Source organism: Schistocerca piceifrons, chromosome 1 (genome assembly GCF_021461385.2).
Source record: "Schistocerca piceifrons isolate TAMUIC-IGC-003096 chromosome 1, iqSchPice1.1, whole genome shotgun sequence".
Lineage (NCBI taxonomy): Eukaryota > Metazoa > Arthropoda > Insecta > Orthoptera > Acrididae > Schistocerca > Schistocerca piceifrons.
In genome coordinates, this window is record NC_060138.1 from 1,162,321,826 (window position 1) to 1,162,466,004 (window position 144,179).

Genomic DNA, 144,179 nt, shown 5'->3' on the forward strand with positions numbered 1-144,179 from the left:
CATTACTACAGTACCCAACTTCAAGATGTTAACTGGATTAAATGGACACAAAGTGCCTGTCCAGAAAACAACACGACGGGTGGAAGAATTTTGGTTGGAACTTCAGGGAATGAAATGTTCTCGAAATGTGACGGACACTCTTACCTGGACTGTCCAAGGATCGACGCCAGCTATGTGCCGTCCGAGGTTCTGCAACCAAGCTTCCACGGAATGTAAAAAACGAAAAGCACGTGGACCAATTACTCGACGGGTCACGTCTGATCTGTAATAAGCAATGCTTTTAGTCACAACCAACTGCACCACTACGACTATAATGGAAATGGGAAATGGACACGCTTATGTATTAATCACGTTGTTATACAACGATGTTACTGTGATCAAAAAACTTTACCACGACGATACTAACCTGTAAAAAATTATTGTGCAGCGGATGAATATGAACTGTAATAACGACACGATGTGTATAGGTCAACGCACCTGAAAAATACGGACATTTTTCTTTGAAGTATTTCAAAACAATACTATGTAACTAAGAACATTCAACAATCTAAGTTGTATTGTGTTATAACAAATATTGTAAATTTAAGTTACCTGTCATAGAATGTAGTCTTCATATGTAATCTTGGTTGAATATTTTCTTTGTGCAACGACTGAAAAACGCGCGCACACGAACAATATGATCTGCAATACTGTGCCGCGTGATCTAACTGTACGATATAACGGCAGTGCCGCAGTTACTCAGACGCTTCTGCGCATGCGCGCACTCTATCTGCCAACATAAGAACTTTTACGGGGCACCCGCGTCATTCAAATTTTGTATATAATGTGTGTAATGTGTAATGTAAGTCATGTAAATAGTTGTAGATAATTTAGATTTTCTTGTGCCTTTAGGTGAATTGCTCGCCTGCAGGTGTGTCCTTTCGCCTCGCAATTCAGGGGGCAATATAAAGGCACATTTGCATGCCGAGTGTGAGTTTCCGCGGAAACGCGAAATACTAATTAAATAAATGATCAGTGACAAATAAATAAAGCCTATGGCACACAACTGCAGCGCTGTGTCGCTGATAAAACAAAAGTACAATTACGTTACTCTTATGTTTGATTAAAAAAGGAGAGAGCTCTGGTAGAAGTGGTGCAAGAAGCACGTATTTTATTTTATTGTCTGGCACACCGCCATATTTCATGTTATAGAAGAATACTGCGAGTTGCAACCACACTAGGCACTCGATTCTGTAAAGAATTTATATTTATAAAAGTAAGTAGGATTATGAACTGTAGGCTTATTCATTGAATATATCTGATTTAACTAACTGTGTAACTTTTTTATGTTTAGTAGACAATCACCTCTGTACGACGTATTGGCATGGCTGGCAAATTATTGTAATATTGAGATTTAGATTATGAGTCCGCACCTACCGCAGCAGTCTTTGGAAACGATTTAATTACAAAGTCCGATTATTCAGTTTTATTTCACGGTCACCTACGAGTAACATTGCCTTTACGAAAAAGCCATTGTCAAGCGTCTGATACCGAATAATTAAACGTCCACGTTCCAGATAAGCAAATACAATTGCAATCACAATCACCATCATACAGATAGAATAATTAATATTTAAATAACAATATATTTTTTATTTATTTTATTTATTTTATAGGAGGTTTAATGTAACCAAAGGACCGAAATGCGATACAATAAAGGATCTGTTTGAAAAATTTCAACGGACTGGGAACGTGACGGATGAACGTGCTGGAAAGGTAGGGCGACTGCGTACGGCAACCACAGAGGGCAACGCGCAGCTAGTGCAGCAGGTGATCCAACAGCGGCCTCGGGTTTCCGTTCGCCGTGTTGCAGCTGCGGTCCAAATGACGCCAACGCCCACATATCGTCTCATGCGCCAGAGTTTACACCTCTATCCATACAAAATTCAAACGCGGCAACCCCTCAGCGCCGCTACCATTGCTGCACGAGAGACATTCGCTAACGATATAGTGCACAGGATTGATGACGGCGATATGCATGTGGGCAGCATTTGGTTTACTGACGAAGCTTATTTTTACCTGGACGGCTTCGTCAATAAACAGAACTGGCGCATATGGGGAACCGAAAAGCACCGTGTTGCAGTCCCATCGTCCCTGCATCCTCAAAAAGTACTGGTCTGGGCCGCAATTTCTTCCAAAGGAATCATTGGCCCATTTTTCAGATCCGAAACGATTACTGCATCACGCTATTGGACATTCTTCGTGAATTTGTGGCGGTACAAACTGCCTTAGACGACACTACGAACACCTCGTGGTTTATGCACGATGGTGCCCGGCCACATCGCACGGCCGACGTCTTTAATTTCCTGAATGAATATTTCGATGATCGTGTGATTGCTTTGGGCTATCCGAAACATAAAGGAGGCGGCGTGGATTGGCCTCCCTATTCGCCAGACATGAACCCTTGTGACTTCTTTCTGTGGGGACACTTGAAAGATCAGGTGTACCGCCAGAATCCAGAAACAATTGAACAGCTGAAGCAGTACATCTCATCTACATGTGAAGCCATTCCGCCAGGCACGTTGTCAAAGGTTTCGGGTAATTTCATTCAGAGACTACGCCATATTATTGCTACGCGTGGTGGATATGTGGAAAATATCGTACTATAGAGTTTCCCAGACCGCAGCGCCATCTGTTGTTGAAAATTGTAACTACTGTAATTTCGAAAGTTTGTCTGCCTGAAAATGTACTGTTGTCCCAAGCATATTGCAACAAACGGTGTATTTCTATCGCTGCTCGTTTAGTTTTTATTGCCGTTTCAAATATAACGGTCATTTTTGAAACACCCTGTATATTAAACACAAGGTGTACAGCAATAACACAAAACCATTGCTGGGCTGAAAACAGCTATTCAGGAGGTCATCGACAGCATCGATGTTCCGACATTTCTGCGGGTCATGCAGAATTCTGCTATTCGACTGCGCCAGATCATCGCCGATGATGGCCGGCATATTTAACATGTCATAACCTAAAGCGGAAAATCTGTAGTGACGTTAACGTGTTGAATTAAGTATGTGCATGCCGTAGTTATCTTTTTTCATATAGTTCAATTATTGTCACCCTGTACAAACAGGCTGAGAATACAAGAAAATTGACATTAAACATGTGATTAAAATGAACAAATTTAATTCGCACATTTAATGTTTGTTTTCTTATTTTATAAATCTATTGGTTTACTTTTTCTTTGTATTTTGTCATTTTTATATCTGATGATTCCTGCGAAACCGAAACCGATTATAAGTCTTATTAAAGTATCATGTGAACAAGACAACCACTCCTTAGGAAGTCTAAATGGCCTCGCTTCACTATATTCCATCAACACATACTCCTTCGTTTAATCCAGTTTAACGTTTTGAAATTTTCGCCTGGACTACTCGCAATAGTTCTAGATATGGAGCGGGTTTTCACTTTCAGTGAAATCTCTTCAATACATGTGTAACTAGCGCGCACGCACACAATATTGGGGGGGGGGGGACCGGGGGGGGGGGGGGTACGCATGTATATCTGTACACCAACTTGCCCTTTGCATTTCATGTAAATTAATAAGATTATGTCGTGAAGATGAAAGTTCTCTTAACAAGTGACTGCGTACTCATGAAGACATAAGAAGCTACTGTACGTTTTTCCTTGATGAACCTCACAATTAGACTGACATCGATAATGTTGTCGGGACACAAGTAACAAAGACAACCATGACTGGTGAAAATTGAAAAATGGTTCAAATGGCTCTGAGCACTATGGGACTTTAAATCTGAGGTCATCAATCCCCTAGAACTTAGAACTACTTAAACCTAACTAACCTAAGGACATCACAAACATCCACGCCCGAAGCAGGATTCGAACCTGCGACCGCAGCGGTCGCGCGGTTCGAGACTGTAGCACCTAGAACCGCTCGGATACTCCGGCCGGCTCGAAAATTGAAAATCTCATTCGTAATATCTAAGGCGGAAGGTAAAATTCAACCAAGATACACGCAACAAACGCTTTGGAACCAATTTACAGTAGGGTCTTCAAACTTTCAAGGCTGTTCGTGCTACTACCCGGCCGATCTGCTCAACTTTTATTGAGAAATTGTGAGTTTAACACGCTTAGCCATTTCGGAGGTTCATTTTGTTAACAAGGATTTCGTTACAGGTTGTCAACACTGGGACCTCCCGCTGTGTTCATTAAAGCAGGGGTCAGTTTACTTTGCTCTGGGTGCTCTTCATTAGAATATAGAGTGGTTGCTTCCTTCTGTGTCTAGTGACGAGACCGGCGCTGTAATTTATCTCACGTATAATTGCATATCAGAAAATTTGAGCTAGAAACAAGACTAACCACCTTCTCAGTTTAATGGATTCACGGTGAAAGGTGTTACTTTCAATGTAGTAGTCACAGAATTCAACACCGGAAAAGTATTAGGCACCGTTTTCGACGCATTAGTTTGTAATAAAAAAAACTGAAACGCAACCGTTTGTGCCATAAAACTAATACTTTGTACTGATTAATGTTATGAACTTCAATTGTACAAAAAAAAAAAAAAATGCAAACTCTCTTTTAATTTGTAACTCGCTACGGATGAAATGTCACAGCAAAATACTTAAAGATCAAAAACGTATTTTCTACTTGAACCGGAAATAAGATAAAACGAAAGAGCGCATTGGAAAATACCTGAAGGAGAATATGTCAGAGATGATTCGTATAACATGACAACAAAGGAAGAACTGGAAAAGAAATTCATAGGACCATCAGTTGCAAGGTCAGACATCTATAGTGCTTTAAACAACTAGAGCAACAACAAAGGTATTGTAACAGATAATACCCCTGGTAATTTAATAAAGAGTGCTGGAAGTAATGCGAAAGAACAGCTGTAAAAATTAACGTGTGTATGCTATGAGAATGGGACAGTACCAACGAACTCCTATTAAAATATTTGCTATTCCTAAGAAAGGAAATGCCGGTAACTATTCAAACTATAGTTCCTTGGAACTCCTAAGCAATGTTTCAAAAGTTCTACACAATATTGTTAGGATTGACTAAGAGCTAAAGTTAGCCAGCATTTACAAGAAGATAATTTTGGATTTAGGTAAGAAAAAGGAACCGGGGAATCTATGATGGTTCTTCAAGCGATCTTACGAAGAACAATTGAGATGACTGAGACGATGTATGGCGCTCTCATTGACCTCGATAAGACTTCATCTACACATATACATCTACGTGATTACTCTGCTATTTACAATAAAGTGCCTGGCAGAGGGTTCAATGAACCACCATCAAGCTGTCTCTCTACCATTCCTCCAACGGCACGCGGGAAAAACGAGCACTTAAATTTTTCTGTGCGAGCCCTGATTTCTCTTGTTTTGTCGTGATCATTTCTCCCTATGCAGGTGGGTGCCAACAGAATGTTTTCGCAGTCGGAGGAGAAATCAGGTGATTGAAATTTCACGAGAAGATCCCGTCGGAACGAAAAACGCCTTTGTTTTAATGATTGCCACTCCAATCATTGAGACTTACGGCAGAGTGGACTGGAAAAAAGGTACTGTTTGGAAAACTCAGTAAAACTGGAATAGCTGGGAGGGATAAGAGACTGATCTTCAATCTATACAAAATAATACGGAAATATATCTCGGTGGCAGTAAGGAAGAGGCTAGATTAAGAGTAGGTATCCGACAATGCTGTCGTCTCTCTCCTTACTTATTTAATTTTTTTTTTTTTTTTTTTTTTTTTTTTTTTTTTTTTGCAGAAAGTGCAATGCAAGCAACGGAAAGTTGCACCGAAGGAATTAAAATTAATGGCAAATAAAGTATTCTATTTGCTGATGATACAGTAATGTTAGCAGATTCTGAAAGGGACATGAACTCGACGTCAAAAATTTTACTGGGATCTTGGATAACCACAAACGTATATAAACAAAAAAAGAAAGACTAAAATAATATTGATAAGTGAATGTAACGGGCAAGTAATGACAAAAATTTGAGAAGATATAAATGCTTATCCAAGTAAAAGACTTTTGCTACTTGCCAAGTAGAAAATGGATAGTAATAGAAGTATACTGGTTTGTCGTTTGTAGGCACATTCGACTTACAAGTTAGATGGAAATTCTCGGCTCGCGGCCGTGGTGCCGCGAGCGTACGGTGAGAGGGCAGTATTTTGTGAGCCGGAGAGCAGCACGTTTCCGCAAGTACTTGTAATGTTGTCCTGGGTTAGGAGGGGCGGCAATAGCAAGTGTTTTATGTTTGTGCTTGGCCCCGTACAAGGCACCGGGATTTCGTAGTGGAGCGGCGTTGTTATCAGAGTCGGCATTACCGGCCAGTATTGAGTGAAGTGGAATTAACTTCCAATCCGTGGTGTATTACATCGGCACACCTAAAGTTCCAGGAGGACAGCTGTTCACTTATGGAGCCACGGCATTAGAAGGAACATTAAATTTATCGGTAGGTTTCCGTTGATACTTAAAGCGCTTAACTTAGCTAAATTGTGCTCAAGTGCTGTCTTCCCCAGTTCGTGACTTCAGTAAGTGCATTTGAACTTGCTTGGCGAATTCTGCCTTTCAGTGCAGTGGTTAGCACACTGGACTCGCATTCTAGAGGACGACGGTTCAAACCCGTTTCCGGCCATCCTGATTTAGGTTTTCTCTAAATCGTTTCAGGCAATTGCCGGGATGGTTCCTTTCAAAGGGCACGGCCGATTTCCTTCCCCATCCTTTCCTAACCTGAGCTTGTGCTCCGTCTCTAATGACCTCGTTGTCGACAGGACGTTAAACACTAATCTCACGCTACCGCTCAGTTAAACAAGTAATTGATACAGAATTCGCAGGGGGTGCCCTGTTTTGACACTGGTGGTCACTAATATAATTAGACATTGGGGCTTCTATTTACGAACACCTCGTCACCGTGTGTAGTTAGCATTCATGTAAAAGTCATCATGTCTAAGAAGCCATTAACCTACATAAGTTTATTCTCTGATGATTGTATGTTAAGAACTGTTTTGTAATTGTTTTGAATACTGTGATTATTTTTACTGTGTTGCCGAGATACTTGAGAAGATAAGCGGAATTCCGTTCTTCACTCTCTTCATGGGGGATAATTTGAAATTATTTAGTTCTCTACGTTAGTAAAGTTTTAAACTGCCCAGTCTGAGTTTCTGCATACCTGTTGTCCATAATGACAGTTCTGAGGAACTTAGTGGTTTTTGTTAAAATGCTATTGGTGCTTTCTTGTGGCTAACGTCGTGGAGTGCTCAGAAGGAATGTAATAGGCATAGGTCCAAATTGCTGCGGTTGTGACTATAATATTTGTTTGATGAAGGCTAATACTTGTTCTCTTTCAGATGAGTAGAGTTGTTGTCTGATCTGTTGTTTTCGCCTTATGGAGTCAGCATCATTTTTTGCACTACCATGGTTGTAGAAATTCTATATTGCTTCCCATGGACTGCTGAACGAGGTTTCTTAAACGTATTTGATTAAGTAACTGTATTTTCTTTAATTGTCAAATTGTGGGAGATTCTAAAATAATTTTACCACTTTCAAAAATCAGCTTATCAGTTAATTCTTAAAATAGTTTATTAATGAGTTCTTTTTTCAACGGTAAAATTTTTGGGGTGACTTTTGGCCAGATAAACTTTTTTTTAAGTCAGTACCGCCATTGGACTGTTGTTTATTTACTGTGTTACATTTACACTTACACAATGATGATTTCGGCTTCAAAGTGCCATTATCAAGTGTTTTAAGTGTTATAAATAGCGTAAATTGGCATACTGTCATATTAAAATTAAATGAAAATAATTATTAGATAAACTTCATTTTGAAAAATTATTTCATTTTATCGAATGTATTTTTTCAATTAGTAAATGTTTCAGAATTTTCATTCTGTAAGTTGGTCACCTAGACCTCGCTGGACGTAGCATAGAGGTGTAATGGATACTGAAAGAACTGGAATGAGTAAACAAGCATTTAGAAACACCAGTAAGCTATTAATTCGCGCTGTCTAATGCACTGCTTCCCGAGCGGGAAGGATTGCCGGTCCCAGGCACGAATGCGACCGGCAGATTAGTGTCGAGGTCCGGTGTGCCGGGCAGCCCGTGGATGGTTTTTAAGGAGGTTTTCCATCTGCCTCAGTGTATGCGGTCTGTTTCCCCTTATTCCGCCTCAGTTACGCTATATCGGCGATTGCTGCGCAAACACTGTCTCCACGTACGCGTACACCGTAATTACTCTACGACGATAACATTGGGGTTACACTCGTCCGGTGTGAGACGTTCCCGGGGGGGTCCACTAGTGGCTGACCCTGGGTTCGGTGTGGAGCGGTGATGGAGTTGGACTGCTGTGGCCTGTAGTGGGGTTGTGAACAACTGAGGGCTATGGCAGGACGAAGCCTCTCCGTCGTTTCTAGGTCCCCGGTTCAATACACACGCAATACAATGCACAAGTTATTAATAGACAATCAATTTAATTGAGAAACAAAAAAGTATATTCATCAAGATATTTATGGTTCTAGGCGCGCAGTCCGGAACCGTGCGACTGCTACGGTCGCAGGTTCGAATCCTGCCTCGGGCATGGATGTGTGTGATGTCCTTAGGTTAGTTAGGTTTAAGTAGTTCTAAGTTCTAGGGGACTTATGACCACAGCAGTTGAGTCCCATAGTTCTCAGAGCCATTTGAACCATCACGATATTTATCTGGAGCATTTTAAACCATGATTGTGAAGGACTTTGAGTGTACAAGAGAAGAAAAGGTTAGAAACAGGAGCTAAGAGGCTACGGGAAGAGTCACAAACATCACTGACCGAAAGAAAATCTGAAGTACAAATTTTTAAAAAAATTAAAGGACGAAGGACATTAATCTAGATGATATGGAGAAGATAAATTAAATTGGGCATCTCATTCGGTAATTTAGGAAGAAAAATCCTCGGAAAAAAGAAAAGGCAGGCCCAGAGCATGGTCGATTAAACTGCAGAATGGTACAGTTGTCAAGAGGGGGGAGGGGGAGTGGTAGGATGGCTACATCAACAAGGCATTGGCTTTAGTGTCTGATGATGAAATTCTATTCATCTTTTTAGCGTTGGGTACGATCTCAAATACTACAATGCCTTGTAAAGTGCTGTGGCGTGCAAGCCAGGCAGCGCACCAGTTTGATATAACGTGAGTATTACGAGAAAGAAGAACCAAAAACAATAGGCTACTTGTATTTCTTTTATCACGTGTCAAGGCAATTTTGTAAAACCGCTCTCCTCCTTAAGACGAAAATGGACGTGAGGCCGATAGGTCCAAACTCGGTGAAGCAGATTGAGGTTATGTAGCAGTCCTTCTGCGAAATCGACCTTGCCAGCAAACTTTACAAAGACAAATTTTACTGTCGTTCCTAAAGAAGGAGCCTTTCTGCCACAGCAGTATGGGAGGAAATGATCTGACGCCAAACACGGAACGGCGCCAGTTGTTTCCGTGGTCGAAGTAGGGGCACTTCTAGATGGGAGTTGTTAAAGAAGCGACCGTCTCCAAAAAAGATGACCCTCCGACGCTGGAGTCCGCGCATCGATGACATTACTGTCGCCGCAGCTAACTGCATTGCAGGTAAACAATCCGTGCATTGCCAAAAGGTTGCGCAATTATTATTCTGTTGATTTCTCTCATGAATGAAGTACAGGTACTGGCAGTCGCAGCAGAAAGGACGTCATATCGGTAAGTACTAAAAGTGTGTGATTTTTCTATTAGCTATAGCAAACTGGTCGTGAATTGCAGCTTAATGATTCAAAATATACGTTTTAATTAAAGACTACTTGAGAAGCGCAACTGTTTATTTTTATAATTTTCATTCTCAATACTGACTAACTAAGATCACTTAACAATTCAATTGCTCTTTTTTCTCTGCGGTTTCTTATTTTTCCAATACTCCACTTCTCTCCATGTCATATCCTGTGTTCTATCCATGTTGGTCCCTATCTCTAATTTCTTGGAAATCTTCTAAATTCAGTATTTGTAAGACTCGTGTACTCCCACAAATTAACCGACAACTGAAATACACCCGCTATTCTAAGGAAAAGCCTGCCGGGTCTTGGTACAGGCAAAGTAAAAGCGGCAGCTGATGCCAGCCGAAGAACTGAACAGACACTTCACATTATGTCCAACTACAGATGAACCACAAACGAAACAGAGATCCACTAGCTATTTCATTCGCCACGCAAGTCACCGAAAGACTTGCACCAGGCGAACGGTCTACCCAACGGCAGGCCCTAGCCACACGACATTTCATTTTTAGCTATTTCATGGGGTAAACGACTGTAGCCTCGAAAGATTCCATCAGAACAATACTGTCATAACAGGCATCCTGCGTATCAGACCAGCGTTTGCTGGACACGATGGTGTTTGAATCCCAGTGATGTTTATTATTTACCCACTACTGCCTACTGTAACTTCTACCACTTCCTCACCAAAAGTGCTTTCCCAGAGGCCTGGAAACAATGACTAGTTAAGCCACAGTATCCTCTGATTACCGACCTATTTGCATTCTTCCTGCACTATCCAAAGACATAGGATATATAATCCACGACCAGCTAACAAACTACCTCACTACAAACAACATGATAAGCGAATGCCAATCATGTTGACGTAAACAAAAATTCTGCCCAAATAAAGGTAAAAGATGACCTCAAGCTTGCCATGGATACCAAGAGCCGACTGACGGCGACTATCATGTGTTTCTTAGACACTGTCGACTGTGAAAAACTTAGGAGCCTAAATTTCTCTCCAAGTGCAGTGTAATGGTTTCGTTTGTACCTGTCGTCTCAATAGCAGTAAGTGATGCCTGGCACCATAAAGTCATATTGGAGACAGGCAGTATCAGACCCCGATCTCATTTTCTGTAACGTTGAGACGTGTTGAGTGTGCTGTTCACTGATGTTTTGTACAGATGTCTGAAGATGGGTGTAATCCCGAAACGTCTAACATGTTCTAATAAAAGAGTCAGTTGAACATTTCATGATTCTATTGTGATTGTACAGCATTGGTTGCCCATTATTAACATAAAATGGTTCAAATGGCTCTGAGCACTATGGGACTTAACATCTGAGGTCATCAGTCCCCTAGAACTTAGAACTACTTAAACCTAACTAACCTAAAGACATCACACACATCCATGCCCGAGGCAGGATTCGAACATACGACCGTAATCGGTCCCGCGGTTCCAGACTGAAGCGCCTAGAACCGCTTGGCCACATCGGCCGGCATTATGAACATAAAAATGATTGCAGGCCTCGGACGGGATTTTATGTCCTGTATGTCATATGTCAATTACATGTTGTCATTTTTGTCCTGCTGCAAATACCGCTGTAAGCTGATGACCCCCAGTAGCATCTAGGCAAAATCAATAAACCTGAAGACAACTATTGATAATCTCAATACAGACCTGTGTGCACTACCAAAATGGGGGCACGACATAGCGTTAGAGGTCAGCCCATCCAAAATCCAAGCGGTACTGGTCGGTTTTTTTCTAGGCTCATTAGCCAAAAATAGCGGGAATTCCTACTATCTTTAATCATAAAACGGACATAAATCAACTTCACTCCCTCTCAGTAAAGAACATGTATGCAAGTAATAACAGATGAAAACCTAAACTGAACTGAACACATAATTGCAGTGTGCAAGAAGGCATTATCATCTCTCCATGCACTACAAAAATACGAAAAGCTCTTCCCTCTTCACCTGAAAAACGGACTTGCACCAACAACGGAATTTTCAGTTATTGATTACGGCGACGTTATCCTGCGAGGTCTTTCTCAGGAAAGCTCGCGTCTCCTGGAACTGGATATGAATGCTCGTGTTCGTTATATCTGTGACGTTCGATACTTCGATCATATCTCACCGTCCAATACACAACTGTCCTGGCTGCGTACAGACAAGCGGTGTCCATATCTGCTGTGTTACCAATGCACATTGTCCGTAATATTTTTCCTCAACCTTGCCTCTGTTCTCGAAACAATGTTAGAGAAAGACCTTCTTCCATCAAAACAAAATCCTTTCTGTCCCGTTGCATCGTCGAGCCACAGTCTGACAGTCCTTCACAGCAGCAAGAACCCATGTCTGGAATACCCTCAAGCATTATGCGCTGAATCGCCAAAGAAACTGCTATAGGCATGCAAATACAGAGATATGTAAACAGGCAGAATATGGCGCTGAGGTCGGCAACGCCTGTGTAAGGCAGCAAGGTTCTGGCGCAGTTGTTAGGTTGGTTATTGCTGCTACAGTGGCAGGTCATCAAGAGTTAAGTGATTTTGATCGCGGTGTTATAGTCGGTTCACGAGCGATGGGACACAGCATATCCGAAGTTGCGATGAAGTGGCGATTTTCCCATACGACAAATTCACGAGTGTACCGTCTATATCAGCAATACGGTAAAACATCAAATTTCCCATATCGCTGCGGCCGGAAAAAAATCGTGCAAGAACGGGACGAACGACAACTGAAGACAATCTTTCAACGTGGCAGAAGTGCAACTCTTCTGCATATTTCAATGCTGGGCCATCAACAAGTGTCAGTGTGCGAACCATTCAACGATTTCGGAGCCGAAGGCCCACTCGTGTACCCTTGATAACTGCGCGACACAAGGCTTTACGCCTCGCCTGGGACCTTCAACACCGAAATTAAACTGTTGGTGACTGGAAACATGTTGCCTGGTCCGACGAATCTCGTTACAAATTGTATCGAGCGGATGGACGTGTACGGGTGTTTAGACAACCTTGTTAATCCATGGACCCTGGATGTCAGCAGGGGATTGCTCAAGCTGATGGAAGCTCCGTAATGGTGTGAGGCGTGTATAGTTGGAGTGATATGGGGCTCCTGATACGTCTAGATACGACTCTGACAAGTGACACGTACTTAAGCGTCCTGTCTGATCACCTGCATCCATTCATGTCCATTGTGCATTCCGACGGACTTGGACAAATCCATCAGGACAATGCGACACCCCATACTTCCAGAATTGCTATAGAATTAATCTTCTGAGCTTAAATACTTCCGCTTGCCACTAAACTCCTCCGACATGAACATTATTGGGCAAATCTGGGATGCCTTGCTGTTTAGAAGAGATCTCCACCCCCTCGTACTCTTACGGATTTAAGGGCAGCCCTGCAGGATGGATTCATGATGTCAGTTTCCTCCAACACTACTTCAGACATTAGTCGAGTCCATCCCAGGTCGTGTTGCGGCACTTCTACGTGCTCGCAGTGGCCCTACATGACATTAGGCAGGTGTACCAGTTTCTTTGGTCTTCAGTGTATTAGAAAATGGAATAACATCTCCAGCTTCAGAAGACAGTGACATATCTACTAAAGCAACCAGATCTTTCTCACTTCCCAGTATTCTTAGCTGGTGCAATCTCCTTAAAATTTCTTGCCACAGAACTCAACGTATCACGGAACATCTATTTTTACGCCTATAAATTCTTTTTATGTCTCCCATTATCATCATTGTTATTATTATTATCATTATCATTATTAATGGCAGAAGGAGCAGCAGCAGGATTAGGTCTACTGCCAGCATTAACTTTATTAGCTACTAATATTATTTAGTCACATAATCACTATATACACTGAAATTATGTTAAAACAATTGTCATATTGTAATTGTTGTTTCTTAGGTAATTATAATGTAATAAAGGTACTGTATGTGAGAAACCATTGTCCGTTGTAAGAGAGGGTCTGACGTTTCTAATAAGAACAAATTAAATAAATATTTTATTCTTAAAAAGGTTCGTTTGTGTTACTTCCAATTCATTGGTGTTATTTCTTTCTAGTTATTTCTGTATCTGGTGCTATTGTCGATTTCTTTTTCCAGATATACATGAAAATTTGTTGTGTTAGCCTGTTCTTATGCATTCGGTAGAGGTGTTCAAAGAAAGATTAATCCTCACTTTGTCATTACTTCTGGTATTTGCTCTATATTGTCGCAGTCCTTCTCTTTACTTCTCATGTTCTAAACATTAACTGTTTCTGCTGCACCGATTATTTTTCCAGTAATCCGTCTTTCATGTGTCTCTGTTCCGTCCAGTTTTTAATTCATCGTTAAGTACTTACAAGCGTACAAACATTCTTGTCTTAGCAAAGTGGTATAGCGTTTTAGTTTCATATATATATATATATATATATATATATATATATATATATACTCTTTTGATTTTCTTAACTTGCAAGTCTATTGAAAATTTTTCTAGTCCATTCTGGTGTGTAATTCCTGCAAGATATTTAAATTTAGTAATCCAGTCAATTCTACAAATTTGTGCTTTTGTCTATGTTTTTTTAAATACTTTTGTGAATTATCCTTTTTCAGCTGACACTTTTAGATCAGGTCTAGTCACTTTTTTGCAAAAGATTTGTTTGAGTAACTGCCCGTGTCAGATTTTCAGCCATTGTGGGTACGTTTTTTATTTTTAAAACAACGTTTTGATCGCCAGTTATTTCTCGTGAATAATTCCAGAGCAACTGTAAAATTAGACAGGCTTTTTTCTGTTGTATGAGTGGCTTCGTAAGCACCATTTGCTACTAGTATAAAGTAACTTACTATACTTATTACTCTTAATGTTTTCGTCTACGTCTATGCTCCATGTGACAACTTACTGCGTGTGCTGTAAGGGCACTACTATCGGCATTAGTATGACGTAGCCACACACACCCGTTCCGCATCGCTAGTTCTCACGAACATTCGGAAATGAGTGCCCTTTTCCGTTTGGAGGCGTTGTCTCCCTGTTTTGTTCAACAGTGCGTAAGTGCAGCCGCTCATGCTCTTTTATGCGAGACGACGGCGGTCCTTGTTGAGATATCGCTTGGAACAGACGTATCCAGTCGAGTAATTATTTGCTTATTAGTGGAGGGTGTGGGCATTTAGACACGAGCGAATGTGCAGACAAACTTCCGAAAAGGGTGCGGCGTATACTTCCCACCGATATACCCCTGCCTTACAGTGATTTTCGTGGTAAACTCGCCAACCAAGCAAAACCCGAATGAACAAAGTTAGTGGACACGGGCCGTAACATGAAGGGCACATGCTAATGGGCGATGCAGCAACAGATTCTACTCAACTTGCGGTTTCACAACTCGCCGCTCGTGAAAAGGTAAACTGTTACTGCACGGGAAAAAATCGCAACACCAAAAAATAAATAACGTAGAGTAATTAAATTTCGGGAATCATCTACATCATTATCACCATTAGGTGAATGGTGTGTGGTGGAGAGTACTTTTTGTACCGCTAACTGGGCTCTCCAACCCTGTTACAGTCGCGAATAGCACGTGGGAAGAATGATTGTCGGTAAGTTTCTGTATTGGCTCTAATTTCTCGAATTTCATCCTCATTGCCATTAGGCGAGACGTATGTGGGAGGAAGTAACGTGATGTTTGACTCCTCCTGGAAAGTAAGTATTTCCGTGATGTGCAACGTCTCTCTTGTAACGTCTGCCAATAGAGTTCGTTGAGCATCTCCGTAACGCTCTCGTTTCGATTAAATGATCCCGTGACGAAACGTGCCGCTCTTCTTTGGATTTCTCTCTCTCTCTTCTTTCAGTGCTATCTGGTGGGGATCCCTGATAGATGAAAAATACTAAAGAATCGGTCGAACAAGCGCCTTATAAGCCACTTCCTTCGTGGATGAGTTACATTTTTTTAATGTTCTTCCTCTTCATCTGCTTTCCCCACTGTTTGTTTTATGTGGTCATTCCACTTAAGGTCGCTCTGGATAATTACTCCTAGATATTTTACTCGAGATACTGTTTCCAGCGGTTTGTCATCAGTAGTATAGCTACACAGAAGTGTATTTCTTTTCCTGTGTATGAGCAATATTTTGCATTTATTTATGTTCAGGTCCACTGTCAGAGCCTGCATCATCTTTAGTTCTCTGGATGTCATTCTGCAAATCGTTACTATCCTCTGGCGTTTCTACTTTGTTATACCGCATCACCTGCGAGCCGTTTTAGAGAGCATCCTACCCTTTCTGCTAGATCATTTACATATATTGTAACGCGACAAGGTAACTCATTTAAGTGATAAACACTGCAAGATCACAGATTAGTGTTAGCGCTAGATACGTCAGGAGAATGTGAGATGCTGAAACATTAATAGCCCGTGTATCCATCACAATGCTGAATGCAAGCACGCAAATGCGCATGCATTGTGTTGTAGAGGTGGTGGATGACTGTGTCTGCTATGGAGTTCCATGACTACTGCACTTGTTCGTTCAATACGTGAACAATTAATCACACCAAAAACCTCTACGGGGAGGAGATCGTGATTCTTGTTAAGAAATTTGATAAATTTCGCGAGAAGAAAGGGAAGTTGCTGAGTTCACTTGTATTTTTATTGAGATCCCGTGATGAAGGTATTGTTCCCAAATTTCCTAAATTTTCTCACTTTATTGATACTAAAATGGCAAAAAGGATCAAGAAACTTGCTAGTTTGGCGTTAGTACGGTAGAGAATTCGTTTCACACGTCAACAGTTGGATCTGACCTCCAAAGAATTGTATTTCTTGCATTTAGAACTTTCGTCTCGTCTGTCTCCCGCATCCTGGAAGTGGGTTGATGAAGCTTCGTGGGCCTATTAGGATTCCACGCAGAAGAATACTATTAAAAAACAATCTTCGAAGTTTCTCCGACTTCGCCAACAACCATCCACGTCCGATGACATTACTCGTCGTCCACCGATAAGAAATTGGACAATGCTACGTTGTCGGTTTTGGAAAAAGGTATGAACTTAGTTACTACACCAAGGAACCTGCCTACCATTGATTTTATTAGCGCTGTTGAGCAGTCCATTGCTCGCGTTCCTGAAGATTTGGCAGAGGAAATTTGACAGGAAGTTTTTTACCATCGTCGTCGAGCACCGCCACCACAGAGTAATATTTCTTCCAGTGAAAGGAAGGCCATTCGGACGTTGAGAGAAGATAAGGATGTTGTAGTTATTCTTACTGATAAAGGTAGTGCTACTGTTGTTTTGTCCCGTGAAGTTTATTTGGCTAAAATGGCCTGTTTGTTGGATGATTCTGCTTACCGTAAACTTCCGAGCGATCCTACAGACCGGATAAAGCGGAAGACCATTTCACTTATTAATAAGAGCTCTATGCCAAAGGACACCATCAAGAAACTTCATTCAGGAGTGGCATTACCAACCAGGTTGTACGGCTTACCGAAGGTGCATAAACCTGGGACTCTTCTTAATCCTATCGTTAGTAATTTGGGCTCTCCTACTTACAATTTAGCTAAATATCTTGCTTCCGTCCTCAGCCCTTACGTTGGGAAATGTGAACATCATTTATCCAAATCGACTGTTGAAGTATTTATGACTTGGAACATCTGATCTTTTAGTTAGTTTTGATGTGGTTTCTCTTTCCACCCAGGTACCTTGGGAGGAGTCTGTTGTTGGTCGGTCAACTTTTGGATCATAAAACTACTGAGCTGTGCCGCCATGTGTTGACATGGACATATTTTTTATTTAATGACGTATTTTTGAACAAACTGACGTGGCTATGGGGAGTCCTCCTTCCCCTATTGTCGCAAATCTTTTTATGGAAGATTTTGAATATATCGCACTCAGGACTCATTCTCTTCAAACTACATGTTTTTATGTTTTTGGAGATACGTGGATGATATTTTCATTATTTGACCCCATGAAATGGAAGCTCTTAATCGGTTTTTAGATCATTTTAACTGTCTTCATCCACGCATCAAATTTTCGATCGAAATTGAAAAAATTGACAAATTATCTTTTTTGGATGTTCTAGTACACGAAAAAGGAAATGGTACCGTGAGACATGGCGCATACCATAAACTCACACATACGGACCGCTATCTTCATTCTACGAGTTGTCATCCACCACATCAGCGCATGCATGGGAGTTCTACGTACTTTGGTCAACAGAGCTTATACCATGTCTGATTCCGAAAATTTGACACAGGAACTTGATCGTCTTAAGGCTGCCTTCAAGCTCAACTGATATACTGCTCGTCAAATTAATCTTGCTTTTCAGTTTGGAGCGTCAAGTGAACCAGCTACCCTTTGCTGGAAGTATTTCTTCAAAAATATCTGGAAATATCAGGAAATATGATATTAAAAGTGTCCTTTTGCCTTCAGCCAAGTCTACAACCCTGTTTGGATCTTTTAAAGATGATTTGGGATTGAGAAAGCCTGGAGTTTATAAAATTCCCTGTCATTATGGAAAGGCCTATATTGGCCAGACTATTCGCACTGTTCATGACCGATGTGTGGAACATCTGCGTCAGATACGTTTGCTCCAGCCTGGATAATCTGCCTTCGCAGAACATTGTCTCAGTGAAAGGCATAACACATCGTTTAAAGACACGCAAATCATTGCTCCTGCTTCTCGTTACTGGGATTGTGCGCTCAAGGAATCCATCGAAATACGATTATATGATATCATTATGAATAGATAATGGTTGTCCTTTAAGCACGATATGGAACCTTATTTTTTTCTGATATAAAGCAACAACCGTCTCGTTTTCGACCAGCTAAATCTCAATTTGCGATTTATCACTTTCGCCAGTTTCTACGCTGGCGGCGCTGTAATTCTTCGCTTCGCAGAAGGCATTTCTTCCGCTTCTCGCGCAGGCACAGTGGTATGTACCCGGAGTATAAAGGAGACGCCGTTTCTGATGAACATTCAGATTCGGCTTAATTTTACACTCAGCAATCGTACGTGATGATGGCAGTCAGATGAGTGTACAGTCATATCAGGCAGCATACCCGTGTAGAGCATAAACATGTAAGACGGTGGGAAAAATCTACGGAATCACACCTCTTAATGCTGTGTTGGATGACTCTGGAGTTGTCAGATGATGTTTCGTATGTACTCGATTGGGGACAGATCTGTTGATCGACATACTGTTCAGCATGTTGGGTTGCAACAGCGATACGTTGGCAAGCTTTATCCTGTTCACAAATAACGCTTGGAAGGCTTCATGAATGGCAGTCCAGAAGGTCGAATCACCAGACTGATGTGTAAATTTGTAGTCAGCGTGCGTGGGACAACCACGAGTGTGCTCCTGTTATCATACGAAATTGCACCCTAGACCGTAGCTCCAGCTGTAGGTCCAGTGTTCCTAGCACGTAGATAGATTGGCTGCAGGCCATCAACTGGCCTCCCTCTAAACAACACGCGGCCACCACTAGCACTGGGGTCGAACCAGCTTTCATCAGAAAACACAACAGGCATCCAACCTGCCCTTCCAATGAGCTTTTGCTTGACACCAATGTGGTCGCGAAAGGCGGTGGTTTGGGGTCATTGGAATTCGTACTATAAGGCGTCTAGCTTGGAGCTGCTCTTAAAGAATAGTAGTTCGTTGTGTCACTGTGGTACCAAATGCTGCTCAGATTTCTGCTGCAGACGCAGTACGATACGCCAGAGTCATAAGCCGAACACGCTGGTCTTCCGTCTCGCTAGTGCCAGGTGGCCGTTCGGTGCCCGATCTTCTTACGACTATACATTCTCGTGACCACCGCTGCCAACAGCCATGCACAGTGGCTGCATTCCTGACAAATCTTTCTGCTATATCGCAGAAGGAACATCCAATTCTTAGTAGCTCTGTTACAAAGCCTCTTCCGAACTTAGTGAGGTGCTGATAATGGCGTCTTTGTCACCTAAAAGGCAATCTTGACTAACACCAATTCACTACTTCCAATCCCAAAGGTAACTAACGCCCATGACAGCGCGCATTTAAAGCAAACCTGATACGCTTCCTCGTAGTAACGCTACTAGCGCCACTCTTACGCGTCTCGCGCGAAACTGGAATAGATATCATCTTTCAGATGATCTACCAACTTTCGTTTATGTCGCACAACTCCTCTTTGGTGTTGCGATTTTTTTTCATCATTGTATTAACAGACTAAGAGCAGGTCAAATAAACACTAACAAAACGAGACATTTGTTAAATTCAATTCCCTCTCCAGGCTTTCATTCCTGTCTCATAGACAATATTGTACACAGATCAAAAGAATGTGGTAAATACGATCATACGTTTATACAGCACAACATATTAAAAATCAAGGATTTTTTTCTCTTAGAGTAGCTCTTAGTTTCATGAATAGGTCCGTTGCCAAATGAACGTGGTGCCATTTCACCCTCATTCATAAAGTTAACTTCAAAATTTCAAGATATTTACTTATATTTCTTTGTGTATGTGTATAATTGGATTTCATGTTAAAATTTCTTGGATTTTGTTATAACAGTGTGGAGTCATACTATGTACTTTGTTGCCTACTTATCTATTCCAAATATGTTTTATATTTTGTAATGGAGTTAGCCTAATGTTTTGTTTGTATCATTATGTGAACTAATTGTATCAGGTGAAACGGGCACTGCCTGAAACCAAACAAAAATAAATAAATAAGAACCAGAGGACAAATCAGCTACGCCATTGTTCAGACTACTTTTGGGAATGCAGCCTGGTGACGTGTACGGTTGTTGAATGCGTCATCCGGTTGCATTCCCGTAAGTCGTCTGAAGATTTCATACGCCGGGAGAAGCTCAAGACTCACATTATCATCCTTCTTGGTAAGTAGCATTCATTGACGAAATATGTTAATATTACAGCAATTATTAAGACTACCGTGGAGCCGTATAGCACGATAGTTTCATAGTGAAAAGCAATACAGCAGTGCCAACCATCAGCGTGCAAATGGAACTAAATTTAACTGTTAATATGAGCATGGTTTGATAGAGACATTGTTAGTAAGTGTGTTAGTTGTGAAGTCAACAAACGAAGTAAATGGTGTAAACTATTATTCTTACAAAGCAACCTTTCCCGTAAACTGAAGCACTGATTAATATTCGTAAAGAAAATAGAGGCTTTTCGTTTTAGGCAGCACGGTCAGGTTTCGTACGAAGCGTTCTCGCCCTGTTAATCAGTCCTCACTCATGTCCGATCGACACAACTAACACTGTTTCAATTAAGAACCAGCAAATTTTAGCGTGAGGGTGGTTCTGTTCCAGGGGATGTTTCAGGACCATCACCATTTCCCTGTGTTCCTGTTCAGTTTGCGAATGATGAATGGAAGAACCAGCATCAGAGATTCCGTATGAGATCTCAGCCCTCTTACTATTGTATTGCATAGCACTGTATGTTACCCGGGGGCCTAGAAACGACGGAGAGGCTCCGTCCCAGCCGCAGCCGCAGTGGTCCACAACCCCACGACGACTACCGCACTCCACTTCACCCCTCCGCCGCCCCACACCGAACCACTCAATCAGGGTTATTGTGCGGTTCTGCCCCCGGTGGTTCCCCCCCCCCCCCCCCCCCCCCGACATAGTGTAGCTGAGGCGGAATAAGGGGTACCAGCCTTCATTTGCCGAGCCAGATGGAAAACCGCCTAAAAACCATCCACAGACTGGCCGGCTCACCGGACCTCGACCCAAGTCCCCGGGCGGATTCGTGCCGGGAACCAGGCGCTCCTTCCCAGTCCGGAAAGTTTGACCGCACTGCTAACCGGGCGGGCTTTTCCTAATATACTTCTCGAGCTAGTTGTGTAGTAATATGTTACTTGACTCTTTTGGTAACGTATTCCCTCTCGACCGTTTCCATCACCTTGGCCGTTCACAAATACCATCTCGGCTTGTTCCCGATGTGAACATCGGACCACTCTGCTGCTTGCAGTTTGACGAGTCAAACACACAGCCTGCTACACACAAGAAATACACGGCACGTGGTCAGAGAGACTGTCATTCGCCAGAGCCATCTACAGCGGCAACGACACGTTTCTAGACACGTATTCATAGGACTTTTTCCTTTGGCAAGAGAATGAAACTGTCGAAAAAATTTTTAGTGTTATTTTACAAAGAATAAATTTTATTTGTAAACTAGGAAAAAAAGCAATCAATCTCTGTCACTGATGTGGTATCTGTAATGCCCTCGTGACTACTAGACGAGCTCATAGTGACACGCACCGCTATGCTTTGGATATTACCTGTTAATCCTGCAAGGTAACGGTCCCAGACAAACAAAAAGTTATTCTTTCCAGAAATTAATTGGCAATTGTAAATGGAACTATGGAGCAACACTGCGTCTTTCCGTTTATGTTATATTTGTTTATGTTGAATGTCAACCGTTAACTCATCTTCCTAGCGTGGATCTACCAATTTGATGACGTTTCGACTTTCTTACATACATCATCATCCGCAAAAAGCTTCTCAGCGGCTCCCTAAGCTTCCAGATCTTTTTCACACACCGTAAACAGTAACGGCTCTGTGAAGCCCCCTTGTGGCGGGCCCGATATTACGTTGACAACGCAACGTACAAAGTTCATCTAACTAGAAAATCCTGAAACCAGTAACAGAGAGGTGAAATTGTCCGTAAGGTGATATTTTGTTCATTAAAGGACAGTGTGAAACTGTATCAAACGCCTTCTAGACTTTGTCACCATTTGCTACTGCCTTCTCAGCGTCAATTTCGAGTTGATTTTCACTACAAGTATTGAATCAGCTGGCGCCAAAGTAATAGAATGGCATACAATTTTTATGACATTATATACAATCACCAGAAGTGCTACCGAAAGGATCGAAATCAGTATGCTGAAGTTCTGCCTCTCGTTGTTACAGACAAAAAGTGCAAAACTGGATTCGCACTGTTTAGAATATAACCAACATATGTAAGCAGATGCGCTGTTGTGTACCGCATTTGTATGGTGTAACAGCCGGCCGCGGTGGTCTAGCGGTTCTAGGCGCGCAGTCCGGAACCGCGCGACTGCTACGGTCGCAGGTTCGAATCCTGCCTCGGGCATGGATGTGTGTGATGTCATTAGGTTAGTTAGGTTTAAGTAGTTCTAAGTTCTAGGGGACTGATGACCACAGATGTTAAGTCCCATAGTGCTCAGAGCCATTTGAACCATGGTGTAACAAGCATCTGTGAGCAATATGTATATGGACATAGCCGGTTCCACAGGGTGCTTTATGTTTTTAAATAGTTTAGCAATGACAGACCTTTACAATGTGCTGGTTTTTATGTATTGATGTATTTTACATGAAGTTCAGCGTAAAATGAATATGTTTTACAGCAAAAAGTTTAAGACCTGAAGATGACAGCAAAGTCTGTTGAAACCGGTTGTCTTTAACAAAGAAATATTTTGTGCCATATTGACTGCTGAATGGTTTTTAACAATTAAAACAGAGTGCCCTTCCGTACTCTCATAAAGAGAAAATTCAATTAAAAAGTGATAACTTTTTAAAATCATTTCAGCAGTTGTTTTAACCTTTAACACAAGAACGAGATACCGTCTTAGCCCCCCATGAACCATAGACCTTGCCGTTGGTGGGGAGGCTTGCGTGCCTCAACGATACAGATAGCCGTACCGCAGGTGCAACCATAACGGAGGGGTATCTGTTGAGAGGCCAGACAAACGTGTGGTTCCTGAAGAGGGGCAGCAGCCTTTTCAGTAGTTGCAAGGGCAACAGTCTGGATGATTGACTGATCTGCCCTTGTAACACTAACCAAAATGGCCTTGCTGTTCTGGTACTGCGAACGGCTGAAAGCAAGGGGAAACTACAGCCGTAATTTTTCCCGAGGCATGCAGCTTTACTGTATGATTAAATGATGATGGCGTCCTCTTGGGTAAAATATTCCGGAGGTAAAATAGTCCCCCATTCGGATCTCCGGGCGAGGACTACTCAAGAGGATGTTGTTATCAGGAGAAAGAAAACTGGCATTCTACGGATCGGAGCGTGGAATGTCAGATCCCTTAATCGGGCAGGTAGGTTAGAAAATTTAAAAAGGGAAATGGATAGGTTAACCCTTTGTTGCCTGACGGTACTTAAAAGTACCAGTAAGTTTTGACTCTAATTATTTTCTCGTGGTCCAGTTTCGTGATCTGAGAGTCTGTCGGTACGTAACAGTAACTCTGCTCTACTGTTTCACAGATGTTATTGTGCGATACATAGACCTCTCTGGCGGTCAGAGCTTGAAATTGTTTTTCGCGCGCTGCTGTGAAAACAGAAGATCGTATGTGCTTGTTTCCATGGTGTTGCCTGAATTTGTGCGCAATTTATTGAAACTTCCGTTGAGTTTTCCATTGTACGTACTTACCTTCTTTGTTTTTTTATAATAGTTTGAAGCATTACGTTACAAGTGAATGAGATAAAGTGGAAAATTTAAAGCGGACTTATTAGTACCGTCAGGTTGTGCGAACACTTTATTGTAGCAACAGTGCGTTACCTCTCACTAGTTGTTCTGTCCACTTTTTCTCACACAGGAATCGGTAAATACATTTGCCCGTGGAACAATTAGAACAAACAGGAAAGGTTTGCCAGGGAATTTACCTAAAGAAAAGTGTCTAAATCAAATCACAGAGAATCATCTTTAGACCTAACAGTATTTCAATGGAAGGAAAATAAAGTAGTGCATTTTGCGTCAAACTTCCATGGCATTGAACAGAGGGTAGTGACAAGAAAACAGAAAGATGGAACTAGTATGACTATACCATGTCCAGATATTGTGATTACAATAAAAACATGGGTGGTGTGGATCATGCAGACAGATTACATTCTACTTATGGTCTTGACAAGCGATCAAAGAAAGTGGTACCGTCTCTTCTGGGGAGCAATAGAAATTGCTTCTGTCAATGCTTACGTCATTTTCAGTTATCTACATGGGGCACTGCCACTGCTGGAATTCAGGTGTGCTGTGGCACTAGGGCTAATGAATGAACAGCAAGTGCCAAATCTCAAAAAGAGAAACTCTGGTAAAGATGAAATAACTCTCCCAAAGAGAAGGAAGGATAACTTTTCTGTTCCGAAGGATGTACGTCTTGGCAACCGAGGAAACCATTTTGTAGTGTTCAGTTGTAAAAGAGGACGATGCGAAATGTGTGCGAAAATAAAATTCAGTCGAGACCACATTCACAATGTAGTACATGTAAAGTGTATTTGTGCTGCAATGAGAAAAAGAACTGTTTCCTAAAATTTCATGAGGTATCAGTAAATATGTGATATGTATATACTGTCAAAAATGTATAGCTAAGTTACTATGTATTGTGAAGTTGCTCTAGAATAAATTTATGCGAAATTAAAAAAAAAATAATTCAGAAATATCATATTTCGGTTAATTAATTTTCTAATGTAAAAATATTTAATATTTATGTGGAATAAGGTACAAGTTATAAAAATTGGAGCATTTTTCTGCGCATGTTGTGATTCTGTACATGGAGTCTGACGGTACTTCTAAGTACCAGGAGAGAAAAAAGTTGTGAAAAATAAAATAAAATTTTACAAAAAATCCTACCGTCCTTTGAGGCCACAATAGCATAAATTCTGCAAAGAAAATGTTAAAAAGTAAATTTTTTCTTATGTCAGGAAACAAAGGGTTAAAGTTAGATATAGTGGGAATTAGTGAAGTTCGGTGGCAGGAGGGACAAGACTTTTGGTCAGGTGAATACAGGGTTATAAATACAAAATCAAATAGAGGCAATGCAGGAGTAGGTTTAATAATGAATAAAAAAAATAGGAGTGCGGGTAAGCTACTACAAACAGCATAGTGAACACATTATTGTGACCAAGATAGACACGAAGCCCACGCCTACTACAGTAGTAAAAGTTTATATGCCAACTAGCTCTGCAGAGGACGAAGAAATTTATGAAAGGTATGATGAGATAAAAGAAATTATTCAGGTAGTGAAGGGAGACGAAAATTTAATAGTCATGGGTGACTTGAATTCAAGAGTAGGAAAAGGGAGAGAAGGAAACATAGTAGGTGAATATGGATTGGGGCTAAGAAATGAAAGAGGAAGCCGCCTGGTAGAATTTTGCGCAGAGCATAACTTAATCATAGCTATCACTTGGTTTAAGAATAATGAAAGAAGGTTGTATACATGGAGATAATAAAAGGTATCAGATAGATTATCTAATGGTAAGACAGAGATTTAGGAACCAGGTTTTAAATTGTAAGACATTTCCAGGGGCAGATGTGGATTCAGAGCACAATCTATTGGTTATGAACTGCAGATTGAAACTGAAGAAACTGCAAAAAGGTGGGAAATTAAGGAAATGGGACCTGGATAAACTGAAAGAACCAGAGGTTGTAGAGAGTTTCTGGGAGAGCATAAGGGAACAATTGACAGGAACGGGGGAAATAAATACAGTAGAAGAAGAATGGGTAGCTCTGAGGGATGAAGTAGTGAAGGCAGCAGAGGATGAAATAGGTAAAAAGACGGGGGCTAGTAGAAATCCCTGGGTAACAGAAGACAGATTGAATTTAATTGATAAGGGAGAAAATATAAAAATGCGGTAAATGAAGCAGGCAAAAAGGAATACAAATGTCTTTAAAATTAGATCGACAGGAAGTGCAAAATGGCTAGGCAGGGATGGCTAGAGGACAAATGTAAGGATGTAGAGGTGCATATCACTAGGGGTAAGATAGATACTGCCTACAGGAAAATTAAAGAGACCTTTGGAGAAAGGAGAACCACTTGCATGAATATCAAGAGCTTTGGTGGAAACCCAGTTCTAAGCAAAGAAGGGAAAGCAGACAGGTTGAAGTAGTATATAGAGGGTCTATACAAGGACGATGTACTTGAGGACAATATTATGGAAATGGAAGAGGATGTACATGAAGATGCAATGGGAGATATGATACTGTGTGAAGAGTTTGACAGAGCACTGAAAGACCTGAGTCGAAACAAGGCCCCCGGAGTAGACCACATTCCATTAGAAATACTGATAGCCTTGGGAGAGTCAGTTCTGACAAAACTGTACCATCTGGTGAGCAAGATGTATGAGACAGGCGAAATACCCTCAGACATCAAGAAGAATATAATAATTCCAATCCCGAAGAATGCAGGTGCTGACAGATGTGAAAATTACCGAACTATCAGTTTAATAAGTCACAGCTGCAAAATACTAATGCGAATTCTTTACAGACGAATGGAAAAACTGATAGAAGCTAACCTCGGGGAAGATCAATTTGGATTCCGTAGAAATGTTGGAACACGTGAGGCAATACTGACCTTACGACTTATCTTAGAAGATAGGTTAAGGAAAGGCAAATCTACGTTTCTTGCATTTGTAGACTTAGAGAAAGCTTTTGACAATGTTGATTGGAATACTCTCTTTCAAATTCTGAAGGTGGCAGGGGTAAAATACAGGGAGCGAACGGCTATTTACATTTTGTACAGAAAGCAGATGGCAGTTATAAGAGTCGAGGGGTATGAAAGGGAAGCAGTGGTTGGGAAGGGAGTGAGACAGGATTGTAACCTATCCCCGATGTTATTCAATCTGTATATTGAGCAAGAAATGAAGGAAACAAAAGATAAGTTAGGAGTAGGTATCAAATCCTTTGAGAAGAAATAAAAACTTTGAGGTTCGCCGATGACATTGTAATTCTGTCAGAGACATCAAAGGACTTGGAAGAGCAGTTGAACGGAATGGACAGTGTCTTGAAAGGAGGGTATAAAATGAACATCAACAAATGCAAAACGAGGATAATGGGATGTAGTCGAATTAAGTCGGGTGATGCTGAGGGAATTAGATTAGGAAATGGGACACTTAAAGTAGTAAAGGAGTTTTGCTATTTGGGGAGCAAAATAACTGATAATGGTCGAAGTAGAGAGGATATAAAATGCAGACTGGCAATGGCAAGGAAAGCGTTTCTGAAGAAGAAAAATTTGTTAACATCGAGTATAGATTTAAATGTCAGGAAGTCATTTCTGAAAGTATTTGTATGGAGTGTAGCCATGTATGGAAGTGAAACGTGGACGATAAATAGTTTAGACAAGAAGAGAATAGAAGTTTTCGAAATGTGGTGCTACAGAAGAATGCTGCAGATTAGATGGGTAGATCACATAACTAATGAGGAGGTATTGAATACAATTGGGGAGGAGAGGAGCTTGTGGCACAACTTGACTAGAAGAAGGGCTCGGTTGGTAGAACATGTTCTGAGACATCGAGGGATCACCAATTTAGTATTGGAGGGCAGCATGGAGGATAAAAATCGTAGACGGAGACCAAGCGATGAATACACTAAGCAGATTCAGAAGGATATACGCTGCAGTGAGCACTGGGAGATGAAGAAGCTTGGACAGGATAGAGTAGCATGGAGAGCTGCATCAAACCAGCCTCAGGCGTGAAGACCACAACAACAACAACCGTCTTACAACAATTTTGTCTATGTGGTGATCTTCATATCTGTTATTCTGCAATTTACACTGAATCACCATCTTCTTGAACACTGCATGTACTCCAGAGTACTCGTTCATGAGGTCGAAAGTATGTGTTACAATATGTAATTAGGACACATTACATATTTAACTTACAGCATTACAGAAGATAGTTGTGCCGATCGATAATGCGATGTAGTGCTGCGAGTTAGACGAGTAATACAGCAACTAAAAGAATTTTTCATAGTCGGAATAGGTTGCAAACTGTGGGAGTCTGGCGCTATTTAGATCTCCATTTATCATCTACTTTCATCCCAACATACCCCATAATTACAACAGACTTTATTTTTGTGACGTTTTTCCTGACACTTGCATAACTGATAATGTTACGAAATTTTAAGTTTTAATGTAGTTCCTGTCACATGTCAGTTCGCTCCACTGCTCTTACATCGTTTTTAATTTCTGTCTATAGTTATTTCATCCACTATCATCAAATTAAGTGTATTCAACTGGCTGTCATATGTCTGCCTATGCTTTGGGCTGGTCGAGCAACTATAGTGAAGGTGCTATTTCCATGCAGAATTCTTGTGCATGTACTAGATTCGAATATATTCCCTTGAGAGAGACAACAGATATTCACAAAGCAACACGTATTCAGAAAGCATTGCTCGTGCGGAACCCTGATCGCTCTGGTATCCTGTGAACCTTGGAAAAAGGCCATCAGGAAGATTCCATTTTCCTAAATTTCCGGAAGGTATTACACACAGTGCTACGCTGCAGACTGTGAACGAAGATTTGAGCACACGGATCGGGGTCTCGGATATGTCAGTGCTTGAAGTCCGTTGTCCTGAACGGTGAGTGTTACTCGGAGACAGATGGATGTGAAATGAAAGTAACGCTTGAAACGGGGAGCGGTAAGGTATTGGGTAATGCTTGTAATATCAGAGAGACTGTAGCCCATAAGAAATAAATGCCATCATTTAAAAATGGAATAAGAAAGCATGTTAGCAGCAGATCTAAGCGAAATGCACAAAAATATTAAATTCTCAGTTGAACATGAAACCAATAAAAGCATTAACTTTCTTGACCTGTAATTTACAATAGTAACCATAAACATCAATTCAGTATTTTCAGAAAACCTACCACCACAGCTGTCAGTATTGACAACTCATCTTACCATAATGATAGATATAAATCCATAATAATAGTAAAACTCCACAACAAAATGAAAACAGAAACCACAGACCCACTTCACGGCAATCCACACAACATGCAGTCCAAGCCAAATCAGTGTGCCACAGAAGCCAAAACTAAATATGCTACTCTCCCATACATAGGCTCAGTATCATAGCAAACTTCTTTAAAAAGAAAAATATCGCGATACCGTCCACAAATAACAAAATTACAACGAAAAGTAATCCATGATGTAAATATCTCAAAGAGTCCCTAAGGTGAATCAGGAATACACAAACTCAAATGCAATGCATGCCCAAAATTCTACAGTGGATAGACAGGCAGAAGTTTTGAAGTTGATACAAAGAACACATTGATGTTTTAAGGCTTGGCAACTTGAACAAATCTGCACTTGCAGCCCATATTGTCGAACAAAACCATTCAGTGAGAAACATTCAGAACAACTTAAAAATTTTGCCTCTAGTAGGAAAAGGAGCCACTATGAATATATTAGAAGTCGAAATATAGACACACAAAACAACACCCCAGACTATATTCTTAATGAACAAACCGAGTTAGCTAATACCCTTTCCTGAAAAGTTCCCAAAAATTATTTTCCACCCTCCATAGCAAATAATATTCCTACGCCTATCTGCAGATAAAGTAGCAAATTTATATGTCACTACAATTCTCATGATGCTAAATGTAAATGAATAATGTACGGTCTTACCTATACCGTACTAAAAAAAATGGAACATCTTTATAACTAACGTAACAGTATTCGCTCTAAAACTCACAAAATCAATGTGTCTCTCTACTAGTGTAAAAGGCGTTTCAGTTGCATAAGTGAATATATGACCTTTTTCCAAACATGGGACATCTTATAATGTTACGGTATATCATAGCGTCTTTGACACTCATATATTTGTAAGCACTTTGTATATATCGAAACATGTGGTGCGTGTTAGAAATATATTCTGTGACAAATCTACAGTGTTCAGTGAGAAAAATTTACGTGTGCAACGATAAGAATGCAGCGGGAATGTATTCGCATCCATTGGACAAAATCTCTGAAAACAAACGCTCCAAACCGACATTTCACGTAAGTCACATCCAGTGCCAATCTGTAACGCAACCACCTGTGTGACGTGCTTATAAATGAGTATTATTTATATTTTAGGACAATTAATCTGTATTATTTATATTTTAGGACAATTAATCTGTAAAAAACGCACCACATGTTGTAAAAAAAGTATGAAAACCGTCTGAAGGTGTATCGTAATGATTCGAAACCGGTAACGGTACCTTTTGAATAAAAGAACTGAAAATAAATTTGTGGCTGGTTGCTGTCTCAACACCATCAACATTTGTCTTCAAATAACAGCCATGGTCTCCAACCATGTCATCATACGACAAAATTGCATGTTAAATTTCTGTTACAGTTTAAACGCGAACATTTTATGTTTGGTATTCCCCTAACTGTTATTGACATTAAAGGAAATAACAAGTTTAGTGTTCCAAGTCACTGTTTATTTATCTCCACGACGCTCTTCGAAGCTTTATCCCTCTATGGGACTTCACATCTGCGGTCATCAGTCCCCATCACACACATCCACGCCCGAGGCAGGATTAGAACCTGCGACCGTAGCGGTCGCGCGGTTCCAGACTAAAGGGCCTAGAACCGCTCGGCTACACCGGCAGGCAAGTGCGTGTGTGTGTGTGTGTGTGTGTGTGTGTGTGTGTGTGTGTGTGTGTGTGTGTGTGTGTGTGTGTGTGTTTGTTTGTTTTGTTTGTTGTGTCACAATTTTTGGAGGAACTTGTGGCATTATCTAGTGGAGAAACATGTAACATATATAATCTCAAGAAGCCCCTGCCTTGTAAAGGTTGCTCTAATCCAATCAGTCCTTCCACCCTCTCTCTCCCTCTCACTTTCACTTTCTCTTTCTCTTCCTGTCTCCCCGTCTCCAGCCTTTCATAATTAGCTGTTAATTCCAAGCAAAATTGTTATTTGTGTATAATTATTGCCCTTAAAGTTTGTAACATGTCACCTGATTGTATTAACGAGTATGAAGTTTAAGCTATATTAACTCGTCAAAATCGGATTTACATGCCACCTGACCTATGTATTCCGACGCCTATATTCGACATCTCAAAACAAACATCTCAAAAGTCTTTTAAAAATTTATTCTGTAATAATGTTATTACGATGTATATTATTTGTACTCTGTGACAATGTTTCTCTTCTGCTATATGATCCTAGCACCTAATAGTTTCCAGACGCCATATTTGTTTACAAAATATGACAGATACATGTGATGTATTACGACAGTCAAAGGAACCTGTGACCACTGGAGGTACTGTTTTACTTATTTTATTTTTACCGTTAGATACACGTTTAGTTTTTCGTCAAAAGAAACCCAAAACCATGTTCTGAAATAGGTGCGAGTTGGACGCGCGCACTGCGACTTCCGTGCAGTATGTATTTTTGCCTGTTACCGATATTAATGGTCGGAAGGTGTCGGTCCCAGAGATTCCAGTACTTTCGAGTGTGCTTTAATTTCAAGTTTGAAGTCGGATAACAAACGGCAAAATTAATATTTTTTTGTGATACAATTACAAACTTTTTTAGATTTTTCCCTTTGGTTGTACTACGAAAACTAGGTTTTTGTCTATTTCCATGTTTTTCGGTCAACGGGAAGTACTCTATAGGTTTTGATGTGTGAGTTTGCGATTATCAAAGTTTGATGTTGTGTTCTTCAGTCCTGAGACTGGTTTGATGCAGCTCTCCATGCCACTCTATCCTGTGCAAGCTTTTTCATCTCCCAGTACCTACTGCAACCTACATCCTTCTGAATCTGCTTAGTGTATTCATCTCTTGGTCTCCCTCTACGATTTTTACCCTCCACCCTGCCCTCCAATGCTAAATTGGTGATCCCTTGATGCCTCAGAACATGTCCTACCAACCGATCCCTTCTTCTGGTCAAGTTGTGCCACAAACTTCTCTTCTCCCCAATCCTATTCAATACTTCCTCATTAGTTATGTGATCTACCCATCTAATCTTCAGCATTCTTCTGTAGCACCACATTTCGAAAGCTTCTATTCTCTTCTTGTCCAAACTATTTATCGTCCATGTTTCACTTCCATACATGGCTACACTCCATACGAATACTTTCAGAAATGACTTCCTGACACTTAAATCAATACTGGATGTTAACAAATTTCTCTTCTTCAGAAACGCTTTCCTTGCCATTGCCAGCCTACATTTTATATCCTCTCTACTTCGACCATCATCAGTTAGTTTGCTCCCCAAATAGCAAAACTCCTTTACTACTTTAAGTGCCTCATTTCCTAATCTAATTCCCTCAGCATCACCCGACTTAATTAGACTACATTCCATTATCCTTGTTTTGCTTTTGTTGTTGTTCATCTTATATCCTCCTTTCAAGACACTGTCCATTCCATTCAACTGCTCTTGCAAGTCCTTTGCTGTCTCTGACAGAATTACAATGTCATCGGCGAACCTCAAAGTTTTTATTTCTTTTCCATGAATATTAATACCTACTCCGAATTTTTCTTTTGTTTCCTTTACTGCTTGCTCAATATACAGATTGAACAACATCGGGGAGAGGCTACAACCCTGTCTTACTCCCTTCCCAACCACTGCTTCCCTTTCATGTCCCTCGACTCTTATAACTGCCATCTGGTTTCTGTACAAATTGTAAATAGCCTTTCGCTCCCTGTATTTTACCCCTGCCACCTTTAAAATGTGAAAGAGAGTATTCCAGTCAACATTGTCAAAAGCTTTCTCTAAGTCTACAAATGCTAGAAACGTAGGTTTGCCTTTCCTTAATCTTTCTTCTAAGATAAGTCGTAAGGTCAGTATTGCCTCACGTGTTCCAGTGTTTCTACGGAATCCAAACTGATCTTCCCCGAGGTTGGCTTCTACTAGTTTTTCCATTCGTCTGTAAAGAATTCGTGTTAATATTTTGCAGCTGGGACTTATTAAGCTGATAGTTCGGTAATTTTAACATCTGTCAACACCTGCTTTCTTTGGGATTGGAATTATAATATTCTTCTTGAAGTCTGAGGGTATTTCGCCTGTTTCATACATCTTGCTCACCAGATGGTAGAGTTTTGTCAGGACTGGCTCTCCCACGGCCGTCAGTAGTTCCAATGGAATATTGTCTACTTCGGGGGCCTTGTTTCGACTCAGGTCTTTCAGTGCTCTGTCAAACTCTTCACGCAGTATCATATCTCCCATTTCATCTTCATCTACATCCTCTTCCATTTCCATAATATTGTCCTCAAGTACATCGCCCTTGTATAGACCCTCTATATACTCCTTCCACCTTTCTGCTTTCCCTTCTTTGCTTAGTACTGGGTTTCCATCTGAGCTCTTGATATTCATACAAGTTGTTCTCTTATCTCCAAAGGTCTCTTTAATTTTCCTGTAGGCGGTATCTATCTTACCCCTAGTGAGATAGGCCTCTACATCCTTACATTTGTCCTCTAGCCATCCCTGTTTAGCCATTTTGCACTTCCTGTCGATCTCATTTTTGAGACATTTGTATTCCTTTTTGCCTGCTTCATTTACTGCATTTTTATATTTTCTCCTTTCATCAATTAAATTCAATATTTCTTCTGTTACCCAGGGATTTCTACTAGCCCTCATCTTTTTACCTACTTGATCCTCTGCTGCCTTCACTACATCATCCCTCAGAGCTACCCATTCTTCTTCTACTGTATTTATTTCCCCCATTTCCGTCAATTGCTCCCTTATGCTCTCCCTGAATCTCTGTACAACCTCTGGTTCTTTTAGTTTATCCAGGTCCCATCTCCTTAAATTCCCACCTTTTTGCAGTTTCTTCAGTTTTAATCTACAGGTCATAACCAATAGATTGTGGTCAGAGTCCACATCTGCCCCTGGAAATGTCTTACAATTTAAAACCTGGTTCCTAAATCTCTGTCTTACCATTATATAATCTATCTGAAACCTTTTAGTATCTCCAGGGTTCTTCCATGTATACAACCTTCTTTCATGATTCTTAAAGCAAGTGTTAGTTATGATTATGTTGTGCTCTGTGCAAAATTCGACCAGGCGGCTTCCTCTTTCATTTCTGTCCCCCAATCCATATTCACCTACTATGTTTCCTTCCCTCCCTTTTCCTACACTCGAATTCCAGTCACCCATGACTATTAAATTTTCGTCTCCCTTCACAATCTGAATAATTTCTTTTATTTCATCATACATTTCTTCAATTTCTTCGTCATCTGCAGAGCTAGTTGGCATATAAACTTGTACTACTGTAGTAGGCGTGGGCTTCGTATCTATCTTGGCCACAATAATGCGTTCACTATGCTGTTTGTAGTAGCTTACCCGCATTCCTATTTTCCTATTCATTATTAAACCTACTCCTGCATTACCCCTATTTGATTTTGTGTTTATAACCCTGTAGTCACCTGACCAGAAGTCTTGTTCCTCCTGCCACCGAACTTCACTAATTCCCACTATATCTAACTTCAACCTATCCATTTCCCTTTTTAAATTTTCTAACCTACCTGCCCGATTAAGGGATCTGACATTCCACGCTCCGATCCGTAGAACGCCAGTTTTCTTTCTCCTGATAACGACATCCTCTTGAGTAGTCCCCGCCCGTAGATCCGAATGGGGGACTATTTTACCTCCGGAATATTTTACCCAAGAGGACGCCATCATCATGTAATCATACAGTAAAGCTGCATGCCCGCGGGAAAAATTACGGCTGTAGTTTCCCCTTGCTTTCAGCCGTTCGCAGTACCAGCACAGCAAGGCCGTTTTGGTTATTGTTACAAGGCCAGATCAGTCAATCATCCAGACTGTTGCCCTTGCAACTACTGCCCCTCTTCAGGAACCACACGTTTGTCTGGCCTCTCAACAGATACCCCTCCTGTGTATCAAAGTATGTGATGTAAATGGTAGTGACTTTTGATTCCATTGACGTAGACTCTTCAATTTTGTACACCGCCAAAGAACCGTAGATCTTAACAAGTGACGTAAATTACAACTTGATGCGTCTACCCGTTCCTGAGAAAGGGTTTAGCAGTCGGACCGACCGACCGACCGACCGACCGACCGACCGAGCGGCAGGAACACAGACCGACAGACAGAGAGATGGACAACAAAGTGATCGCAAGAGAGTTCCGTTTTTACAGACTCAAGTGCGGAAACCAACAAATTGAGGTAACTAGTGTGATCAAAAACGAAGATAGCTCATTAGCTGTCATTTGAAGCTAGAACTGGTCTTGTGAGAGAAATTACTCTAACATTGGGTTCCCGCTACATAAATGGATTTAGTAAAGTCACTTGTAGGATGGAGTGGAAAAGAAAAAAAAATTGTAACTGTACCGTCTAGTCCAGTCATGCTCACATAATTTATTCAATGGCTACACCAGTTTCAAGCGACTAGTCGTTACTAATTCTCCATATACACTCCTTATCGACGACTGAGTAAAAGAACGCAAGAAGCGAACATTTCCGAGAAGAGCCTACTGTAAGTAGTTTGTCACTAATCTAGTTAGTCCCTAGGTACTTACCACGAGTAAAAAAAAAAAAAATATATATACATAATGACTGCGAACGTGTTTCACATATACATGTAACGTAAAAGTGTAATAGTGCTGCACCGACTGGAAACATAAAATTCCCATTTATGATGCTAATGCGTTTTATCGGTGTGATACTATCTTCGTTTTGTGAAAAACGGAAAACGGCAGTGTTTTTAAATTCGGGATTCTGCAAAGTTTCCTCGATAGCGTTGCAATTTTATTTACCAACTGACGTAATACATTAAAGAGTTCTTGGCACAGTAATATTAGTAACACAACTAAATCGAGTATTAAACTCTCTTTGACTATGGACACAAGGCTGTGTACAGGGATTACTATAGCCACATACATCTCCTGACAAAAGAAAGAAAAAAGGAACCAGCGAAATGAAGCTTCACGTGTTGAGAGGGTATGTGACTTCATTTCAGTGATCACAATATCAAGTTAAATTCACGAATAACTGGATAGTATGAGCCCACTTACCACTGTCATGCTGCACCCTCTCTGGTCTGTATGCACGCACTGATTCGGTTGGAAAGGGTGTTTCAAGACCATTGTATCCTCTCTTGAGGCAAGATGGCCTACAGCTGTTGTGAACGGTACTTAATATCCTGGATACTGGCATTGGGACTGAGTTGATGTCCGAGATGGTACCACGCATGTTCTGTCAGTGACAGATCTAGGATCTTTCTGGCCACGGTATCTTGCTGGCCATAGGAGTATGTCAAAATCAAGCAGACAGTTCACAGAGAGACATGCACGTCTGGGTAAGCATTGTCCTGTTGGAAAATGGCACCTCGACAGTGAGGACTACGGATGTACATTATTTTTGTTGTACTGTCGGGAGTCTTCCAATAGTTACCAGTCATAACATCGTCATACCCAGTGGCTTCTCACACAATGAAGCCACAAGTAACACGACTGCGCTTCTGAGAAACATTGGAAGAATGTGACCTCTCCCCAGGAGGCTGCGTGGCCAAGCGGTTCTAGGCGCTACAGCCTGGAACCGCGCGACCAAGTACGGTCGCAGGTTCGAATCCTGCCTCGGGCATGGGTGTGTGTGATGTCCTTAGGTTAGTTAGGTTTAAGTAGTTCTAAGTTCTAGGGGACTGATGACTCAGATGTTTAGTCCCATAGTGCTCAGATCCATTTGAACCATCTCCACTGACAAAAGATTCCAGAATAGTCCCCCATTGGGATCTTCGGCAGGGGCTGCCAAGGGGGAGGTTACAATGAGAAAAACCTTGAATAATCAACGAAAGGATAACTTTCTACGAGTCGGGGGCTGGAATGTCATAACCTTGAACGTGGTAGGGAAACTAGTAAATCTGAGAAGGGAAATGCACAGGCTCAGTCTGGCTACAGTAGGGGCCTGTGAAGTGAAGTGGAAAGAGGGCAAGGATTTCTGGTCAGATGAGTATAGGGTAATATCAACATCACCAGAAAATGGTATAACAGGAGTAGGATTCGTTATGAATAGGAAGGTAGGGCAGAGAGTGTGTTAGTGTGAACAGTTCAGTGACAGAACTGTTCATCTTAGAATCGACAGCAAACCAACACAGACAACGATAGTTCAGGTATACATGCCGACGTTGAAAGCTGGAGACGAAGAGATAGATGAAGTGTATGAGGATATTGAAGGGGTAATACAGTATGTAACGGTGGATGAAAATCTAATAGCCATGGGGGACTGGAATGCAGCTGTAGGGGAAGGAGTGAAAGAAAAGCTTACAGAAGAATATGAGCTTGGGACAAGGGATGAGAGAGGAGAAAGACTAATTCAGTTCTATAACAAGTTTCTGCTAGTAATAGTAAATACTCTGTTCAAGAATCACAAGAGGAGGAGGTATATTTGGAAAAGGCCAGGTGATAAGGCAAAATTTCAATTAGATTACAATCGTAGTCAGGTGAAGATTCCGAAATCAGATACTGAATTGTAAGGAGTAGCCAGGAGAAGATCCGGACTTGGATCAAAATGTAGCAGTGACGAAGAGTAGGCTGAAGTTTAAGAAATTAGTCAGGAAGAATCAATACGCAATGAAGTGGAATACAGAAATACACTCCTGGAAATGGAAAAAAGAACAGATTGACACCGGTGTGTCAGACCCACGATACTTGCTCCGGACACTGCGAGAGGGCTGCACAAACAATGATCACACGCACGGCACAGCGGACACACCAGGAACCGCGGTGTTGGCCGTCGAATGGCGCTAGCTGCGCAGCATTTGTGCACCGCCGCCGTCAGTGTCAGCCAGTTTGCCGTGGCATACGGAGCTCCATCGCAGTCTTTAACACTGGTAGCATGCCGCGACAGCGTGGACGTGAACCGTATGTGCAGTTGACGGACTTTGAGCGAGGGCGTATAGTGGGCATGCGGGAGGCCGGGTGGACGTACCGCCGAATTGCTCAACACGTGGGGCGTGAGGTCTCCACAGTATATCGATGTTGTCGCCAGTGGTCGGCGGAAGGTGCACGTGCCCGTCGACCTGGGACCGGACCGCAGCGACGCACGGATGCACGCCAAGACCGTAGGATCCTACGCAGTGCCGTAGGGGACCGCACCGCCACTTCCCAGCAAATTAGGGACACTGTTGCTCCTGGGGTATCGGCGAGGACCATTCGCAAACGTCTCCATGAAGCTGGGCTACGGTCCCGCACACCGTTAGGCCGTCTTCCGCTCACGCCCCAACATCGTGCAGCCCGCCTCCAGTGGTGTCGCGACAGGCGTGAATGGAGGGACGAATGGAGACGTGTCGTCTTCAGCGATGAGAGTCGCTTCTGCCTTGGTGCCAATGATGGTCGGATGCGTGTTTGGCGCCGTGCAGGTGAGCGCCACAATCAGGACTGCATACGACCGAGGCACACAGGGCCAACACCCGGCATCATGGTGTGGGGAGCGATCTCCTACACTGGCCGTACACCACTGGTGATCGTCGAGGGGACACTGAATAGTGCACAGTACATCCAAACCGTCATCGAACCCATCGTTCTACCATTCCTAGACCGGCAAGGGAACTTGCTGTTCCAACAGGACAATGCACGTCCGCATGTATCCCGTGCCACCCAACGTGCTCTAGAAGGTGTAAGTCAACTACCCTGGCCAGCAAGATCTCCGGATCTGTCCCCCATTGAGCATGTTTGGGACTGGATGAAGCGTCGTCTCACGCGGTCTGCACGTCCAGCACGAACGCTGGTCCAACTGAGGCGCCAGGTGGAAATGGCATGGCAAGCCGTTCCACAGGACTACATCCAGCATCTCTACGATCGTCTCCATGGGAGAAAAGCAGCCTGCATTGCTGCGAAAGGTGGATATACACTGTACTAGTGCCGACATTGTGCATGCTCTGTTGCCTGTGTCTATGTGCCTGTGGTTCTGTCAGTGTGATCATGTGATGTATCTGACCCCAGGAATGGGTCAATAAAGTTTCCCCTTCCTGGGACAATGAATTCACGGTGTTCTTATTTCAATTTCCAGGAGTGTATTAAAGAATGACGAGGTACGCTTGAAGATGTCTAAGGTTGTAGATGAACCAGTAAGGAATAGCTCAGTAGGCACTACAGTTGCAGAGGAATGGACATCTCTAAAAAGGGAAGTTGGGAACGGAAACATAGATACAAAGAAGGTAACCGTGAGGAAACCATGGGTAACAGAAGAAATACTTCAGTCGATCAATGAAAGGGGGAGGTACAAAAAAGTTCTAGGAAACTCAGGAATAGAGTAATAAAAGCCAGTGAGGAATGAAATAAATAGGAAGTGCAGGGAAGCTAAGACAAAATGGCTGCAGGAAAAATGTGAAGACATGGAAAAAAAAATGATTGTCGGAGGGACAGACTCAGCGTACAGGAAAGTCAAAACAACCTTCGGTGACATTAAAAGCAAGGGTGATAACATTACGAGTGCAAAGAGAATTCCGCTGTTAAATGCAGAGGAGAGAGCGGATAGGTGGAAAGAATACATTGGAAGCCTCTTTGATGAGACGATTTGTCTGATGTGATAGAAGAACAAACAGAGGTCGATTTAGAATACATAGGAGATCAAGTATTAGAATCAGAATTCAAAAGAGCCTTGGAGGACTTAAGGTAAAATAAGGCAGAAGGGATAGACAATATTCCATTAGAATTTCGAAAGTCATGTGGGGAAGTGGCAACAAAACAACTATCCACGTTGGTGTGTAGAATGTATGAGTCTGGCGACATACCATCTGGCTTTCGGAAAAGCATTGTCCATACAATTACGAAGACAGTGAGAGCTGACAAGGGCGAGAATTACCGCACAATCGGCTTAGCAGCTCATGCATCCAAGTTACTTACAAGAAAAATAGGAAAGGTAAAGGCACGAGAGAGGCTATTCTGACGTCGTTGTTAATAGCGGAAGCATGGCTAAAGGAAAGTCAAGACACATTCATAGGATTTGTCGACCTGGAAAAAGAGTTTGACAGTGTAAAGTGGTGCAAGACTTTCGGAATTCTAAAAAAAGTAGGGGTAAACTATGAGGAGAGAAAGGTAAAATACAATATGTACAACAGCCAAGACGGAATAATAAAAGTGGACAACCAAGAAAGAATTGCTCGTATTAAAAAGGGTGTAAGACAAGAATGTAGCCTTTCGCCCGTATTGTTCGATCTGTACATCGAGGAAGCAATGATGGAAATAAAAGAAAGGTTCAGGAATGGAATTAAAATTCAAGGTTAAAGGATATCAATGATACGATTCGCTGATGACATTGCTATCTTGAGTGAAAGTGAAGAAGAATTAAATGATTTGCTGAACGGAATTGAACAGTCTAATGAGTACAGAGTATGGATTGAGAGTAAATCGAAAAAACACGAAGGTAATGAGAGGTAGTAGAAATGAGATCAACAAGAAACATAACACCAGGATTAATGATCAAGAAGTAACTGAAGTTAAGGAATTCTGCTACCTAAGCAATTAAATATACATTGACGGACTGAGCAAGAAGAACATCAAAAGAAAACTAGCAGTGGCAAGGAGGGCATCCCTGGGCAAGAAAAGGATACTAATATTAAATACCGGCCTCAATTTGAGGAAGAAATTTCTGGAAATGTACGTCTGGAATACAGTAGTGAAACATGGACTGTGGGAAAACCGGAACAGAAGAGAATCGAAGAATTTGAGATGTGGTGCTACAGACGAATGTTGAAAGTTAGGTGGACTGATGAGGTAAGGAATGAGGAGGTTCTGGGCAGAATAGGGAGGAAAGGAACATGTGGAAAGCACTGAACAGGAGAAGGGACATGAGTTACGGGACATCTGTTAAGACATGAGGGAATGACTTCCATGGTATTAGAGGGAGCTGTAGAGGGCAAAAACTGTAGAGGAAGACAGAGATTGGAATACATCCAGCAAATAATCGAGGACGTAGATTGCAAGTGCTACTCTGAGATGAAGAGATTCGCACTGGAGAGGAATTCTTGGCGGGCCGCATCAAACCAGTCAGAAGACTGATGATCAAACCAAAAAAAAAGCAGGTACAGATGTGAAGGAATTATAATGTGCTTTGTGCAAATGACGACGATTCTCCTTTGGGATGGTCAGACGTGGTCGACAGAAACAATGACGACGAACGTGTCTGCTGTCACTCTGAGATGCAGTCTAGCGTCGGGCGACTGTCACCTCCGAATGACCCACGAATCTGGAACCTGCACGATTCTATCAAACGGATAACGGAGACCCACAATGAGGCGCCTTTCAGATTCTGACTGGTCCCGATAACGTTGTCATTCACGAGTATGCGGCAGATCTCCATGTAATTCACAGTGACGCTGTCCACAATCCTTATATACCCTACCAGGTCTGCTAACAACAATAAACACAAACAACATCAATGCACTGTGGTGATCGTTTTGCCTGTCGTAGAAAATTGAAACTCTGTAATCATTTACATAACCACCGATGGGTATGTACGTGTGCTAAGTTACAACGACATCCATCCATGTCCTTTCTTTTTGTTAAGCAATGTATTTAGTGGATCTAAGCACAATTTTCAAATTTTGATAGTCAACTGAAAATGGCGCTTCGTAATTTTAGCACTGGAATAAATCTGTGCGCGCAGTATTGTACGAAAGAAACAATGGTTTCTACCAGATGTGCTATGAAACTAACGCTCAAATCTTTAGTTGTAAATATTCTTGAGGAGTTGTTTCCGCTTTTACTTGAATTAGGGTGAATTTCAGTATAACTATTTGCATTTCATGAATAAATCTGAATATCATACAAAGAATATAGAAAGCTGTCGTTGAGGTTGATGGATGCCTCAAAATATTTACTTGAGGTTCATAGCTGTTCTGTACATCTTCAGTAGCTTGTGGTTAATGTATTTCCAAAAGCCATAGAGATCTTGTAGCGAGAAGCAGTTACCCTAGATAAAGTACTTAATAGGTAATACATCTTGAATTTTGAGTTTGTTCTCTGTAGATTACAAAGAAAGATAAAATAGTGCTTAGCACTGTTTTCGCTTTATGTACTCCGTAACACCGTTTATCACCATTCGTCAGGAATAACAGAAGACCAGCATTTTATTCTCTGTTTCACACAGAAATGTAGTTCTACCAATCATATTTCGCGTTTGTTGTGTTAGTACATCATTACATAATAAATACTAACATGATCTGTTGGGAAAAAAATATATTTCTACGGCTTTTTAAAGTATTCAAGAAGTGTTTCGTTCAGTGCGTGGACTGCAATTCAGCATCATAAATATCTTTCTTTTGAACTGTTTATCGCTTTCCCTCACAGGAGTTGAAAGTTTCTTCTTTGATACTTTCTTTCCCGCAAATCACCTTTCTCTTCCCCTCGCTAAAGGTGCGTGGGAAGAATGACAGCCGGTAAAATCCATACTAGTCCGAATGTCACCTTCATAGTCACTTCACGAGCTGTATGTGAGAGAAGTAATCTATCATCGGACTGTTCATATAAAGTTGTTGTTGTTGTGGTCTTCAGTCCTGAGACTGGTTTGATGCAGCTCTCCATGCTACTCTATCCTGTGCAAGCATTTTCATCTCCCAGTACCTACTGCATCCTACATCCTTCTGAATCTGCTTAGTGTATTCATCTCTTGGTCTCCCTCTACGATTTTTACCCTCCACGCTGCCCTCCAATACTAAATTGGTGATCCCTTGATGCCTCAGAACATGTCCTACCAACCGATCCCTTCTTCTGGTCAAGTTGTGCCACAAACTTCTCTTCTCCCCAATCCTATTCAATACTTCCTCATTAGTTATGTGATCTACCCATCTAATCTTCAGCATTCTTCTATAGCACCACATTTCGAATGCTTCTATTCTCTTCTTGTCCAAACTATTTATCGTCCATGTTTCACTTCCATACATGGCTACACTCCATACGAATACTTTCAGAAATGACTTCCTGACACTTAAATCAATACTGGATGTTAACAAATTTCTCTTCTTCAGGAACGCTTTCCTTGCCATTGCCAGCCTACATTTTATATCCTCTCTACTTCGACCATCATCAGTTATTTTGCTCCCCAAATAGCAAAACTCCTTAACTACTTTAAGTGCCTCATTTCCTAATCTAATTCCCTCAGCATCACCCGACTTAATTAGACTACATTCCATTATCCTTGTTTTGCTTTTGTTGACGTTCATCTTATATCCTCCTTTCAAGACACTGTCCATTCCATTCAACTGCTCTTCCAAGTCCTTTGCTGTCTCTGACAGAATTACAATGTCATCGGCGAACCTCAAAGTTTTTATTTCTTCTCCATGAATTTTAATACCTACTCCGAATTTTTCTTTTGTTTCCTTTACTGCTTGCTCAATATACAGATTGAACAACATCGGGGAGAGGCTACAACCCTGTCTTACTCCCTTCCCAACCACTGCTTCCCTTTCATGTCCCTCGACTCTTATAACTGCCATCTGGTTTCTGTACAAATTGTAAATAGCCTTTCGCTCCCTGTATTTTACCCCTGCCACCTTTAGAATTTGAAAGAGAGTATTCCAGTCAACATTGTCGAAAGCTTTCTCTAAGTCTACAAATGCTAGAAACGTAGGTTTGCCTTTCCTTAATCTTTCTTCTAAGATAAGTCGTAAGGTCAGTATTGCCTCACGTGTTCCGGTGTTTCTACGGAATCCAAACTGATCTTCCCCGAGGTTGGCTTCTACTAGTTTTTCCATTCGTCTGTAAAGAATTCGTGTTAGTATTTTGCAGCTGTGACTTATTAAGCTGATAGTTCGGTAATTTTCACATCTGTCAACACCTGCTTTCTTTGGGATTGGAATTATTATATTCTTCTTGAAGTCTGAGGGTATTTCGCCTGTTTCATACATCTTGCTCACCAGCTGGTAGAGTTTTGTCAGGACTGGCTCTCCCACGGCCGTCAGTAGTTCCAATGGAATATTGTCTACTCCGGGGGCCTTGTTTCGACTCAGGTCTTTCAGTGCTCTGTCAAACTCTTCACGCAGTATCGTATCTCCCATTTCATCTTCATCTACATCCTCTTCCATTTCCATAATATTGTTCTCAAGTACATCGCCCTTGTATAGACCCTCTATATACTCCTTCCCCCTTTCTGCTTTCCCTTCTTTGCTTAGAACTGGGTTTCCATCCGAGCTCTTGATATTCATACAAGTCGTTCTCTTATCTCCAAAGGTCTCTTTAATTTTCCTGTAGGCAGTATCTATCTTACCCCTAGTGAGACAAGCCTCTACATCCTTACATTTGTCCTCTAGCCATCCCTGCTTAGCCATTTTGCACTTCCTGTCGATCTCATTTTTGAGACGTTTGTATTCCTTTTTGCCTGTTTCACTTACTGCATTTTTATATTTTCTCCTTTCATCAATTAAATTCAATATTTCTTCTGTTACCCAAGGATTTCTACTAGCCCTCGTCTTTTTACCTACTTGATCCTCTGCTGCCTTCACTACTTCATCCCTCAAAGCTACCCATTCTTCTTCTACTGTATTTATTTCCCCCATTCCTGTCAATTGCTCCCTTATGCTCTCCCTGAATCTCTGTACAACCTCTGGTTCTTTTAATTTATCCAGGTCCCATCTCCTTAAATTCCCACCTTTTTGCAGTTTCTTCAGTTTTAATCTACAGGTCATAACCAATAGATTGTGGTCAGAGTCCACATCTGCCCCTGGAAATGTCTTACAATTTAAAACCTGGTTCCTAAATCTCTGTCTTACCATTATATAATCTATCTGATACCTTTTAGTATCTCCAGGGTTCTTCCATGTATACAACCTTCTTTCATGATTCTTAAACCAAGTGTTAGTTATGATTATGTTGTGCTCTGTGCAAAATTCTACCAGGCGGCTTCCTCTTTCATTTCTGTCCCCCAATCCATATTCACCTACTATGTTTCCTTCTCTCCCTTTTCCTACACTCGAATTCCAGTCACCCATGACTATTAAATTTTCGTCTCCCTTCACAATCTGAATAATTTCTTTTATTTCATCATACATTTCTTCAATTTCTTCGTCATCTGCAGAGCTAGTTGGCATATAAACTTGTACTACTGTAGTAGGTGTGGGCTTCGTATCTATCTTGGCCACAATAATGCGTTCACTATGCTGTTTGTAGTAGCTTACCCGCATTCCTATTTTCCTATTCATTATTAAACCTACTCCTGCATTACCCCTATTTGATTTTGTGTTTATAACCCTGTAGTCACCTGACCAGAAGTCTTGTTCCTCCTGCCACCGAACTTCACTAATTCCCACTATATCTAACTTCATCCTATCCATTTCCCTTTTTAAATTTTCTAACCTACCTGCCCGATTAAGGGATCTGACATTCCACGCTCCGATCCGTAGAACGCCAGTTTTCTTTCTCCTGATAACGACATCCTCTTGAGTAGTCCCCGCCCGGAGATCCGAATGGGGGACTATTTTACCTCCGGAATATTTTACCCAAGAGGACGCCATCATCATGTAATCATACAGTAAAGCTGCATGCCCTCGGGAAAAATTACGGCTGTAGTTTCCCCTTGCTTTCAGCCGTTCGCAGTACCAGCACAGCAAGGCCGTTTTGGTTATTGTTACAAGGCCAGATCAGTCAATCATCCAGACTGTTGCCCTTGCAACTACTGAAAAGGCTGCTGCCCCTCTTCAGGAACCACACGTTTGTCTGGCCTCTCAACAGATACCCCTCCGTTGTGGTTGCACCTACAGTACGGCTATCTGTATCGCTGAGGCACGCAAGCCTCCCCACCAACGGCAAGGTCCATGGTTCATGGGGGGGGGGGTCATATAAAGTACCCCCTTGGAATTTCAACAGTGAAAGTGCATGTGATATACATCTACTGTATTTATGTTGAAGGAATGTATTTCTCGACTGTTTTTGGAACATACGCTATCGAAATTTCAGTGGCAAACGTCTCCGTTACATACAAAGATGCGTAAGGTATGTACTCCTTCATTTTTAATGTAAGGCACGTGAATTTAGACTGCTGTACTTACAGATGATTTCCAAAAAGCAATCGATGATGACAGAAAGGAATTGGGCGATCCACGACTGAATGAATATGAAACTGTTGGCACCAAAGCCGCTACTGAAGAAATAGTTCGGTGCTATAACATGAAGATTTAACTATGAGGTTTCCCCCTAAGATAGTTGCTACGAGAGATGAATAATGACCAGCAGTTCATGAAAAATTGTTTTCTCAATCCCATTTGTACCGCACGCAAAAGTGATCCAACTGTTTTTCTTATTGTACACGAGACAGAATTTCAGCTCATAAACGGAACTGCCGTCAAAACAATGGATGGGAGTTGTTGCTAGTGCACTATACAGAGCGAAGTATTTTACATTTGCCAGAAAGGGTGGTCTGTATTTCCTGTGATGCAGAGAGATTATTCCTGTCGATTATCAAGCAAACAATAAATCAATGTCTGTTAACTACTAAGAGACTCTTTTGAACCACGTAGACTAAAGATAGGTAAGAACAAGACCGAACAGTAAAAAAAGGTAAACTCGCCTTTCATCAAGACAGTTTACGTGCACCGCAGAGGTACTTCGGTAATGGGGAAACAGTGATTCAAGAACAAATCTTTGGAATAAGCGCCGTAAACTCAAGTCATTACTGTCAGAACGGTAGAAAGTATTGCTTATCATTTAGACTTGAAGAGTAAACGAGAGTGTGTTTATCTTTTATATTGCATTTAACTAATAACTGTAAACAGAATAACCTGTCGCATTTCGGAATGCAGTCTGTTGTACGGTGGTTGGGAGAAATGGTGGAAGAGAGGGGTGACGACAGAAAGGGCATCCGGCCACGCTCTGCCAAATCCAGAATAAAATGCTAACCCTATGAAGACAATGGATAAGACCAGGAAAGGGAAGGAAACGGATATACTAAGCAGAAACATGACTACTCTGTAAGTACTGGGTTCCCTTTCTAATCAAAAATCTGGTCTAATATTCCATAACGACTATTTTATTAACTATGTGGCAGTATGAAATTGTATCCAAAACCTTTAGGGTGTTACGAAGCAGGGCATCAGTCTTCGCAATTGCATGCGAATTGAGACTCCCTATATCGGCGCGTGCAGGATCCGATTTGATTCTGGTAGGGAACTGGTACAACCAGAGAAAATTCTCTTAATTTTCGAGCGCAATGCATGTTCTGGAATATAGTGTTCGATCATACAAATGTCATAGGCCTACCGACACTTCTGACCACAGGTCTTCACCGACAATATGAGGGACTTTGTTATTCGAAATCTGAGCAGTGAACTGCTGTCTGAACAGGGACCAGTCCTTTCGAATAAATGATACAGAATCTACCAGTGTGCATTTCCCTCTATCGACCGATATTCGTTTCCTTTATCTGGGTATGTTCATATCTAGGACCGGTCGTTGGTAGAAAGAATTAACTGTAGTCCAATTTCATTCAATGAAATGTATTCCCGGTTCCCACGTTCACTATTCTGGCTGAAATTGAAATAATTAGAGACGAAATCTTGTAGTGGAGCTAGTGAATACAGAATTCGTTCAACTACCAAACCCGAAGTAATCTACACAGCTAGTAATAAGAGCAGAGTTCAGCTGAAATTTGAGACAAGGGAAGACGTATGAAAGGATGCAGATCGCTTCTGTTATTTAGGAAGTAATACCGCACGAAACTGTCGGAACAAAACGGTTAGCTAGAATAGGGTCAAGATAAGGATTTCCAAAAGTAACCAAATGGCCCGAAACACTGTGAAACGTTGGGAAAATATGACTAGGCTGCCGTGCAGCGTTTGCAGTCCACAGTTTGGTTGGATTCCGACCAACGACAAACGTAATCTGAGCTCGACACCTAAAGAAATCAAATATGGAAGATTTTGAAATATCGTATAAAGAGAGGATGATAACTCGGCTGTAAACCCAAGAAAGCTGTAAATCACTTGAATCAGTGTTCCAAAACTAAAAACGATCCTTTTGAGTGTGCATGGTTTTAGCACAGGGTACTGCCAAAGCGAGAAGTATAATGTGTGGACACAGACCAAGATACGTTAGACAGAATATGCATGTTATGGAACAGTTGAATACGATTTACGAAAATTTTAGGACAATCTAATGAAACATTTGTTACGGCATCCAAGATTAGGAAGTAGCTGGTGATCTTTATAGAGGAAGACAAACTCAGAATAAGAAGTACAGATTAATGACGTGCAACATGTACATGAGATTTAAAATGCTGTTTCCCTCGGCACGAACAGTAATAGAAAGCCCCTATAACAATTCGTATGAGATTTTCCGTGATAAAAAGAGGGAAAGAAAATGGACTGTATTTTCCTATCATAAGTGTATTTTTGACTCCACATGTGTTCTCCTTAATTCCGTCCTATTATTTATCCATACGTTGCTTTTCCAGAGATATATCTTTCCTCTTTGTTAAGTATAGAGTATAGTAACAGACACAAATAACACAAGATGGTCAAAGGAATGAAATATAAGCAGACTTGTAAAAGGAAAGAAAGCTTTTGTTAACAAAAGAATCATACTTGTACGCGAATCTTATGTTGATATGGAAATGTGAACACAGGATGATCAAAGTAATGAAGATGTAAGCAGACTGGTAAAAGGAAAGAAAACTTAACAAAAGAAGCGTACTTGTATACAAACCGTATGTTGATACGGAAATGTGAAAGATGATCCTCAAAGTTTGTGTGGGGCTCAACAGTGCATCGAAGTGAAACGTGGACGATCGTAAATTCTGAGGAGGAGAAGAAACTGGAGGCATCCGAAGTATAATTTTAAGGAAGAAACGTAAAAAATTAACCTGGGAGATAAATTACCAATTAAAATAGTGTTCAAACGAATGGGTGAGGAAAGAATACTAAGAGAGGCGAAGACAGCATAGTGGGATGGTAGCTGATGTGTCGGCAGCTGGGCCAACACCTTGTAGATCGAGATGGCTGAAAATGCACGCTAGACTAACGCAGACGGGCGTGAAGTACTGGAACAGGCTACGTAATTAATGCTATGAAGAAAAGTACGTAGCTGGATTAATACTTATCTTTAATCAATCATTGTGGTACATCGCTCTTGACTATACACAGGAGACTTTAATTACAATCACTGTAAGGCTAATGGCGCCTTGCTAGTTCGTAGCCATTAACTTAGCTGAAGGCTATTCTGTCTCTCGGCTAATGAGAGAGAAAGGCTTCGTACATCTAGTCGCTAGCTAGGTCGTCCGTACAACTGGGACGAGTGCTTGTTCGTATCACGAGACCTGCCTTGTGGTGGCGCTAGGTCTGTGATCACACAGTGGCGACACGCGGGTCCGACATGTACCAAATGGACCGCGGCCGATTTAATCTACCACCTAGCAAGTGTGGTGTCTGGCGGTGACACCACAGTAGCTGCGAGTAATTAACTCGACGCTGGAAGGAGCAGTAGGAGGAAAAAAATGTCACTGACGGACATATACTGAAATACTAAAATTGGCATATATCCGCAGTATCTTTTCTTCCAGGAGTGCTGGTCCTACAAGGTATTCAGTTCGTGTGAAGTTTGGAAGGTAGGAGATAAAGTACTGGCGGAAGTAAAGCTGCGAGGGCAGGTCGTGAGTCATGCTTGGGTAGCCCAGCGGTTAAGTACTTGCACACGACAGGCAAAGGCCTAATTTTCTAGAATATTCAGAGCAGATATAGGATTTTGAATGTAGTTGTTATGAAGAGATGGAAAGATTTAAAAAATGTAGGAGACACTAGTGTACTGTATCAAACCGGTAGAGAGAGTGATGTTTAACAAATATTAAGACTACAGCAAAAAATGTTATAGTATTTTGTATTTCATTACAGAGTGAACCACTAAGTGTATTCAGTAGGTCAAGAAAAAATAAACAATGTTTCTTGTAATTATTGACAACTGTTCAGGCTGACTGTAGGAAAGAAAAAAATGTGTAAATTTGTACATTTGAAAGATTAGAATATTTGGTTTGTTACGGTATTATTCCACTATTGATGGTTGCCGTTCATCAGTTGTAAAAGAGATCGTTAGAGTGTAAATAAATATCTCTTCTGACAAGTGTAACACTAGCACGTGAGGCTGAGTGGAAAACAGCGGAATGATGAGTTTTCAAACAGCGGCATCTTTTGTGAGAAGATTCATCTAAATGTTTGCGTTTCATGCACTATCCGCTGTCTCCTCAGTAGTTCCAATAATAGCTCCTATCACGTGTTCTCGCTAGCTATTTGCGTACGTGTAGCCTTGTGTGCATAATCAGCCGCGTGCGACAGCCTGGAAATCGGGGCGGTAGCTTCACCGCCGGCTGGAATGGAGACCGACCAGAAAATTGGATGCAAGCACGCGCGGGCATAGCGCCGAGAATTAACATTTGGATACGCTGACGGCACGTCGGAATTTTGCCTGCTGTCGTAACGCGAGCCCACGCTTGGACTGCGAAATTCTAACGTGCTTGATGATGTCCAACTAAACCCAGATAACAGAAATAAACAGAGATTCAGCCCTATAGACTTAAAGGAACTAGGTGAATGATACTCATCAAACTCTTAGATTCCTTGAGAAGAATCGTTTCGTCCACACACTTTACTCAAGAGTTATAAAATATAATAGTCATCTACTTCGTGAGCTAGGCGAGCGAGTTAATTTTTGTCAAACATTTAATATTCTCAATCGTCTCTCTAAGCATCTCAGGATTGCCAGTTGTTACGGAAATTATAAACTGCAATTTGAAATGGATAAACATAACGTTGTTCGTGTCACTAAAAATAAGGGTGCAGTACTTGTTGTGTGTGGGGTTAATAAGTCACAATTTCCGTCAGTCATGTCGTACTAACACCTGGAAATGATGATGGTTAACGATACGAAAGGTAAGGTCGCCCAGGTACAGCCGTAGGAGAATTGTACTGTAGACTTCTATTAATATCTTAGATACGGGAAAACTTCAGAGTATATATGTAAGTCTACATGCTTTCGTGGCCGATGTCATTGATGTGCGAACGTCCTAATTGTTGGAAAATCTCTTTTCCCACAAATGTTCTTTCAGCTTCCCGAAGAGATGGAAATTGCATAATGTTTCCTGTTAACATTGCTAACGTCTGTGCAGCCCTGGTCAAATTGTTGGAACCATTTAACTACGGCAGTGTGCAACATCGCATTGGTGAATATACCGCCGGAATTTCACGGTGAATCGTTTTGCACGCAAGCATCGTGCTATAAGAAAACCACCGTTTTTGAATGCGTTCCCAGTTGCCTCTACATTTCAGCCGTAGATTGTTATGCACCTGTTATTCGTACCGCAGCAGTACTGTCTCTCCATGAAACCCGGAACGTGTACTCTATTCCGACAATACGATACTCTCGTTGCAGAAATGGTTCAAATGGCTCTGAGCACTATGGGACTTAACATCTGAGGTCCTCAGTCCCATAGACTTAGAACTGCTTCAACCTAACTAACCTAAGGACATCACAAACATCCATGCCCGAGGCAGGATTCGAACCTGCGAGTCGCGCGGTTCCAGACTGAAGCGCCTACAACCGCTCCGCCACTGCGGCCGGCTGTTGCAGAAAGGTCTTAGTGTGGGACGACATTTTAACTTATTTTTCCGAAGTCCCTACGTAATTGTTTCGAACGTACTCTTCAGCGGTGCGACTTCACTCTGTTCCAAACACAACACTGACACACCTACTCTGAAAAAACTAAATACGCCACTGACAAATGACAGGTGCGATGGAAGGATCTGTACGATAAGTGGTATGAAAATCCCTTTCCTCGGTTGTCACAGGTTCTTCGAACCGACACACAGAGTATGTTTGGGACCAGTAAAAGAAGCCATTCAGCAACAGAATAGGCTCGCAAATTGCGAATATGGTTGCGCGTCAGCTGTAGAATATTTCAGAACAAATGAAAATTTATGCTAGACCGGGAATCGAACCCGGATTTCCTGCTGGTCACTAGCGGTCACATTAACCACTTCGGTTGCCCCAGCACGACTCCAGGAGCGACCCAAATCTCCATTTACGAGCAAACCAAGATAGGGCGTACGGAAATACGTTCTGTCACTGTTTCATTACTTCAGTCGGCGTACGTACAGTATTTTGCTAAATAGTGCGCTACCTTCGTCGGTTTCGTTAATTGTCACAATCGGTTTATATACTACTGTAAAATAAGTAGCTGGGGGTAATGTGTTGTATATCTGTACTGCAGGTCATAAAAATTCCGACAGCAAGAAGATTATCAAGTTGCGAAATTTTCCTCATTGTGCGTAGGAACATTAACGTCATGACTATGTGATCCTGCACAACTGACTGAGAAAAAAAAAGAGTACCTTCCCTCTAGCACTAGTCACGTGGGGCCATTTATGCCCTCCTGAACACATGCATTATCATAGTCACATGGCAATGGTAGGATTCCGGTCACTGTGAATAACAGTAATGCGAGACGACAAACCGCAGTCTTGATAGACCACAATCGTGTATCTGTTAGTTTCGACAGGAGCTGGTTAACGATTCTCATACTTACATGAAGCGTAATTCGATTTTATCGCAAATATTCAACATTCAAATGCGATATATGATTAAATTTGTAGGTGATTAGGGATACAGAGGGTGATGACATGTAGTACACTGTATATATCAGTCTCAGTCTATGTTGATTCAACTGTCCGTCAGAGCTCACCAGCCGTAGTGGCCGCCGATTGGTGATGAGCCAGTCTCTCAGAAACCCACGACCTGACATTTTCGGTGGGTCAGACCCCTGCAGAACGTAATCGTCAGAGCAGCAGTTGAACACCGACTGAATCAATATAGGTCAGTGCAGGACGAGCAGTACATGGTTTTGGGTCATCTTCCAGAAAGATAGCCTCACAGACACCTCGAACATAAAGCACAGCAACATCTACATCCATAGTACGCAAGTAGTCTTGCGGTGTGTGGAGGAGCGTAAGTGACGCTTCCTCATTTTTCTGTTCTAGTCGTGTATGGTTCGCGGGCAGAAATACTGCTGGAAAGTCTATCGAGGTATGTTGGGACAGGGTGCGCAATATGCGGTTTAGTGTTATCTTGCTGAAAGGTTGTGTCATGGACACTTAGATCATAAAGCGGAGCCACATCGACATCTACGTCAATATTCCTCAATCTACCTTACGGTGTGTGGCCGAGGGTATTTTGTACCAGTGTCACTTCCCCATTTTCCTGACCCAGTCGAGAGTGGTTCACGGGAAGAACGCTCCCTAATTTTATGTTCTTTATGTTCATTGTCTTCTCGAGAGGTACGCAAAGGAGACGGCTATCTATTGCTAGACTCTTCTAGGAACTTACGCTATGGAATCTTTAACAGTGGACTATACCGTGATGCAGAACGCCTCTCTTGCAACGTATGACACTGGAGTCGGCTAAGTATCTCAGTGATGCTTTCGCGCCTCCTAAATGAACCTGTAACGGAACGTGCTCCTCTTCTTTGGATCTTTTCTATTTCCTCTATCCGTCCTATCTGCTACAGATCTCATACTGACAAGCAGTATTCTCATACTGACGAGCAGTATTCAAGTACCTGTCGAACGAGTGTTTTGTAAGTTACTTTCTTTGTTGACGGACTATGTTTCCTTCCAATTAATCTGTCTGGGATCTGCCTTACTCTCTCCGTAATCGTACCACAGATTTTTTATGGAAACCATTGCTACCAAGTGACTGTTCTCTAATTATTTAATCATAGAATAAAGTGGCTTTCTGTCTATGTATTCGCAATACGTTACATTTGTCTATGTTGAGGGTCAATTGCCAACCCCCCCCCCCCCCCCCCCCCCTCCCCACCGCCTGCACCAACTGTCGATTCTGTGCTTCCTGCATTTCGCTATGTATTGCATCGTTGCGACTTCTCCTGTACAACAGCGTTACAGTGTGTTATGTACGAACAGCCTCCTGGAACTTCCGGTGTTATCTACCAGGCGATTTATATATATTGTGAAAAATAATGTTTATAACACTTCCTTGGAGCATGCCCGAAGTTTCTATATCTGAAGACTTTTCTCCATTCAGAATGACGTGCTGTTTTCTGTTTGCTAGAAACTCTTCAGTCCGATCACAAAGTCTGATATTCCATATGCTCCTGATGTGTTCATTAGGTGGCAGTGCCTTCCAGGAATCGATAGAAACATCATCTACTTTGGCGATTGCATCTACTGCTTTGTAGGCTTCGTGGCAGCAAGCTGGGTGTCACATGACCGTTGTGGCCGGAACGCATATTAATTCCTACATAGGTGATTTTCGATTTTTGAAATGTCATAATACGCGAGCATAAAACATGTTTCCAAAATTATACGACAGACAGACTGTCAGAGATATAGGCCTGTTGTTCTGAGCGTCTGTTCTTCGACGCTTCCTGAAAATGGTGGTGCCTTTCACCGATCCTCAGGAACCCTTCGTTCTTCAAGAGACCTAAGGTACAATGCTGCTAAAAGAGAGGCAAGTTCCTTCTCATACTCTGTGTAGATTCGAAATGGTGTCCCATCAGGTCCAGCAGCGTTTCCTCTGTCGAGCCACAAACTTTAATACGTCAGAAGTGTAACAGCTTCCGTTCTGACAACCACTTATGCGATCAGGGGAGATAGTGTTACATGCCCACAGGCTCTCCATACCATTACACCAGGTGCTGGGTTCTTATGGTGATGAGGAATGTTTCGTGGCAACACTCGTTCTTCTTGGTGCCTCCATACGCCCACCATGATGCTGTATGCAGAATCGTGACCCATTTCAGAAGGCACTGTATGATCCTTCATAGTTCACTGAACAAAGTGTATCTCCTCTCATGCACTAGTCGCGTGGGGGCCATCAAGGTCCCGCATGGCATCGAGTACAGACACGCTGAGTCCTTGTATTCTATATTCACAACGACAAATCGCAGTCTTGATTCACCACTGTCCTTTACCTTTCAGTTTCCCTGGAGCTCTAACACGATTTCTTCATAAGACCAACATTTAAATAAGATTTTTTTTTTTGAGTCATCAGTCCTCTGGTTTGATGCGGAACGTCGAAAAATCCTCTCCTGTGCCAACCACTTCATCTGAGAGTAAAGCTTACAAACTTTTTTTTTCTATCTTGATGCTGCCAGCTACAAATTCCTCTAATGTGGCAACCTTTTCCCAACCTCTGTCTTCCTCTACAGTTCTCACTCTGTGCAGCTCCCTCCAGTACCAGGGAAGTTATTCCCTGATGTCTTAACAGATGTCCTGTCACCTTGTCCCTTCTTCTTGTCATTGTTTATAGTATTATTGGATCTAAACACTATGGGACTTAACATCTGATGTCATCAGTCCCCTACACTTAGAACTACCTCAATCTAACCTACCTAAGGACATCACATACATCCATGCCCGAGGCAGGATTCGAACCTGCGACCGTAGCAGCAGTGCGGTTCCAAACTGAAGCGCTTAGAATCGCTCGGCCACAGCGGCCGGCTACAGTATTATTGATTTCCTCGCCGATTCCAAGGAGAACTTCCTGATTACTTACCTCATCAGTCAACCTAATTTTCAACACTCTTCTGTAACACCAAATGTCAAATGCTTCTATTCTCTTCTGTACTGGATCTAGCCATAGTCCATGTTTCACTACCATGCAATGCCGTGCTCCAAACGCACATTCCCAGAAATTTCTTCCTCAAATTAAGGCCTATGTTCGATACTAGTAGACTTCTCTTGGCCTGAAATGCCCTTTTTACCAGTGCTAGCTTGCATTTGATGTTCTGCTTGCTCCATCGATCATGGGTTATTTCGGTGCCTTAACTTCATCTACTTCGTGATTAGGCCTACCAATGCTGATGTTAAGTTTCAGCTACTTCTCATCAATTTCGTCTTTCTTCGATTTACTCTCAATCCACATTCCGTAGGCATTAGACTGTTCATTACATTCATCGGATCATGTAATTCTTCTTCACTTTCACTGGGAATAAAACTGCTTCGTTGCTTCTTCGATGTGTAGACTGGACAGCAGGTGCGAAAAACTGCATCCCTGTTTTACTCCCTTTTTAATCTGAACCTTTGATTCTTGAACTCCCACTGTTATTGTTCCGTCTTGGTTCATGTGCATATTGTACGTCGCTCCTAGCTATAAGGTGCAGCTGCGCAGAAACGCTAATCACCTGCATATCCAAGCATGTAACACTCTTTAAGTCAGTTTAACGTTCACTGCATGGCGCCTACATGGTGTTAGAATTTTGATGCCGAACACTTAATTCACCATCTATTCTTAAAAAAGGAAAGGTAAAAAAAAAGGATTTCAGGATGATGTTTACGGAAAGGACTAGCAAACTACGAGCAGAGGCCAGGATGCGGCGCTCGTCGAGGGTGCGAATAAATCTGAATACCATTTTCCGTCGCCGCAAGAGTTCCCTTTCCTCGCAAGTCAGAGGCTGCGTCAGAGGCCGCCGTCACCGGGCAGGGCGGATCAAAGAGCCGTCCCGGGAGACAGCGGACGACCGGCAGAGGGCAGCATCTCTGGCGCCACTGATTAAGTTGGTCGGCCAGGTTAATTACCAAGTAATTGCTTATCAGCCGCCGGCCGCGCCAGCGCCACAGCGCCAGTAAACGAGTGGCTGTCTCTTAGCAGCGGCGGCGGCGGCCTCTGTCATTTTGGCACCCGGCAACCGACACTTTGTACCTTTAATGACCGTGCTGCACGCCGAGGGAGCAGTCTTGAGGTGACGGCGTTGTTCACGCTCCGTTGGCAGGTGCTTACAGTGTCGGCGATGCAGTAAATACAGTGAGGTGTTGCATTACTTCTTCAACGCTCCTCGTGTTACACTTAAGTAAGAAATCACGGGATAGAGGTTCGTGCACAAACACATGGGTACAGTATCGCGAACACAAGACATAAAAGCGCAGTGGATTTTAGGAGGTGTCATGTATACTCATGTGATCCATCTGAAAAAATGTCAGAAGTGATTATGGCTGTACGACGAGATTTAACACACACTGGCAGTTGGAGCCAGACGCATGGGAAATTCTGTTTCGAAAGTCATCAGGGATTTCAATATTCCAAAATGCACAGTATCAAGAGTGTGCCGAGATTACCGAATTTCAGGCGTTACCTCCCTCAACGGTCGACACAGTGGCTGACGGCCTTCACTTACCGACCGAGAGCAGCGGCGTTTGTGTAGAGTTGCCAGTGCTAACAGACAAGCAACACTGCGTGAAATAACCGCATAAATCAAAGTGGAACGTACGACGAAAGTATCTATTAGGACAGTTCTACATCTACATCCATACTCCACAAGCCACCTGACGGTGTGTGTCGGAGGGTACCTTGATTACCTCTATCGGTTCTCCCTTCTATTCCAGTCTCGTATCGTTCGTGGAAACAAAGATTGACGGTATGCCTCTGTGTGGGCTCTAATCTTTCTGATTTTATCCTCATGATCTCTTCGAGAGATATACGAAGGAGGGAGCAATATACTACTTGACCCCTCGGTGAAGGTATGTTCTCGAAACTTCAACAAAAGCCCGTACCGAGCTACTGAGCGTCTCTCCTGCACAGTCTTCCACTAGAGATTTTCTATCATCTCCGTAACCCTTTCGCGATTACTAAATGATCCTGTAACGAAGCGCGCTGCTCTCCGTTGGATCTTTTCTATCTCTTCTACCAGCTGTCTAGTACGGATCCCACACCAGTGAGCAGTATTCAAGCAGTGGGCGAACAAGTGTACTGTAACCTATTTCCTTTGTTTTCGGACTGCATTTCCTTAGGATTCTTCCAACGAATCTCAGTCTGACATCTGCTTTACCGACGATTAATTTTATATGGTCATTCCATTTTAAATCATTCCTAATGCCTACTCCTAGATAATATGTGGAATTAACTGCTTCCAGTTGCTGATCTGCTATATTGTAGCTAACTGATGAAGGATCTTTCTTTCTATGTATTCGCAGCACATTACACTTGTGTACATTGACATTCAATTGCCATTCCCTGCGCCAAGCGTCAATTCGTTGCAGATCTTCCTGCGGTTCAGTACAATTTTCCATTGTTACAACCTCTCGATATACCACAGCATCATCCGCTTAAAGCCTCAGTGAACTTCCGATGTTCTCCACATGGTCATTTATGTATATTGTGAAAAGCAACGGTCCTATGACACTCCCTTGCAGCACACCTGAAAGCACTCTTACTTCGGAAGACTTCTCTCCATTGAGAATGCCATGCTGCGTTCTGTTATCCTGGAACTCTTCAATCCAATCACACAATTGGTCTGATAGTCCATATGCTCTTACTTTGTTCATTAAACGACTGTGGGGAACTGTATCAAACGCCTTGAGGAAGTCAAGAAACGCGGCATCTGCCTGGGAACCCGTGTCTATGGCGCTCTGAGTCTCGTGGACGAATAGCGCGAGGTGGGTTTCACACGATCGTCTTTTTCGAAAGCCATGCTGATTCCTATAGAGTAGATTTCTAGTCTCCAGGAAAGTCATTATAATCAAACATAATACGTGTTCCAAAATTCTAAAACTGATCTACGTTAGAGATATAGGTCTATAGTTCTGCACATCTGTTCGACGTCCCTTCTTGAAAACGGGGATAACCTGTGCCCTTTTCCAATCTTTTGGAACGTTACGCTCTTCTAGAGACCTACGGTACACCGCTGCAAGAAGGGGGGCAAGTTCCTTCGCGTACACTGAGTAAAATCGAACTGGTATTATCAGGTCCAGCGGCTTTTCCTCTTTTGAGCGATTTTAATTGTTTCTCTATCCCTCTGTCGTCTATTTCGATATCTACCATTTTGTCATCTGTGCTACAATCTACAGAAGGAAGTACAGTGCAGTCTTCCTCTGTGAAACAGCTTTGGAAAAAGACATTTAGTATTTCGGTCTTTAGCTTCGACTATAAATATAATAGACTGGCCCTGACGTCATTTTCGTGGCTCCAACATCTCTGGGTTAAAGTCACGTGAATGTTGGCCAAGCATGGTTGTTTCGTGTTGCGCTTATGGCTGTACTCAGCGTTTTGTCGGGGGAAATGGCATTATATTTCACGTGTGTTTCTATGATAGTGCAGATGCGTTTATTGAAATCTGCTGAAGTGACTTTTATATGTTTTTTACTCTTGAAACAGAGTATCACGTAAATTAAAGTATTGAAAGTCATGCCTGTAAAGTCACTCATATTACATTTTGGAAAGTATCTGTGATAATTCGGTTACAGAAGTAAGTATAACTGTTTCTCGTTCCTACTCATACGTTCACTAAGGATGCAAACCGAAGGCAGCTTTGGATACAGGCCCTGAAACGGAAAAACTTTAAGCCATCTGCACATACGCGCCTTTTTGTATGTACAAGTGAGATTATAATAAGGTAAGAGCACCTATAGTCGACACATGAAGAGAATTGTTTTTCTACCTTCTAATACTATTAAATAAATGTACGCTCCAAAATTATTTTCTGGAACTTCAAAGTCTCCCCTTTCATCTAAAATATCATTTTTGTAAACTGATAGTTTAAACTTTTGTAAAAATAGTAGGAACTGAACCTTTGAAGTGCACCTAATATTGATACTCTAAAATGGACCTGCTCCTAAAGTCGACAATTTTGGTACCTATAGTTGACATAAATCCCATATCTCATTTTCTTTTATAAGTGACCAGAGCTCAAAACGCGGCGAATCCAATATTCAAAGTTTTGACACGAGCCCACTCTTTTTAAAAGAATTTTAACGACATTTTACTTTAATTGATAGTTTATAGTAATTTCGTCCCGCTGCCCACCAGAGGGGCGTTCGCTGTATTTGTTAGATTTTATAAATGGTACTGTGAACAAATCCAGGTCAAATGTAGTTCTGACATAATTTTTCGCAAATAAAAAAGTAATTTTTGTTGGAAGCGTTTGGCAGTCAATTGAGAAATGTGGGTAAAATACGATACAAACATAGGATGGCAGACCGCTGATTTGAAATCCCGCCACGATTTGCCAACAATCACGTGGTTTATGTTGGAGCCACACCAGCCCTATAGCTTCTGCACAGCAAGGCCAGTCTACTAGTATCTATGGTCGAAGGTCTTTAGTCTGTCATCCTCTGTTTTAGTACCATTTTGGTCACAGAGTGTCTGGACATTTTAGCTTATGGCAGCAGACGGCCGAAGCGAGCGTCTTTGCCAACAGCACGACATCGCCTGCAGCGCCTCTCCTGGGCTCGTAACTATATCGGCTGGAACCTTCATTTATTTGGGGCATCAGTCTTCTGACTGGTTTGATGCGGTCCGCCACGAATTTCTCTCCTATGCCAACCTCATCATCTGAGAGTAGCACTTGCAACCAAGCTCCTGAGTTATTTGTTGTCTTTGTCTACAGTTTTTGCGCTGTCCAGCTCCCCTTAGTAGTTCCGTGATGTCTTAACAGATGTCCTATCACTCTGTCCCTTCTCCTTGTCAGTCTTTTCCACGTATTCCTTTCTTCCCTGGTTCTGCACATAATCTCCTCAATCCTTACCTTATCAGTCTACCTAACTTTCATCATTCGTCTGTAGCACCGCATCTGGAAAGCTTCGATTCTCTTGTGTTCCGGTTTTCCCACAGATCATATTTTACTACCATATAGTGATGTGCTCCAAACATACGGTTGGACCATAGGTGACTCGAAAACCGGCTCCTCTGGTCCAAATGAACCGATCATTGAGTGGAAATGGCTGTGTTCGGCTACTTGCAGAACATCTGCAGTCATTCTGTGATGGAATTTTTATGTATTACAAGGGGCCGTGGGCCCGGGCACATCTGTTTTTTGATTGGTTTGAAGAACATTCTGCACAATTCGAGCGAATGATTCACCCAGACAGCTCACCCGACGTGAATCGCAGCGAACATCTATGGAACGTAATGGAGAGATCTGTTTGTGCACAAAATTCTGTACCGACAACACTTTCGTAGTTATGGACCGCTATAGAGGCAGCATGACTTTCATATTTCTGTAGGTGACTTCCAACGACTTGTTTTGTCCACGCCACGTCGAGCTGCCGCACTACTCCAGACAACAGGAAATCCGACACGATATTAGGAGGCATCCCATGCTTTTGTCACTTCAGTGCACTCACTACATAAAGTGACAAAGATAGTGGTTTGGAGTTAATAAAGAATTAATACATAGATCTATTCCACAAGGGACGTAACCGAACTGATTGGCGCAACTACAGCTGCTTATATGCTAGAGGAGTGTTTTGGCGGCGGAGCGGTTCCGTTCGTCCGCTACCTGCACCTAAATGTGAACTCGTTGCAGCAGATCGCCGGTAGGAAAGCCGAGCAGAAACCTACCGTACTGCAACTCGCACCAGGTTCCATACAACGCTGTTCCAAGAATCGGGAAAAGGTCTTAATTTTGAATGAAAGATGGAAATACTGGAAAACTTTGATATATTCTGAACCTTAATAATGGACACGTTCACTGCCAAGCCCGTGCTAGCCTTAACACAGTCATGCACAAACCCTTTCATTCACGTTAACAAGTTTGTGGTAACGTGTTTCCCTAAATCTGAACAGCTACTAAGCACGGATTGTTCTTAAAGGAAACTGCATTCAAGTCTTTTCTCGTACACAAAATTACCTTAAAAAATCCGTACTTTCTACAAAAATACACCGGAATAAATATGCCTTTACTTTAAAACACTTTTGAAATATGTAGCACAACTAAAACCGGCAAATCATAACTTCCTTCGGAGCTCACACTACACACGACTGTACTAATGAAAGGCTGGGCTCCGACTCCTTTAGACTGCTGCAGGCGTTCTATATCTCCAAGAAAAAAGACACGCGAAGAATACCCCGTTGTGATTGGTCAGTTTTCTTTAAGGCCAATACAAAAACATTATTATCCCGCTTTAGTCAACGCATTTCATGACTAACCAATCAACAAATACACTTTCGGACTGTACATTTTCCCGAAATAAATATTTGACATTCCGATATTTTGTTTATACTTTATGTTATTAACTATTTTCATTTGCACTCGAATTAGCTTTCCTTTTACCATAAACTTACTTAACATATTATGGTACACAATCCCCTGTCTTCTGCATTCACACTGTTCTAAAATTTTCTCACACTAGTTTGTACAGCGTTCATCCGTAGACCAATAATCTACACATTTGCTTTAGACCACACTCACGCATCATTCACAAAACTTATACAAAACTGTACAAACATAAATAAACAAAAAAGCCTTCAAGAACTATACAAAACAATTCACAAAACATTCTCTTGACGAGTTTCTTGAATGTTTCTGTGCACTAATGGACTTTGGTGGTCAAAATTCTTAACTGCATTATAGTTCTTTCTGTTTAGCCCTGTCCGTTACTGTCCTCTAGCAGATGAAAATTAGAACTACGTACTCGACTGAACCCACTTGAAACCATATGTCACTGTGCACGCATGAGTCATTCTCCCGGTGCTCAGGCTCTACACAGGAGCGATATAAGGAGCCACAACTGTGTGTTGTACCAAGGTACACTTCCCCCTCTAGCCAGCCGCATAATTGATGCCTAATGTATTTCCTTATTACACTTTTAAATGATGGTATTGTCATTTATATACTGCAGTCTTTTTCCTTAAACTACGAAAATTACTCCGGAAAATTAAGGTCTTTCCAAATGTGAGAACATAATCCATCACTTAACATAATCATGTACCTAGGAACCAATATTCGACTAAAATTTAATGGCGTTGCACTCGTTAAAATCTTAACATATTGTATTTAATAGTCTATTACATTATTACTCTACTACATTCCAATAATCAGTAAGCGAAATCAGATTAATCAGAAGTATTATAAAAAACCAGTAACGAGTTAAGCACAGTTTTAAATCGAAGCTATTTGAAAGTAATAAAAATTTCCATTTAAAAGACAGATAAATTCGTTAAGAAATTAAAAAAACACAGTTCATTCGTAAGTGTCTTATGTTCCACTGTAAAACACATTCTGTTTCAAGGTAAAAGATGGTGCACGACCGGAGAAGTATGGCTCAACTCTTCATATGTTATTTAGATAATACTGAAATCTACGTAGCATTTTAATTGACAAAAATTTCTGTGCCTCGAGAATTAACTATGTATTCTAGATACCTTTAGTAATTGTTTAGCACTTAACTGCGTAAAACGCAAAATATTTCCAAATACTGTGCAAAATACAGTCTAGTGGGACACCGCCTTAGCGAAGCACTGTCCGTGTGGGCGAGGAGGTTTGCGTACTCTGGATCCGGAGGGCTATGGCGGTGGTAGCCTAGCTACCAGAAGGGTCACCCAAGCCCGACAGGCCGTAGAGGGGGAGCCAGACAGGAGGTTTGCGTACTCTGGATCCGGAAGGCTATGGCGGTGGTAGCCTAGCTACCAGAAGGGTCACCCAAGCCCGACAGGCCGTAGAGGGGGAGCCAGACAAAGTGTGTCTCACAACGTCCTATCTATCCCCATTTTCCTATCCTCATCCTGTCCTTGCCTTGTCCTTTCTCCTACCATACCTCGTTATAAGTAAAGGTTGGGGTAGACAGGGCTCCTTAGCCATAGTGAAGGCAATCTGTCTAGGGGTGACAACCCCGAATAATAAGCCTCTCAAGCTAACAACTTGGGTAATATCTTGGACAGTGGTTTGCCACTGTCCCACAAAGAATAATCTTCAACTGAGCATGGAGGAAAATTTCACTGTATGCACTACCCCAGGTGGTAACCAATCCATCGTCACCCTAGGTGACGTTAGTGGACCTTCGGATTCTGGAGAGTCCGCACCAACATGGTTTGAGGATGAGTCGGAGCATCCTGAAACCACCGGATGTAAACTCAGACCAAGACAGCAAAGCTTCTTAGCAACATTTAATGCTAATTCACTGCTCAAAGTGGTTAAATTGAAACATCTGACCGATTCACTTATACAGCACAACATAGTACTGACAGCAGTACAGGAAACCAGATTCACAGATGATCGTGCCTTCGAGTCCCAAGGATACAGAATCCTCAAAGGAAAAGTGGGTCAATGGGTAATGAAGAACATACCCCACCTAGGTACAGGATTTATAATCATACACAAGATACTGGATTCAACCATTGACTTTTCTTCCCCAAGCAGTCGTGTATCCATCCTGTCAAGTGTGCTAACCACAGCTATAGTGTAGTCAATGTACATCCCACAACCAACCAGGACAACAGACGCAATCCAGACAGAATGCAGAAATTCTGTGAAGACTTAGAAGAAATTCTCTCTAAAATTCCAGAGATGCACACGGTCATACTTCTTGGGGTCTTCAAAGCCAAATTGGGAAGAGAGAAAAAGTTCAGAAATATAGTGGGCAACTATCCAGCACATATGAGAACTAACCGCTATGGCGAACGATTGGTGGATCTGTGTAGGACTTTTGGGTTACTCATGAAGTCTACAGCCTTCAAACGCCTGCCAAGGAAACAGAAGACTTGGGTGAATTCCAGATAGATCATGTGGCCATTTCAAGAAAGTCTCAAAAGGAAATACAAAACATGAAGGTATTGAGAAGTGTCAATCTGGACTCAGACCACGACCTCTCAAAGATCGAAATGAGACTCCAGCCTAGAAACACTAGAGTACACAAAACCCCAAGATGGTGGAAAAAAGATGTTCAAATGTGTGTGAAATCTTATGGGACTTAACTGTTAAGGTCATCAGTCCCTAAGCTTACACACTATTTAACCTAAATTATCCGAAGGACAAACACACACACCCATGCCCGAGGGGGTACTCGAACCTCCGCCGGGACCAGCCGCATAGTCCATGAAGGCAGCGTCCTAGACCGCTCGGCTAATCCCGCGCGGCCAAGATGGTGATATTTGACGTAGAGTAACTCAAGAACAGTCAAGAATTAAGCCAGAGACTGAACAGTACAGATTTGAACAACTGAGACCAACTGAAGGCGACTCTTGCGAAGACGCGCAATTAACTCGCCCCCCTGCCCCCTCACAAGAAGGAAGCATCCATGGTGGAATGAAGACTGTGACAATGCAAGACAGACCCTCCGGGAGAAGTGGAATTGTAAGAAAACGAAGATAAATTGGGAGAGCTTCGTGGAACAAAGAAGGCTAACAACTAAGATAATTCGAGGAACAAAATGAACCTTCACACACAACCAGCTAACCCAAATGGAAGAGAACTTTGCTAAGAATAACTCCAGAGATTTCTATACAACCTTCAAGCAGACACTCAAAAAATACAATCCACCAAGCCTGCACTTCAGAGACTCACAGGGCAAACTGATTTTTAACGACAAGGACAACTGCCACCTCTTAGCTCAGTACTTTAAAAACCTACTCAACTGTGCTCCACCCAGTGAAGACTTCAACTGCAGACAATCCACACCAAATCCGGACTCACTGCCTGTTCGACAAATCATTCAATTTCTCAAGAATAATAAGGCATCTGGAGAGGACTTTGTCATTGCTGAACTCTGGAAATGTGCTGGAAGTAATGCCGTGGGCAAGCTCACCGAGATCATCCAGAACATCTGGGAAACAGAGAAACTACCACCTGATTGGAACTCGGCTTTGATCCATCCCCTTCTAAAAGGGGGAGATGTTACTGATCTGAACAACTACCGTGGAATTTCTCTTGTCCTGGTGACATACAAGATTCTCTCCAAGGCACTTTTAACAAGGGCAGAAGATCATTTGGACGATCAACTGGGAGAATATCAGGGAGGCTACAGGAAAACCAGATCCTGTGCTGGACAGATCCTCAACCTTAAGACGGTACTGGCTTACTCCTAGATGAGAAACCGCAAAGTTGTTGTCACCTTTGTTGATTTCAAGAAGCCCTACGACTCTATTGATAGAGAAACGCATAACAAAATACTCCAGGAATTAGGAGTAGACAACAAAACCCACAGACTCATTCTAGAAACTTTGACAAACAATCATTCGAATGTCAAACTTAGAGGGGAGATCTCAGAAAGTTTCGAGATAAAAACTGGAGTGATACAAGGGGATGGACTCTCCCCTCTTCTCTTCAACTGTGTTCTCAAAAAGGTTATGAGTGAATGGCGCAAGGAACTGACCAATTTGGGTGTCCAGAGTGGTGTTTGCCTGGGCCATAAGAACAAAGGACTGATTGTAGATTGCCTGGCTTTTGCAGACGACATGGCACTGATTTCTGATTCTCTTGAAATGGCAACAATGCAGGTAAGCAGCCTTAGAAAACAGGCAGCCAAAGTGGCTCTTCAAGTGTCGCTGAAGAAACCAGAGTTCTTCACCAACATCAAAGAAGCTAACAAAGAGATGTTACTAGACCACGGAAAGATGAAAAGGATTTAGAAATTTAAGTATCTCGGCGAATGGACTGAACCCAAACTATCAGAAAAAACGTCATTATTCATGAGATTCAACAAGTTGGAACTAGCCTATAGACTTACTATGAACACCTACAGCAATAAGTGCCTGTCACGCAACCTGAAACTTAAGCACTAAACACTCATGCGACCAGAAGCCCTGTATGCCATGGAATGTCTTTCTATGAACAGGAGAGGTCTGATGGAGCAGTTGGAAGTCAGAGAGAGGAGAATCAAAATGGCTCTGAGCACTATGGGACTCAACTGCTGAGGTCATTAGTCCCCTAGAACTTAGAACTAGTTAAACCTAACTAACCTAAGGACATCACACACATCCATGCCCGAGGCAGGATTCGAACCTGCGACCGTAGCGGTCTCGCGGTTCCAGACTGCAGCGCCAGAACCGCGCGGCCACTTCGGCCGGCAGAGGAGAATCCTCAGGAAGATCCTAGGCCCGGTAGAAGATGCTAGGGAATTCAGAAAGTGGCATAACTTGGAGCTCTATGATCATATCGAGAGGCTCTCTGACTGTGTAGGAAAAAGAAGGGTAGCTTTCTACAGCCATGTTGCAAGGTTGCCTCCAAACAGATTGACCAACCGTCTGTTTACCTTTTGGCAAAACAAGAACGTTCGAAGCACTTGGCTGACAGAAACCGAGAAGGACATTAAAGAACTAGGAATAACTGATCTCCAGAGCAGACAGTATGTGAGACACGCCCTGATGGAAGTCCGAGGATTTCAGAAAAATTCCCGAAGAAAAGGTACCCCCTGGACAGAAGAAAGGAAGGAGTTACACCGACAGAGGATGCAACAGTACTGGGCAAAGATCAAAGCCCAATAGTTGAACAAGCGTGGTCCAAAGTAGGCCCATTCGAAACAAGAAGAAGAAATAATTTTTTTTAAACTAGGTTTATATGTCCCAGACATCAGGTTTACGAAACCAAGCTCATCTGCCAAAAAAATCAGCACAGAGTTAATACATTCAAAATAATACAATAAATTGTGCTGGAAGCTACTTAGATGGAATGCGTCCTGGGGAACACCCGTCGATGTATGATTTCCGTACTGACCACCGTAATAGATTACGTAATGAAATAACTCTAGTCATTTGGGAAGTAACAAATATTAGCTTTCGATTACAATTCTTATCGTACTAATTTGGGCCTGCGGTTATTACTAGTCATTTGGAAAGCAGCAAATATTAGCTTTCGATTACAATTCTTATCGTACTAATTTGGGCCTGCGGTTATTACATTCCGTCAGGTTCTGTCGTGACTCAAGCTATAATAACCCGGAGCCATTTGAAGCTACTCTTCAAATTTACGACATAGTTCTCAAAATTATCATCATAAACAGTACGAAGTGTACTAACTCATGCTGAGCATGTTCAAAATTTTATCAGGTTGACAACTAAATAATTTAACATTATAGCTAATCCAATCTTACTGTTCTAAGGAATTTCACTTTTCTTCTAAAACACCTCCGTATCCCGATAAAAATATAGTGAGGAAATCAATAATGGGCTAAGTGCCAAAAAGCTGATTCCGAATTATTCAGATTTTTTGTTTTGACAGATTTTATGGTTTGGACACCTCAGGGGCACCGCCTTAATGTAGCACTATCCGTGCGTGCGAGCTGGTTTGCGTGCTCTGGATCCGGAGGGCTACGCCGGAGGTAGCATAGCTGCCAGCAGGTTCACCCATGCCAGACAGCCCAAAGGGGAGGAGCCAGACGAAGTGTGTCCCACAACCACCTATCATTTGCCTGTCTCCTATCCTTTCCTATCCTATCCTATCCTATCCTAAACCTCTCCTTTTTCCTTACCATTATGAAACCCTTGACAGTGATATGGCGAAGTCGTTAACGGCAGCTACAGTGGAGAAGAACATCTTTGGTACGGCGCTGCTGGCGAAGGACGCACCCTTTCCCTTCTAAGGGCAAATGAGGAGTGGAACCACTGCCTTGTGGTGAAGAGGGATCTTCAAAGGCTGAGGGAGTAAACCCTGAAAGAAAATCCTCAGATGCGTTAGGCTCAGCAGGCCAACAGATGAGAAAAAGTTGTCATTGCTTTCAATCAAAGAACGAGCCTCCCATTAAAAATACCTAATGTAGACAGCACTTCTTGTTCCTCTGGAACGAATGGCAGCTCTTCACAGCCTGCAGAAAAACCAAGGAACGCAAGAAGATATACTAGACAAGAACAGAAAACTAGAACCCAACAAAAAGACAAAAAACAAGTTGAGAGTGGGAACAGGACAGGAAAGAGTGAAGAGATGTAGACATGATGGAGAGGAGAAAGATTCATATCCTTGGAGTGAGTGAGACCAAGTGGAAGGGAAAAAACTAAATCGCTGAGAGGTGGGTACAAATTATACTGGCAGGGTCACAATAAAGAGGCAAAAAATGGAGTGGGGTTTGTGTTCCACAAAAACATTGACCCAGTGACAGATGTGAGCTTTGTAATTGAAAGGATAGTTAGAGCAACTGTGAACTTGGGAAAGAATAGCATTACTATACTCCAAGTGCACACATCTCAGCAGGGGTGCAGTGAGGAAGAAAAAACGAAAGTCCTTGAAGAACTGGAAGACCAAGTAAGAGAAGATAATATTATGATAATGGGGGATCTGAATGATCAGATCGGCACGGATAGGAATGGATATGAGGAGGTGTGGGCCCTTTTGGATACGGAAGACGAAATGTTGAGGATGAAGAAACTCTAAATCTGTGTTTAAGGAATCATCTTTTAGTGAAGAATACATCACTCAAGACACAAGATAGCCATAAGATTAATAGATATGTCTTGGACGGCAAATCTAAGACAGTTATTGACTATACATTAACGGACAAATTAATTGGAGGAGAAGTAAGGGACACTAAAGTCATACCAAGTGAGCACGTGAATAGCAAACACAGGTTACTAGTGGCTGCTCTAAATTATAAGATGAAAAGTTTGAATGGTGTACAAAGAATGCCAAAAATGAAGACGTAGCAGTTGAAAGAAGAAGAAAATAAGAAAAGTTTCCAAAATCTAGTAGCCCAAAAACTGCCAAAAACTGGAAGGGGTAGTGCAGAGGAAGAGTGGAACCTATTTAAAACATCAATAGTTAACAGTGCTGCGCAGATATGCTGCAAAACAAAGGGTAACGTGAAAGACAAAGAAACCAGTTGGTGGAACGATAGAGTAAAAGAGACCTTTTTTTTTTTTTTTTTTTTTTTTTTTTTTTTTTTTTTTTTTTTGTCATCAGTCTGCTGACTGGTTTGATGCGGCCCGCCACGAATTCCTTTCCTGTGCTAACCTCTTCATCTCAGAGTAGCACTTGCAACCTACGTCCTCAATTATTTGCTTGACGTATTCCAATCTCTGATTTTCAACATTCGTCTGTAGCACCACATCTCAGATGCTTAGATTCTCTTCTGTTCCAGTTTTCCCACAGTCCATGTTTCACTACCATACAATGCTGTACTCCAGACGTACATCCTCAGAAATTTCTTCCTCAAATTAAGGCCGGTATTTGATATTAGTAGACTTCTCTTGGCCAGAAATGCCTTTCTTGCCATAGCGAGTCTGCTTTTGATGTCTTCCTTGCTCCGTCCGTCATTGGTTATTTTACTGCCTAGGTAGCAGAATTCCTTAACTTCATTGACTTCGTGACCATCAATCCTGATGTTAAATTTCTCGCTGTTCTCATTTCTACTACTTCTCATTACCTTCGTCTTTCTTCGATTTACTCTGAAACCATACTGTGTACTCATTAGACTGTTCATTCGGTTCAGCAGATCATTTAATTCTTCTTCACTTTCACTCAGGATAGCAATGTCATCAGCGAATCGTTTCATTGATATCCTTTCACCTTGTATTTTTATTTCCATTTCTGAACCTTTCTTTTATTTCCATCAAGGCTTCCTCGATGTACAGATTGAAGAGTAGGGGCGAAAGGCTAAAGCCTTGTCTTACACCCTTCTTAATACGAGCACTTCGTTCTTGATCGTCCACTCTTATTATTCCCTCTTGGTTGTTGTACATATTGTATATGACCCGTCTCTCCCTGTAGCTTACCCCTCGAACAGCTTGCACCATTTTATATTGTCGAACGCTTTTTCCAGGTCGAGAAATCCTATGAAAGTGTCTTGATTTTTCTTTAGCCTTGCTTCCATTATTAGCCGTAACGTCAGAATTGCCTCTCTCGTCCCTTTACTTTTCCTAAAGCCAAACTGATCGTCACCTAGCGCATTCTCAATTTTCTTTTCCATTCTTCTGTATATTATTCTTGTAAGCAGCTTCGATGCATGAGCTGTTAAGCTGATTGTGCGATAATTCTCGCACTTGTCAGCTCTTGCCGTCTTCGGAATTGTGTGGATGATGCTTTTCCGAAAGACAGATGGTATATCGCTAGACTCATATATTCTACACACCAACGTGAATAATCGTTTTGTTGCCACTTCCCCCAATGATTTTAGAAATTCTGATGGAATGTTATCTATCCCTTCTGCCTTATTTGACCGTAAGTCCTCCAAAGCTCTTTCAGAGTCAGATTCTAATACTGGATCCCCTATCTCTTCTAAATGGACTACTGTTTCTTCTTCTATCACATCAGACAAATCTTCACCCTCATAGAGGCTTTCAATGTATTCTTTCCACCTATCTGCTCTCTCCTTTGCATTTAACAGTGGAATTCCCGTTGGACTCTTAATGTTACCACCGTTGCTTTTAATGTCACCAAAGGTTGTTTTGACTTTTCTGTATGCTGAGTCTGTCCTTCCGACAATCATATCTTTCTCGATGTCTTCACATTTTTCCTGCAGCCATTTCGTCTTAGCTTCCCTGCACTTCCTATTTATTTCATTCCTCAGCGACTTGTATTTCTGTATTCCTGATTTTTCCGGAACGTGTTTGTACTTCCTCCTTTCATCAATCAACTGAAGTATTTCTTATGTTACCCATGGTTTCTTCGCAGCTACCTTCTTTGTACCTATGTTTTCCTTCCCAACTTCTGTGATGGCCCTTTTCAGAGATGTCCATTCCTCTTCAATTGTATTGCCTACTGCGCTATTCATTATTGCTGTATCTATAGCGTTCGAAAACTTCAAACGTATGTCGTCATTCCTTAGTACTTCCGTATCCCACTTCTTTGCGTATTGATTCTTCCTGACTAATGTCTTGAACTTCAGCCTACTCATCACTACTATATTGTGATCTGAGTCTATATCTGCTCCTGGGTACACCTTACAGTCCAGTATCTGATTTCGGAATCTCTGCCTGACCATGATGTAATCTAATTGAAATCTTCCCGTACCTTCCGGCCTTTTCCAAGTATACCTCCTCCTCTTGTGATTCTTGAATAGGGTATTCGCTATTACTAGCTGAAACTTGTTACAGAACTCAATTAGTCTTTCTCCTCTTTCGTTCCTTGTCCCAAGCCCATATTCTCCTGTAACCTTTTCTTCTACTCCTTCCCCTACAACTACATTCCAGTCGCCCATGACTATTAGATTTTCGTCCCCCTTTACATACTGCATTACTCTTTCAATGTCCTCATACACTTTCTCTATCTGTTCATCTTCAGCTTGCGACGTCGGCATGTATACCTGAACTATCGTTGTCGGTGTTGGGTCTGCTTTCGATTCTGATTAGAACAACCCAGTCACTGAACTGTTCACAGTAACACACCCTCTGCCCTACCTTCCTATTCATAACGAATCCTACACCTGTTATACCATTTTCTGCTGCTGTTGATATTACCCGATACTCGTCTGACCAGAAATCCTTGTCTTCCTTCCACTTCACTTCACTGACCCCTACTATATCTAGATTGAGCCTTTGCGTTTCCCTTTTCAGATTTTCTAGTTTCCCTATCACGTTCAAGCTTCTGACATTCCACGCCACGACTCGTAGAACGTTATCCTTTCGTTGATGACACTTCTTCAATTACAGGCCACATGTCCTGTGGATACACGTTACGTGTCTTTAATGCACTGGTTTCCATTGCCTTCTGCATCCTCATGTCGTTGATCATTGCTGATTCTTCCGCCTTTAGGGGCAATTTCCCACCCCTAGGACAAGAGAGTGCCCTGAACCTCTATCCGCTCCTCCGCCCTCTTTGACAAGGCCGTTGGTAGAATGAGGCTGACTTCTTATGCCGGAAGTCTTCGGTCGCCAATGCTGATTATTTATCAAAATTTAGGCAGTGGTGGGGATCGACCCCGGGACCGAAGACGTTTTTCATTATGAATCAAAGACGTTACCCCTAGACCACGGGTACGGGTACAATTAGAAAACGTAATATGGCAAAGAAAAACGTGGAGTTTGAAAAAAGAAATCAGAACCAGGGGCTCGTACCAAAAGATGAACACAAGGTGCCAACACTGGAGAAGTAATACCGACAAAAGAAACTCCAAGCAAAGAGAATTGTGAAAGAAGAAAAGGAGAAGAGTTAGGAAATATTCGCCCAGAAACTAGAGCAGGACAGCAAAGGGAACCAAAAACTTTTATATGGGTTATTGAAAAGTAAAAGATCTGATAGAGAAGACAAAAAGTGGTTGAAACAGAGGATGGGGATATTATCAGGGACTAGGAAGGTATCAGAGAAGAGATGAAGAATTATTTTGAAATCTTACTGAATGGGGAAGGTGCACAAGAAACTGACACCGAAGTCATTGAATTAGAGGAAGAGCAGGATCCAATCTCTTGGTTAGAAACTGAGAATTCCCTGAAATAGAGGAAAAGTGGGAAGGCGGATGGAGTATATGAGCTGACAGCGGATATGATCAAAGGCACAGGAATTCATGGAATACAATGGTTACACCGGGTGCTAGGCGTGATATGAAAAGAAAACAAAGTGCCGAATGAATGAAAAAGGGAATTATAATAAGATTGTTCAAGAAAGGCAGTAGAAAGAAATGCACCAACTACCGAGGAATCATACAATTACCACACTAAGATAATGGAAAAGGTCATAGAAATAAGATTGCGGAGAATTGTAGAACACCAATTAGGGGAACAACAGCATGGATTCAGAAGTAATAGAAGAACAGTAGATCCCATTTTCTCCCTCCGTCAGTTAAAGGAGAAATATTGGGAAAAAGGAAAGGACTTGATAGTAGCATTCGTGGATTTGGAAAAAGCATATGACACTGTAATAAGGGATAAAATATGGGAATGCTTGAGAAAACATAATGTTCCTGATTCATTAATTAAAAAAGTCCAGTTGCTGTATGTTGGTTTTGAGAGCAGTGTACAATTAGGAGGTGGAAGATCAAAATGGTTTAAGACAAAGAGAGCTTTTCAGCAAGGCAGTTCGCTCTTCCCTTTACTCTTCATTACACTTATGGAAACAGACATGAAAGAACTCAAGGAAGAAGAAAATGAAGATCTCAACGCTTTTGCTTTTATTGATGACATCACCATTTGGGGAGAGACGGAAATTGGGGTTCAGAGGAGACTAGATTGCTGGAAGACAAAATGTAAAAAATTCAAGTTATCTGTGAGTAGGAACAAGACAGTGGCATGAAGATGAGCAGGACACCAACATCTTGTCACATCATACTGGAGGGGGAGAGGGTTGAATGTGTGAAAAGCTTCAATTATCTGGGCAGCATCATATCACGCGACGGAAGTTCCAAACCAGAAGTCATAAATAGAATAACAAAACGATTTAGCTTATTCCACCAAGTACGAAATCTAACCTGGGACGAGAAAGTCCATCAAAGAGCCAAACAAAGCACTCCGTCTTCAGGCTACAAGTGGTCCATCGGGACCATCCGACCGCCGTGTCATCCTCAAGTTGAGGATGCGGATAGGAGGAGCGTGTGGTCAGCACGCCGCTCTCCTGGTCGTTATCATAGTTTTCTTTGACCGGAGCCACTACTATTCGGTCTAGTAGCTCCTCAATTGGCATCACGAGGCTGAGTGCACCCCGAAAAATGGCAACAGCGCATGGCGGCTGGATGGTCACCCATCCAAGTGCCGGCCACGCCGGACAGCGCTTAACTTCGGTGATCTCACGGGAACCGGTGTATCCACTGTGGCAAGGCCGTTGCAAAGAGCCGAACAGACCATGAATAAAACTTTTCTCCTGCCAGTCGTGATGTATAGTCTTGAGGCCCGTGTCATAAATACGAGAAGAGAGTCAAGAACAAGCATGCGAAATGAAGTTCCTTAGGTCAGCTCTACATAAAACTAGGAGAGACAGAGTCGGGAATGATTACGTAAGGAGAGACCTGCAGGTAACATTGACTACAGAGGGGAGAATGAGTGCTTTGAGATTGAAGTGGTTCGGTCATGTGAAGCGAATGTACCCACCCGACTCGAACTTCAAGCCAGTATTTGGAGATGGAGGTACAAGGAAGAAGACCAATTGTGAGGCCTAGAAAGAGATGGACATACCAGGTTAGAGAAGATCTCAAGAGCAGAGGAGTAACATGGGATGTAGTGGAGAGGGAAAAGCTATACCAGGACAAAAACCAATTGAGGCATATCGTTCACAAAGTTCCTACCTGGCTCGCTCGAAGGAAATCCTGCTGATGATGATGATCTGACAAAAATATTTTAATGAAAAACCTCAAGAATAATTTTTATTTGTTGTCTACAGTAAGAGTCAGAAAAAATTTCAATTTTTTTAAAAGTTTCCTTCCTGTTATCAATGGAAATAAATATTTTATTCTGAAAAACGTGGAAAGTGCTAAATGCCATATACTTGGAGAAGCATTTATCAGTTTTTTTAATAATAAACTTTGACAGATACACTACCCTCTGATTAAATTATTTTTCATCCTTTTTTAACTTTATACAGCACAAAGCAATTATGATTAACTGTTTTAAAAACACTGTATTAGCTACTTTCATATATGGCAGCATCTGTTGCTGATCCTTTTTTTTCAGCCAATAAGTTGTTTTTATATTGTTGTGACGGTAAAACAAAGTTCTTTATTACGCCAGTGGTAATTCATTTTTTTGCAAATCTTGTAGGTACTCACGTCTTCAAGTTCATTAAATATTGTTCCCGTCTTCACGACACCACGTGTATTTTTTTTTTTCACTTGAATTCAGTTGCATTTGGAAATATTTATTTTCATTGCGTTAAAACGTGTATCGGCTTCTTCTTTAAAACAAAAAAGTCCTCATGTTGGGGCACAGCAACCGCAAATGGATTGTAGGTATCACATTCTTCGTAAATTTTACAAGGTACTTAACAGTCTGACGTTCTTCCAGGTTCTCACGTTTGTCGATCTGGGAAAAATCTGTGCAAACAATTAACTTCACCAGTAGGCCGTCACATATGGCTCATGCCTATCTTTTGGAGCTTATATGTACTACTAGAAATGATCGTAAACTTAGCCCGCTTTTCAGATTGTTGACAATGGCACTTAGCTTCGTTTTTCGGATCTAACAAAAAAAAAAACTAGCCCTTAGCCTTTTACTGATTTCCACTCTACAATAAAACTGCTTACAATACTTAAGGCAGTAACAGTTTAAAAAATATTTCTTAAAGTACAGTCACAAAATTCTTTCCATCGTTCTTCTTCGACTCCACTGTGTCCCGTAATATTAGATCAGTCAGTACTCAAAAAATTAAAAGGTAAATTTATGTAAGTCTATAACTTCTTAAACTTAGCAGCTTCCGACAAAAGTATGAACTTTTTCATGTGATTCTAAAGATCGGAACTGTATGGAGAATGATCCAGTACTTCAAATTTGAGTTTATGGAGCGTTTCAGCAGTGTGGGCAGCAGTATGCGGACGGACATTGTCGTGCAACACCACACCACCTTTTGACAGCAATCCTCGGCGTTTGCTTCCAATTGCAGGCTTTAGTTTGGCAGTAAGCATGTCACTGTAACGTACACCGTTCATTGTTTTGCCCCTATCCCCATGATGTTCCAGTACTGGACTTGTGCGTCCCAAAAAAACCGTAAGCATCAGTTTTCCTGGGGACGGTTGGCTCTTGAACTTTTTCTTGCACGGTGAATTAGGATGTTTCCATTCCATACTCTGTCGTTTACTCTCCGGCTCGTAATGATGGATCCATGGTTTGTCACCAGTGATGATCCTGTCTGAGAAATTGTCCCCTTCGTTACCATAGTGATCCAAACTATTTTTGCAGATGTCCAAGCGCGTTTGTTCATGCAACTTTGTGAGTTGTTTTGGGACCCATCTTGCACAAACTTTATGAAAGCCTAGTCTGTTGTGGATGATTTCGTAGGCAGAACCGTGACTAATTTGCAGCCGATGTGCCACTTCGTCAATAGTTAATCGTCTGTCTAAGAGAATCATTTCACGTGAACGCTCAACGGTTTCTTCATCTGTGGCGGTAAATGGTCGTCCGGCTCCTTCATAGTGCGTAACACTAGTGTGACCATTCTGAAATTTTTCATTTCATTTGTAGACACTCCGTTGTGGCAAAACACTGTTCCCGTACTGTACCGAAAGTCTTCGATGGATTTCGGTCCCTAATACACCTTTCGACCACAAAAAAAAACGGATCACTGAACGTTGCTCTTCTTTGGTGCAAATAGACAGCGGAGCAGCCATGGTAAACAGCACGACAGCGATAACGAAATTAACCTAGTCGCTTGAAAATTACAAAGGTATAACAGCAAATAAACAAAGCATGCGTCATAAAAATAAAACGACAGTACTACGAAAATAAACAAAAATATAACTAAATGGCGAATAATAATTGACTTACCCTCGTAAGTCGAGAATGGTTACAACTGTTTACTTTCCTCATGTGCCGAAGTTGGACGTGATACAGTTCTCAAATGAAAATATGGTCTTTTTCTCTTTGTGTAAATGTGTGTTGTTAGAAATATTTCACAGTGGCTCTTTCCATGAAGGGCAAATGATGGACATATTATCTATGATTACTTTTGTTAAACCTTTGTATGTATTGGTCTAATTGTACCACTTTTATGTTACTCTCATGCAAGCTGCATCCTTTCAGTAAACAACCATTTTTAATCTTATTTTATTATTTGAGTATAACGTTAATATGGTCTATGTTTCTCTACACTTTTATTCTTAAATAATTCTTGGCTATCGCCAGAGACACTTTCTCATGCATATATTAACTAATAATATTTACAGAAATACAGCTTTTCTTACACAATGTTCTAAAATCCTTTTATGATATTTTTGGGTCATTGAATGCGTTTTTATGATTTTTTTTTAAATAGTGAAGTTGACTTTAGCTCACAACGTAGACACAACTCATCATGTTTGTTGCCTTGTTTCTTTTCTGTTAATTTCAGTCATTAGTTTTTTATTCAATACAGAGTTTTGTTCGTGCATTTATTCGTACAACCGCCAAAATATATATTTTCGAGTTTTACAGTAGAAATGAGTGTATGTATCCGGTCAAAGGTGACTAAACCTGTGGTTATTTGCAAGCAGTAAGGGCTCAACAGTGTATAAATTAAGTATGAGTAGATTTTATGTTTTATTCTTAATGAGCAGAATGAGTGACTAAATTAAGAGACCATCAATAGGACGTGTGAACGAATGAGAGACGAGTATAGCTTAAAAGAAGTACTTGAGAGAATAAATGGAGATGAAGCTAACCTATATTGCAAAGTTTATTTTATTTTATTTTTAATTTGAAAAACAGTCAACAACAGTACCAGAAAAGAGAATGAGTGAGTTCGGGAGTGAAGTACTTGCAGGCTTTATACGTTGGCAAAGTAACTCTGTTACCATATCCCAATAGATCCTGTTTCAATTGATGATATGATGTAGCTTTGTGTTCTGCCTTACGGCCGGTCTTGTCATGGGGGAAGCCTCGTCAGAGGGGTCCACCGCATGAGCGTCTAGGGAAGTGATTCCAGTGGCGGTTTCCCGTTGCCTTCCAATGATGGTGATGAAATGTAATGGGGACAACACAACACCCAGACCCTGAGCGGAGAAAATCTCTGACCAAACCTGGAATCGAACCCGGGCCACTTGGCGTGACAGACCACCGCGCTGACCACTCAGCTATCGGTGCGGACCGATATGATATACCCACGTGTAAAACAAAACCAAAATAACCGAGATGCCTAGTTGTGTTTCTCTCAAGGGATCAGGGGTGGCCAGTGAAGAACTCGCCGACGAGAGGGATGAGGTGTTAACTCCAACCGAATGTAGCATGTACACTGCGAACGCATGCTATTTTGTCTCAGCTTCGCTCTGACACCTGTAGCAAACTTTGCACAATTCGAGAGCACAACAGGACTCAAAAAACCCTGACCCTTGACTACTCGCAACAGGCCCGTCTGTCAAACCACTTTCAGCTGAGAGCATGGTACCTTCCGCAGTGAGAACTCAGAATGTAAATGGAACGAGGACCCATTTAGAACAGATCAGTGTCTGTCTGCGTCTGCCGAAAGCAGCCAACCTATTCAGACTCATTTCTTGTGTTTTGAGACCGCTCAGTGATAACATGTTGTAACAAACAGATGCCAAGACTTGGTAGGATGGAAGACTTTTTTTTTTTAACCCACAGACCAGAAAGGAACGTATTCGATGTTCTTAAAAACAGCTTAGTGGGAGGCCGGGAGCTGTTTCCTGAATTTTTGTACCTGAAAAGGTCATGTTCTGGTGAAATAAAGAAGCGAGACACTGACAGGTATGCTAGTCCCAAATCATCGGAATAGCGCGGCAGCAAACCCGGCCGATTGCAGAGTGATTTTTACACAGTTTTTGTTGGGAGAAAAACAATAAAGTAACCATTACACCATTGGTTAGAGCTGGGTGAACTTTTTCGCACTGGTGGGCGATTTTTAGAAGTGACTCTGAGCGGAGCACTCACAGCAGACGTGTCCTGACTTAGCATTAGAGAGATGAAGAAGATACACTGTGTGGAGATTCGAAGACAATACTTGCGCTTAGATCTCTTGCCGCTGGGGAGGTAACCCGAATTGGCAGACTGCCATCCATATGCACCATTCGCAGACGACACCCAACAACTATTGTGAGAATATTTAGTGGTATCAGCTGGTTGGGACAGAACAAAGCTAGGGATTTTCCATATTTAAATAAATTCATGTGGGCTCTTCCATGAACATACCGACAAGCATAGTTGTATGTAATTTCTATTCTCTTTCTGGCACAATTCCGCAGTCGCTGCATCTACTCATGGCTAGTTTGTTACTACTGACCGGATTTTCTTGTCAGATAACTTTGGGAAGTTATCAGTGTTTATTACAGTTGTTGTATGCTCGACTAAATTCTACTTAATATCCTTGTTCATGTGTACATATCGAACATACACTCCTGGAAATTGAAATAAGAACACCGTGAATTCATTGTCCCAGGAAGGGGAAACTTTATTGACACATTCCTGGAGTCAGATACATCACATGATCACACTGACAGAACCACAGGCACATAGACACAGGCAACAGAGCATGCACAATGTCGGCACTAGTACAGTGTATATCCACCTTTCGCAGCAATGCAGGCTGCTATTCTCCCATGGAGACGATCGTAGAGATGCTGGATGTAGTCCTGTGGAACGGCTTGCCATGCCATTTCCACCTGGCGCCTCGGTTGGACCAGCGTTCGTGCTGGACGTGCAGACCGCGTGAGACGACGCTTCATCCAGTCCCAAACATGCTCAATGGGGGACAGATCCGGAGATCTTGCAGGCCAGGGTAGTTGACTTACACCTTCTAGAGCACGTTGGGTGGCACAGGATACATGCGGACGTGCATTGTCCTGTTGGAACAGCAAGTTCCCTTGCCGGTCTAGGAATGGTAGAACGATGGGTTCGATGACGGTTTGGATGTACCGTGCACTATTCAGTGTCCCCTCGACGATCACCAGTGGTGTACGGCCAGTGTAGGAGATCGCTCCCCACACCATGATGCCGGGTGTTGGCCCTGTGTGCCTCGGTCGTATGCAGTCCTGATTGTGGCGCTCACCTGCACGGCGCCAAACACTCATACGACCATCATTGGCACCAAGGCAGAAGCGACTCTCATCGCTGAAGACGACACGTCTCCATTCGTCCCTCCATTGACGCCTGTCGCGACACCACTGGAGGCGGGCTGCACGATGTTGGGGCGTGAGCGGAAGAAGGCCTAACGGTGTGCGGTACCGTAGCCCAGCTTCATGGAGACGGTTGCGAATGGTCCTCGCCGATACCCCAGGAGCAACAGTGTCCCTAATTTGCTGGGAAGTGGCGGTGCGGTCCCCTACGGCACTGCGTAGGATCCTACGGTCTTGGCGTGCATCCATGCGCCGCTGCGGTCCGGTCCCAGGTCGACGGGCACGTGCACCTTCCGCCGACCACTGGCGACAACATCGATGTACTGTGGAGACCTCACGCCCCACGTGTTGAGCAATTCGGCGGTACGTCCACCCGGCCTCCCGCATGCCCACTATACGCCCTCGCTCGAAGTCCGTCAACTGCACATACGGTTCACGTCCACGCTGTCGCGGCATGCTACCAGTGTTAAAGACTGCGATGGAGCTCCGTATGCCACGGCAAACTGGCTGACACTGACGGCGGCGGTGCACAAATGCTGCGCAGCTAGCGCCATTCGACGGCCAACACCGCGGTTTCTGGTGTGTCCGCTGTGCCGTGCGTGTGATCATTGCTTGTACAGCCCTCTCGCAGTGTCCGGAGCAAGTATGGTGGGTCTGACACACCGGTGTCAAAGTGTTCTTTTTTTCCATTTCCAGGAGTGTAGTAATAATAATTGGCTTGACTAAGGCCAAGTTTTTGCTTTCATAGTTAGTGAATCTCTATTTCACGTAGTTCATTAGTACTGAATTTTGGGAGTGTCTATGCCCAAGACTCACTGCTGTGGCCAACCGATTTCTTAACAATGAAATAAAATCTATTACACAGTATTTTAATTTTCTGAGTTCTGCTCTGCCTTCCAGCATCCCAACTGATTGAGATCTTTACACCATTCCAGATGAAGTTTCAGCTGTATTGGTATTTCGCACATTGTGTAATACTATCATTGTAAACGTAGCTCACTCACTTATGAATATAGTGTACATAAATACCACATTGGCAACGAATAACATTTATTTTGTAAAAAAAGTTTCATCTCCCCATTCTTACATTACTAGCAGATATTCTCATATCTGAGTATTGTATACACATCAAAAAAAGTTTTTCATCACCTCGGTTCCTGAGTTCCGGAACTTGTACAGAAAGTTAGAACAGTGATCAACATAAACATCATTTGCGCCCTTTTTATTGTTGATGAAAACCACACATTGCATGTTGTACCACCACACAGCGAGACCTTCAGAGGTGGTGCTCCAGACTGCTGTACACAGCGGTACCTCTAATACCCAGTAGCACTTCCTCTTGCATTGATGCATGCCTGTTTTCGTCGTGGCATTCTATCCACAATTTCATCAAGGCACTGTTGGTCCAGATTGTCCCACTCCTCAAGAGCGATTCGGCGTCGATCCCTCAGAGTGGTTGGTGGGTCACGTCGTCCATAAGCAGCTCTTTCCAATCTATCCCAGGCATGTTTGATAAAGTTCATGTCTGGAGAACATGCTGGACACTCCCGTCGAGCTATGTCGTTATCCTGAAGGAAGTGCACGATGGGGGCGCGAATAGTCGTCCATGAAGAATTCCTCGCAGTATGCTGCCGATATGGTTGCACTGCCGGTCAGATAACGGCATTCACGTGTCTTACAGCCATTACGGCGCATTTCATGACAACCAGCGGCATACGTCGTCCCCACGTAATGTTACCCCAAAATATCAGGGAACCTCCACCTTGCTGCACTCGCTGGACAGTGTGTCTAAGGCGTTCCGCCTGACCGGGTTGCCTCCAAACACGTCTCCGACGACTGTCTGGTTGAAGGCAAATGCGACACTCATTGGTGAAGAGAACGTGATGCCAATCCTGAGCGGTCCATTCGGCATGTTGTTGGGCCCATCTGCACCGTGCTGTATGGTGTCGCGGTTGCAAAGATAGACCTCCACCTGGACGTCGGGAATGAAGTTGTCTGTGTATCACCTCCATGTCCAAACAACATCGCTTTGGTTCACTCCAAAACGGCTGGATACATCCCTTGTTGAGAGCCCTTCCTGGCACAAAGTAACAATGCGGACGCTATCGAACCGCGGTATTGACCGTCTAGGTATGCTTGAACTACAGACAACACGAGCTGTGTACCTCCTTCCTGGTGGAATGACTGGAACTGATCGGCTGTCTGATCCCCTCCGTCTAATAGGCGCTGCTCATACATGGTTGTTTACATCTTTGGGCGGGTTTAGTGACATCTCTTAACAGTCAAATAGATTGTGTCAGTGACACAATATCCACAGTCAATGTCTTCAGGAGTTCTGGGAACCGGGGTGGTTCATATGGCTCTGAGCACGATGGGACTCAACTGCTGAGGTCATTAGTCCCCTAGAACTTAGAACTAGTTAAACCTAACTAACCTAAGGACATCACAAACATCCATGCCCGAGGCAGGATTCGAACCTGCGACCGTAGCGGTCTTGCGGTCCCAGACTGCAGCGCCTTTAACCGCACGGCCACTTCGGCCGGCCGAACCGGGGTGATCCAAAACTTTTTTGATGTGTGTATTAATAAGAATGGCAATTCGTAACATATTTGATGTTGTACAGGATGTTTCATTTTCCTGATGACAACACGCATGGTGCAGTGGATGGCGGACATCGAGTGCTTCGTTGTCTGGTGAAGCCAGATGCTGTGTCGCCCGTCTACTGCAGCAGTACTAAATTTAAAACACATGCACATAAATTTTGTACTCGTCCACATCATGTAAGGAGAAGCTGGAACCGCGTGCCAATATTTACCACACATTTATGATATTAACTCAAGAAATTATTCCTCAAACGATGTAATTCTCTTTGAGAAATTAAATTACCTGACTCACGGATATTATCCTTGGGTTCCCTTAACCCCTTCCACGGGGTTAAACTGGGACTTGGAGTGGACGAGATATTGTTGCTAATGACTCTGTCGCGAAACACGTCGTGAATTGCGTGCGAAGAAATATTGGTTATATGAGTCCTTGCCGAATCAAGTTAGGGAAAAAAAAGAAACGGGAAGTTCATTCTCTTTCACTCAATTCGTTAGAAGATGGTTTTAAAATGTTTTGCACGTAACTTTAAGTATCAGCTGTGTCACCAAAAAAATTTAGACTGTCATTCTGTCACGAGACACTGCGCACTACACTCCTATTTTCTGATCGTGGAGTGTTTCCTCACGAAGCAGAATAGGTCTGTCGGCACTCCATTGGCGAGTTTTGGGATTTAACATACACATGGAAATGGAACTAAGTGTCGTCTGAAAACAGAATTAGGGAACGATGCGTCTCACGGTCATGCACTACTATTACTTCATAGGGTCTTAGCCTAAGTAAATTGATGATGATGAGGTCCCATACTCCGAGGACCGTAGGGGACGATGCGAGAGACCCACACCGCTGTACTAGGCAAGGTCCTTGAGGAGGTGGTTTGCCATTGCCTTCCTCCGACCGTAATGGGGATGAATGATGATGATGATGAAGACGACACAACAACACCCACTCATCTCGAGGGAGGAAAAATCCCTGACCCCGCCGGGAATCGAACCCGGGACTCCGTGCGCGGGAAGCGAGAACGCTACCGCAAGTCCTGGAGTTGCAGACCAAGTAAATTAGCAGCTCTTTGTACAGAGTTGCAAGACGATACGTGTCTATGAAACATTTCTAAGAGACTTTTTCGCGGAATTTTTCAAGTACGCAATGTCATAGAGATGAACTTCTGTGAACACTGTATGTAGTCGTTCACGCTTCACGTCATAAATACCTTCCGTTTCACGAAATTCATTCACTCATTTGTGAATTGTATCACGACTGGAAATTCGAACCCCTGCAAACTTCTGTGCACACAATCTGCGGGCGAGCCGATTCTATACGCACGTACCAATCGCAAATATAGTCATTGTGGAAAAGAATACATCTGTCTCGCATTGTTGCGTTCGCAGACTTCAGTGTTACACTTCTGAGATTTGTTTCAGTGCTTGAATGACACTGGCCGAAAGGCGTAGAGTATGGCATTAGCAGGGAGACGCGGGACAAATTGGACCGGCCTGCTCCAGTGGCCTACAGCACAACTCCGAGCGTGTAGCCATCAGATAAATGCAACACCCTGTATAAGGACGTACTGCTTCGACAGTTCAAGGTCCTACATCAGTGTTGATGGTACGGGAACATTGGCTCATCTTTTGTCTGTCTACCCTCGCAAGGGCCTGGAATCGAAAAACAACATACTCGGCCTGTCAGGATTTATTGTGAACTGTGTGATTGAGTGCAGTGGAACTCTTTTCCAGAGTTCAAAGAAGAAAAAAATAAACATGACAATTGGACTTGTATTTTTCAAGTAGTTTTGGAAATTTGTGGTAAGTTCTGTGGGACCAAACTGCTGAGGTCGCCGGTTCCTAGGCTTACACACTACTAACTTACTCTAATGACAACACAAGCACCCATGCCCAAGGGAGGACTCGAACCTCCGACGGTGGGAGCTGAGCGAACCGTGGCAAGGCCCCCCCCCCCCCATTCCGCACGGCTACTCCGAGCGGCTTTTTGAAGTATCAGGCTGATTTCTCCTCCTCCGTTTTCCGATTTTGTGTTCCTGCAGTTTCTTAGCACTAGGATGCATATACAGGGCCTCCGAGGCCCTTGTATGTTTTCATTTTTATATTTTTTTGTTTGATTTCAAACTGTTTTCCAGTAATCTTTCACTAACACTGTGACACTCCTCCTATCATGTCTGAACGAGATACCTTTTTAAGTTTTTTGTTTAATTCAATACGTTTACCCATACACCGTGAATGCATAAGCAGGGCTTCAGGAGCCCTCACACAGTTATAAATATTCTTTAGCCTATATTGTCTTCAGCATTTGTTTGGGAGCAGTTATTAATTCAACAACAACTGTAGTGGTATTTCCAGCAACAGGAGTGGCAACAGCAGCAGTAACTGTAGTAGTAATAGTGTAACTAAAAAATAATACACACTACTTTCACATATTGGAGATGTTGGTATATTATTGATCTTTTTGCTATCAAATGTTTTATTATTGCATAGTATTGTTATCCTATGCTGCTCTTGTCAGCCTCATTGTTACTGTAGTTTGTTTGTTACTGCAAGGCCCATATTGTTACGAATATGACTCGTTTAGTGCTGCACGAGCTGCTGTTCGAGAGACACGCCTTTTGCTATGGCTTCGACATGCAAAGCAAGAGAGTCAGTACGTGCAAATGCAGCTAATTTTGAAAGTGTTGTGGCTCAGTGGTTAGAAGAAGATGATTCTTGCGAGGAAGGAAATATTTTTGAAGTTGCAAGTAGTGAAGAATCAGCCAATGAACCTGCAGATGTGAATATTGAGGCAGATGACAGTCCTTCCGATAATATTACTTCATCAGAGTCTGAAAATGAAGAACCAACACAAAGAGGTATAGAAGACCACACATACATTAGTCGGAATGGAACGATTTGGAAATTAGATCCTCCTGCAACTTTTCGTACAGCTGTCCATAATATCGTAAAGAAGACACCTGGTGGTTTGAAAACCTGTAAACCTAAGGATGCCTGGGACTAGTTTTTCTCCAAGGAAATAATAGAGGAAATCATCAACTGCACAAATACTGAAGGCAGAAGAGTGGCTGCTTTACGTGGTAAAACGTGGAAAAACTTTTCGCTTGCTGAAATGAAGTGTTTTCTTGGCCTTTTACTGCTTTCTGGTGTTGATAAGAGTTGAAATGTCCCATTCTTGGATGAAAAGGCAAATCCTACATATAAGGCCACCATGTCAGTAAATACATTCGAGGATATTAGGTGAATGATTAGATTTGATGACCCGTGAAGCTCGATCTGCAGATGACAATCTTGCAGCTGTTCGCTATGTATGGGAACTATTTCTTGACAAGTGTAGAAATAGAATGATTCCCAATGATTCGCTCACAGTTCACGAACAGATAGTCCCATTCCGTGGAAGATGTAGCTTCATCCAGTATATGCCCTCTAAACCAGCCAAGTATGGCATAAAACTATTTTGGTTATGTGATGCTACATCTGCATATGCTTTAGACGGAATTGTTTACACGGGAAGGAAGCCCCATGAACCTATTCAGAAAAATCTTGGATTGAATGTAGTGAAAGATCTTGCTAAAAGCGTTGAAGAAGCATCAAAAAGTATTACTGTTGACAACTTCACTAGTGTGCAGCTGGCAGAAAAGATGCTTCAGAAGCAAATTACAGTGGCGGAAACAATCAAACAAAATAAACCAGAAATTCCTAATGAGATGAAACCATCTGCCTCAAGAGCGATTCATTCCTCTTTGTTTGCATTTAGAGGTGACATTACAATGGTGAGTTATGTTCCCAAAAAGAAAAAAATCTGTAGTTCTCATGAGCACACTGCATCACGACAGAAACATTGATAAAACTCATGCAAAAAAGAAACCAGAGGTAATAAAGGGTGGAGTAGATCAAATGGACCAGAAAATTCGTTATTACACTTGCAAGAGACAAACAAGAAGATGGCCATTTGCATTATGGATGAATATGATGGGCGTCGCAGCAATGAACAGTGAAATTTTATTTTCCGTCAAACATCTGACATACCGTAGTGGAAGAAATGATAAAAGGCGTTTGTTCCCACACATTAAGTGTAAAACCAACATTTGTAAGGATGAATAGAGGCGTTCTTTGTGCTTCTTGTTTGTCACATATTGAAAACTAAGAAAAATGCAATTTTATGTGAACAATGGATAATAACTTTTTGTCAAAATATTGCCTTTACACATAATATTTTGAATAATGAGTATGTTTTAATTGAAGAAATTGGTTGTAATAAATGTTATGAAATGTAAACTGCAACTTATAAGTGAATTAATAAAATTATTTGTATATGTTGTATGTAAATGGATGAAACTAATAAAAATTCACTCTTTGTTTTTTTTTTAAAATTAATAAAATGTTAATCAGGCCCACCAGATCGTGTTACTGTATCTTAGGACTCTTTAAATATGACAATAAATTTGACAGTAATAAATTTAACTCCAAAGAATGATTATATGAAAGGAGGAAAATTTTAAATTAGGGCAGGGCCTTGGAGGCCCTGCATATGCATTCATGTGTGTTTTCGGCACCATGCCTCCTAGGGTTAAAATCAGTTCTGGTGAACACCTATAAGCGCCTACCCCATTCGTCAACAACTGGATAACTACGCCGTCTGTGATATTGGATTGCCGCGTGGTATAGCCGCGCGATCTAGGGCGCCTTGTCACGGACCGCGCAGCTTCCCCCGTCGGAGGTTCGAGTCCTACCTCGGGCATGGGCGTGTGTGTTGTCTTTAGCGTAAGTTAGTTTAAGTTAGATTAAGTAGTGCGTAAGCTGAGAGACCGATGACCTCAGTAGTTTGGTCCCATAAGACCTTACCACAAATTTCCGATTTCCAATATTGGATTACAGTCGTCGAGAAGCTAGTCTTCAATCAACAATCCATCAGTCTATAGTTACTATGTGAATTGAAGGAGGCTGGAGAGAAAGGAAAAGAAAGGCAAGGAAATAATGATATCAGCTGCATCGGGATTTCTTCCAGAATCAGCGGTGACGAGGGGAGGTGTGTGCCAGACCGGGACTCGAACTCTGGATCTAATGCTTACTAGGCACCTGTGTTAACCGTTGAACCACCGGACATAGTCCACACATTTACCATAAACACTATCTCGGCAGAATCCTCGGCAGAATCCCCTGCAGACTCACAGTCCCACCTAGCGCCACCTGTCCTTCATGCCCGACAATTTTAGATCCCGCTGGAGGTCGAACGTAAATATGCATCCGCACTGAATGTTGTGGATTCACTTCCCTTCGAGGCGAATTAATTACGTGAATGCGAAGTGTCTGTTCTTTGAGACACCACGTATTCATATAGTCTTTACTTAATTTCTCTGTTTCCGTAGACCAGTCCAAGGGAATACTACAAACGCCACAACTAATTCCTCACTTTTAATCATCAGCTGAATCACAGATCTCTCTCTGAAATCTCTCTTGGCTGGACTATAAGCACTAAAGGGAAAAAAATGAAAAACGAAGCAATGAGGCACTAGCCACAAAATAATGTAGCTTCATATCACTGAAGTACCACACACTATCTCGGTTGAGGTCAATGTTCAAGCCTTCCACTGAAGCAGAGTCTGCTGCGTTAGCATCATGTCCCATTAGGACGGCTGTGGCTGCGAGTCGGATGGCGACATTGGTGGGGGATGTTTGCCATTGTGGGGGGAAGGGAAGGGGAGGAGTAGGGGGGAGGGATGGCGGCAGCTGGCTGTCTGACGCCGGATGATAATGGCTGGGAGCCAGGGAGGCGCGCGGTCCAACACCTGCGCATTGATTAGCTGTCCGCAGCAGCAGCGGCGGCGGCGGAGCTGCGGCAGCGGCGCGGGCATCAGGCCCGTGACTCCCACGTCACTCCGCCCGCACCTGCTGAGCGCCACGTGGGCGCCACGGAATTGGCTGTCCTTGCTGTTGACTCAAGGGCAAGGTCACCGCCTGCCTGCAAGGCGACCAGTCGCAGCACGTGCCCTAAGCAAGCAGACGTCTTAGTGAGTCTTCTGACTGGTTTGATGCGGCTCGTTTTCAGTCAACAGTCTTTTGATTGGTTTGATGCGACTCGCTACGAATTCCTGTGTAGTGCCAAACTCTGCATCTCAGACTAGCATATAGTATCACTTGTAACATACGTCCTCAATTATCTGATGTCTTCCTCTACAGTTTCTACTCTCTACAGCTCAATCTAGTACCTGGTGTCTTAATATACAGGGTGTTACAAAAATGTACGACCAAACTTTCAAGAAACATTCCTCACACACAAATAAAGAAAAGATGTTATGTGGACAAGTGTCCGGAAACGCTTAATTTCCATGTTAGAGCTCATTTTAGTTTCGTCAGTATGTACTGTACTTCCTCGATTCACCGCCATGATTTCATACGGGATACTCTACCTACGATGTAGAACATGTGCCTTTACAAGTACGACACAACATGTAGTTCATGCACGATGGAGCTCCTACACATTTCAGTCGAAGTGTTCGTACGTTTCTCAACAACAGATTCGGTGACCGATGAATTGATTGAGGCGGACCAATTCCATGGCCTCCACGCTCTCCTGACCTCAACCCTCTTGACTTTCATTTATGAGGGTATTTGAAAGCTCTTCTCTACGCAACCCCGGTACCAAATGTAGAGACTCTTCGTGCTCGTATTGTGGACGGCTGTGATACAATACACCATTCTCCAGGGCTGCATCAGCGCATCAGGGATTCCATGCGACGGAGGGTGGGTGCATGTATCCTCGCTAACGGAGGACATTCTGAACATTTCCTGTAACAAAGTGTTTGAAGTCACGCTGGTACGTTCTGTTGCTGTGTGTTTCCATTCCATGATTAATGTGGTTTGAAGAGAAGTAATAAAATAAGCTCTAACATGGTAAGTAAGCGTTTCCGGACACATGTCCACATAACATATTTTCTTTCTTTGTATGTGAAGAATGTTTCCTGAAAGTTTGGCTGTATCTTTTTGTAACACCCTGTATATACTAGCATCATTTCCCTTCTCCTTGCCAGTGGTTTCAATACATTCCTTTCCTCACTGATTCTGCGGGAAACCACCTCATTCCGTACCGTTACAGTCCACCTAATTTTCAACATTCTTCTGTAGCATCGCATCTCTTCTCTTCCTGTTTCCTTACAGTCCATGTCTTACTGCCATACAATGATGTGCTCCAAACGTACAGAAATTTATTCCTCAAATTAAGATCTATGTCTGACAGCAGCAGACTACTTTGGCTATGAATGCCTTTTCTGCCACTACTAGTCTGCCTTCCATGTCGTCCTTACTCCGGCGTCATGGGTTATTTTGCTGCCTTGGTAGCAGAATTCCTTAACTTCATCTACTTTGTGATCACCGATCTTGGTGTCAAGTTCGTCGCTGTTCTCATTTGTGTTACTCATTACTTCCGCCTTTCTTCAATTTACTCTCAATCCATACTCTGTGCTCATTACACAGTCAAAACCAGTCAGCACAACCTGTAATCGTTCCTGACTTTTAGTGGCGATAGTAATGTCATCAGCAAATCGTTTCCTTAATATTCTTTCACCTTGAATTTTAATCCCACTCTTGTGTCTTTCTTTTATTTCCTTCATTGCTTTCTCGATGTATAGAGTGAATAGCAGAGGGCTAAAGACTACACCCCTATCTCACACGCTTTTTAATCCGAGTACTTCGCTCCTCATCTTCTACTCTTCTTGTTCCCTCTTGGTTCTTGTACATACCACCCGTCTTTCCCAGCAGCTTACCCCTATTTTTCTCAAAATTTCTAACATCTTGCATCATTTTACATTGTCGAATGCTTTTTCCAGGTCGACAAATAATATGAACGGGTCTTGATTTTTCTTCGTCTTGCTTCCATTGTCAACCGAAACTTCGGAACTGCCTCTCTGATACTTTTACCTTACCTAAAGCCAAACTGACCGTCATCTACTAGATGCTCAGTATTCTTTTCCATTCTGTCACTCCTGTTAGCAACTTGAATGCATCAATTGTTAAACTAATTGTACAATAATTCTCGCACTCGTCGGGTTTTGCAGTCTCCGGAACTGTAGATGACGTTTTTCCGAAAGTCTGATGGTATATCGCTAGACCCACAAATTCTACACACCAACGTGAAGAGTTGTTTAGATGCCACTTTACCCAATGATTTTAGAAATTCCGAAATTCCGATGGAATGTCGTCTATCCTTTTTGCTTTATTTGATTTTAGTCGCCCAAAACTCTTTTACGTTCTGATTGTTATCACCGGAACCCCTATCTCTTCTGTATCGACTACAGTTTCTTCTTCTATCACTTCATCAAACAAGTCTTCCACCTCATAGAGGCTTTCGGTGTAGCTACCCCCTTTCCACCTATCTGCTGCCGGCCGTTGTGGCCGAGCGGTTATAGGCGCTTCAGTCTGGAACCGCGCTGCTGCTGCGGTCGCAGGTTCGAATCCTGCCTCGGGTATGGATGTGTGTGATGTCCTTAGGCTAGTTAAGTTTAAGTAGTTCTAGGTCTAGGGGACTGATGACTTCAGATGTTAAGTTGGTTGGTTGGTTGGTTTGGGGAAGAAGACCAGACAGCGTGGTCATCGGTCTCATTGCATTAAGGAAGGATTGGGAAGGAAGTCGGCCGTGCACTTTCAGAGTAACCATCCCGGCATTTGCCTGGAGTGATTTAGGGAAATCACGGAAAACCTAAATCAGGATGGCCGGACGCGGGATTGAACCGTCGTCCTCCCGAATGCGAGTCCAGTGTCTAACCACTAGATGTTAAGTCCCATAGTGCTTAGTGCCATTTGAAACATAAAAAAAACCTATCTCTCTCTCTCTCTCTTCTGCATTTAACAGTGAAATTACCGCTGCACTCTTAGTATTATCGCCCTTTTTTTAATGTCACGGAATGTTGTTTTGACCTTTCTACAAGCTGAAACAGTCATTCCAACATACGTTTCTTTTTCTATTTCTTCACATTTTTCATGGAGCTATTTCTCCCCACTTCCTTCTGCAGTCATTATTTAGTTTATTCCTAAGTGACTTCTATTCCTGAATTTGTCTGAACATCTTTGTATATTCTTCTCTTGTCTATCAACTGAAGTACTTTATCTGTTACCTCTGATTTCTTCGCAGTTCCCTTCCTAGTATCTATGGCTCTGAGCACTATGGGACTTAACAGCTATGGTCATCAGTCCCCTAGAACTTAGAACTACTTAAACCTAACTAACCTAAGGACATCACACAACACCCAGCCATCACGAGGCAGAGAAAATCCCTGACCCCGCCGGGAATCGAACCCGGGAACCCGGGCGTGGGAAGCGAGAACGCTACCGCACGACCACGAGATGCGGGCCCTAGTATCTATGTTTTTCTTTCCAACTCTTCTGGTTTCCCTGTCCAGAGAAGACTATTCCTCTTCAACTGAACTGCCTACTGAGCTATAATACTTTCATCATAAGAATAAACCTGATGTAAACACTGCATTGCGTATTCTTCCGCTTTTTATGGAACCTCATTGGATTCCTGTTTCACTTGGGACTCTAGCCAAGCTGTCTCGAGTACTGTCAAGTACGATAACAAGGGTACGTTTTGCGTTGTGCGCTACGCGCACGTCGAGTTAGAGATATTACGTGCTATTGTAATTAAAACAAGAATGATGAAAATTTCTGACTTAACCATAGGGTAATTTTTCTGCATAAGCGATGTGTAACGTAGGAGGGTATTGAAGGATTTCACCGTATAGTTAAGTACTGAAGTCACTGAAGTTATTACTTACAGTCATTCGTCTGGTAATCTCTTAGCTCCTTCCTTATCCGAATCCGAGAAATACGTTTCATTTCTGGAAGTGTCACCCGCTACGTTGATAACCAGCCTATCAAGAACATAATCCACGAAGCCAACCAGGCGCAACATTTCCTCTTATTCCTTTATGACTAGCGTTTTACATCAGCGTTCGGCAGAGACGTGTGAAAAAGCTGCGTGCGTTAGTTCCAGTACGTCTGTCGGCTTAACAGTTTTGTTACTTCTCGGGCCAAATCCCGCAGCTTGATTCCAGATCAGTTCTGTTGGGTTCATATTGTGATGGTACAGTAGCAAATGTAAAAATGCAGCATTTGTATGATGAGCTCGGTGCTGTGAAAATGATTGTTTTTCTTGTTTCTAAGATACTTTGAAACGTCCCCTTAGAAAAATTATACAAGACTGTGTTTATCCTGACACACAATATTTTTAGCGCAACGCAATCTGACTTTCAATAATCCCTACAAAAGAATGGCCCTGACTAACATTAACCTATACCTTTAACAAATCACTTACCTCACAAAATCTTCGTTACTCGAACTACTGCAATACAGCGAGAGCCACTACTGCCAGCTAAATAAAAGATTCAAACTACGGAAGGCACTGACTACTGATAAGACATAGTTAGCAAATGAAAGATTTTAATAGAGAACAAACAATGTATTTACCTTAATAGTGTTGAAAAATCATAATATACATAGCAGTTCATGACATCCAGTCTTACAAATTTCTAAATTCCGCCATTTCTCTTCCCACATCCACCAATGCTGGCGGCTCACCTCCAACTGCGCAACGCTACGCGCTGTTCACACCCAGCTGCCGCTGCCCAACACTACAATGGCAGACAACAATGCAAACTAGCCACAGACTGCACACAGCACAGCCAGTGATTTTCATACAGAGCGCTACGTAACGTTGCCAATAAGAAAACATAAACAGCCTACTTACAACTTCTCTGTTTGTGTGGTACGAAACGATGGAAATAGTCCAAATAAAGAGGATTTCGTTTTTCATCTTTCCCTTAAAAACTAAATTGTTATGTTTTCTTAATTTAAACAACTTTTATGAACAGTCTTTCATAAAAAATCTATAATTAAGAATTTGTATTTGAAATGGAAACAGGGAAGGTATTGAAGGATTTCACCGTATAGTTAAATACTGAAGCCACTGAAGTTATTATGTAATTAGAAACTAGAGGACGTGGATTATTCATAAAAAATTATGATGAGTTTTATAATTACGACTTATAGGTATTTCAAATTGAACGAGAAAAAAATGAAAAGATCAGAGCTACTCACGAACAACCGCATTAGATTCACGTTCTACTACGCTATCGACTGCGCTGCATGTTCAGTGTTAGGCTGTTTACCACCTGCAGTATATAAAAGGCAAGAAAACTACAAAGCCGATTATCGCCGTAAATTTATGAAAAAACGTTAAGAACAGCCTTTTTTCGGCACTTTTTACAGTGTTGCACACGCGTGTTTCACTATGGAACAGAAAGCAGCCTCAGTCATTTTCATACTGCACATTAACAGCGCGGCAATCAGAGCCCAACGCTGCAGAGGCTGTGACTGTACACGATTTTTCAAATAAAAACTACGTAGCTAAAGCGTAATTAAGAAAAACGTTGATGACTGTTAATACATTTGAATATCTTAAAGTTTCGTTTAACGTAACTTAGTAATATCATATCTAATACATACGTAGGACCTACTTCCAAGAGCGCAACAACACCAGTGTACGTGTGCTACGGCTTCTGACCGGTCAACGTGTTTGTGATTGTTTACATAAGGTTTATTCTTATGATGAACGGTACTCATTACCGCAGTATCTATAGCCTCAGAGATCTTCAAGCATCTCTCTTTATTTATTAGCACATTTATGTTCAGAAAAAAAACAGAACGCCTTGAACGAATGGTTCAGATGGCTCTGAGCACTATAGGGCTTAACATCTGAGGTCATCAGTCCCCTAGAACTTAGAACTGCTTAAACCTAACTAACCTAAGGACATCACACACATCCATGCCCGAGGCAGGATTCGAACCTGCGACCGTAGCGGTCGCGCTGTTCCAGACTGAAGCGCCTAGAACCGCTCCGCCACACCGACCGGCAACGGCTTGAACGATAGAGATAGGACGTTCATATTCCCAGGACATGTACACTATTGTGTTCAGCAGAAATGACTAGCATTTCAGTCACCCCAGTTCAGCATGTGTCCTGACCGGTCTGAGTGGCCGAGCAATTCTAGGCGCTACAGTCTAGAACCGCGAGACCGCTACGGTCGCAGGTTCGAATCCTGCGTCGGACATGGATGTGTGTGATGTCCTTAGGTTAGTTAGGTTTAAGTAGTTCTAAGTTCTAGGGGACTGATGACCTCAGAAGTTAAGTCCCATAGTGTTCAGAACCATTTGAACCATTTTTAACCACGTGTCCTGTTGCCTAGTAGGCAGAGGGACCGCCATGGGCCCTAATAACTTGTTCCATGCGTGATGACATCCATATGTGTAACGTGCGAATTGCGTCTTGTGGAATAGCTATCCATGCTGCATTCACCTTGTTCCAAAGTTCATCTGTGGTGGTTGGCATTGGGTCACAGCGCTGCGCCCGTCGTTTCACCATATCCCACACATTTTCGATGGGAGACAAGTCTGGTGATCTGGTGCGCCAGGGCAAATCCACGGCGAATCAAAATGCGGCCATCAATTAAAAAAAAATCAGAGCCTGGATTCGTCTGTAAACATTATCGGATGCCATTCCATGCACGACTGCTGACTATTATATTTCTGCACATTCGTCAAAGATAGGTGGAGAAGTGGACGACACGCACGTAACGCATGCCATAATAGACGTGACAGACTGTCACCCCTGATAGTGTGTGATATGTTACACTGTTCCACTGTTGCGCCAGAGCCGAGGACGACGCATATTTCTGAACTGCAATGCCATTCGGATGAAGTGTCGATCTTTTCGGAGGTGGTCTTGGTGGTGCGACCTGACCCATACTCTCGTGTTCTACGGCCTTCCGAGAACCATTCTGCACACACCCGTTGCACTGTGAAACACGTATGTATTCATTACCAGCGATGGCGAGGCATGGCAGAATCTCTGACCAGAGAGTTATTTATCGTTGCTAGTCTGCGCTTGACCCCGCGAGTCGTCAGTCAGTTGCGCGCAGCGAGTCGGCAGGAACAGTAGCAGTCTGCGCGAGTCTGCAGTAGTAGTCAGTCGGATACGGTAGTAGCGAGTGGACAGTTGTACTGAGCAAGCGTCGGCATGCGTCGACGGCGTGTTCTTCTTCCGACTCTGGCCAGGATTGTGGTGAACGATGAGTATTGTTGTAGAAGGTAAAGAAGCAGCATTGCGCATATTTAATAATGTATGTTAATTGTAATTTAATTTGTTCAGAAAAAATGCCCCAATAATAATTTTCCATAAAGTAAATCTTTTAAAGAAAAGTAATAATTTCAATTTAAAGAATTTTTCCACTTTTTGAAGAAAAAGCATTATTTCAATTTAAAGAATATTTGCTATGCATTTCCTCCAAGAAGCAAAATCAAATATACGCCAGCATTGCACGAAGCTGTGTCGATAGATAAGAGCAGATATAGATGCAGTTTTTATTGAGGTAAGAATTTTGCTTTTGTTATTCAGAATACAGGGCCGAAGGTCAGCGCTGCTGCCCTTATAAAATTTATCAGGTTTAATTATTTCACAGGGCCGAAGGTCAGCGCTGCTGTCCTTATAAAATTTACCAGATATTATTGTTTCTGTTGAGAGGTTCCATTTGGGTCATGGTTCACTATTTAATTAATATTGTTGTTGGTTTATGGTCAATTTTCATTCTTTAATTTTTTGTGGGGAGTTCACGTTTGGGCCATTATCATTCCTTTATTTTTTTTTGGGAGTTTACGCATGGTTCAATTTGCATTCATATTTAATAACATTTCTGTTGGGAGGTTACATTTAGCTCAATTTCCACAATTATTTACTTAAACATTTCTGCGGGGAGGTTACAACTGCCGAAACACTTCGTCCCAAACGAAGAGCAGTATCCTGGTTGGATGTAGCACACTCTCTCATGGCAGTAATGCGCCCTCTTTCAGACACACTAGTTTCACGGTACGGTTCGCGCATACGTCTGTGAGGTATCCTGCATATCTGCTCAAGTCACACTGCCTTCTGTTTGTAGCGACAGCGAGAGCCTCACGCACATTTTATCGGTCTGTGGTGTTTCACCGCGACATGAATTTTGACCTTGAACCCGCCACCCGGCGTGGTTCAAATGCTACCCATTTCCGCAGAACATACCAATGTACGTGTTCTATGAATCTGAACGTCCTATCTCTAGTCTCTCAAGGTGTTCGCTTTTTCCTGAACATGAGTTTATTTTCCTATGCCACTTCTTTGCGCACTGATTCTTCCTGACTAGGCGCTTAAGCTTCAGCCTTTTCTTCATCGTTACTAAATTGTGATATGAATCTATATCTGCTCCTGGATACGCCTTACGACCAAATATCTAATTTCGGAATCTCTCCCTGCCCATGATGTAATCCGTCACTAAATAAAGTTAAAACTTGCTGGTATTATGCCTTATATTTACTTCCTTACTAGTGTCAGGTAGGGATTCTCACAGCGATATGTCGAAATATCGATATGAGTTAGGTGATATTTTTAATCGATATTTATCCAGCTAATATATCGGTAACATCGATATTTTGTGGCAATATAATAGGAGATTATTGTTGCTGTTATAGCCATTATCCATCTCATAAGAGAGAAAATCAGCTATAGTTTCTCTTCAATACTGAAATATTTACAACATAAGAAAGCCACCTACAGGTTTTTACTTGGAAGTTCTTAGAGAAATATTAACTGCCCCCAAACGGTGTATTTTCGTAACCTTCTGTCACTCAATAGTAAGACTGGTAGAAATATTTACAATGTGGTAGCTACAGACATTGAAGACACATCTGCTGAATTGTCAGTATATTTATGAACGCCACTCTATGGACGCTTGGGAGATAACCCATTCACAATTTGGAGGGAAGTACCTCAACCTAATTCCACAGTTCATCAGAGCTAGAAAGTAGTTATGGGTTCTTGGGACTTCTGTTCTGGCACAAGGGATGTTTTCAAGAGTTCTTGAAGTGATTTATGATGAAATAAAATGGAATATATCAGCAAATTAATTTTTAAGCTGTTTTAAAAATTAATTTATGTATTTGTGTTATCTATATTTTTTGTTTAAATATTTACAACATGCTCCATTGCTATATTTGTGATACTACATGTATATAATGTATGTGTGTGTGTGTTCTCGGTGACGATTACAATGATAAAAGGGTGAAATCCAATGCCGGCACACAGCCCACTCCTCGTGAATAGCACCATGGGAGCCGTCAAGCTAAACGTCCCCAGCTGACGGACAGGTCACCAGCAGCAATGTCAGATAGATGCCCTCATTCATGATTCACTGCCGGGGGGGGGGGGGGGGGAGGGGGGGGGGGGAACCTGGTGCAAAGTCTGGTGATAAAAGCGTAACACCACCACCCTGCCAGTAAAATATTTTTTTTTTCATCACCAGGATTCCAATCGGCTTACCCTTGAATCGAGCGCGTGCGCTACCGATTCTCGGCCACAGAAGCTGATATGCTACCTGTATTTTTCGTGATTTTTATTTCCTGTCTTTTTTTCATGTGCTGTAGTACCGCATTTTATTTTCCCCCTATTTCTATTAGAGTTGCGGCGATTCGTGAATGAGTCATTCATTTGAACGACTCTAAATAAAGAATCGAATCTTGATACGGAAGAATCGTCGTTCAAAAGAATCGTAAGAACGACTGCGTGTTTCCGAGTCGTGACGATTCCAAGTTACAACGATTCATCGATTCTTAGTACGCTATGCTTCGAAGGCAACTTCCGAATCATGCCTAGTTGTGCCGAATGACGACGAGCGCCAGATGGCAGTCAAGTGGAGGATACGTGCGAACAAAGGAAGCTCGGAACGAACAAACGAAGTTCGTGGACCGTAAAATTACTCGTGATAACCAAGCTGACACTTGGCGGTGGCTGACGGGAACGAGCGTAAAGGCATTTCCCATTTACTATCGCTACCATCAGCCACCGCGCCGACGTCAGCTTAGTTTGCGCGAGTAATACACGAACTGGTTATGACAGAAACGATATACAGCGAGTACACAGCTCCCAATACACACGATTAGTTGCTGTATTTATGAAAATTTGAAGAATGGACAAAATCTTCACTATAAAAACTTGAAGTTGCTATCTGGTCACAGAGGTTAATAGCAACAGTAAACCATAAACAAATAAGCAGAAAGCTGACTGTAGTACCCCCTTGTGCGCATACGCGAGTTATCCCTATAAAGTGCACATGCGCGGATTCGTATCATCCTACGTTTTTCTGTGCTCCTTCCAATTCCACAGCACCTTATATTTCATAATAAAGCAGCTGTCAGCCCTCACACACTGCAAATTTAGCTTAATTTTGTTTCGTCGAAATACAAAGCTTGGGTATTTTGCTTTTAATTTGTCTGAGAACTTATGTGAGAAGACCACATACTTCCAAAGTGTAGGATACACTCGTATACAGCGACATTACTTCACTGCTAATTTGCTAATTCTGTTAGTTCCACCAGTGCTGCCACTAAATGGCTGTCGCACTAGACCAATATTACAGAGCCTATATAGTGAGAATATAGGCTCTCTAACCAATACCTTTCTTGGCGGATCATCGTGTAATACCGCCTTTAAACAAAAGCTTTTTAATTAATAATTTCAAGTTCGAGTTTTCGAATGTTAAGGTGTTCAGATTCACATTAAATTTTAGTGAAGTAATGTCGCTGTATACGATTGAATCCTACTGTTTACAAGTATGTCGTCTTCTCACGTAAATAGTACTGACAGCGGCAAGTTCTCAGACAAATTAAAAGCAAAATACCTATGCTTTGTATTTAGAAGAAATGAAACTTAGGCCAAATTTGCTGCGTGTGAGGGCTGTCAGCTGTGTTATGAATTACAGGGGTGATATGGACTTGGAAAGGCATCTTAGCACAGAAAAACATAGGATGGTATGAGCCAAACCACGTCTGCCTCACTGCTAGATTTTGTTACTATAAAACAGACGTCTTTAGCTAGATACGTTCAAGCCACACAACCAAACTGGCATACCACGTAATTTTGCACCACCTTTCGCACAAATTAATTCCTCTTTCCTGGCATACTCAAATAAAACAATAGATGCAATCAAATCAAACGTGACCTTTCATCAATTAAGGCATTATACGTATAAATCGAGAATCCCACTTGTAACGTCATATGCATGTTTACTCATAAATAAACTATTTCTGGCATATCTTATCATTACACAGTTCGATTATAAGCCCATTGAAAATTTCAGACATGTCCTGCCATCTGTGAGTAAGATGTAGAACTTTTTGCATTCCGTAAGAATCGTGCCATCGCAGACTAGAATGAATCTTATAAGATTTCATAATCTGTTATCGACTGTCAAAGCAAAGTTGATCTAACACCTAGCAACAGACTCTTTGACCCTAACCAACATTTGTTTAATGTGGACATCATTTTATTCTTTTACATAAGATACATTTATAGTAACAGCATAACATTGCTGATTCCATAAATACCATACAATCCTTCTGAAAATGTATTTTGGGAATTCTGTAAGAAATCCATGTTTCAAATGTTGAACCAGTTCAACACATCACCCCATATTTTGCTGCCACGAACTGAGGATGCATGACTTCTAAAGGCCCTAACGGTATATCAAGGTAGCAGGTTTCGTTAAGGTCCTACTAGTCTGGCTACTTCACAGTTCATATAACGTATTGACAAAGGAAGCTGGAGTGTAATATAAAAATACAATTCAACGGCTACTTTGAAAAAATACATTTAGTCAGCGGATGCTGGAGGACAGACGATTGTTTTACACATACAGCTAATCCAAACGCATCAGCTGAAATAATATCACAAGAAACTAAATATTAATTTTAAATTCTCCATAACTTAGGAAATATTACAGTCCCGGTAAATTTAAGATTAGTTTTGGAATCGGCACGAATATTTCTTTAAGATGAGAAATTTCACACATCAATCATCAGTCGTTTCAAATTTCTTGAAAGAGTCTTTTATTTTTTCACGGTTGTGGAAATAAGTATAGTTGATACTTCATTAGTAAATATGTAATGGAAAAGCTCTTCTATTTTAATACTGGCGTAAATCAGCATGTCACTAGACTCCAGGTAGCCTAATTCTGTTATGCAGTACATATTTATACTTCGTTTTCGTGACCTTATGCCTCTTAAATTGATGGAGACAGAGATATCTGTAAACAGAGTTTAGAGAGGCGCCAAATGTCACTTCAGAGCGATGTTGTGGTAGGTCATGTAGACCTGCAATACTTCCAATTTCTGTGAATGATATCCAAATAAAGGTTTGGAAATACTGCATAAACATGTCCGATGTCAGTTGCTACTACAGTGAAATTGTTCTGTAAGTTGCTTAATTAATAAAGATCGATCTATGACAAATTGTTTTGATTTGTGGCACATAATTTCTCAAATGTGATGTACAAGTGAACTTTGAGACCCGAAACCTGGAACTAACTGCAATCGTTATAAATCATCACATGACACTGACGAGATCTACAAGTTCGATTTGTAACATGAATAATTCGTTACTTGGATTTTATAGCACAGGAATCGTCAAAATCTGTATAATTCTTTCTGGATGTAAATTACTGTTGCACCTTGAATGTGCACGTGACTCAGTTTATTTTTGATTCGCTTCTGCTATTTATGTTTCGTGCGCTCAAAGATGTATTCAAGTAGGTGCGCCTTCTTCGTAACATATAAAGGCGGTGAATGATACTGCAATCTCTGCATCTGTATCCAGTGTGGCGACTGGTCTTTCGTGAATATTACGTAATTCGTCGTTAAAATTGTTGATGAAGCTAAATGACGGATCACTGTAATACATCATTTTATGGAAATCCGATGCACACTGGTGTCCAAAATTAAAGCACAAGCGGAAATTTTGCAAGGCTGCGTTTCTTCTGCCGCAAAGCAGTATTAACAGGTGATAGTAAAGTAGAAACACTCTATAAGGAACATAGAACGTAAATAACTGCAACATGGATAACGACAGACAAAAATGTTCTTCGTTTTTTCTAACTTACCGGATTTCCACACACACTCTGAAAACTGGTTAATGTGATCAGCATAGGGTGTGACTACCTCTAGCAGCAATACAGACATGACGACGGGGCATGCTGTGAGCGATTGCCCGTTCCTTCTGCAGAACTGCTCGCAAGTCTTGGAGAGTGGTTGGTTGTTGCTGACGTGATGCAACCCCTCTTTCCGTACATCCTAGACATGCTCTATGGGATTCAAGTCGGGAGAGTGAGCAGGCCACGCCACTGGTGCAATATCTTCTGTTTCCAAGAGAACATGAACCACCCGTAATCTACTCTACGACGTCGAGCGTTATCGTCCATCAGTACGAAGTCTGGACCAACAGCACCCCGCAGCAACCGAACTAGAGGTCCAAAGATCCAGTTAAACCATGCCGATTCACCCGTACAATTTCGTGAAGAGGTGTTAGCGTGGTTAACATAATCACTGCACACACCATTAGGGATTCTCATCGATATCGGTATCTTTCCACAATGTTTGCGTCCCGAAATCGAGTTCCACGTTCCCTCCAGATGCGAATCCGTCGAGAATCACTGTCCAGACCATATCGGGACTCATCTGTGAAAAGAACTTTGGCTCACTGTTCGACCGTTCAGGTGGCAAGCTGACGACTCCACTCTAGACGTTCCCTTCTGTGAAAACTCGTCAGAGGCACATATACAGGAGGTCTCCGACAATAAGGCCACTCTGCCGAAGACTTCTGAACATCGTTTACCTCGATTCAACGCGTCCAGTGGATGCTGCGAGGTCAGATGCCAGTTGCCGTACGGTACTAAGGCGGTACCGTCGTGCCCTTACAGCTAAATAACGGTCGGCCCTGCCCTGTCTTCGTGATACAGTCTCGGTATCTACGAGGCGTGTTTTTTTAAGGTAGGTCCGTTTTGTTGTAGACACTTGTTCGCACGCATACCGCAACGAACACGTGCGTCGTGTACCGGCATGCCTCGGGAACACCTGTGCTCAGTTTCGGCTCTGTAGCTAACCTGTACGGTTCTGTTCTGTGCTTTCAAAATGTTCAAGACTGCCGCGTGTGAGGTTCGCTAATTGACACCTTTTTTTGTCAGCAAGGAATCTGTCCGCTGCAGAAATTCATCGACAGATTTGCGAAGTGTACGGTGATATTGTTATGAGCGAAAGGAAAGTGCGTAAGTGGGTACGAGAATCCAAAGATGGCCGTGACAACGTTTATGACGAGGACCTCTCCGGTCACCCATCTTTGATTACAGACGATTTGGTGGCTTCAGTTGAAGCGAGGATTCGTGAGAACAGGCGCTTCAAAATAACAGTCGTCTCAAACGAATTTCCTGACGTGTCAAGATCAGTGCTTTACAACATTGTTTCTGAACACCTAAATTTTAGGAATCTGTGCTCCCGCTGGGTCCCGAAACTCCTAACAGAGGACCACAAAAACCAAAGATTTGAGTGTGCGATGAAGTTCTTGACTCGTTATCATGAAGAAGGTGACGGCTTCTTGAGTCAGATCGTAACTGGAGACGAAACATGGGTTTCGCATATCACGCCCGAATCGAAGCAACAGAGCATGGAATGGAGACACACACACTCGCCTGTAAAGGTGACGGCCAAACAGACTTTGTCCCAGAGCAAAATGTTTTGGGATAGGCATCGTGTTTTGTTGGTCGTGTTCATGTAACGAGGAACCACTATCAGTACAGAAGCGTACTGCAAAACCCTGAGAAAGCTACGCAGAGCGATTCAAAACAAAAGACGCAGCGTGCTGACAAAGGAAATTGTCCTCCTCCATGACAACGCAAGACCTCAGACTGCAGGTCAGACGCGCGATTTATTGGACACTTTTGGCTGGGAAGTTTTAGACCACCCACTCTACAGTCCTGATCTTGCGCCGAGCGATTACCATCTGTTCCTCCACCTCAAACAACACCTCAGGGGGCAGCCGTTCAAGTGATGACGACGACGTAAAAACGGCAGTGAACTCTTGTTATAGGAGCAGGCGGCAAGTTCTTATGAAGAGGGTATTTTAAAATTGGTTGAGAGGTATGATACGTGTTTCAACAAACTTGACAACTATGTCGAAAAATAGAGAGAATTATGTACTTTCGTTGTGTACTTTTGTTCAAACTGATCTTATTTAAAAAACACGCCTCGTATAAACTGTCGCCACATCCGAGAAACGACAGAACGTTTCGCATTAAAGCATCGTGTCACATCTGTTTGCAGCTGCCCTGCTTCCATTCTTCCTAAGGTCCTGCACCGCAGAGTGTTTGGTAGGCGTCTTCTCCATGCCATGGAGCAACGTCCGTGACTGTGTGCACAGAAATTGTGCATGAGAGGCTCCCCGGCAAACACTAGCCCGTTCGACAGGTGCCCTGAAGTCATCGTTGGCGTGGTTTCCCGTTAACCGAAATGCCACCTTCCTTGCGGAGCACGCCGTACGGACATCTCTTCAAGTTCAAGTGGCTCTGAGCACTATGGAACTTAACATCTGAGGTCATCAGTCATCTAGAACTTAGAACTACTTAAACCTAACCAACCTAAGGACATCACACACATCCATGCCCGAGGCAGGATTCGAACCTGCGACAGTAGCGGTCGCGCGGCTCCAGACTGAAGCGCCTAGAATCGCTCCACCAAACCGGCCGGCTAATAAACTTCAGAGTCGATCGTTGCACCATGATGGAGGCCATCAAGCAGAATAATCCCTTCAGACTGTAGCGAGATGTGTGACTGTGATCACCTCGAATGAGAGTGTCCGGACTTCCCAACACTGCAGGACTCACAGCTGCGTGCGTCTGGCAGGCACACGGGAGGTGGGACAGAAATATACGATCTTGTTGCGATAATGATAGACGAATCGCCCAGCATCCTACCGTGCTTTCCTGTTCACTGCCAGGTCTCCGTAGACATTCTGCAAGTGCCTATGAATATCTGCGATGCTCTGGTTTTCGGCGAAAAGAAACTCAATGAGAGCTCTCTGCTTGGAATTCTCCTGCAGAACAGACGCCATTTTGAGGGTCACACATGGCGCAGCCTCCTTTCGGAACTGCGTGAAACTATAGAGGCTGAAGCGAGAACATTTCACGATCTCTCACAACAAATTTCGCATTTTTCAACTGAAATTTGCCGTAAAAATGTTTTTCAGAACTAACTGAACGCATCTCGTGATATCGCACACTCAGCGAATGAGCTATCGTTAGTTGATTATCAACCAGACCGAATTAGACGTACTATTCTCTCACAGTGCCATTATTCATATATAACTAGAACTCCGCCGACCAACTTTCAGAGCTTGCTCAGAGTTTGCCTGTCACGGACACACAGACTGTAGCGGCTCGTTAGAGAGTAATAATGTGATTATGATTTATTCAGTTCTTTACCCTGATTAACTTCGTTTCTGAAAAAATACCTTCAAAAGCGCAATCACTAAAACAAACAACACAAAACAAAGGATTTGGTTTCAGGTAGGTGACGACGTATGTACAGCTGGAGTGCTTGATGTCGGTGCGGCAACAGTTAAGTACAGCGTGGTTGGCAGGTCTTGCATTGCATTCGGTGAACACATACACGAGGTGCATATATGTCCGAAATCAGTCTGTAAATCTTCCCATAGTACTGCTGTGTATCACTGTGAAACGCGCAACTACCACTACCAGAAAACAAAAGTCTTGGACAGAAACGAGCAGTACTGAATGCAAGTCTAAGGGTAACGAGTTAAAGGAGGGAGTAATGCTGTCAACAGCGGGTACTGTGAGATACAAGGCACACAGCGAATACCTTCGATATTTCCGCTGTTGTCTGCTATTGTCAGTGCAATGCTGCTATCTGTGGAAAGAAACCAAACGAAATGAATAATATTTAAGGAGTCGCAGGAGACTGTGGGTCTCATATACTGTACCAAAATACTCAGAAGGTGTTCCTGGCCAACCTCTGAAAATTTTTCGGTGGAGTTGTGTTTCATCCTGTGTATTCCTCAATCTACAGCACTGTTTCCATGAAACGGTTTTCAAACCTTAACATTCCTTCTAGTAGCAAATTAACCTCCAACAGTCTGATGTTCCTTACACTTACTTTCATACTAGTAATTAGTTGTTAAAATCGTTTAATATATCTTCTCTGCCTCTTGCATTGTCTTCCTCCAACGATGCCAACAAACACCGTTACTCTCCGCTGATCACTGTCCTTCAATGTTCCTCTCATTCATTTCAAAATCTCTTGGCATAGTGCTCATACAATAGCAACTAGGGATTACATTGTTATACACAGAATAAATCACCTAAAACTTGAACCGCAAGTACTGCGCAAATGGAAAGTACAATCGATATGCGGTTTTCACACCATGAATTGCTAACCACGGAGTCGTACTTTTAGTCAGTACACAGATTGTAGTAATACTTAGTGTATATTTTGTGCAAACATACACGCTTTTAAAAGGAGCAATATCTACTGACATTAACAAAATAAATTCGTGTAAATGAGAATGTTAACGGTGTTTGTTGTTGCAGGATTCTAGCGTGAGTAGTCTACAAGATATCGTATTTTGAAAGTTTCCACACCGACACTCGTTCCTGCCATTCAGCCTGCATAGCTGCTACGTACTATGTTGTTGTGATTGCTTACAATGTGCTTGTGTGTTCCTTCAGTGCATTGCGACTTGATAGTGTGTGACAGTCCAACCGTAGGTCATGAGTGGATGATGACAGTTAACAATGCAGAGAACGCCTACATGCTACTGCTGTATGGAAAGTGTAGGAAGAATGCTGCTCTTTCTTGTACGATGAATGCGTCAAGATCTCCAAACGGACGTCAATCATCTCGGCAATTATTTATCAATGTCCTCTTCAACCAGTTACGAGAAAGTAGCTGTGTCACAGGTAGACAACGTAGCAGAAGGAAACAAGTCACGACAGAAAACGCAGAAATTAATGTTCTTGCTGCTGTTGCAGTTGATCCGTATCTTAGCTCCCGTGCAATCCCACGAGGTAGTGGCATGAGCAAGGCGAGCGTTTTAAGCCTTCTCCATCGTCATAAGTTCCTTACCTGTCACATCACTTTTCACCAAGAGCTGCATGGAAACGATTACGAGAATCGTCTTAACTTCTGTACATCGGCATTAAGAAAAGATACTCCAGTTGTATCACATGTCTTGTTTAGTGATAAAGCTACATTTATCAGTCACGGGCAGGTAAACCACCGACACATGTACTATTGGTCTGCTGGAAATCCCCGTTGGTTTCGTCAAGTGGAACGTCATCGTTCATGGAGTGTAAACGTATGGTGTGGGATGGTGAACCATCAGCTCATGGGCCCGTTTGTCATAGGCGGAACACTGAATGGACGCAAGTATCGCAGCCTCCGAACAGACCACCTTCCACGCGCGGTAGAAGACGTTCCTCTGCAGACTAGGAGGAACTAGTGATACCAATATGAAGGCTGTGCAGTCCATAGTACACGAAGTGCTACAGCAAGTCATCACGAATTGTTCCAAAACGTTGGACTGCTCAAGAGGAACTGTACCTTGGTCGGCCCGTTCCCCAGGTTTCCTACGGGGAAAGCTGAAAGACGCTGTCTACGAAGACATGCCAACGACAACCAATGTTACACAAGGTCGTATTACTGCAACCTGCTCGGAAGTCTCTGCCGAAATGCTAACACGCGAGCAGCAGTCATTCCATACCTGATTAGAAGCGTGTATTGCCGCTGCCGGTGGTCATTTTGAGCACAACCTGTGGTGTTCAGTTGTCTCAGTACTGGTCAGAAATTACGTGATGTAACGGGCATTGCGCGCTCATTGAAATATATGGGCGAAATAGTCAGCCTACAGGAATTGTGAAACGAACCCGGTCGTCCAGGATTAAGTGCCACAAAGGGCGCAGATTCACCAGGAGATGGGGAAACTTGCAGGTATCTATTGTCTATTGAGGCCTAAACGCTGTAGTGTGCGAGTGAGACAGGCGAGAACCTACAATCATACGGAAACGCAGTAGAAGCCGTTTGTGGCCAAAGAAACGTTGCAGTGTTAAATATGGTGGACCTAAGATCGGCCACAGAGGGAAACATTTATGAAAACAATTTAATTCTATAGCAATGCAGGGAATGAAGCCATAATAATTTTAATCTGCCATCCTCCATAAATTTTCATTGCGATCCCAATAAAACTAGAATACTGATCATTCTATAATAGTTTAGGATTTACTGTTAAAGTTTTGTAACAAAGACATTAGTGCTAAAATCTGAACGTTTTGATCGATCTTAACAAACAACATTTTATATAGAAGCGCAATACTAAAATGATAAATGTTGTAAATATCAACTTTGTAACTTCATTTGTTTAAAACAAATAGCAAATTTAAATTATCAGTATTTTCAGTTAAGCATCAGATCATCATTTCCTCCACACAAAGCACATTGAACGACGACAGCATGACATCTTATTGAATCATTAGGTAATAGAATATTCGTTGTGAAGTTTAATGCATGATAGTTACTTTTGTTCTTTATTTGTGCAAGGCTACATTCAAAGTTAAGAAGGAAATTGTATTGGTTTTATGTAAAAGAATTTAATGTTTATTATGTAATGGATATTATTGTTACTTTATTTAGAACGTGAAAGTCGTAAAGCTTTTACTATTTAAATATGTTAAAATGTAAAATAATATTGAATAAGCCGTAGCCAACCAGATGGACGGCTTCACTAAAAGGAACTGCCCTAGTCAGTTGAGCGAGGATATTCGCCGCACGGGAAAAGCGGCCGGAGACGGGCAGAGGGGCATTGCTGGTGCAGACGCGAAGGCTGACAGTTCTGGCCTAGACACCAAAGGGAACAGTTCAGATTGAGATGCGAAAGCGGACAGTCGGTCTTTATGCAGCTACGAAGTGAAACGACTTAAAAAATTTCGCGTTGTCAGGTGCGTTGTCGGTGGATCACTATAGCAAATATCCTTCAACTTTCCCGACAGAGCCGGCCGCGGTGGCCGTGCGGTTCTAGGCGCTCCAGTCCGGAGCCGCGCTGCTGCTACGGTCGCAGGTTCGAATCCTGTGTGATGTTCTTAGGTTAGTTAGGTTTAAGTAGTTCTAAGTTCTAGGGGACTAATGACCACAGCAGTTGAGTCCCATAGTGCTCAGAGCCGTTTGATTTTTCCCGATAGAAAGAAATCCGGGGACGTCAGACCCGGTGAATTTGTGGGCCATGGTATGGTGCTTCGACGACCAATCCACCTGTCATGAAATATGCTATTCGATACCGGTTCAACCGCACCCGAGCTATGTGCCGGACATCCATCATGTTGGATGTACATCGCCATTCTGTCATGCAGTGAAACATCTTGCACTAACATCGGTAGAACATTACGTAGGAAATCAGCATACTGATGTGGACTGCTAAGGCAGCCAGTCCACAGTGACGGGTAGCCGAAAGAAAGGCACGCGTACACACATGCTGACTGGCGTGAAGTCTGGAACAGGATAAGTATTGAAGTCTGATAAGAAAAGTATGCAGCTCCTCGAATATTTAACTTTATTCTTTGTTGGTTTACAACGTTCTTCTTGAGACATTTATACGATAACTATCAAACTATGTAAGGCTAATGGCGCCTTGCTAGGCCGTAGCCATGGACTTAGCAGAAGGCTATTCTAACTGTCTCTCGGCAAATGAGAGCAAAGGCTTCGTCCGTATAGTCGCTAGCAATGTCGTCGTACAACTGGGGCGAGTGCTCGTCCGTATCTCGAGACGTGCCTTGTGGTGGCGCTCGGTCTGCGTTCACACAGTGACGACACGCGGGTCCGACATGTACTAAATGGACCGCGGCCGATTTAAGCTATCACCTAGCAAGTGTGGTGTCTGGCGGTGACACCACACATACACTCCTGGAAATTGAAATAAGAACACCGTGAATTCATTGTCCCAGGAAGGGGAAACTTTATTGACACATTCCTGGGATCAGATACATCACATGATCACACTGACAGAACCACAGGCACATGGACACAGGCAACAGAGCATGCACAATGTCGGCACTAGTACAGTGTATATCCACCTTTCGCAGCAATGCAGGCTGCTATTCTCCCATGGAGACGATCGTAGAGATGCTGAATGTAGTCCTGTGGAACGGCTTGCCATGCCATTTCCACCTGGCGCCTCAGTTGGACCAGCGTTCGTGCTGGACGTGCAGACCGCGTGAGACGACGCTTCATCCAGTACCAAACATGCTCAGTGGGGGACAGATCCGGAGATCTTGCAGGCCAGGGTAGTTGACTTACACCTTCTAGAGCACGTTGGGTGGCACGGGATACATGCGGACGTGCATTGTCCAGTTGGAACAGCAAGTTCCCTTGCCGGTCTAGGAATGGTAGAACGATGGGTTCGATGACGGTTTGCATGTACTGTGCACTATTCAGTGTCCCCTCGACGATCACCAGTGGTGTATGGCCAGTGTAGGAGATCGCTCCCCACACCATGATGCCGGGTGTTGGCCCTGTGTGCCTCGGTCGTATGCAGTCCTGATTGTGGCGCTCACCTGCACGGCGCCAAACACGCATACGACCATCATTGGCACCAAGGCAGAAGCGACTCTCATCGCTGAAGACGACACGTCTCCATTCGTCCCTCCATTGACGCCTGTCGCGACACCACTGGAGGCGGGCTGCACGATGTTGGGGCGTGAGCGGAAGACGGCCTAACGGTGTGCGGGACCGTAGCCCAGCTTCATGGAGACGGTTGCGAATGGTCCTCGCCGATACCCCAGGAGCAACAGTGTCCCTAATTTGCTGGGAAGTGGCGGTGCGGTCCCCTACGGCACTGCGTAGGATCCTACGGTCTTGGCGTGCATCCGTGCGTCGCTGCGGTCCGGTCCCAGGTCGACGGGCACGTGCACCTTCCGCCGACCACTGGCGACAACATCGATGTACTGTGGAGACCTCACGCCCCACATGTTGAGCAATTCGGCGGTACGTCCACCCGGCCTCCCGCATGCCCACTATACGCACTCGCTCAAAGTCCGTCAGCTGCACATACGGTTCACGTCCACGCTGTCGCGGCATGCTACCAGTGTTAAAGACTGCGATGGAGCTCCGTATGCCACGGCAAACTGGCTGACACTGACGGCGGCGGTTCACAAATGCTGCGCAGCTAGCGCCATTCGACGGCCAACACCGCGGTTCCTGGTGTGTCCGCTGTGCCGTGCGTGTGATCATTGCTTGTACAGCCCTCTCGCAGTGTCCGGAGCAAGTATGGTGGGTTTGACGCACCGGTGTCAATGTGTTCTTTTTTCCAATTCCAGGAGTGTACATTGCACCATTTAGATTGTCATCCATAAAATGGGGGCCAATTATCCTTCATCCCATAATGCTGCACCATACATTAACCCGCCAAGGTCGCTGATGTTCCACTTGTCGCAGCCATCGTGGATTTTCCGTTGCCCAATAGTGCAATTTATGCCGGTTTACGTTACCGCTGTTGGTGAATGGCGCTACGTCGCTAAATAGAATGCGTGCAAAAAATCTGTCATCGTCCCGTAATTTCTCTTGTGCCCAGTGGCACGACTGTACACGACGTTCAAAGTCGTCGCCATGCAATTCCTGGTACATAGAAATACGTTAGGGTGCCATCGATGTTGATGTAGCATTCTCAACATCGATGTTTTTTAGATTCCCGATTCTCGAGCAATTTGTCTGCTACTAATGTGCGGATTAGCCGCGACAGTAGCTAAAACACGTGCTTGGGCATCATCATTTGTTGCAGGTCGTGATTGACGTTTCACCTGTGGCTGAACACTTCCTGTTTCCTTAAATAACGTAACTATCCGGCAAACGGTCCGGACACTTACATGATGTCGCCCAGGATACCGAGCAGCTTACATAGCACACGCCCGTTGGGCATTTTGATCACAATAGCCATACATCAACACAAGATCGACCTTTTCCGCAATTGGTAGACGGTCCATTTTACCACTGGTAATGTATCACGAAGCAAATACCGTCCGCACTGGCGGAATGTTACGTAATACCACGTACTTATACATTTGTGACTATTACAGCGCCAACTATCACAAAGCGAAAAAAGTGGTCCAACTAAAACATTCATATTTCTTTGCGTACTACACGAATATGTAATAGAAAATGGGAGTTCCTATTTTAAAAAACGCAATTGATATCCGTTTGTCCTACGGCAGCCCCATCTAGCGGGCCAACCATAGCGCCATCTCCTTTCCTCCTTCAAGCTAGGCGAGTTTTGTTCTTTGTAGTTTTTTCGTTTGATGCTTAGTTCGTGAGATATTTTGCCCGGTCACTATCAATGGACCACCCTGTATAGTTTCATTTATTATGTAATGAAGTTATAAGGAACCAGTTGCATAAAAGAAATTTAATTTCTTTGCCGGTCTTGTGCACTTAGTGCCCTTTTTCGGATGGTTATACTTATCGCATTATTTGCAAGTGTCAAGAATAAGGTGCATACAGTAAAATGGTTTATAGTGTGTTTACGAAATGAGTATTTATTATGCTCGGAGATGGCCGCTGGCCTGTGGAAATGATAGATATTGTGAAACTGTATAATGATTGTGTGAATGGAAAAAACTTCCATTAAAATTTAAATATTGTCAAACATGCGAAGGCTATACGTAAATTAGCGAGAGGCTATTAAAAAAACGTAAATATTAAAAAAGTAAAGAAACAGATACAAAAACGTAAATTCAATCTGTACTTAAATGCTGACAGAATTCTTGACAGAATGAGTGAGCGTCCACTGGTTGAACAAAATTTAGTTTCAGAGTTCACGTGCTGCATGCGTGTCTCTTCCCCAGTGACGACTCTGTTCAGAAATTCCTATGCCTTTTCGTGGTAGCGCTGAAGGAATGTCAGGGCTGAACCCTTTCTTTCAGTTTTGTGAACCTCAGTGGGGACATTTTGGTACGCAACGTACACAAAACTTTTGGGAGCCTAATCTCACCGTTACAAAGTTAAACAGAGTTGTCCTTGAAATCTGAGCCATATCTTCAGAATTTTAGGAAATTGTGAGACAATGTCTTGCACACACAGTTTCGTTATGTTGAACAAGCTCATCAGTTGCATCTGTATGACTTTCTCGACGACTTTCATCATGCACCAGCCTCGAAATTTCTGCATCACCCTGTCACATTACTCATAACATCATGCCCATACATACCAGGTGTAGAAGCATGCAGTGCTAGCCTTCAGTGTAGGGCCCGTGGAGCGCCATCTACTTCTTGTCATGGCTGACTACGAATGTCAACACCCAGTAACCTAAATTTCATACATCAGTATCTGTTTCAAACCTGTAAACAAGTCGAATTTTGGGACTACGGAGTGATTTGCGGACAGCGAACTACGATTTGCGGACAGTATTGCTTTTCTGTTGCCATTTGAAGGAAACTGCTGCAGAACCGCATCGAATGCTTGTCGAAGCTTTCGGCGAACATGCTCTTGGGAAAGCATTGTAATTCAAAAGTGGTGATTTTGACGTGATAAACGACGAGCGCGGAAAACCATCGAAAAAGTTCGAAGACAACGAACTGCCTTATTAGATGAAGATGATACTCAAGCTCAACAAACTCGATTTACAATTGAATGTGACGCAGAAAGCCGTTTCTCATCGGTTGAAAGCTATGGGGAAGGTGCAGCTAGTGGGAAAATGGTTTTCACATGAACTGAATGAAAGACAACAAGCAAATCGAAAGACCACTTGTGAAATGGTGCTCGCCAGACACAAAAGAAAGTCGTTTCTTCATCGAAAAGTGACAGGTGATGAAAAGCGAATATTTTTTTTGATTGTAAACGTCGTAAATCATGGGTGAATCCAGGCAACCGTCGACATCCACTGCAAGACCACATCGCTTTGGAAAGAAGACAACGCTCTGTGTTTGGTGGGATCAGAAGGGTGTCATCTACTGTAAGCTGCTAAAGCCTGATGAAGCCGTTAACACTGATCGCTACCGACAGCAAATGATCGGCTTAAATTACGTGGTAAAGACCGGAATATGGAAAAAGGTAACATCTTATTGCTCCATGATAACGCCTCATCACACATACCAAAACGGGTCAGGGAAACGATCTAGGCGTTCAGTTGGGGAACACTAAGGCATGCGGCTTATTCTACAGACTTGGCTCCGTCCGGTTATCGTATTTACATCACTGGGACACGCTCGCGCTGAAAAACGCTTCAGTTCGTACGAAAATGGCTCGCTGACTGGTTCGCTTCAAAAGAATAACTATTGTTTTGGCGTGCCATTCATAGCCTGCCGGAGAGGTGGGAGAAATGTATATACAGCAATGGAGATTATTTTGAATAAAATATTGTTTATCAGTTTCAAATGACAGACGTGTAATTATTGCAACCAAATTCCAGTTTCATACTTCCACACCTGATATAATCGACGATGAATCACGGCTGCACTATGTCTTTCTGCATGCAGGAAACGAATGACACAGAACATACATTGTGATTGGGGGCAGATGCACTAACATCATCCATTTCAGTCACTTACTACTCAATATACTGACGAACGCTTTTTACGCACACACACACACACACACACACACACACACACACACACACACACACACACACCACAAAATCGTGCAAAATATATGTTAAAGATATTGGTTTGTACGTTATTGGTCGTTCGGATGTGAGTTATGTTAGCGTAATCGTGTACGTAATTGATAGTTCGAATTGCGTTATGTCAACGTAATTATGTACGTATTTAGGTTCATTACGCAGAATTACGATAGCAACATTTTGTAGCTCCGAACGTTTTTTTTAACAGAAAGAGAATATCCGACATTGCAGACTCGCCCCATCGCATAACACTCGGGCGCTCTCGCTGTGACACGTCAGCATGACAGGTGACAGTGCATTTCGGCCTGTTTGACGGTAATTGCTGTTCATTCACGCGAAAATACCGTTAGCGTTCTCTGATAATCGCGAGCGATGCCTATAATCGCCAGTAAACATGCCGGCGATATTGCATTATTCCTTCCAGAGTGTGATGCTATGCTTCCAAGAGAAGAGAAGAGAAATTTACAACGGTACCTTGATTCTATTTATGATTCCTTGAATGTAACCAAAGGGTGACAACAGGCATAAATGGCTTTCGCCATTATTCTGAAAGAAGTGTCAATGTTGAGTTGATAGTTTCTTAAATGTCAAATGAAACAGTTTATTCATTGAATCTTACGCATTCATAAATTCGTAGACATCTGGTTCACTAGACATATCTCATTAAAGGTTCTGCAAGACTCTTCTGTGCTCCACTAAATGTTACTGCTTTGTACAACCATCTATCCATCAATCCGTCATACAAGCATTCTATCCGCCAAATGCCAACAAGTAGAAGCACAAGGATTGAGGCAAAGAGGTTTAAATGATTCACATCGCCGTCAAAGATTCTGTTCAGATTAACTGTTACTTACTTCAGCAAAACTTCGTGAAACAGATTCACAGTTTTTATATTAGAACTTTAAAGATAATCCTAATTTCGTAAAGTATAAATACTAAGAATAACAAAAACCGAGGAAACTCGAAGGAATTATCCGAATGCAACTGAAATGGGTAGACGAGATGCACATGTACAGACAAACAAATGATAACAATCTCGAAATTGGATGATTTATTTATTCAAGAGAAAGAGCTCCGCAAATTGAGCAGATCAATAACGCATTGGTCCACTGGTCCCCCTCTGGCCTTGATGCAAGCAGTTATTCGGATTTGCATTGATTGATAGAGTTGTTGATGTCCTTCTGAGGAATATCGTGCCAGATTCCGTCCAATTGGCGCGTTAGATCGTCAAAAATCAAGTGCTGATTGGAGGGTCCTGCCCGTAAAGCACCAAACGTCCTCTATTGGGGGGAGGTCCGGCGACCTTGCTGGCAGAGTTAGGGTATGGTAAGCACGAAGGTAAATTGTAAAAGCACTCACCTTGTGCGGACGGGCATTATCTTGCCGAAATGTAAGTCCACATGGCTTGCCATGAAGAACAACAAAACGGTGCGTAGAATATTGTCGCTGTACCGCCTTGCTGTAAGGGTGCCCCGGATGACAACCTAAGGGGTCCTTCTATGGAATGTACTGACACTCTCTGGGTGTCAGTCCTTATGGCGGCCAGCAGTAAAGTTGGTATCCCACCACTTAGTGCGGCGTCTCCAGGCACCTCTTTGCAGAATTTGAAGCGCGGCTACGATTCTACTCCAGTCAGTGGGATATTTTACCTGATTCTATTGTTTTTCATTAACTACTATTCTAGTTCTCATTGAGTAACCATCTTCCTGAAACGTTTAAGCTTACGCAGGTCGTCCAAAAAGCTTCTGCCAATCCTCTCTCTTCTTCCACGGTCTATCTTTTCGCATTTCCTCCGTCTGTAGTCCTTGAGGAACAGGCAGATCCCATATTCCTAGATTTTCGAAATGTATTAGACGTGGTGCCCTACTGTTAACTGACATCGACATCGAAATAAGTGTCCAAGGAATAGAAAAGCAACTGGAATCACTCAACAGAGGAAAGTCCACTGGACCTGACGGGATAACAATTCAATTCTACACAGAGTACGCGAAAGAACTTGCCCCCCTTCTAACAGCCGTGTACCGCAAGTCTCTAGAGGAACGGAAGGTTCCAAATGATTGGAAAAGAGCACAGGTAGTCCCAGTCTTCAAGAAGGGTCGTCGAGCAGATGCGCAAAACTATAGACCTATATCTCTGACGTCGATCTGTTGTAGAATTTTAGAACATGTTTTTTGCTCGAGTATCATGTCGTTTTTGGAAACCCAGAATCTACTCTGTAGGAATCAACATGGATTCCGGAAACAGCGATCGTGTGAGACCCAACTCGCTTTATTTGTTCATGAGACCCAGAAAATATTAGATACAGGCTCCCAGGTAGATACTATTTTTCTTGACTTCCAGAAGGCGTTCGATACAGTTCCGCACTGTCGCCTGATAAACAAAGTAAGAGCCTACGGAATATCAGACCAGCTGTGTGGCTGGATTGAAGAGTTTTTAGCAAACAGAACACAGCATGTTGTTCTCAATGGAGAGACGTCTACAGATGTTAAAGTAATTTCTGGCGTGCCACGGGGGAGTGTTATGGGACCATTGCTTTTCACAATATATATAAATGACCTAGTAGATAGTGTCGCAAGTTCCATGCGGCTTTTCGCGGATGATGCTGTAGTATACAGAGAAGTTGCAGCATTAGAAAATTGCAGCGAAATGCAGGAAGATCTGCAGCGGATAGGCACTTGGTGCAGGGAGTGGCACCTGACCCTTAACGTAGACAAATGTAATGTATTGCGAATACATAGAAAGAAGGATCCTTTATTGTATGATTATATGATAGCGGAACAAACACTGGTAGCAGTTACTTCTGTAAAATATCTGGGAGTATGCGTGCGGAACGATTTGAAGTGGAATGATCATATAAAATTAATTGTTGGTAAGGCGGATACCAGGTTGAGATTCATTGGGAGAGTCCTTAGAAAATGTAGTCCATCAACAAAGGAGTTGGCTTACAAAACACTCGTTCGACCTATACTAGAGTATTGCTCATCATTGTGGGATCCGTACCAGATCGGGTTGACGGAGGAGATAGAGAAGATCCAAAGAAGAGCGGCGCGTTTCGTCACAGGGTTATTCGGTAACCGTGATAGCGTTACGGAGATGTTTAACAAACTTAAGTGGCAGACTCTGCAAGAGAGACGCTCTGCATGGCGGTGTAGCTTGCTCGCCAGGTTTCGAGAAGGTGCGTTTCTGGATGAGGTATCGAATATATTGCTTCCCCCTACTTATACCTCCCGAAGAGATGACGAATGTAAAATCAGAGAGATTAGAGCGCGCACGGAGGCTTTCAGACAGTCGTTCTTCCCGCGAACCATACGCGACTGGGACAGGAAAGGGAGGTAATGACAGTGGCACGTAAGGTGCCCTCCGCCACACACCGTTGGGTGGCTTGCGGAGTATAAATGTAGATGTAGATGTACGAGCATACGGTATAGGTTCCCAGATGTGTGAGAGATTTCTTAAGTAATCGTCAGGATAGAAGTATGACAGAACAGTCGTTACTTTCTACATGAGTAGCAGACGAACAGGGTGAGCAGCAATTTGCGGTTGTTTGCTGATTATGCTGGGTGTACGGGAAAACGACGTAGTTGAGCGACTGTAGGAGGATTGAAGATGAGGGGCCAACTTTCTAGTTGGTGTGATGAATGGCATCCTGCTCTAGATGGAAGTAATTAATAGGAAAAACAATCCTACAACGTTCGAATACGGCATTAGCAGCGTCCTGCTTCATACAGTCAAGCAGATTAAATATCTAGGCGTAACGCTTCAAAGCGAGCATATAAGGATTCTAGTATGAATTCTGGGAAAGTGTGGTTCATCTGTAAAGAATACTGAACTCAGGACACTAGTGTGCGCCGTTCTTGACTATTGCCCGAGTGTGTGTGATCCTCACGAAGTCGTATTAACGAGAGACATCGAAACAATTCAGAGGCGTGTTACCGTTCGGTTTCAACAACATGCATCTATTACGGAGATAGTTCGGAAACTAAAAAGGGAACCCCTGCAGGGAAAGAGATGGTCTTTTCAGCAATATTACTAAGAAAATTTAGAGAAGCGGTACTTTAAACTGAGTGCAGAAAGATGCTACTGCCGCCAATGTACATTTTGCACAAGAGCCACGAAGATATGAGACGAGACATTACGTCTCGCACGGAGGTATATAGGCCGTCGTTTTTCCCTCGCTCTATTTGCAAGTGGAACTGAATAGTAGTGGTGTAGGGTACCCTCTGCCATGCACCGTATAATGACTTGCAGAGTATGTATACAGATGTCGATATAGACATCATCCCGGTCTATCCATCTTGTTCCCTGTCTTCCAATTAGCTTTCGTGAAGAGTCTTGGTAGCCTTCCTTTTTCAATTTTTTCAACGTAGCAACCAAATTCGGCCTGGTTCTCTCCATTGTTTTGCTTAGGGGTTGATCTGAAGCGTGTTCCTTTGTGTTTCACTTCTTATATTCTTCCCACTCGTCTTGCCAAAGTTCCCACGTTGAAAGCTATTCTACTCAGATCTTTCTTTGTCCAGGCCCAATATTCAGTTCCGTAAGTTAAAAATTCGTAGATAATATATCCACAGCATGATACCTGCTTTGGCTGGTATTTTCCAATTCCTAATTATGTCTGTTATGAATAATAAAGTTATTATCACTGAATATTTTTCACATCATCAGCATTTAAGAGTGACTCCAGCTTTACCGAATTGTTTACTTGTACACCAGTATTTATTCTAGAATTCCGTCTGCGAAATGCATCGTCAGTGTAAATATTGATCAGCGTGGGGGGTCAAACTACTGGCATCTTCTCCCCCCCTCCGCAAACGTCATCCAACGACGCTACAGAGTGAGCTGTGTGACTGCTCAGGTTACGTGATAGAGAAACCAAAATTGCAATTTAATCACAGTTACTCAAAGGAGATAGGTAGCTCGGGATCTTTGCTGATGGACAAACTTGTGGTTGGTACATAATTTTAATTTCAACTACAGAACAAATCTCATTATTACAGAATTATAGCATCAGAATGACAATATAAAAATTTAATTCGGACCTTTGTCTTCTTTAGAAAATATAAAACTGACTAGAAAACTATGTGATAGGATCATGAATTAATATAACAAACAGTATACTAAACTTAATAATCAGATCTGATTGCAAAAGGATCGCAGACAGTCACCACCATAAGCACACTATTCAGTTCATTGCTTATGTAACCAAAATTTACACAACTTTGATGATTCACCTTGAGTTACTTATAAAAAGATCTCGACCGTCCCGGCTGACAGGCCGGATATTTAACTGAAGGATGGCAGCGCGGCTTATACACGGTGGTACTTGGAATAAACGAGTAAAAAGCAACCGCCAAGCAATTTCGAAGATGATCCGGCTGCAAGCCAGGGCAGAAAACACGATCTCAGCCTGCCCGCCAAGGCGACAAACCCCATGTGTCCCACATACCAAACCATTCCTGCAACAGCAAATAATTCACTCGGCAAACAAATTCAACTTATGATCCACCCTTTTCAAGTCCATGCAGGGCTTACTAACTACGTGACTATCTGTAACACAAGTGAAAGCCAAACTGAGACATTTACCGAATAGAACAACAATTAAAATTACCCTGACTTAAAGCTCTGCCCTTCATATTAAAAGAAAGTTTAAAACCAAAACTGGGCCAAGAGCACATTAATTAACATACTACATCAAATTAACGCTGGAAGGAACCTTTAAAAACAAACAATAAAACTCTATTTCCTTTTGAATTTGCCGAAATACTGAGACTCGCTCCGCGGAAACAACACTTGGAAGCCTTAGATTTCGTAAGTTCAGTATAACACACTCTTATTCAGAACCATCCTTGATTGATCTCCGGCAAATACAACGTGCCACCGTAAGTTTCACAAGTCTTCACAGGTTAACAGCAGCACATGAATCGTACGTAACTTAAAGCTTCCAGTTACGCGATGAGGTGATGTCAAGCCTGAGATGACGGAACCGCCACAGTTTCGCACGCAAACGCGCCGACTGATCAGCACCGTACACCCGGCGCGCAGCAAAACGGCGAGGACGGCGAGGCCCAGGCACAGCGGATGGGGACGAGGGCCTGCCTTCAAAACATGTTACCTCCATGAACGCCGACCGGAGAGAGCTCTCGGCCACACGCCAAGGCGGAACAGTCAGAGATACAAGACCAGACGAGTGTCGATATCAGCGACGCAAGTGGAGCATAACTAGCGCCAGTCGCCACGGCTCACGGAACGTCAAAGTAATTTGTGCCGGTGCCTATAACTGTATGTATGTATGTATGTACGTATGTACAGGGTGATACCGTGATGATGTTAGACTCCCTAAGATGATGGAGATGGATAAATATATCAATTTGAGGTAAGGATCCTTGAATCGGAATCGAACGACTCGAAAGTTACAAGCTAAAACCGTTCTGATACCTCTGACGGAAGAATACAGGTACTGTTACTAATGTTGCGAAGATTGTAGGGTAGCCAACTTTTAGGGGTGGTAGTAAGAACCAAAACAACAAAAAAGTGTTGCAAACAATGGCTGTAAATGTGGTGTCACCGCCAGACACCACACTTGCTAGGTGGTAGCTTTAAATCGGCCGCGGTCCATTGGTACTTGTCGGACCCGCGTGTCGCCACTTTTAGTGATAGCAGACCGAGCGCCACCACACGGCAGGTCTAGAGAGACGTACTAGCACTCGCCCCAGTTGTACGGACGACGTAGCTAGCGATGCACACTGACGAAGCCTCGCTCATTTGCAGAGCAGATAGAATAGCCTTCAGCTAAGTCAATGGCTACGACCTAGCAAGGCGCCAGTAGCAGTATATTGTTTGAAACTATAGAGTCTCACTTATATCGTCAATAGCGATGTACCACAAGGATGGATTAAAGTTAAGTATTCCAGCAGCTACGTAACTTTTCTTTATAGCATTCATTACGTATCCTGTTACAGACCTATCTCTAGCCTGCGTGAGTTAAACGCGTGCCTTTCGGCTTCCTCGCATTGTGTCTAGGCTGTCTTGCCTAGACACAACAGTAAAATGCATAATTTAAGAGCTAGGAATATTTATTCAATAGAGGAGATAGTGAAGATAAATCAAGTGTTCATAGCTCCTCAGGTATGCATTTTATAGCCCATGTTTACTAGAATTTTTTTCTTGTTTTGGTATCCATACTATACCACCTCTGAAAGTATCCTACCCTACTGCCTTAGCAACAACACTACCAGTACATGTATTCCAATGTCAGAGGTAGCAGACGGGTTTCCGCTAATAACTTTCGACTCGTTCGTTTCTCGTATTGGGACCCTTACCTCAAATTGATAAATTTATCATTCTCCATCATCCTAAAAGGTTTGCAAAATCATTATGGAATCGCCCTGTATATACATACATTTGCAGGCGCAGGGGGCTGTAACCCTGACACACTCTAATATAAAAAAAAAAGAATGGTTCAAATGGCTCTGAGCACTATGGGACTTAACATCTGTGGTCATCAGTCCCCTAGAACTTAGAACTACTTAAACCTAACTAACCTAAGGACATCACACACTTCCATGTCCGAGGCAGGATTCGAACCTGCGACCGTAGCAGTCGCGCGGCTCCGGACTGAAGCGCCTAGAACCGCTCGGCCACCACGGCCGGCACTCTAATATCGTTGGATATTTTTCGGGACGAGGGTTCCTAAGTCAAACTCGATCCTCTAAGTCCCCTCTACAATATCTAGAAGTGTTAACATGAACTATGAAACACTCTAGACCTAAGTACCCATTTGGATGCATAATTAATGTTCAGGATGAAGAAATGAAAACCTTTTTGTTTGCTAGCGACATTGTAAATCTGTTAAGGTGTTCAAAGCGTAGTCGACTGGAATACATATTGTCTTGAAAACAGGCTGCAACATTTACATTAACAAAAGTAATTGAATCTCAAGAGCCGGCCTGGCTGGCCGAGCGATTCTAGGCGCTAAAGTCTGGAACCGCGCTACCGCTACGGTCGCAGATTCGAATCCTGCCTCGGCATGGATGTGTGTGATGTTCTTGGGTTAGTTAGGTTTAAGTAGTTCTGAGTTCTAGGGGACTGATGACCTCAGCAGTTAAGTCCCATAGTGCTCGGAGCCATTTGAACCATTTTTTGAATCTCAAGAAATTGAGCGAGGTAGGTTAGTAAATCATGCAGTAAAAGTCCTGGATGAGCTTTTCCGTTTGCGATGCAGAGTAACTGTCGATGGCCGAAGTAGAGCAGATATAACATTCAGACTGACAACAGGAAGAAAATCTTCTCTGAAAAGAGAAATATTCAAGTTACTGATATGAAGAAGACATGTGAGATAGACATACGGAAAGTAACAGTGGCATAGCTCAGGTAAAAGTTTTATTTTGAAACACTTACCGTGACAAAGGACGACAATCTTTTACATTTGAAAGAGGAGTGATGATTGTCAGCTAAAGACTACATACATGCTAGTAACGTATTGACTGCAGAATATATAGAGGAAGAGATGCATTACGTATTTCACTAGTAATTTTAAGTCGTTGTTTGCAAACGTTTCTGATACTACATTAACCTTTCCTTATTAAACTTTTTTTCTTTTTTTTTTAGGTAACTGCCAGAATAAGCTACAACTGTTCCTCGCCATCTCAGTCATAAGGTATGTCATGCAATTACAAAATTACTTCAACTTTTTTTTTTTTTTTCGAACTCTCAAGAAGTCAACTGCTTAAGTTAGTTACCCGTATCCTTTTCAGTCTGGGTCATGTGTTTTGTTCCATATGTGAAACGTGCCGGATAGGTGCTTCTTCTTATAATATTCTTATAAGGGAATTACTGCTTGATAACCGCCCGGTTAGCCGTGCATATTAAAGCCCTGCTTTCGGAACGGGGAGTTGCGCCGGACCCAGGTCGAATCCGCCCGACGTATTAATGACCAGGTTGATACGCTGAACAGTCTGGATGTGGTTTTAAGACAGTTTCCCAGACACCACTTGGTGAACACCGGACTGGTACCCAAGTTTTGCCTCAGTTCTGCAATTTGCAGACATTTATAAAACGTCCTCTCCTTTTCACATCACTACCACTACATCTACATCTACATCCATACTCCGCAAGCCACCTGACGGTGTGTGGTGGAGGGTACCTTGAGTACCTCTATCGGTTCTCCCTTCTATTCCAGTCTCGTATTGCTCGTGGAAAGAAGGATTGTCGGTATGCATCTGTGTGGGCTCTAATCTCTCTGATTTTACCCTCATGGTTGTAAGGGGTCCGAGCAGATGTAATTTCGATGTATTGCTCATGCGCTGCCTGCGATATGCAAGGTAGAAGAGAATCTCTGACCAGAGAGCAGTGTTGACTGCAGTAGGAACTGTGTAGCTGTAGCAGTAGTTGTTGCTAGTCTGCAGTCTGCTCTGGTCTGGTCTGGTGTATCGTGTTGGATGGGCCGGTCGCGGTGCAGCGATGCCGGAGCCTGAGTATTATTGTATAAGGTAAAAAGCAGCCTCGCGCATATGTAGTAATGTTATCTCAAGTCCCATGTAAATGTTTTAAAAATGTCCAAATAATAATCTTTCTCATATAAAGTAATTTTTAACAACCATTCGTTTCAATTTAAAGAATTTACTAATTTCTCCAATCCATGATCATCCCGATTATTGCAAAAGAAAAATCAGTTGTTTCCCTTTCATAAATGACAAGTCTATCGACCAGCATTGCACAGGGCTGCGCCAGAAAAATTTATTGCAAGAGCAGATATATATGCGTTATCCGGCGACTTCATTGAGCTAAGAATTTTTCTCTTTTTTATTCAGAATGATCTTTCAGGGCCATGACGCAGCACTGCTGACGTCCAAAATTTACCAGGTTAAATTCACAGTCAATTATTGAAAAGTTATAAGTGAGCGACAATTTAATTGAGAGGTTAGTTACATTGTATTATTACCAGGTTACCGAATTTTTTTTTTGTTGCGACGTTACACTGAATGGGAACGACGTAATTATAATTTTTTACTGTTGAGAGGTTTAGGAATTTTTCTGTTTTGAGGTTACACTAATTGTGAATGAATTTTGTGCGGAGGTTAAATGGGAAAGAATTTTTGTGGGGAGGTTACATGGTCTCTTCGCGAGATATACGTAGGAGGGAGCAATATACTGCTTGACTCCTCGGTGAAGGTATGTTCTCGAAACTTCAGCAAAAGCTCGCACCGAGCTACTGAGCGTCTCTCCTGCAGAGTCTTCCACTGGAGTTAATCTATCATCTCCGTAACGCTTTCGCGATTACTAAATGATCCTGTAACGAAGCGCGCTGCTCTCCATTGCATCTTCTCTATCTCTTCTATCAACCCTATCTGGTACGGATCCCACACTGCCGAGCAGCATTCAAGCAGTGGGCGTACAAGCGTCCTGTAACCTATTTCCTTTGTTTTCGGACTGCATTTCCTTAGGAAACTGCTTCCAGTTGCTGACCTGCCATATTGTAGCTAAATGATATGGGCTCTTTCTTTCTATGTATTCGCAGCACATTACACTTGTCTACATTGAGATTCAATTGTCATTCCCTGCTCCATGCGTCAATTCGTTGCAGATCCTCCTGCATTTCAGTACAATTTTCCATTGTTACAAACTCCCGATACACGACAGCATCATCCGCAAAAAGCCTCAGTGAACTTCCGATGTCATCCACCAGGTCATTTATGTATATTGTGAATAGCAACGGTCCTATGACACTCCCCTGCGGCACACCTGAAATCACTCTTACTTCGGAAGACTTCTCTCCATTGAGAATGACATGCTGCGTTCTGTTATCTTGGAACTCTTCAATCCAATCACGCAATTGGTCTGATAGTCCATATGCTCTTAGTATGTTCATTAAAGGTCTGTGGGGAACTGTATCAAACGCCTTGCGGAAGTCAAGAAACACGGCATCTACGTGGGATCCCGTGTCTATGGCCCTCTGAGTCTCGTGGACGAACAGCGCGAGTTGGGTTTCACACAATCGTCTTTTTCGAAACCCATGCTGATTCCTACAGAGTAGGTTTCTAGTTTCCAGAAAAGTCATTATACTCGAACATAATACGTGTTCCAAAATTGTACAACTACACGCAGACAATAGAGGTGCACATATCCTTTCCCAGGGTGATAACGAGATGTCGACGGAAAGGATATCCGGCCAGCCTTTACACTAACATGCCAAATACGTTAATAACCACGCCGAACCCGCGCCGATGCAGGACAACGGCACAAGAGAAACGACAGCTCCTGTTTGTTATTTGAACAAATAAATTTGCCATTATATTATAAAATCTCACGCTGTTAACAGGTATTGAGTACTTATTCTGTTGTGTAATAGATTGTATCAGGAGGATTGTGAAAAAAACCCTTTCTGGGTAACAAGTTTAGGAGTCATAAATACTTGATCAAAACGTTAATACTAAAAGCTCCAACCTGAGGATACTAAGTACGCTAATCCAAATGGAATACTCTAAGTGTGCTGTGAAAAAATCAAGTAGACACCAGGCGTATTACTTTCACGACTGCGTTAAAGTACGGTAGTGATTATTCGTGTCTTCTAACGAGTAAGTTCAAGATGTTCCTCATTTTCACTAACAGGCACTATCGTCGGAATATTTTCTTTTTACAGGTATTTTTAAAATATCAAACAAATCAAAGACATAAAGAACCTGAAAATGTGGAATTTGATTTATTTTCGTCGCTTAGCAACAAACAATCGCACGACTTCGAAATTTGGTTCAAATGGTTCAAATGGCTCTGAGCACTATGGGACTCAACTGCTGAGGTCATTAGTCCCCTAGAACTTAGAACTAGTTAAACCTAACTAACCTAAGGACATCACAAACATCCATGCCCGAGGCAGGATTCGAACCTGCGACCGTAGCGGTCTTGCGGTTCCAGACTGCAGCGCCTTTAACCGCACGGCCACTTTGACCGGCTTCGAAATTTGGGACAGGAAGGGGGAAGACTGGAAAAAGCTGAAATATTTGGAAACGATGACGTGAGATAAGTAAAATAATGCGTAGACAGGATAATGAAAATGTGGTGAGAAGAGCAGGAGGAGAATAGCAAATGTTGAATGTGACCGAATGTAGCAAAAGTAACTGGACTAGGCCAATCCTGAGGAAGCGCAGAGGGATGGGAAAACTGTTCCAAAAGGATATGTGGAAGGCAAGAGAAAGCAAAGACGGAGTGACTCAGACCATGGACGAATTGCTTGATGAAAGAATTAAGAGTGGAAAAACCTGTCGTTGGAAGATATGAACACAAAATGTGGAGACAGAACAAACCTTGTCGCAGAGGAAAAGTCATGTAATGATGATCAGTATCAGTACATGACACATCCATCCACGTTTATCCCCATGTAGTTTGTGGAAGAAACTTACCTCACGTTTCCGGGAAGAAAATTTGTGACTAATAAATAGACATTTTATTTTGCTTCTGAAGAGGCCTCACATTCTGGTTCTTACGGACTGAAGTTGTACAGTAAGTTTACAGCTGGCAATTTATGTCATACACAACAGCTGTAATAATGGATTATTTTGACAATCACACGATGCACTCATTACCTGCCTTCTTAAAACTACAATCTAAGAGATATTTTCTCTGATTTAGAGATAAACTAACGGAAATTTATAATGATTTTCAACAGGCAACATACAGTGATGAGTAAAAAATTAGGACTACTTGTTTAATAGCGTGTTAGTTCGCCTTTGAAACGTAGCGCAGCAGGGATTATGCGTTGTTTAGATTTGTTAAGTCGTTGGTATTCGATAGATCGTTGATATTCGATGGGTCGCTGGTTTTCGGTAAGTCGTTGTCTTCTGTTATTCAATATGTCGCTGGATTTAGTTTATTCGATAAGTCGATATTCGATAAGTCCTTGGTACGTTTCCTGTGGTATGTGGCAGTAAATTTCTACCCATAGGTCACGCAGTTCTCATAAGCTCGAGGCCTGTGGTTTGTGGGCTTTGAGCTGAGGCCCGACTGAGAATCTGGTGCCCAGGAAACCAAAATACGTAAACAGTTTTTAATGTTACCGAGCAACAGTCAAACGATAATTTTTTAATGAACACGCCGACATTTGACTGTATTGTTTATTTAATTATGACCTAGGTTTCGACCAATTTTCAAATTGGTTAAGTTTACGTCATGCAATGTATGTTAATGACATACATTCAGTCAACTTGAAAACGGCATAAAAGGCCGAAACAAAGAGCATGATTAAATAAATAACAATACTGTTAAATGGCGGTGTTCAAAAATGGTTCAAATGGCTCTGAGCACTATGGAACTTAACATCTGAGGTCATCAGTCCCCTAGAACTTACAACTACTTAAACCTAACAAACCTAAGGACATCGCACACATCCAAGCCCGAGGCAGGATTCGAACCTGCGACCGTAGAAGTCACGCGGTTCCGGACTGAAGCGCCTAGAGCCGCTCGGCCACCGCGGTCGGCAGTGGTGGTGTGTTCATTTAAAAACATGAAAATACGTTCACTATCATGTTCCTCAAATCTCTGTAGCACGATTCTGGCCTGGTGTCACGGACCGTATGTTGCTGGATGATGCCGTCCCCATCGCCAAAGAAATAGATCATCCGCAGTAATGTTCACATAGCCCAAAGCTGTTCTGGTACATTCGATTGGTACCATCAGTCCCGTGGAAGCGCAGGTGAATGTCCCCATAGCGTGCCCGCTATAATCGTTATTTACGATGTCGTTGAGTGAACAAAGGAACAAGTGGGGGCCCAGCCCCGTGTTCAACGATGGGCGCCGCGCGAATTAGCAGCGCGGTCTCAGGCGCCTTGTCACGGTCCGCGCGGCTCCCCGGGACTTCCTCACTCCCCTCAACCCCCTTCCCCCGTCGGAGGTTCGAGTCCTCCCTCAGGCGTGGGCGTGTGTGGTCCTTAGTGGAAGTTGGTTTAAGCTAGTTTAAGTTAGATTAAGTAGAGCGTGCCCCGGGAGTAGACAACATTCCATTAGAACTACTGATGGCCTTGGGAGAGCCAGTCATGACAAAACTCTACCATCTGGTGAGCAAGATGTATGAGACAGGCGAAATACCCACAGACTTCAAGAAGAATATAATAATTCCAATCCCATAGAAAGCAGGTGTTGACAGATGTGAAAATTACACAACTATCAGTTTAATAAGTCACAGCTGCAAAATACTAACGCGAATTCTTTACAGACGAATGGAAAAACTGGTAGAAGCGGACCTCGGGGAGGATCAGTTTGGATTCCGTAGAAATGTTGGAACACGTGGGGCAATACTGACCCTACGACTTATCTTAGAAGAAAGATTAAGAAAAGGCAAACCTACGTTTCTAGCCTTTGTAGACTTAGAGAAAGCTTTTGACAACGTTAACTGGAATACTCTCATTCAAATTCTGAAGGTGGCAGGGGTAAAATACAGGGAGCGAAAGGCTATTTACAATTTGTACAGAAACCAGATGGCAGTTATAAGAGTCGAGGGGCGTGAAAGGGAAGCAGTGGTTGGGAAAGGAGTGAGACAGGGTTGTAGCCTCTCCCCGATGTTATTCAATCTGTATATTGAGCAAGCAGTAAAGGAAACAAAAGAAAAATTTGGAGTAGGTATTAAAATTCATGGAGAAGATGTAAAAACTTTGAGGTTTGCCGATGACATTGTAATTCTGTCAGAGACAGCAAAGGACTTGGAAGAGCAGTTGAACGGAATGGACAGTGTCTTGAAAGGAGATTATAAGATGAACATCAACAAAAGCAAAACGAGGATAATGGAATGTAGTCAAATGAAATCGGGTGATGCTGAGCGGATTAGATTAGGAAATGAGACACTTAAAGTAGTAAAGGAGTTTTGCTATTTAGGGAGTAAAATAACTGATGGTGGTCGATGTAGAGAGGATATAAAATGTAGACTGGCAATGGCAAGGAAATCGTTTCTGAAGAAGAGAAATTTGTTAACATCGAGTATAGATTTAAGCGTCAGTAAGTCGTTTCTGAAAGTATTTGTATGGAGTGTAGCCATGTATGGAAGTGAAACATGGACGATAACCAGTTTGGACAAGAAGAGAATAGAAGCTTTCGAAATGTGGTGCTACAGAAGAATGCTGAAGATAAGGTGGGTAGATCACGTAACTAATGAGGAGGTATTGAATAGGATTGGGGAGAAGAGAAGTTCGTGGCACAACTTGACTAGAAGAAGGGATCGGTTGGTAGGACATGTTTTGAGGCCTCAAGGGATCACAAATTTAGCATTGGAGGGCAGCGTGGAGGGTAAAAATCGTAGAGGGAGACCAAGAGATCAATACACTAAGCAGATTCAGAAGGATGTAGGTTGCAGTAGGTACTGGGAGATGAAGAAGCTTGCACAGGATAGAGTAGCATGGAGAGCTGCATCAAACCAGTCACAGGACCGAAGACCACAACAACAACAAAGTAGAGCGTGAGCTTAGGGGCCGATGACCTCAGCACTTTGGTCCCATAAGACCTTACCACAAATTTCCAATTTCAACAATGTGCGCTAAACGTGGTGTTTGAAACACTTGTGCCTGTACTAGCGTTGTACCCTGTCGCCAGATCTACCATAGACCACCGCCTATACTGCTGTACAGAGCAGCCAAGCCTCCAACCTCAATCAGTGACGAGGCGTGGCCGTCCAAAGCCTTATGTCTTCTCTTAATTTCACTCTTCATCTACAACTTTCCATAGGCGACCACAACAGTAGCATGCGAACAGCATCGCCGATTGTAAGATGCTCGTTCCCAGTCTCTATCCCGCTTATACATTATGTCTCAAACATTTTGGATCAAGTTGAAACGTGATAGCGCTTCCACAACCAATTATAGGGAGGTAGGTTCAAATGGTTCAAATGGCTCTGAGCACTATGGGACTTAACATCTATGGTCATCAGTCCCCTAGAACTTAGAACTATTTAAACCTAACTAACCTAAGGACATCACACAACACCCAGCCATCACGAGGCAGAGAAAATCCCTGACCCCGCCGGGAATCGAACCCGGGAACCCGGGCTTGGGAAGCGAGAACGCTACCGCACGACCACGAGATGCGGGCTCTAGGGAGGTAGGTAACCCATGGTCGGAAATGCATATTTATTGTATTATAAACATACACGGTGTACACCGCATAAAAAAGTTTTATTATATTTTAGATCTACATCTACATGATTACTCTGCAATTCACATTTAAGTGCTTGGCAGAGGGTTCATCGAACCACAATCATACTATCTCCCTACTATTCCACTCCCGAACAGCGCGCAGGAAAAACGAACACCTAAACCTTTCTGTTCGAGCTCTGATTTCTCTTATTTTATTTTGATGATCATTCCTACCCATGTACGTTGTGCTCAACAAAATATTTTCGCATTCGGAAGAGAAAGTTGGTGACTGTAATTTCGTAAATTGATTTCGCCGCGACGAGAACCGTCTTTACTTTAATGACTTCCATCCCAACTCGCGTATCATATCTGCCACACTCTCTCCCCTATTACGTGATAATCGAAAACGAGCTGCCCTTTTTTGCACCCTTTCGATGTCCTCCGTCAATCCCACCTGGTAAGGATCCGACACCGCGCAGCAATATTTTAACAGAGGACGAACGAGTGTACTGTAAGCTGTCTCTTTAGTGGACTTGTTGCATTTTCAAAGTGTCCTGCCAATGAAACGCAACCTTTGGCTCGCCTTCCCCACAATATTATCTATGTGTTCTTTCCATCTGAAGTTGTTCGTAATTTTTACACCCAGGTACTTAGTTGAATTGACAGCCTTGAGAATTGTACTATTTATCGAATAATCGAATTCAAACGGATTTCTTTTGGAACTCATGTGGATCACCTCACACTTTTCATTATTTAGCGTCAACTGCCACCTGCCACACCATACAGCAATCTTTTCTAAATCGCTTTGCAACTGATACTGGTCTTCGGATGACCTTACTAGACCGTAAATTACAGCATCATCTGCGAACAACCCAATAGAACTGCTGAGATTGTCACCCAGGTCATTTATATAGATCAGGAACAGCAGAGGTCCCAGGACGCGTCCCTGGGGAACACCTGATATCACTTCAGTTTTACTCGATGATTTGCCGTCTATTACTACGAGCTGCGACCTTCCTGACAGGAAATCAGGAATCCAGTCGCACAACTTGTAACGACAATTATACGTATAATAAATTTTTTTCTTTATGAATTTAGATAAATTAATAATAGCAATGTGTTGAATTTCTTTTTCGATTCTTTTCGTGTCATGTTAAAGAAACTGTGTGTAACTTTTGAAACGAATATTATTATTTCTGTTAGATTTCAAATAATGTGGTAATCAAAGGGAAGTGTATTTAGTGTTAAAACTATTGTAAGATGTGAAAATTGTAATTTATACACTTGGTCCATACGTAGGTAATGCGTTAGGATATGTGTAGTAGAAAACCTGTGGTGAATACCCTACCTGTAGGGGAGCGGGAAAAGGTGGAGGCAGGCGAGGCGGGAAAACGCACACTAGCGCGGTTCTGCACAACGGGCTCAGTAACACAGTCGGAGGCGAGCAACAGTCGGAAGTACACGTACTGTACCGAGGAGGCTACCCAGGAAAAGTGGATTCCATTGAGCCTCGGATGGACCGATTCCGACGACTACTTGGCATGGCTATATTCTGAGGCACAAAATTGGAAAAATTACGACGCTAAGAAGATGGAAAGTGCCGATGTTGTGTGAGCTTTAGCCGTGCTTGTATGTGTGCCGTGCTGCTCGCTATCTCGCTGCCCGCCATCCGCCGCACCGACTTGCACAGGTCAAACATTTATTTCATCTTTAGAAGTGTATCTGTGTGGACCAGTGTCGAAACTGTTTCTAATGGTTCAATAATAATGTGACTTTTACCAAAATTGCTTTAGCCATGACTTATCCTGATCACTGACCTAGACAGGATCCTTACCTCGTATTGTGCAATCCGAGTATCCTAAACTGAAAGTTTAATTTTAAAGTTGATGAAAATTATCAGCAGAGTAATCTATGCCATAAAGGAATCTATAGTTCTGTATGTTGTTGCAAATATTGGTAAAGACCAAAAGAGTTTTTTTTTTGAATTGAGTTAGCGATGTTATTTAATTAATTTGAAACAGAAATAATGACAGTTAAATTATTCAGAAGTAAGACAAAAGAGTAGTTATCCAGAGATTGATAAATTTTGTGTGTTAATTTGCCTTCAGTACTTAACAGTTTCAGTATAACCACTATAACAGTTTCAGGGCCCCCCCCCCCTTTTTTCTCTTATCCATCCGTTCAAACCTTGATGTGTACTGCTCAGATTTGACCAGTAAAGCTAAATTCTATATTATACCTAAGTGTATTAGTGTTTTTCCATCTTTAATAGTAACATTGTATATGTGCTTTCAAAACTGCTAATTATAGGGTAATCTATGCCCGATGTCAGTCTGCTCAACATACAAAAATGTAGTTAGTAGTAATCATTACTGTGTGGTGTTGTGTAAATGTAGTTCGTCCAAATTAGTACAAAAAGAGCAAACTTTAGTTCAGTGGATTTTTCGGATTCCAAACTTTGCCATATACCGTATCGTTACTACGTGTTACTATGCTTGTACATGCACCCACTTGTACAAGGAAAAAACTCACTAATTGCCTAAGTAGGCTGGCGACCGAATTGTTAGTTATAGGTAGCATCTACTGTGTGTACTTCTTGTCCATGCGAAAGAATGATTATACTGTACATTTGCTTGATGCGTCACTGTAGTTATTGACTGAAGATAAGTCCGATTTTGCTTCTATTAGGTACACGCGGTCAACTAATGTACTAGAAATCCTTGTTTATAAGGTGAAGCCCGTGAACTTATTACAGTACAGGCTTTGTAGAGCTAACCTACGTCAGATTAGGGCGGTAGTGTTACAAACTGAGACGATACCCCATAGGCCTGCAGCTTGATTAGAAGTCGCTTGTGAGGAATGATGTCAAAAGCTTTCCGGAAATCTAGAAAGACGGAATCAACTTGAAATCCCCTGTCGATAGCGGCCATTACTTCGTGCGAATAAAGAGCTAGCTGCGTTGCACAAGAACGATGTTCTCTGAAACCATGCTGATTACGTGTCAATAGGTCGTTCCCTTCGAGGTGATTCATAATGTTTGAATACAGTATATGCTCCAAAACCCTACTGCAAACCGACGTCAATGATATAGGTCTGTAGTTCGATGGATTACTCATACTACCCTTGTTAAACACTGGTGCGACCTGCGCAATTTTCCAATCTGTATTTTAATTAATTAATTTATTTATTTAAGAAATTTTGGTTAAGAAAATTCTCTGCTTCTTATTTTTTATGATTTCCAGTGGTTTTATTTAGGTTTTACCTTCAGTCTTTTAAAAGCTAAAGAATGTGAGTCTTTGGCTTTAAATACCACAGGAGAGGTATATATATGCCCCGCAGCGTCGACCTCGCTGATACCCCTCGTCGGAACTGCTCCACCTGAAATCTCTAAAATGTTTATTTCGCTACGAAGATCGTTCGGCACAACTACGTGCTATCTTGTATGATGCGTATGGGTTGATGTGTCTAACTTTTTTTTATCAGCGAAAGGTTTATTGCTTCTGAGATATTCTCTCGAAGAATAGTGACCGTGAAAAGTTGCAGGCTCGCACTATCATTCCACGCTGCACCTCCGATCGATCTACGTCACGTGATATCTGAAAAACATTTGTCAATTGTTTTATAAATTGATAAACACACACTTTGAATGCGTATTATTTTCTTGAATTTGTTTATTGTGCCATCGAATAACTAAACATTCACAATGGAGCTTAATAGCGTCGCACAACAATAGCAAAATCTCTCTAACATAAAACCCGTTGGCGGATAGCACACTGGACTCGCATTCGGGAGGACGACGGTTCAATCCCGCGTCTGGCAATCCTGATTTAGGTTTTCCGTGATTTTTTCTAAATCGCTCCAGGCAAATGCCGGGATGGTTCCTTTGAAAGGGCAGGGCCGACTTCCTTCTCTAATCCAATGAGACCGATGACCTCGCTGTTTGGTCTCTTCCTCCAAACAACCCAACCCCAAACACGTTAGATTTCTGTAATCGCTTCACACAGAGTCCTAAAAATGGCTCTGAGCACTATGGGGCTTAGCATCTATGGTCATCAGTCCCCTAGAACTCAGAACTACTTAAACCTAAATAACCTAAGAACAGCACACAACACCCAGTCATCACGAGGCAGAGAAAATCCCTGACCCCGCCGGGAATCGAACCCGGGAACCCGGGCGTGGGAATCTTTTTTATTCCAGAGAGATGCGTCCGTAGCACGGAAAGTCCAATTCTCGCAGGCAGTTTATACTACTCTCGGCATTAATTATTCGCCGCATGTGAGATGAAGATTTTCACCATTTTCACCATTTGCAATCTACACAATTATTCTGAAGATAGTCAGTCTCAGTGCATATACTCCAACGGCGCATGCACTCCAACGGCGCATGCACTTCTGTTCTGCCGCACTCAGTAATGCCAGGTGTCTGTTGTAGAGATGAGTCGAACTCGTTCATTCCCGTGAACTACTTCATTCATTTCACTCTTTGCCGTGAAGCGTTCAAATGAAGTAGTTCATTCATGAAGTACGGAAGCCTGGCGAAGTTGCCCATTTCGTCGCTCAGCCGCGGCTACGCTCGCTTCGCCTCGCTGGTAGAATAAAGCTTCGTAACACTTCATAATTTTACGAACAGATGGCCGAACTATGCAGTAACGTGCACGCAACGTTTTACGGTCTTACAGCGTCTTGAGTTAACTTAAATAGAGCATGGTCGAAGGGGACAAAGGAAAGATAAACAGAGAAGCCTGTCACATATAAAAAGGTATTACATTTAATCTTGCTCGACATTCTTTCATGAAGCGCCCAAAAAAGTCTTTATGTGCCAAATGAAACCATATTTGTTGTATTCATGGACTGAAAACTAGGGCTACCAACGAAATGCAGTCCAATTTTATGTTCCTTTTAAAATTTAATCCAAAATAGAATGAGCATGATTACCACTGTCACAAAGTCTATATACCTACGTAAGTAATTATTCAGAAGTTTTCATGTAGATTTTATTTTTGTTGAGAATAATAACCCTCCAAATTCAAAACGCAAACTGTCACCTGTAGTCATTGGTACGATTTCAGGTAAAATCCCTCTTTATTTTATTCGAAAGCAGTTTTTGTGTCTGTTCACTCTTATACAATGGCTAGCAACTCGCGATCGCGTAAAAGTAGTGAAATTTGAGGTTTCTTCGCCAATTTAGATGATAGGAAAGCAAAGTGCAACTGTTGTTATAAGTGTATTTCATATAAAGGAGGAAATACATTTAATTTAGCGCGCCATGTTCGAGTGCTGTGTTCAACAGTGTCATTGTCAGTCAGGAGCTTAGCGCCCCCTGCACCTGCATCTTCCGATATTTCTTGGACAAATAACCCGGACAGTCCGGAACCAACATAAAAAAAAATGGTTCAAATGGCTCTGAGCACTATGGGACTTAACATCTATGGTCACCAGTCCCCTAGAACTTAGAACTACTTAAACCTAACTAACCTAAGGACATCACACAACACCCAGTCATCACGAGGCAGAGAAAATCCCCGACCCCGCCGGGAATCGAACCCGGGAACCCGGGCGTGGGAAGCGAGAACGCTACCGCATGACCACGAGCTGCGGACGGAACCAACATCAGCAGTTGCCAGAAGCGAATAGCAGTCGGTGCCAGAAAATAACAGTATCACTTCATTATTAGACAGCAGACATCAATATCACGGAACATTACCTATGTATTTTCCGAAACCTCTTTCGAAAAAAAGAAATCAGGAGATAGATTTCGCACTTCTGGAGACTGTTGGAAAGTATTATTTGCCCTTCAACATAGTGGAAAGCAAACATTTCCAAAGTTTTGTAGGCAAACTGAATGGTGTTTACAGAATGCCAGCCCGGAAGACCATTTCCAATACACTATAACAACAACAGTACGCCATGATGAACGAAATTGTGAGAGTAAAAATTAATTCCGCGGAAGCGGTTGTGCTGACAATGGATGGATGGACCTCAACCACAAATGAGAGTTATTTGTCGGTGACAGCACACTACGTTAAAGAACTGGAGCTGGCGTCTTCCCTCCTAGAGTGCTTTAAATACGACGAACGGCACACGTTACAAAAACTCTCCAAAGACGTGTCACAAGGGAATGGGACATTCAAGAAAAAGTCGTGTGTGTTGTTTGCGACAATGCTGCTAATATTGTGGCAGCTATAAGACACTCAGCCTGGAAACACATCCCCTGCTTTGCACACACACTCAATTTATTTGTTCAGAATAGGCTTCCGCACATTCAACCCATTCTGAATAAAGTAAAAAAAAAAAAAACTGTTGAATTTTTTAAAAGAAGTTCGCAGGCCTGCACGAAACTGAAAAAGATGCAGGAACAGTTAAAAGAGCCAGTTCTGACACTAACACAGGAGGCTGTTACAAGGTGGAATGCAACCTATGATATGCTATGAAGAATAATCGAGGTTAAGAATTCCCTAACGACAGTTATCACTCTGAATTATTTGGATCTTCCAAATATGGCTGCAGAGGACATTGCAAGTGTAACACAAGCCTGTGTCCTGCTGGAAGTTCTGTTTTCACAGAAGCAACTTCATTGGATCCCCGGTTCAAATTACATGGTTTTTCTGATAAAAATTCTGCTGAGAAGGTGAAATTAAACCTGATCAGGCACTGTGAGAAATTTGTGACGAACACATCCACTGCTACTGCAATAATCTCAGTTCCAACCACTGAATCTACTTGTTGTATTCATGGACTGAAAACTGAATTTGATGAAGTGTTTTCCAGTCTGCAGAGTAATCCACACCCGAGAGCTGCTGCAGTAGTGGAAGTGGACAAATATTTACAAGAGCCCCTGCTACAGAGACAAGGCAATCCACTTCAGTGGTGGTCTGAACGGCTGTCAGTATACCCCTCGCTCTTTGAAGTTGCAACCTCCACGCCATGTGAAAGAGTATTCTCGAAGGCAGGACACCTTATAACTGACAGAAGAAATCGCTTGACAGGAAAAAAGTGGAACAAATCATGTTTTTAAACGGAAATCTCTGAACATTCGCTAAATCCGTTGATGTTTATTCATAAATATGTATGTATTTCTTAAAATTTGATTAGGACAATCCTCAAATTGACATTTAGTGTAATTATTTCAGTAATGTGTACGAGGTAAACATTCCAACATGAACGATTATCTTTCAAGCGTGGATTCCACGCATGCTTCAGTTCCAGACTCACAAGGTAAGCATTTTATTTTCAAGTTTGCTGTGCGTGCTCACACAGCCGGCCTCTTTGTTTGTATCTTTAATATTCATTTGTCTGCAAGCGCTGCCAACGGTAGGCTACACGTAGACGCGAAGTATAACTGCACAAATAGTCGCGGGTAATGATGTCAGCACTGCAGGAAGCAGCTGACGCTGCCCTCCCCTCGCCCCTCACCACCTCTACCCCTCCTAACCCTATCTTTCCCCACAAACACTGCGCGATTCGTCGACAGGCAGTAGAGGGAGGACTGAAGTGAAGAGAGAATGACTGACGTAGCGCCGATGTAGTGGGAGAGGGAGAGGGGAAGAGAGTGAGTGAACTAGAGAAAAGTGTGGAGTGTGCTATCTGTGAAGAGTTTGAAGTACCAGTTCACTGAAATTGAGTGGTTAGTTCACACTTCACTGGAGTGAAGCGTTCATTTGAACGGCTCATTCATGAGCTCCCCATCACTAGTCTGTTGTACATTGGAATAAGCATCGGGCGATAAACAACGTCCATCCGTGCCTAGATATACCCTACACGACTTAGCTCATAGCAGGTGTGTCATGTGACGACTACAGGCTTCGCACCGGCGGCCTGGAAGATGAAAAATAGTTAGTTTACCCAATGTTTTAAAGAAACGTACTTATGCTGGAAGAATGTGCTCTTCGTTTTCTGAAGTCCAAACTAAACAATGATAAATCGTCTATACCTCCTGCAGTAAGGAACTGAACTGTTCGAGAGCCACACGGAAAGGAAGAAAATGAGTATTATAAGGTTTTGTTAATTTTAAGCTTCTTTTAATCAAAGACATTACGAGTGCATTGAGGCACACCCCTTTGATAGCTCAAATATCAAGTTTGGGTCGATTATTAATCGTCACTCTTAACAAAAAAAAAAAAAGGAAAAGAAAAGAAAATCTAAATTGCAATTATTTTTGGTAGCTGGGCTGTTATATTTTAAGTGTAATTACCATAACTGTTACGAACACCAACATTTATAGCTTAAGGCGCACCGCTATGACGAATGGGACTGGCAGGTGGTCCAGACGGTACAGAATCTGCGCAGCAGAATTTCGACAGTTGTTCTGGTACACCGGCCAGCTTTGGTGTGGCTTTTACGCGGCAGTCCATTGCGGTCTAAGCAAATGCTGGGCTGATCACCAATGTCCATCTCAGGGAAAACGATACACAATCAGTCAAAATCGAGAACACAGAGAACAAAGTGTGTACGACTCACAGACGGAGGCGCACACGACTTTTCTCCCTTAGGGTACCTTAACGACTGTGAAGACATGCAGGGCATCCGCCCACACAAGTACATAAAATAAATTTGCAAACTTATCCAGCCGTTTTGACCTGTCTTAAAATTGCCCCATGAAAATACAGTCAGTTCTGTCGTGGAACATACCAAGCCCACATACTCAGAAATAAACATGTACAGTTTATCACAATTTCATTTCTCCAAGACACTCCAATGTAAACGGCCGTCTTAGCAATCTGGGTAGCAACAATAAAGGTCACCAAAAAACAGTAGTGTTTTCTTAATACGGTTTCAGTTTAAATATCAACGTAGATAACAATTCCTATGTGGGTGCAAAATTTTCCAACAGCCCTTACAGAGAAACCACCGCGTCTGGCATTCCAAACATGTTCCCTACTCAAACATATATCAGCTAATATATAGAGATGATGACGCTCTTTAGTGATCTAAAAAGACACATTAAAAAGCAGTTGTAATAAAAGTTTTAAAATAGACTACGCAATAGAAATAAAGGAACACGTTACCCAAGACACTGAAAAATTTTGGGTAACCTGAAAATGAAGTAACGATAGTGGTAGAGATCATGCACTCCTGGAAATGGAAAAAAGAACACATTGACACCGGTGTGTCAGACCCACCATACTTGCTCTGGACACTGCGAGAGGACTGTACAAGCAATGATCACACGCACGGCACAGCGGACACACCAGGAACCGCGGTGTTGGCCGTCGAATGGCGCTAGCTGCGCAGCATTTGTGCACCGCCGCCGTCAGTGTCAGCCAGTTTGCCGTGGCATACGGAGCTCCATCGCAGTCTTTAACACTGGTAGCATGCCGTGACAGCGTGGACGTGAACCATATGTGCAGTTGACGGACTTTGAGCGAGTGCGTATAGTGGGCACGCGGGAGGCCGGGTGGACGTACCGCCGAATTGCTCAACACGTGGGGCGTGAGGTCTCCACAGTACATCGATGTTGTCGCCAGTGGTCGGCGGAAGGTGCACGTGCCCGTCGACCTGGGACCGGACCGCAGCGACGCACAGATGCACGCCAAGACCGTAGGATCCTACGCAGTGCCGTAGGGGACCGCACCGCCACTTCCCAGCAAATTAGGGACACTGTTGCTCCCGGGGTATCGGCGAGGACCATTCGCAACCGTCTCCATGAAGCTGGGCTACGGTCCCGCACACCGTTAGGCCGTCTTCCGCTCACGCCCCAACATCGTGCAGCCCGCCTCCAGTGGTGTCGCGACAGGCGTGAATGGAGGGACGAATGGAGACGTGTTGTCTTCAGCGATGAGAGTCGCTTCTGCCTTGGTGCCAATGATGGTCGTATGCGTGTTTGGCGCCGTGCAGGTGAGCGCCACAATCAGGACTGCATACGACCGAGGCACACAGGGCCAACACCCGGCATCATGGTGTGGGGAGCGATCTCCTACACTGGCCGTACACCACTGGTGATCGTCGAGGGGACACTGAATAGTGCACAGTACATGCAAACCGTCATCGAACCCATCGTTCTACCATTCCTAGACCGGCAAGGGAACTTGCTGTTCCAACAGAACAATGCACGTCCGCATGTATCCCGTGCCACCCAACGTGCTCTAGAAGGTGTAAGTCAACTAACCTGGCCAGCAAGATCTCCGGATCTGTCCCCCATTGAGCATGTTTGGGACTGGATGAAGCGTCGTCTCACGCGGTCTGCACGTCCAGCACGAACGCTGGTCCAACTGAGGCGCCAGGTGGAAATGGCATGGCAAGCCGTTCCACAGGACTACATCCAGCATCTCTACGATCGTCTCCATGGGAGAATAGCAGCCTGCATTGCTGCGAAAGGTGGATATACACTGTACTAGTGCCGACATTGTGCATGCTCTGTTGCCTGTGTCTATGTGCCTGTGGTTCTGTCAGTGTGATCATGTGATGTATCTGACCCCAGGAATGTGTCAATAAAGTTTCCCCTTCCTGGGACAATGAATTCACGGTGTTCTTATTTCAATTTCCAGGAGTGTAAATCAGAGTGGGTTCATTCAATAAAAATATAACCTTTGACTATGGCTTAAATAAAAAAGGGTTTTATCACTATTGGCCAAAACAACAGAGATAGGAAAATTAAAGACATTTAGCAAGAATAAAGGTGCTTGATCAGGTATACTTTTAAAAACACTTCACCAATAACAACCCAAATGAGTAACCAGAATGCTTAACAGCACTCGGCTAAAATTAAATACTGAAGAAATAGATGAACAGTGTGACAACACAGAGTACCACAGGCAGTATTCAACACAAACGCTCTCAAACAACATCAAAGCAATAAACAACGTTAATCAGTGGTGTACTTCATTAGCCTATGATTAAAATCATAGCCTCACACTTCACCATGTATTTCCTTTCAGTTCAACTAATACTGATATATACAGAAAATTGGAAACAGTGTGAATAAGGGGGGCCTGTGAGAAATGAAAATCATTAAACTTATCTCCTATTTCTTTTGCTGAAAGGGTTCAGAAGAGTAGGTACCAACGTTTGATATTGCTATTTGGTGCGGGCGGAGTGGCCAAGCGGTTTCAAGGCGCTTCAGTCTGGAACCGCGCGACCGTCCGGTCGCAGGTTCGAATCCTGCCTCGGGCATGGATATGTGTGATGTCCTTAGGTTAGTTAGGTTTAAGTAGTTCTAAGGTCTAGGGGACTGATGACCTCAAAGTTAAATCCAATAGTGCTCAGAGCCAGTGAACCATTTTTTTTTTTTTTTTTTTTTTTTTTTTTTTTTTTTTTTTTTTTTTTTTTTTTTTTTTTTTTTTTTTTTTGCTATTTGGTGGCAAAACACATTTTATCTAGAAAATATTCCACTTTCTATGTCCCTTGAATCGCGAATTGAATTGACTTTTATGTTGATATTCGTAATAGACTTTAGCAATAATTTCCATTTTTACAGCAATTTTACGTTACGAGAAAGGAAACACATTCACTGCCTAAAAATGAAAATGCAACACATTCAACGATAACGACATATTCTTGTGAAGTGTTGTGAGAGGTGGTTCATTATTATAGGAGGAAATGCCCGCTAATTCAGACCAGTCAAAATTTATTAATGTTTTTGGGAACAGCGATCTTGTAATCTATGTAAAATCAGTCAAAAAACAGTCTAGATGGCGATGAGTATTTTATTAAAATAACGGGTTTCGGTCTAGGACTAGAGGATGTTCAGGCAGCCTAAGCCTAGGCCGTAATAAAATACCTATCGAAATCCACAGAGTGAAAAGTATTTAAACCGACAAACTCTGGGAGGTTGTAGGGGACATCAAAACAAATATTTTTCTCTAATGTCATTTTTTTTCATGAGGATTATTAAAACTGGTGGAGGCCGTATTACGCTCTTCAGTTGTTAGAGGCCGTATTACGCTCTTCAGTTGTTAGAGGGCGTATTACGCTCTTCAGTTTAGGCAACTGCTGTCCAACAGTGTAGTAGTGCATTGTCTCTGTTTACTAATGGAGCGATACACCTGGAGTGAGTACACTGATATGGTTGGTGCGTACTACGTAGCGCACCACAACGGACGAGCTGCACAGCAGGTTTATCAACAACAATATACTAATCGTCGTATCCCGCTTAATACGACCTATGCTGCTGTGTACCAACGTCTGCGTGAGACCGGGTCATTTAGCAGATTACCTGGACAGGGTCGCCGTCGCACGGTAAGAACGCTGGAATTTGAGGAAGCTGTCTTGCAGCATGTGGAGCGGGATCCTTCAATCAGCACTCGTGCAATTGCACGTAAGATGGGGACGAATCAGACGAATGTAAGAACAGTCCTTCACATACAGCGTGTCCACAACCTGGAACCAGCTGATTATCCACCCAGAGCACAGTTTTCGCAGTAGTACCTGGAACAGAGTGAAATCCATCCTACATTTCCATCCTATGTGTTGTTTACCGATGAAGCAACATTCGGGCATGATGGAGTCTTCAACACGCACAATTCGCATGTTTGGAGTGAGGAAACCCACATGCCATAGATACTAGCGCTCATCAAGTGCGGTTCTTCGTTAATGTATGGGTCGGTGTTGTTGGGGACTGTTCACGTGGGCTGTATCTACTACCTAGGCCATTAAATGGCAGGCACTATTACAATTTTCTCACCAGAGCATTGCCAGAATTGCTGGAAGACGTCCCGCTCCCTACAAGAGAACGCATGTGGTTCCAACATGACGGGCCGCCGGCACATTTCAGTCGTCGTGTGTGCCGATTCCCAGACCGACGGTTCCTAGAAACGTGGATTGGCATAGGTGGTCCTGTAGCATGGCCTGCTCGATCCTCAGATATGTCCCCTATGGACTTTTTTGTGTGGGGAGAGATGCGCAACCTTGTTTACACAACTCCTGTTGCATCAGAAGAGGATCTGGTAGCCTGGACAGTAGCATTAGCAGGAACAATTCAGGATAATCCTGGGGTTTTTGCCAGTGTCAGAGAGAACATGATCCGACGGTGTAACCTTTGTTCACGTGTTAATGGAGGAATTTTTGAAAATCTACTGTAACTGAAATTGAGTTGTGTTAATATGTTGTCTCTTGGTCATAAAAAAATGGAAAAGTGTTTGTTGGTTTAATTAATTTGCCACCAGAGAAATCTTCCTCTACCGGTTTAAATACTCCTCGTAGAAAAAAATGACATTAGGGAAAAATATTTGTTTTGATGTCCCCTACAACCTCCCAGAGTTTGTCGGTTTAAATACCGTTCACCCACCGTTTTTACATTGATGTCATACTTGTCACTGTGACGGGTGCCAGAAGGTCGCAAGAGTAAACATTGCAACCC